Raw genomic sequence first — 144179 nt, 5'->3', positions numbered from 1 at the left:
TAAATTACATCCAGAGAAACGAACACTCTGGGTATAGGTTTTTATCTTTAGACAAGATGCACCGTTTGAAGCAATGTGAGTTGGCTAGCCTCCCGCGTGTTGTGAACTTGGGGTCCGTCTGGCTTTGCTTCTTAGCACGAGTTAAAAAACCTTCCCCTCCTGTGTGTTTGCTTCTCTGGAGGAATTTATGGATTTGTCCATTGAAGAGCTATCTATTTTTAAGGAATTTTTTGGCGAGCTGGACCGGCCACTAGCTCCGTGGCTTGCGGCCCCGAAAGCTAAATTTGCTAACGACCCCGTGGGATTTTGCCCACCTGGCCAGTCCGCTCCTGGTGACGTCAAGTTGCGACATCCTCCCCCCGATGGACAAAGTTCATCATTGTGAAACTTTAAAATGGTGCAACATCTGAATAGCTCGTCGTAAAATTGTCCCTCCAGGAAGTTTTATTGCCGCCGCTCGGTTAAAGCCATCGCGTTCGGGGAAAAGTTGCTGTATTCGGCCCATACGCCAGCTTTGCATCGGTAGTTTTGGCTCAGCAAGAAGGACTCGATCCCCTTCTTTGAATTCGCGTACTCCATGTACTTTTTTACTAGCGTGTGCGGTCTTTAATTCCAACAGGTAGCTTTTACTCCATCGATTCCCAAACTGGACCAGCAGCATTTGTCTGTAGCGTAGCCTTTTGGTCAGCTGGCTTCGGCCGACTGATGATGGTACTTGCGAGAAAGTTTTGACTTGGGATACTTGTTAGGCGTCTTTCGATAAGAAAATGGGAGGGGGATAAAGAAGAGGGTTCGGCTATGTCTGTAAAATCGTATGTGAGGGGCCTGGAATCGGTACGCGACAATAGACCCAACCAACAAATAAACAAGTTGGCTTGGTCTCGTCTCTATCTAAGGGATAGGATCACGTGACTAACGAAATTCACTGTTGTACCATCTGTCGTTGAGCGACGAAAATAAATCTCTTATTATTCTGATTGGATTAGAGTCTGACTCTTGGGGTAAAACAGGTTCTGCGCATGGCAAAACCAAGCCAGTCAGGTTATCCCTTTCTCACCTCAAAACCCGCGAACAAGATCTGAGCCGTTATAAAAATTCAAAAGAATTGTTGGTTGGGTCTATTTGGTCTTGCCGTTATGGTCTCACCGATTTGGTCTCGCCGTTTTTGGTCTCGCCAATTTGGTCTTGGGACAAATTGTTCTAGGGACAAATGGGTCCCGGGACAAATTGGTCTAGGGACAAATTGGTCTCGGGACAATTGGGTCTCGAGACAAATGGGTCTTGGGGCAAATGGGTCTCGGGACACTTTGGTCTCGAGACAAATTGGTCCCGGTACAATTGGGTCTCGGGACAAATTGGTCCCGGAACAATTGGGTCTCGGGACAAATCGTCTCTGGACACGAAAGTCTCGTTTTAAAAAAATATTACCCCTTCAGCATTTTTTAAAACACCCAAATTTAACCGAACCAAACCAAACCTTACCCAACCTAACCAAACCGAACCAAAACTAACTAAACCTAACCTAACCCAACCCAACCTTCTTTGGAGGTAAGAATATTCTTTATACGAGTATTAAAAGCCCGCCTCTTACCACGAACAATTTATTAGCAATAATAGAAATATTTTGGAAAAGGTGGCAGCTAATTAAGAGGAGAAAATTTGGAAAAGGTGACAGCTAATTATTAGGAGAATATTTTGGAAAGTTGGTAGCTAATAAGTAGGAGAATATTTTGAAAAAGGTGGCAGCTAATTAATAGGAGAATATTTTGAAAAAGGTGGCAGCTAATTAATAGGAGAATATTTTGGAAAAGGTGGCAGCTAAATAATAGGAGAATATTTTGGAAAAGGTGGTAGTTAAATAATAGGAGAAAATTTGGCAGCTAATTAATAGGAGAATATTTAGGAAAAGGTGGCAACTAATTAATAGGAGAATATTTTGGAAAAGGTGGGAACGAATTATTGGAACCTTTGTTTTGGAAAAGGTGGCAGCGAATTATTGGGACCATTGCTTTGGAAAAGGTGGGAACGAATTATTGGAACCATTGTTTTCAAAAAGGTGGCAGCGAATTATTGGGACCATTGCTTTGGAAAAGGTGGAAACTTATTAGGTAACCAAATAATCACGAGACCAAACCGTCCCGAGACCAAATAATCACGATACCAAAAAATCACGATACCAAATAGTCCAGAGACCAAAAAATCACTAGACCTTATAGTACCGAGACGGTAAAATCAAGAGACCAAATAGTACCGAAACCAAAAAGTCCCGAGACCAAAAAATCACGAGACCAAATCGGTGAGACCAATTAGTCCCATGACCAAATCAGTGAGACCATATTTTCCCGTTCCGGCCTCGATCAAACTGGTGTTCAACTCCTCATACGTCAAATAACTACGCCCCAGTGTTTTGTTCAGACAATCTTTCACCCATCTTAAGAGCCTCTCCCAAAATCCACCCCACCATGCTGCTCGCTCCACGATATGTTTCCAGTGGATGCTTCTTTGGCCCAGGAAGCCTTGGAACTGGTCTTCCGTGATTTTGTTGTAGAGAATCTTTAAGTCCTTTTCAGCTCTTTTAAGGTCCGAGCGTTGTCTGAATAAACCGTAGATACGAGTCCTCTTCGAGAAATGAATCGGCGGAAAGACAATATGAACTTTTCGGTGCTTAAGTCAGTCACTTCTTCCAGGAGAATGGCTCGAGTCACTCCACAAGTAAAGAGCGCGATTTATGCTTTGTTTTCTCCGTCCTCGCCACTTGAATCCAAGCGGTAATTCTGTAGATTCGATTTATTCGACTGTATCTTTTGACACCCAAGAGGGGTTCAGGATTCAAATTGCAGAAGAGCGTGACGAATTTCCTTGGTTCATCCAGCATGATTTCTTCGTCAGGACATGCAGCTGCTTTCGAGGAACTGGGCCATAAATCTTTCTGTTCCGTCAGCCATGGTTGTCCCTTCCACCAAAGGGAGTTTTCTGCTAAGTTCCGGATACGACAACCTCTTGATGCAATATCAGCTGGATTAAGCTTGCCGGCTACATGTGACCATCGACTTGGCTCGGTATGTTGCTGGATTGCTGCGGCTTGATTGGTGACGAACGGTTTCCATTGCTTGGATAGACCTCGAATCCAATGCAAAACTATTTCCGAATCTGTCCAACAACTATTAGCTGGATACAGTGCCTTCGAATACTTGCATCGTGTGGTTTGAAAGTCAGGCTCCTATAACAGTTGCCATGAGTTCTAATCTTGGAATGGTAAGGACTTTTATGGGTGCAACTCTAGTTTTCGAAGAGACCAATGACACTCCAATGTCTCCATCTTCAGTCTTGTAGCGTAAATACAGGACAGCTCCATGAGCTAATTCGCTAGCGTCGCAGAAAAGATGGAATTCTTGATATACGACCTTAGCGTTGAAACCAGTGTAATACCATCTCGGTACTTTAACCATGTCGACCAATCATCCCATGTCTCTTGCACCTCCACTGGTGATTTATCATCCCATCCGACTCCCTTCACCCATAACGTTTGGAAAAGGCATTTTACTCTGATCAAGAATGGAGAAAGCAGACCGATAGGGTCGAAAACTCTCGCCGCTGCCTTCAGGACACCTCGCTTTGTATCTTCTTTGTCTTTCAGTAGGTCGAGCAATGAAGATATGTCGAATGCAAGTAGGTCTTCTTCATAATCCAAGGACATGCCAAGCAGGGGCGTCGATCATGTGGGGGCAGTGGGGGCCTGAACCCCCACGAGGAAAAATGAGAGGGGCTCAGCCCACTCTGGGAAGCTGCGTTTAATTTGGGTGCCACTGTGAGTCGGCCGAGACTGGTCCACCACACTCACTCTTTTTACCCTATCAGGAAAATATAAAAGGCCTTTTGTTGTTGAAATAATAGAGTTATTTTAGTCATCTGTGTTTACATCGATATAGAATATACAGGGTGTTTCTGGAAAGTCTGGCACAAATTAACAGGCATGTTCCTTGGGTCAAAAGGAGTCCGAAAGGTCCTATGACGTTTTGGGGTAAAGCGCTCCGTTGCGACGTTCTGGGCTCTCAAAAGTAGGCCAAAAAACAAGGAGATTTTGCAGAATTTAGCACTAGTATTGTTGTTTTGACCCAATTGTTTTCGATTATTGAGCATAAGGAAATAATTGAAATAAGTTCAAACCTAGTGGAAAACCGTGAACGTGTTAAACGGCCAAAAGCGTTAATCCCTTTGTTTTTATTAATGATTGTAATTAAAGGTAAGGAAAGTAGCTCAGATATAGGTTCCTTATTTGTTCAGATGTACTGGTAATTGACCAGTCTTTTATTCTTTATTTCAATTAGACACATCACTTTTACAATAATTCGAATGAACCCCTTAACCTTTACAATAATTCGAATGAACCCCTTAACCTTTACAATAATTCGAATGAACCCCTTAAATTTTACAATAATTCGAATGAACCCCTTAAATTTTACAATAAATCGAATCGAACCCATTAATTTTACAATAATTCAAATCGAACCCATTACATTTACAATAATTCGAATTGAACCCATTACATTTACAATAATTCGAATTGAACCCATTACATTTACAATAATTCGAATGAACCCCATTACATTTAAAATAATTCGAATGAAACCCAATTACATTGTTCTACAAAAATTGTTCAAAATGGGCACCATCAACGTTTAAGCAAACTTGCGCGCGTCGTTTGAAAGATTCACGAACACTTTCGAAGATTTTTTTCTTTGGGGCCATCTCAAGGACTTGGTATACCGAAGTGAAGTTCGCGATGTCGAATACTTACGACAAAGGATAATTGATGGATGTAATAGCATCCGTAACACGCCAGAAATCTCCGAACGTGTTCGTGAATCTTTCAAACGACGCGCGAAGTTTGCTCAAACGTTGATGGTGCCCATTTTGAACCATTTTTGTAGAACAATGTAATTGGGTTTCATTCGAATTATTGTAAATGTAATGGGGTTCATTCGAATTATTGTAAATGTAATGGGGTTCATTCGAATTATTGTAAATGTAATGGGTTCGATTCGAATTATTGTAAATGTAATGGGTTCAATTCGAATTATTGTAAAACTTGAGGGGTTCATTCGAATTATTGTAAAGGTTAAGGGGTTCATTCGAATTATTGTAAAGGTTAAGGGGTTCATTCGAATTATTGTAAAGGTTAAGGGGTTCATTCGAATTATTGTAAAGGTTAAGGGGTTCATTCGAATTATTGTAAAGGTTAAGGGGTTCATTCGAATTATTGTAAAAGTAATGTGTCTAATTGAAATAAAGAATAAAAGACTGGTCAGTTACCAGTACATCTGAGCTACTTTGCTTACCTTTAATTACAATCATTAATAAAAACAAAGGGATTAACGCTTTTGGCCGTTTAACACGTTCACGGTCTTCCACTAGGTTTGAACTTATTTCGATCATTGCCTTATGCTCAATAATCGAAAACAATTGGGTCAAAACCACAATACTTGTGCTATAATTCTGCAAAATCTCCTTATTTTTTGGCCTACTTTTGAGAGCCCATAACGTCGCAACGGAGCGCTTTACCCTGAAACGTCATAGGACCTTTCGGACTCCTTTTGACCCAAGGAACATGCCTGTTAATTTGTGCCAGACTTTCCAGAAACACCCTGTATATCCTAAATTCCTAATAAACGTTTTCTGCTATATATGGAAGTAGCAAGACTATATTCAGAACGGGGGTGCGATAGAGGGAGCGTCTTTTACAATTTCGTCCGGTACGACCCTACCTAGCCGCTGAGGATGCTGGGAGGACTACGGTGCCGTAGGTGGGGGTACAGAGGCAACGCTATAGGTATGGGGGTTTCCACTCCATTGCTCTCTCCTTCAATTTCTCATGGTTAACTAATACTTTGTCTTCAGACATCGATGATACGAACTCCTCTGTTATTCCAAAAGGCTCAATCTCCCAAAAGGCTTTTAATGACGCTGTTATCTCGGTCTCTTGAATGCTGACTTTCATAACTTGGGTGTAATTAACAGAAACCGACGTACTTTGTGCCCCATGAACCAACCAGCCAAAGGTGCTTTTCACCGCTACCAAAGATCCGTCCATGCGCTTATTATCTCCGGTATTTAACGCCCAGAAGTAGTGGACTCCGATCAATACCTCTTGTGGAACTGGTATCCCATTGACGTCGGTTATATCGCTCAGGGGTAGGTTACTGTCTTCCATATACCTCCGAATTCCTTTCCCTGGTACCGTGACCATTGCTCCGCTAATGATTGGTACTTCTAATGCTTCAATATCCGCAAACGCCTCAGGGTTTGTAGTACTTCTCAATGTCAGTTTTACAATTTTTCTGGTAACTCGTTCAGGTTTCTCTTTCCCAAATGAAAAACATCGACAACTTCCTCCTTTACATGTGAAAGGTTTAGACGGCGTCGCAAATTCCCTTGAATGAACTTTCGCCGTATTACACCGCTTCTTATATGTTACTTGCATAAAAATAACATCTCGTTTTTTATAGTTCGTGACTTCAAGTTGCGACACCATTCCCCATGACTATACATTCAGACCTTTCTAAAGTAGGACGTTATCTAATTTTTAACAAGATGGTCTAGCCCATAAGTAAGCCACATCGTTTACGTACTCTCGCTATCCCTACAACAATAAATATACTTCTAGTGAAATATCCCCTAAAATACCGGTCAGGGGAATTAATTCTTCAATGGTTTCTAGGCAACGTGAATCGCATGTTGCCAACGCCCGTTACTAGTTTAATTGCTACTAATACTACTACTATAACCACTACTACTCGGGTAAAATTACTACTAATACTACTACTATAACCACTACTACTCGGGTAAAACTATTAGTCCCATCGATACCTTGTAGCTAAGAAGAAACCAAAAGATCTATGCCAAAGCGCAATTCTATGGAATCCGCGCCCGCTCTCGGAGTTCACTCAGCACAGCTCCTAGCTACTTACGTTCTCTCTCCTACTATCTCTGCAACCCTCTCTCTTTTTCGGAGCTCACTCAGCACAGCTCCTAGATACTTTCGCTCCCTCGCCTACTATCTCTGCAACCCTCGTTCAACAAACGACTATAGAGGAGGCAGTATAGTATCAGGCTGGCATGCCGTAGGTCCCGGATTTGATTCCTGGTGGTGGTGGTGGAGAAGAAAATAAATATTATAAATTTAAAAATCGTTGACAGGAAAATTATGGAGCCAGCGCCACCTAGAAGTGGTTTCACGAAGTACTATTTAAAAATAGCGAACGAAACAACATCTTCTTCTTCATCATCATCATCATCTTCTTCTACACACCAGGTCTAACTAATAGCCCATCGTATAGACGATGTGGCTAAAAAAAGAGAGAGAGATAGATCTATTATTCAGAACTTCGGAAAAACAGCTTGTGACACGCCACAATATTTACTCACGCCACAAATGATAATAGAGTAACGCTCGAATGCGAATATATTAAAATATATTGCAATGCTAGTTCAACAAAGATAAAACTGGTTTCTTGTCGTTAATTTTGTTTTATATTCTTTAATACTCGATGATCGTAAAAAACCATGAAACATAAACATATTAAATATATATTGCAAAATGTATTGGTTCAATTGCGATTAAGCCTATCTGTTTATAGCAGACTATATTACAGACGACTATTGACAAAACAAAACAAGTTGATAAAGAACTTTGGGGTCGATGGTGGCGACACCAATTTGAACAAATTTCTCAGGGCTCTTCTTTCGTTTGACAGACTATAGTAGGTCTCAACTTGAAAACGAACCCAATTAGCTGCGTCTATAAAACACTTGAATTTCGTTTCTTAACATACTGTTAAGATTGAATTGGTTAATTTAAAGCAGGTCGACACGAGTACTGTATAATGGACCTCGAAAAATACTACACAGCAGTCTTTCGTGACGTGAGTTTCAAGCAATTAATTTTAAAATTCTTGCCACACCCCGAAAAAAATATCAATTTTCGTTTATGACAATACCAAATAAGTTTTTTATGATCTCTAAAATAATTTAGTAGATTATTGGTTAGATTCCAAGACCTTTCTTTTAAAATTTACTTTGAATCTGAATGCTCATCGATCGAGCATGAATGTGATACATTGAAATTTTTACTAGTATTCACCATATGTTATTGTGAATGACCAAGGAGGGAAAACTGGCTCAATGATCAAATTCCTCCGTGTTCTAAAACGTTTTGACCGTATCAAGTAATGAAATTTGCAGTTTCCACGTTATTTTTACAATCCAATAACAACACTCCTCAAAACCTTATGACAGCGTTACTACCATACCCAGCACGGAAAAACTTTGGGGTGCGAAAGTTGGTAATTCGTGGAATGGGATTCTCGGTATGCTCCAGAGAAATGTCAGTCTTTGTGTAATTCGCAATACGCGAACAACTTGTTCCGATAATAATAAAATGAATGCTTTCCTAACACAGGAAGGTAATTTTTCTTTATGTCCATTGGCCCTGTCCAAGGATCGTTTCAATTCCTTCCCTAGTTCGCACCCGTTTTTGATTTATAGGACGCAAATATTATTCGGAACAAATCAAACAAACGGAAATGATATTTATTCTGTTGTTGACAAATGGGTAAATCAACATGAGTATTTTCTAGATAAAATTGTAAAAGTTGATATCGTATATTATGCAGTTCTATATTTTACCTTAAAATTTGTGGTCTCGACAATCATACTTTATCTTTGATTAATGTAGATAGTTCTGGTTCTCTGTGGTCTGGCTGTGATGGTTTACATGGCGGGGAAACTGAGTTCCAAATACGGAAAATTTAAATCAGACCTCCTACCCGGGATGTTTTTGTTGCAATGCCTTCTGGGAACGAGTAAAACATTTAAAAATTAACTCTTCGTCCGTTTTAAAATTGTAATCGTCTCTTCTCTTTAGGTCCCCAGAGTTTGAAGTGCGAGGGAGTCACTCGGTTTCTTTCTGTCGTGTGGAGTCTGGCTTCTTTCGTGGTATGGGTGTTTGTATCTTCGGAAATGACTTCGCAGTTTGCGAACAAATTGGAAGCCCTTCCCTTCGATAACATAGACGATATATTTCACTTCCCGAGAGCAGATCCTTATTTGATGAAAGGCGGCGCGATCTACAGTTTTATTCAGGTAATTTTAGAAAGTAATGGGGTTTAAGAACTTCACTCGGTTCGTGTCTTAGAGATTAGAACATTTTACTGAGGTGGCCTATAACATAAAAAATAGGTTTTATCAGGAGTTCATAATAACCCGAAGTACGAAACTGGTTAAAAAGCCCGTAACAACAAAGTTTCGCCGTAAAGCTCAGCGGATTAATACACCGCTTAACTGCCAAATAAATAGTTACCCCATTTTTTTGCGCCCACGCGCATTAACTTACACACTTCCCCTTTAGCACTATTTTTATCTTGTGATTTTGGGAGCGAAAATGGCTCGCGTCTGCTTCTGTCGGAACGGTGTAAATTAAGCCTTGGCTAAGAAGTTGGCTTTTAGTCGGGGTTTCAAGTTTTCTACAAAACATTTAAACGATCGTCAATTATGTTTTGTTGTGATATGTGTGAGTGAGAATTCCGTGGTTAAATTAAAACGGTTTGGACAAATTTATTCCCAGTATCTTTAATATAAGAATTGCAACGTTTTTCTACGTTCACCATATCGCCAATTTTCTTTTCGACGGAGCTCCCAGCCAACGGAAGTTTTGGAACGAAAACCAAAGAGCATAGATACCACTACGATATACTGTAAGGTTGTATGTCCATCAACAGGCTAGTCCTTTCTATGCGCAACGACAGAATCTTGTTGTTCGCGATTTTTACCATTAGCTCTATGGCCAGTTTCATACCCCCCCCCGAAGGGGGGTTATTATGAACTCCTGGTTTTGTGAAGACAATGACTGGTTTTTTCTAATATTCGTTTTAGAAAATGCATTAACTAGCCCCGCATTTGCGGCAGTAGCAAAGCGAGCTGACGCAAACCCACATACGTGTTACCAGAAAACGGGAAACGTAATTAAAAATGACAACATTCATGCGGGAATTGAAAATCGAGAGAAATTCACGATCTCGTCTAACACTGTTCTGTGGAATATAATCAAAGCCAGATACGCCAAGACAGGAATTTGTAAAATGAAATTAAGCAAGCCTTTAATGACAACCTACAGAGCGATCTATTTCAGCACAAACATTTCGCAAACCCTGATTGAGACAGTCAACAAAAGGTTCGTTCCTCTTCTTGAGTTCAGCGGTAATTATGCTGCAGTTAAATTTCTCGTTTATCAGATTGCGCCAGCTGACTGAGGGTGATTGCTACGAGGACCTGAACCCATCTCACAAAGTGGAATCGCATCCTTGTCAGACAGTCGAAGAACCGGATGCTTTCGTCATAATCAACTTGAAAGCTTTTACGGCCATTTTTCACGTCTGTATCCTGGGCTTCTCCGCGTCCTTCATACTTTCTCGAAGTATACGTGAATACGTTGAAAGTTCACATGTGTACATATTAAAACATCGGCTGCATATTCGAAAGAAAAGATGACGATTTCCGCATTTCATAATCCAGTTTATTTCAAAATACTCCTGGAAAGTACTAGTTAGTTTTTAAATGATACTAATTTCACCCGGTAGAAGTTGTGCAAAAGTGTAAATATGCCGAGCTCATCTTGTTTTGAAAGTACAATATAAAATACATAGAATAGTGGTAAAAATAGTTATTGCAACCGAAAATAGGAACCACTTTCCACAGTTCCATGTTGATCATAACATAATAGCACTAGTTTAGACGCATTATAGTGTACATAGTGTTAAACATAATATTAAATAGTGTTAATCAACTTCTAATGTATACACAAGTGTAGGGCTATAGCCTCGAACCAATATCAAATTACTAATATTGTACATACAAGTATGTTTAATTGAAAGAGTATTGATTGTAAATTAATAGCTAAAAACCAAGACATATTAACATTTTGTAACAAATAACAGACAAAAATCGGAATCAAATTACAGAGCAAGAAATTTTGAAGAAAAAGCACCGCAAATTGAAATACAAATACGAAGAAATTTCATTTCGAAAGCCTCTTTTGTCTTAAAAATGATGCGAGAAAAGATTTCAACATTTGTCATTTCCAATCACAACAAAAATTTGAAATCCAGCACATACTTGGGTGGACTTGCGGTTGACGTAACATATAATGTTCATTTTGAAACGCGCTTGGATTTTCAGTTTTGTGGTTATTTTTACCTCTCCGAGTGACGTATTTGCGTATATTAATAATTCAATAATCGTGGTGAATCCCACTTCTGAGATGTTAATCGTGTTTTATCGTTGATTCAGGCGTGTGATTAATGACTATTATTTAAGATATTGCGGTTATAAAAAGGATAAAAAAGTAAAATTTATTAATCGTTCTTTACATGATTCACGCGTAAACCCGAATGCCGTTTTTCCCCGTTTCCTACCGCGCTTCTCATGTGCAATTGTGTTTCGTTCTCGTTCGGTACCTATCGCCATCTATGTTATGTTTGACTGGAACGTTTTGGCCGTTAATTCAAATGTGGGTTTAGATAGAGCTAACATAGTGTTAAATGAGCGTTATGCGTTTGATCATTTTAGCATTGCTAAAGGTAATTCATCGAGGGGATAATCACTTAATTTGTAATCATAACTAAACTTTCTCTTTCAAAAGATTCTAGGCATAAGTCCGTGTTAGAAATTTATAAGATGCGATAAGTGTGCATCGGCATAAGTCTATGTTGTAAACTAATCGAGGGGATTATCACTAAAACTATCTGCTCTTCGATTCGCCGGAATATTAGAATTACAGCATAAGTAAATTTATACGGTTATAATTTTATCACTGTTTAGAGTAGGGCATCGAGGGGCTATTCACTCTGTTTTTATGCACAGGTAAATCATTTAAGCATTGTAAAAGATAGCGCTATTCACTCATTAGGGTAAATTATAGAGGGGTTATCCACTCAGGGTAGGGTATAGAGGGGCTATTCACTCGTACGATGTGGCTACTATTACGAGCCCTTAGGTCGTCTTGTTAAGTTTTTTTCTAACACTTTAGGTCTTAAGTCTATTTTCTACAACTTGTTTTTTCTATCTTTATTTTAGTTACATCGTAGTATACAATGAGGCTCTTAGTTTGACCAGAGCCGTGGTAATAGTGGCCGTAGTTTTCTTTTTAGTTTTCGATATCGTTATTTTTTAGCTTAAAAGGAACACTATATTACCACAACCCACCCATAGGGGTAACTGCATGCAAAAAAAGGGTAAATTTTGGCCTAACCCACGGAAACATTTTGATTGAAAACCAATGACGTAGGTATACCTTTTTTCTTTTTTAACCATTTTGTCCATGAGGGTAACAGTTTTGAGGTCTTATATATATTCTTTCAACCAAAAAAGGGGGGAGGGAGTATCTTTCGCTTTTATTGGAGTATTGTAATTTTCAATTAAATTTTGAATAAAGGGGAATTTGAGATTAAATTAGATAACAAACTTGGAAGTATTTACAAAACAGTTAAAGAATTCATCCCACGGTGCTGTGCCCATCTAAAGTTTCATGAGCACGAAGGCAAACAAAGAGGGTGAACCTGGGAAGAAAAATGTTATATAACTAAAGGATACAGAGTATTATCCTTCTTCTACTATCCCCTTCTGACGAAATATATCCTTTATAAGATTATTGAAAACATGTTTAATCAGCTTCTTTCTAAGCCAGCGTTAATGTTTGCTTTTGGTTTTTTTTCGATGTGTTAAAAATCTGAGATTAGAGTGAAATATTTTGAGATATGTTTTAGAAAAATTTAGAATTTGAGTGAAAAATTTCATATTCGAGAAAAAAAATTGAGTCGAACATTTTGAGATTTGAGTCAAAGGTTTTAGTTTCGAGTCAAACATTCTATGATTTGAATCTAAAGTTTTTAGATTTCAGTCAAAATGTTTTCATGTATAAGTTAAATATTATGAGATTATAGTCAAACATTTTGAACTCTAAGTCAAAACGTTTGAGGAGTGAGTCAAATATATTCTCTAGAAAGGTCAAGAATTATACTATGGAGATTCTAATTTGTACATGAAAAACGTACGTTTTGGTTTCCGTGGGGTTAACGAAAACAGCTGCGTACAGAGGTAATTATAGACATTCACCAGTCTATGGAGACTAGACAATATATTCGTGAAGATATTCGTATACCCCGACCCCGTATATATATGTTATTCTCCTCTCAGTTTTTCAACACAGCGGTACATACGCCATAACACAAAATTATAGAGTGTAGATGGAGAAAAATTTCGAAAACAAAAATAAATTTTTAAATTATAACATTAACCACTACCTCTCGCTAACAAGAGCATTGTATAATAAAAGGCCATATGTCGAGTATGGAAAAGTCATTCCATCTTTGGAGAACTTCAACGTCAACTTGAAACTCTACGCTCTTCAACTTGTTGCGGGTATGAATACTGCCTTTTTTGTATATCCAAATATTAGTCGGACGACTGGCAAAGCATTTTCGTTCGTGGTTTCTAGAGATGTGTACAAACTGATATGATATTGGTGTTTCTGATCGATATGGCATTTTAACCGATTATCGGTTCGAGCTTAATTATATAAAAAAGGACTTGGTTTGCCCAAGCCTAAAAAACAAAACGATAAGAGTTTTTTGCAGTTGACTGAAGCGCGGATATTTTATTTTTCTATATAATTTTAAAGACAATCCGTATTTTACTACTCTTTAGAATTTAATTCAATCTCCTGATTTTACTGGTAATGGATTTCTTTCCTATAAATTAATTGAAATAAAAAATTACTTATCTCAGATTTTTCATGATAAAATTTTACGAAAATGGAATTGTTGTTGAAAAATCTGAGATAAGTAATTTTTATTTCAATTAATTTATAGGAAATAAATCCATTACCAGTAAAATCAGGAGATTGAATTAAATTCTAAAGAGTAGTAAAATACGGATTGTCTTTCAAATTATATAGAAAAATAAAATATCCGCGCTTCAGTCAACTGGAAAAAACTCTTATCGTTTTGTTTTTTAGGCTTGGGCAAACCAAGTCCTTTTTTATACAGGGTGTTTGTGAAAGGTCCATCAATAATGAAGGGGCGTATTTATTGGGCCATTTTGAGTCGAAAATGTTCTATGACATTTTGCCGTCCGAGCCACTGTTTTCAAGTTATGATTGGAGTAATTTACGGATGACCCCTTAAATTTAATTAAGAAATTGAAAGACAGCGCTAATTTAATGAAGGGGTCATCCCTAAAATATTCAAATCATAACTCGAAAACCGTGGCTCGGACGGCAAAATGTCATAGAACATTTTCGACTCAAAATGGCCCAATAAATACGCCCTTTCATTATTGATGGACTTTTCACAAACACCCTGTATAATATCTGTTCCTTCAGTCTGCATTTGTTTTAATCTATTATAAAAATTTTTTTGCCTGAAATGCGAAATTTTTCACTTCTAGGACGACGTTAAAAATGGTTCTACACTTCTACTAATTCTTATAAGATACGGCTCACAATTCATTTTAGAACCCGAGCTTTATAGTCAAATTCAAAACCAACATCCTGCCACGATTTTTAAACTATCAAAGCCGTATTTTTACAGTCACCTTTACGATTTCAATTATCCATGACATTGCGTTCACTGCCCTTGTACGTTTACAGTGAGTGGCACCGTGGCCAGTTATTTTAATTAAAATACCTAGGCCACAGGTCCAGTTTTAAAAAAATCCTTATTTCCAACACTGATCCATCTATCCTTCAAGCTTTTACAATCACCCATTGCATAGACTCACTCAATAGTCTGCCTAAGCATGGATTTATAATAGAAGCTTACGCTTCCTTGATATTTCACTCACCTTAAAACGCGCACATTTATTCCTCGTCTGAAATAGTACCAGCCTAGCACACGCGTTTGTGACGTAGAATTTGAGGCAAATTCAGAGGGGGTTGAAGTTTTTCACGTGATCGAGTTCTAATTTTTAATAGCGCGCGCGAAATAATTTTTAGAAAAGCGCGCGCGCACGCGCGCCGAAAGGAAAAAGTTTGCCTCAATTTCTACGTCATCAGCCCCCCAGTCTCTACCCGCGCGAATTTTTATGAAATAAATGTGTTTAAAATCAAAATGCCTTACTGAAGGCTACAGTGAAATATCCATGAAGCGTAAGCTTCTATTATAAATCCATGGCCTAAGTAAGGCAAGTAAAGCCTTGGTCGAAACTAACATCTAAAATATAAATTAAAAAGGTATCTTAAGTATAGAATTTCAACCGAGACACATAATTAAACGAAAATTAGACTCGCCAGAGAACTTTTTAATAAATATAGTGTTATATTTATTGAAAAATATCTAGTTAAAGTTTCAAGGCGGTGAAATGGCAAATTAGCCTCGTCTACTGTAGAGTATGAACAGTTAGCGTCGTCTGCTGTAGAATAATCTTTTGAGGTACTTACATTTTTAATTAAATTAACATACTTAGACTTAATTAATTTTGATGAAACTTGAAAAAGGCACACCTTGAATAATTACTTGTTAATTTGAAAGTATTCCGAAACGTAAATTAGCTTTAGTTTTTAAATGATTCGATGTACAGGAGCACCAAAAACCCCATGTTATTTCTATGGGCAAATCGGCGAAAATCTGTGAATTTTCATTTAACATTACGGGAGGGTGTGGGATCTTATCTACAAGGGCCTACCGGCCCTCTAGAATTTAACCATTTTTACCGATAATTGGTTTGTGGTTAATTTTCAGATTTATCGGTTAAAAATACCCCTTGATAATCGGTAACAAATCTGTCGATGTTGGTTAAAGAAAATTTCCAAAACCGTTCAGTAGAAAATGCATGAAAAACGTTTCGTCCTGTACGCCTTTCTCCAAATTAAAAAAAAACCAATGGAACTTCAATTAAAACCACCGTTTTATACAATGATTAGAACAATCTGAAATTATGATTAATACGAAATATTAGATGAAAAATATGAACCAGTTTTAATTTTCGTTAGCTCTATTAGTCTTGTGCTCCTTATATAAGAGTAGAATAAGTTTGTAAGATATGTTCGATAAGTATGACACTACCTACACTTCGTAAGGCTAGTTCAAGAACGACGCGAGAATTGACTACACGCAGTTTTGCAGCCCCTCTTCCTATTTAGCCTGTACTAAGCCTTTGACAGCGCCTGACCAGGCGTCGCTTTACGAGAATCTGTGTCAAGCTCTCAGTAACCAGGAACAAACTTACGTAACATGTCTTATGAATTAAGTATTATTCAGAGCTAATTTGAGAATGGAACTGCAACAGAGCAGCTCTAAACATATTGCTAAAAATGTCCAGTGACTTATAAGGCGTTTTAGAAACTGTCGTGTTCTAAATTTGGTACCACGCCAAATTCTCAGAAACTTGACAAACTAGGACAAAGTTTTCAATCTATTGCCGCTATTTGCTTGTTGATTGGCGAGTGTTAACTAACTAAACGTAATTGAAAACAATTTGAAGCGTAATGTTTCTGGAGGAGTTGATTCTCGTGAAGCTTTTCATTATAAAAATAACTATTTATATCATCATAAGTTTATAAGTTATGTTCCATAAGTATGACACTACCTATACTTCGTAATGCTAGAGACTTAGTGGGAGCTAGTTCGAGAACGACGGAAGCGAGAATTTGCAGTCCATCTACATACTTAATCTGTACCAAACCTTTGACAGCGCCTCACCAGGCGTCGCTTTACTAGCATCTATGACGTTTGACCTACGACACTTCATGACAAGCTCCAATTTGTAACCAGTGACAAACTTATGGAACGTATCTTAAAAACTTAAAAACTTAATTTATGAATATAGCACGAATATGTTAACGATAACAAAGCTCTAAAACAACGTTATGGGGAAAATGATTTATTTGAGAATTTCATCGCATGTCAATGAACCTTTCCTTGGAATATACGTTAAGATGAAGCAATCAAAATTTCCCAGCGTTTTATAGGCGCAAATGAAGAGTTTAATTGAACAGCGGCTCTACTGTGAGGGATTTCTATGGGATGTTTACTTTTCGAGAACAATTCTAGAAAGATATGACAATAGGCCATTGCGTGGGCTCTATTTTTCCAGGACCTTGTTTAAACTTTAGAGAGTATAAAAGCGTCCATCAGTCTATAGTACATATCACTTTAATCCAAGTGCTAACTAACAAACGTTACTCTATCCTTTCAGTACGGAATATTTTATAGTTAATATAGCTGATCAGTAATAGAAATTATCTACAAGATGTTTTCCAAAATGATGTTTCTCCTCTTTGCCGTATTCACTATTGCCATTATTGTGCTAGCGCAGTTGGCGAATTCAATCCCCGCTGGTAAGATAGCTTTGAAGTAACCTTGGTTTAAAAATAATTATTGATGCCTGGACGGTCAATTTACGCTTAAAAGATATTAAAAAGAGATGGAAAAAACGTTAAGAAAATAGCCACAGTTCGAATTAGAATTTTGTGTTCACAAATAATAGATATTATACAATACGAAAATAAATTTAGTTCTAATGCCTAGTAAATATAAGCGTATTAATGACCAATCAGAATCAGATCCATTTCAAAACAGTGAAAGCAGGGATTAGTGTAATTTTAAAAGCAGGAATAGGGAACAGGGTCGAACCCCAAAAGTCCACCACCCGCTTCTACAGGACAGGGGCGGTATGAAAGAAGAGGCGGGTCATAGCGACAGAGGTAAAAAGGAATTACGTTTTTTCGCCATCCCCGTCAGCAACGTCATCAAAACGTAGTTTAAGTGAGCCAATAAGATAAATTAAAATTTTCTGTACGTGTTGTAGGGAGGGGCTCTATACTGGACTATGAGTCGGACTGAAATAAAAACTAACCGTTCTCTATTCCTGTTTCTAAAATGGCATGGATCCCTGGTGAAAGTAAACTGGTTCAAGACAAAGCCTGTAAAAGCTGATTTTACCGAGAAACATTTAATGTTCGAAGGTGTTACTGTTGATAACTTTAAATTATTTGTCTTTTACACACTCCTTTTACACAACCATGATAAGGTGCTGGTGAGTGAAATCCATCTTTTGCATGTTGTACTGCATAAAACGCGAATGAAACATTAGTTTTAAATATCTTTTAAACGCACCTTTTCTATTCATAATTATAAGCTCCTGGTGAGTGAAATTGAACTTTTCCATTAAGCGCATAAAAACGCAGAGAAAACTTTAATTTTAATTATCTTTAGCAGGCACCTTTCAATTTACAATGATAAGTTAGGGGTGAGTGAAATTTATCCTTGTGAATACATGCATGAAAACACGGACAAAACTTTAAATTTTAATTATCTTTAACACAAACCTTTTATTTCGCAATGATAAGCTGCGGGTAAGTGAAATTCATCTTTTTCATTAAGTGCATCAAAAATTGTTGAAAATTGTAAATAAATTTTACTTGAAACTTTTAATTCAAAATGAGAAGAAGCTCTATGTAAGTGAAAATAATTTTGTTCTTTGAGTGCATAAAAAGGGGCATAAAGTATATTATATATCTCTGCTGCATTTAGGCAATTTTTTAACTAAAATAGAACGACGATCTTGATAATGAGCCATCAAAGAGATTGATCAAAATCATAGTTAATTTTGAAAATTGAAAATAAACTCGTTTATAAAATATCTAGCAAAACTCGTATAGAAATTAACATGGGAGATATGGGGCACAATGATTCCTATTTACTCTATGTATGCCTTGCCATACTTTTAGTTATTCGAGAAGGGTTTAATCCCTACTTGCAAATTATTTCAAAGGAAACTGGAATTTTAAACATTTAATCTATATACATTCTTTTACACGCTCCTTTCGATTCAGTGAAGGGTAAGTGAAGTTTACATTCTTTTAGACTAAGTCAAGTAAAAAAAAAATCCGTATAAGCTAGGTGTGGTTTTGGTGGGGAAGGCGTGTTATTTTCATATGAGCTAATATATACAGGGTGTTTCTGATAAGTCTGCCATAAATCAAGGGGCGTGTTCTTTGGGTCAAACTGAGTGGAAAGTGCCAAAGAACATGGGGTGTACAAGAATTTGCAACGAAGATATGGCCCCCCAAACATTGGCCCCTAAAACAAGAAAATATTCGAAAATGTAGACTAAAACAAATTCAGCCTTATCAACTTGTTTAGAAATATGAGACAATTTCAATAGTTTCCCTCTAACATCGTTATTGAACTCTCACCTGGCAGAAGTGTATTAAATGAGTAGAAGTATGCCTACTCTAGTAAAGTAAATTCAAAGTATCATGGTACCTTTCGGTTGGTATTACTTTTATTCTTAACAAGTTAACATGGACGTTACAGGTATTGTTCAAAATGTCCACCAACGGCGTTAAGACAAACATGAACCCGTCTTTCGAAAGATTCTTGGACATGTTGGAAGATTCCTGGCATGTTCCTGATTGTTTGACAACCTTCAATAATTCGTCTTCGCAAGTCTTCCTCATCACGGACTTCATTCTTGTACACGATGTCTTTGAGATGACCCCAAAGATAGAAATCGCACGGATTTAAATCCGGAGATCTGGCTGGCCACGCAACTGGTCCTCCACGCCCAATCCACCTCAAATTAAACGTAGCATTAAGATGTTCTCTAACTGCACGGCTGAAATGTGGGGGTGCCCCGTCGTGCATAAACCACATGTCACGAAGTAATGCTAACGGTATGTCCTCGAGTAGTTCAGGTAAAGTGTCTCTTAAGAACGTGAGATATGCTTCACCATTTAGTCTGGGTGGAAGAAAATGCGGACCTAGTAAATGATTACCGACAATGCCGCACCATACGTTTAAAGAAAATTGCTGTTGGTGACTTCTAACACTAGTTGCGTGTGGGTTTAATTGGCGCCATTCGTGGTGGTTGTGATAGTTCAGAATTCCATCCCGGGAAAAATGTGCCTCGTCGGTTACTAAAAGGACCCGTGGAAATTGATTGTCCTCTACTCTGGCCAAAAACCACTCGCAAAAGTCGATGCGTCTTGGATAATCTGCCGGGTTAAGAGCTTGCACCTTTTGAATATGATACGGGTGAAACTGATGTCCGCGGAGAATTCGCCAGACCAAAACGTGATTAACATGTAATTGTCGTCCAACTTGTCTGGAACTTGTCGAGGGGTCCTCATCGAACATGGCAAGGACGTCTTCCTCGATTTCCTCCATGTCTTCTGGAATGTCTCGCTCTCGAACGTTGTTGGGTTGTACTTGTCCGATGTCCCTCAAGCGCCTGTCAACAGCCTCGAACGTACGACGATTTGGTATGCGTCGTTGCGGAAATTGTTCCTGGTATCGCCGCTGTGCTTCCACTGAATTGCCCTGCGCCAGTCCATACATGAGATGCATGTCTGCATATTCTGCATTGGTATACGCCATACTGTACTACCACACGTTCGTTCGAAGTGATACTGTGACGTTATCAACAACATCGCGTTACTTTATAGCAAACCACCGTTTAGTTTTTACGTTTGCGTCATGACTGTCAGCATTGTTTTTTATTCACGGACTTCATTCTTGTACACGATGTCAAAAAAATCTTTGAGATGACCCCAAAGACTTTTTAGCAAACTACCGTTTATTGTTTACGTTTGTGAATAAAAAACAATGCTGACAGTCATGACGCAAACGTAAAAACTAAACGGTGGTTTGCTATAAAGTAACGCGATGTTGTTGATAACGTCACAGTATCACTTCGAACGAACGTGTGGTAGTACAGTATGGCGTATACCAATGCAGAATATGCAGACATGCATCTCATGTATGGACTGGCGCAGGGCAATTCAGTGGAAGCACAGCGGCGATACCAGGAACAATTTCCGCAACGACGCATACCAAATCGTCGTACGTTCGAGGCTGTTGACAGGCGCTTGAGGGACATCGGACAAGTACAACCCAATAACGTTCGAGAGCGAGACATTCCAGAAGACATGGAGGAAATCGAGGAAGACGTCCTTGCCATGCTCGATGAGGACCCCTCGACAAGTACCAGACAAGTTGGACGACAATTACATGTTAATCACGTTTTGGTCTGGCGAATTCTCCGCGGACATCAGTTTCACCCGTATCATATTCAAAAGGTGCAAGCTCTTAACCCGGCAGATTATCCAAGACGCATCGGCTTTTGCGAGTGGTTTTTGGCCAGAGTAGAGGACAATCAATTTCCACGGGTCCTTTTAGTAACCGACGAGGCACATTTTTCCCGGGATGGAATTCTGAACTATCACAACCACCACGAATGGCGCCAATTAAACCCACACGCAACTAGTGTTAGAAGTCACCAACAGCAATTTTCTTTAAACGTATGGTGCGGCATTGTCGGTAATCATTTACTAGGTCCGCATTTTCTTCCACCCAGACTAAATGGTGAAGCATATCTCACGTTCTTAAGAGACACTTTACCTGAACTACTCGAGGACATACCGTTAGCATTACTTCGTGACATGTGGTTTATGCACGACGGGGCACCCCCACATTTCAGCCGTGCAGTTAGAGAGCATCTTAATGCTACGTTTAATTTGAGGTGGATTGGGCGTGGAGGACCAGTTGCGTGGCCAGCCAGATCTCCGGATTTAAATCCGTGCGATTTCTATCTTTGGGGTCATCTCAAAGACATCGTGTACAAGAATGAAGTCCGTGATGAGGAAGACTTGCGAAGACGAATTATTGAAGGTTGTCAAACAATCAGGAACATGCCAGGAATCTTCCAACATGTCCAAGAATCTTTCGAAAGACGGGTTCATGTTTGTCTTAACGCCGTTGGTGGACATTTTGAACAATACCTGTAACGTCCATGTTAACTTGTTAAGAATAAAAGTAATACCAACCGAAAGGTACCATGATACTTTGAATTTACTTTACTAGAGTAGGCATACTTCTACTCATTTAATACACTTCTGCCAGGTGAAATTTCAATAACGATGTTAGAGGGAAACTATTGAAATTGTCTCATTATTTCTAAACAAGTTGATAAGGCTGAATTTGTTTTAGTCTACATTTTCGAATATTTTCTTGTTTTAGGGGCCAATGTTTGGGGGGCCATATCTTCGTTGCAAATTCTTGTACACCCCATGTTCTATGACACTTTCCACTCAGTTTGACCCAAAGAACACGCCCCTTGATTTATGGCAGACTTATCAGAAACACCCTGTATATAGAGGACCAGAGTGTTGATTAGTGAAATATATTCATAGAAAGGAAAATTATGCCTCAAATTCAACGCCAAGAAGGGAAACAAAAATCATTCTTAGTCTGTAGTATATTTGTTCTTAAATCTAGTAGGACACAGACATGGGCGAACCCTCTGCCTCTCCCACTCCCACTCCTCAAAGTTTTTTAGCGGGGAACGAGTAGCTCACTCCAACTGATTTTCCATAGTAGGCCTTTCCAGTAAACCTCGCTCCTTTCCCAAACAAAACATCACTGTAACTTTTCACTCCTCTCACTGCTCATTTTATCTCGTAGTTTTAATAAACCTCCTCTCATCTCAATTAGGATAAAAATTAAAATGTTTCACTCCTCTCGCTGCTCATTTTCTCTCGTAGTTTTATTAAACCTCCTCTCATTTCAATTAAGATAAAATTAAAAGTTTTCCACTCCTCTCACTACTCGTTACTAAACCTCCTCTCATCTCATTCTCAATTAAGATAAATTACCATTAAGATAAATTCGATTAAAACCTAGGCCCAGCAAAACTTCCGTGTCACTGCAATAATTATGGCAACACTTATTGCAACATATGCTTTTGAGCTTCATTAGTTGTTGAATCAAAATAAGACTTGTAGTGTAAAGCCCGACTACCTATTTTGTCCAGAAACTTCCGGAAAGCAGTGATTCTTGAACGATAAGCCTGAAGACGAAGCCGCTGGAGTTCTACCTTAGTTTTGATAAGGTCCTACACTAAAGCAAACTTTGTTTCTCGATTTATTTTCTAATTTTGGCATTTTAAACTAAGTTTAATAAGTATCACCCAATAAAACACAGCTCGTCAAGGCACACCACTGGTGAGAGAAGCGGAAACTGTCAGTGTCAAAATTTTCTGCAGCTTAACTCTCACACTTCGTTTATTCTATTGAATCTTGTGTACCAGCGTTTCCCACACTACCAGCCTAGCAACGTTCCTCGAACATTATCAAAGTTTTGGTTCAGCCAATAAGCATTCGTATTTCACTAGGCTACGTGACTGTAGCCTGTCAAATACAATTTGTGTTTACAGCATGTTCAAAGCTAGAGAGCCTTGTCTCCACCTCTATGAATCACTAACCTTCGCCTTGGCTTAACAATATACCCCCGTTACTATTTCAAAGCACAGTAAGGTTTACAATTTGTGTTTACAGCATGTTCAAAGCTAGAGAGCCTTGTCTCCACCTCTATGAATCAGTAACCTTCGCCTTGGCTTAACAATATACCCCCGTTACTATTTCAAAGCACAGTAAGGTTTCTTTATTTCCCTCCCTTGTCTCCCTAACCCCACCCAGAAACAGTGGATAGTTTTTGATTATCTCTCCTCTCCAAAAGCCTGAAAGAAGGAGAGAACCCCCTCTCCCAAAACATTTTTCGTCCCACTCACCTCTCACACTCACGAGCCATTGCTAAACGTTTGGTTTTCAAACTCACCCCCTTTTACACCCCTTTTACGCCGCCCGTAGAAACTCGCGCTCTTTTAAAATTTGTATTTTGAATTGGCCAAGAGGTTCACTCCAATGTTTCATGATATTAAATCGTGGCCCTCATTTTCTTGCCTTTTATTTTGTTAGAGGCCTACCACTCCCACTCACCCTCCACTCACAATAGTATAATTTCTGATTCTCTCCTCTCAAAACGCTCATTTCGCTCCAAAAGGAGAGGAGAGCGCCCATGTCTGGTAGGACATTCATAATACAATATAAACCTAGATACGTACACAGCAAGCTCAACGTTGAGTCCAGAACAAGAAATGACGTGGCAAGATTTGCTAATATGTATACAATGTTAATTTAATTACAGCTGGTGAAAAAGTGGATAAACTGAAAAGTTACGCTAATTCGAAAATGGAATCTAAAAAGACACTAATGGGCACATGGGATCAATATTCAGGGGACACGAAGCACATCTTTAAAATTATGAAGATTCCTTTTATAAAATTATAATTACAAAATTCGAAATAAAAATATATATATTCAGCATTACATGCAAATTAGTCAAATATCTTTTCGCCGATTCTAGTAACTTAATTAAAAATACTGTTAATCATGAACATTTCCTAAAACCCATATAAGGGAAAATCATTGCGGGTTCGAAAAATGTTTCAAATTTGGCTTTAAAAATACATACGTTTGGAGGATAATGTTTCTTAAACCAATAGCCTAATAACCCCAATAGTAAAGACGTCTTGAACTCTTGACCAGGAAAGAACATGAGTAGAGGGTGAAACATTTTTAATTGATATGGGTAGAAAATGCACTTTCTATATGCAGTCTAAAAACAACACCTTCGTTTTTTCCAAAAGCAATTAAACAAATTTTAAATGGAGGATAAACTAGTAGCGGCTTTTGAAACGTAAAATATTCCTCGAAGGAAAATTGGTTTAATAAAAATTATGACTCATAAAACGTTATGAATTAGTTACGGAAAATTAACCAAACTTAAATATGAATGTTATTTAATTATAATGGGAAAGCGTCTCAATAGTGATTAGTCAAAATTTTAATACGATAAATTGAAAAAATTGTTTAGAAAATATTTAAATAATAAAGACCTTAAATAAAAAAGTATAGTGGGTTATGTTTAAAATTTTGAGATTTGAGTTCAAAATGTTCTTTGACATTTTTCCCTAAGGGAAAAGGGTTTGCAAGTGGCAATTTGGTATCTTCCCTATCAACCGATTTCCCTATGGACCGTAATCCCACTCGACCGAATATCCCGCAATGATGTTAGATTTCCAGCCCAATGGCTATATTCCCGACGGACCGAAATCCCAATCGTCCGAATACGCCCCTAAAAATACTTCAATATAACTTAAATCACTGTAGCCGTCAGCGATTCGGTGGTGTAGTGGATACGGTGTTGAACTGCGAAGCGATAGGTTGTTGGTCCGAATCACCAAAAGGTATGATAATAAAATTAAAAGTAAATGTTTCGTGATACTAATTAAAACGCTCACTTTCATTCCTACAAGGCAAGAGATATACAGGGTGTTTCTGGAAAGTTTGGCACAAATTAACAGGCATGTTCCTTGGGTCAAAAGGAGTCCGAAAGGTCCTGTGACGTTTTGGGGTAAAGCGCTCCGTTGCGACGTTATGGGCTCTCAAAAGTAGGCCAAAAAACAAGGAGATTTGCAGAATTTAGCACTAGTATTGTTGTTTTGACCCAATTGTTTTCGATTATTGAGCATAAGGCAATAATTGAAATATGTTCTAACCTAGTGGAAAACCGTGAACGTGTTAAACGGCCAAAAGCGTTAATCCCTTTGTTTTTATTAATGATTGTAATTAAAGGTAAGGAAAGTAGCTCAGATATCGGTTACTTATTTGTTCAGATGTACTGGTAATTGACCAGTCTTTTATTCTTTATTTCAATTAGACACATCACTTTTAAAATAATTCGAATGAACCCCTTAACCTTTACAATAATTCGAATGAACCCCTTAACCTTTACAATAATTCGAATGAACCCCTTAAGTTTTACAATAATTCGAATGAACCCCTTAAATTTTACAATAAATCGAATCGAACCCATTAATTTTACAATAATTCAAATCGAACCCATTAATTTTACAATAATTTGAATCGAACCCATTACATTTACAATAATTCGAATTGAACCCATTACATTTACAATAATTCGAATTGAACCCATTACATTTACAATAATTCGAATGAACCCCATTACATTTACAATAATTCGAATGGAACCCAATTAAATTGTTCTACAAAAATTGTTCAAAATGGGCACCACCAACGTTTAAGCAAACTTGCGCGCGTCGTTTGAAAGATTCACGAACACTTTCGAAGATTTTTTTCTTTGGGGTCATCTCAAGGACTTGGTATACCGAAGTGAAGTTCGCGATGTCGAAGACTTACGACAAAGGATAATTGATGGATGTAATAGCATCCGTAACACGCCAGAAATCTTCGAACGTGTTCGTGAATCTTTCAAACGACGCGCGAAGTTTGCTTAAACGTTGAAGGTGCCCATTTTGAACAATTTTTGTAGAACAATGTAATTGGGTTTCATTCGAATTATTGTAAATGTAATGGGGTTCATTCGAATTATTGTAAATGTAATGGGGTTCATTCGAATTATTGTAAATGTAATGGGTTCGATTCGAATTATTGTAAATGTAATGGGTTCAATTCGAATTATTGTAAATGTAATGGGTTCAATTCGAATTATTGTAAAACTTGAGGGGTTCATTCGAATTATTGTAAAGGTTAAGGGGTTCATTCGAATTATCGTAAAGGTTAAGGGGTTCATTCGAATTATTGTAAAGGTTAAGGGGTTCATTCGAATGATTGTAAAAGTAATGTGTCTAATTGAAATAAAGAATAAAAGACTGGTCAGTTACCAGTACATCTGAGCTACTTTCCTTACCTTTAATTACAATCATTAATAAAAACAAAGGGATTAACGCTTTTGGCCGTTTAACACGTTCACGGTCTTCCACTAGGTTTGAACTTATTTCGATCATTGCCTTATGCTCAATAATCGAAAACAATTGGGTCAAAACCACAATACTTGTGCTATAATTCTGCAAAATCTCCTTGTTTTTTGGCCTACTTTTGAGAGCCCATAACGTCGCAACGGAGCGCTTTACCCTGAAACGTCATAGGACCTTTCGGACTCCTTTTGACCCAAGGAACATGCCTGTTAATTTGTGCCAGACTTTCCAGAAACACCCTGTATAGAATTAATAAACAAATTGTGCTTAAAATGAAGTACAGTCTTAATGGTAGTTCCATAAATGTCTTTAAGTTTTAAATAAAAATTTTAATATTTTTATTTCGGGTTGGTTAGGTTAGGTTAGGTTTGGTTTGGTTTGGTTCCAATAGTTCGTTGACACCTTTTCCAAAATATTCTCCTTTTAATTAGCTACCACCTTTTCCAAAATATTCTCCTTTTAATTAGCTACCACCTTTTCAAAAATATTCTCCTTTTAATTAGCTACCACCTTTTCCAAAATATTCTCCTATTAATTAGCTGCCACCTTTTCCAAAAGATTTTCCTATTAATTAGCTGCAACCTTTTCCAAAACATTCTCCTACTAATTAGCTGCCAACTTTTCCAAAATATTCTCCAATTAATTATCTGTCATCTTTTCCAAAATATTTCTATTATTGCTAATAAATTGTTCGTGGTAAGAGGCGGGCTATTAATACTCATATAAATAATCTTTTTACCTCCAAACAAGGTTAGGTTAGGTTAGGTTAGGCTAGGGTAGGGTAGATGAGGTTCACCGTAATTAAAACGTAGTTAAAATAAGTGCAGTAATACATTTTCAACTCACATTTATTTTAAGAAAAATAAGTTGTGAAATTAAAGATATATTTAATGCAAAACCACACAGTATGTCTTCTTCCAGTTCAATAGAATTTCGGTCCAATGGGACTATAATAAAATCGCACCTTTTGGCTACGTTCGGTCGAATGGGACACCCCAAAAAAAACGTTCTGTCGAATGGGAATTCGGTTCAATGGGATCGAAGCGTTAATTCTAGTGTTTTTATTATCTTTGTTTAGACTCAAAATCGTCAATAGAAACAAAAATAAATAGGGGAAAGTGTCGGACTCTCTCCTTCGTCTGTGACATGCATTTGGAGGGGTGAATGCATACTCACGAAATCTGTTTCATCCCCCTCACCTTTTCACCACGTACCTAAGATAATTTGTGATATTGTGCGTGAAGAAATAGAGCGGTTTTATTTTACATTTACTGCCTTTGACTGAGGCTAACCGTGGCCACTGCAGTTTACCGCCACAATTTAATTTGATGATGTACATGATTGTATAAATTTAGTTTGCTAATATTAAAACCAGGAGCAGATGAGCTCCTGTTAAAACGTTTTAGCTTTTAATGAAAACCCAGGGCCTAAGTTTGAACGAAATTCTAAAGGATTTTAAAGAAGAGTTTTTTTTAATTAAATGTTGATTTCAATAACATCTGCGGCTTTTTTAATTTAATTTCGGCGTGCTAACGTTTTAAACAAACTTTAACCTCGTTCAAACGCGAAAATAACACTAAAGAAAATAGAACAGAACGCGGAGGTTAGGACTCTTCCTTGAGATGCCTATGCCAAATTCTCCCGTTTGGTGGCAAAGGCAGGAAAATATGGCAGTCCGGCGCTTTCATCTATTTAATTTTGATAGAACCCACTGTACTTTGGTCTTGAAAAGGTTAAACGTAGATAAATTACTGAATGGAAAAATATAATTTTGATTTGATGGGTAAACATTTTAATGAATCTATCAAAACATTGATTGGTTAATTTTGCCAATTATCAATTTTGATAATGATGTTTAATTTACTATGTTGATTATTATGTTGAAAAAATTACACTATTGAAAATCAGACAAACTTCGTATTCTTCAAAATACTTTTTAGTTAAGTTGTGAACATGTTTCCTTCTCTGTCCATTATGTTCCTACTTAAACTTCTATTCCCAAAAAGGGTCCAATCTTTGTTAATTGACGATTACAACCCAAAATATATCATAGTTTTATCGATAACATGTTTCTAACTTCCAAAAAAATCTTAGTTACATTGCTTTTACAAGTTGTTTTTCATTGTTGCATCTTAATCCGAAAAAAAATTGTTCTTAGTTATGTGTTCATCGTTCAATGAAAAATGTGCCAATGTTTCAAACTCAGACTTTCCCAAACGTTATGCAAGTTACATTGGAAATATTTTTCGTCGAGTCGTCGAGATCATTGTCAACATTTCGAATGAGGCCACGACAGAAGCGCCTGTAAGCATTGCTCCCCTAATTACAAAGGCCATTCGGATTTCCTTACAGGTAATTACGTTAACTTCCTTTTCAAATCCTTGTTCTTTCCAACCCAATTTTCTTTCAAGGGAGCGAAGCATGGAGTTTCTTGACTACATTGCACGAAAGAGCGCAGTCTTATCAAGATAATACAATTCAAATATTACGAACAGTAATACCACCTGCCTGGTGGTATATATAGTTGCTAAGACCCCTTTCGCAACTGCAATAAAAGCGCCATCTAGTACACATATAGTGTGAAAATATTTCCTCTATGAAACTGGATATTTCCCCACATAAAAAATCGACACGCTCGGGCCTAGATCATCTCGGAGGCTCCGGTTGTACCTTTCATTTAAGTTCGCTTTCAAAATTAGCAAGCTTATAGTTTTTCTAAAACACGAGTATCAAATTTGTTTTATTTTTTTCAAAAAATTCCCATGTTATTTCTATGAGAAAATTTACAGTATTTTGTAAAAAGCTGTGAATAATTTTCGAAACACTTTACTCAACACAAAAAAAGTTACATCCAATCAAAAAACCTCCCGCTCTCTCAGAATGATGTGCTGTGAAAACGTGTGAAAGGGACTTAGAGGAGCTTGTACAGAAAATAGATCGATACGCCTAGTTGCAATATAGGAAACCATATCGCCGCAGGATTTATCGCAATTATAGAACAAATATGTGTGGTGGTTACGAAACAAAATTATCAAAAAACATTCTATGATCAAAATAAATTTTATTCCCAGCTTCAAGGATTTACACAACCATTAGTAAGAAAGTACATTTCCAACTTTAAGTGTATAGACAATATTTTTAATTAAAAGATAAATAGTAAAACTTTGTAACGGGAATTTAATTTCAAGTTAAAACACAATTGTATTGTTCATAGCTAGGAGCTTTTGATTCAGTGTGTTCAAAAACAAACTAATCATCACCCAAGTCCTGCTTGGTTCGATTATTGTAAAATTATGCATAATCGTAATATATTTTACAAATTAAGTAGATTCAAGGATATAATATTAAATAGTCTATAAGTACGCGTCCCTCTTGTATAATTAATTAATGTATGCATAATTGGTAATTATTAATATTCCGCAATACGCATTATCCCAAAATATTCACTACAAATATAAATTCCATCACTATTTTCTAAGGCACGAATGATATCATAAGTTTTTAAGATACGTTCCATAAGTTTGTCACTGGTTACAAATTGGAGCTTGTCATGAAGTGTCGTAGGTCAAACGTCATCGATGCTAGCTAGTAAAGCGACACCTGGTGAGGCGCTGTCAAAGGTTTGGTACAGATGGACTGCAAAACCTAGTATAGTCAATTCTCGAACTAGCTCGAGCTGAAAGTCTCTAGCATTACGAAGTATAGGTAGTGTTATACTTATGGAAGAACATAACTTATAAACTTATGATGATATAAATAGTTATTTTTATAATGAAAACCTTCACGAGAATCAACTCCTCCAGAAATGTTACGCTTCAAATTGTTTTCTATTACGTTTAGTTAGTTAACACTCGCCAATCAACAAGCAAATAGAGGCAAAATGTAGATTGAAAACTTTGTCTAGTTTCTGAGAACTGGGCGTGGGTACGGACCAAATATAGAACACGAGAGTGTCCGATAAATTTCTAAAATGCCTTGTAAGTCACCGGACATTTTTAGCATTATGTTTAGATCTGCTCTGTTACAGTGCCATTCTCAAATTAGCTCTGAATAATATTTTAGTTATAAAATACGCGCGATGATGAAATTTTCCTCCTATACGTTCCCAGCCAAAGCAGGTTATTTGTGGCCTTTGCTCTAATCTTTCCTTCAATTTTAATCTTGATTTTTTTCCGCGTCAAAAGTGCTGATATGAAACAAGGCAATATAATTTCAAACGTTTTCTAAATTTAAATAAGTGCAGGAGGGACATATGACCCCGGCGTGAAAAGAAAATTAATGATGATTTTATCGATTCTTTTACTAATCATAAGACCAATCTGCATTGTTGAACATCCAAGAATTAACTACCTCCGAATGATTTTAAATTTCAAACTAGTTTGAGATTTCATAGATAATTTGATTTTAGCACTGCCTTCTTGTTAACGAAATTTCCGTGGCAAGCTCCGTGTCAAGTGAAATCAAGCGCGAGATTTGGTTAAAATCGCACGCAATATATGACAATCGTGACGCGAGATATGGGGTACGTTCAGAAAATAAAATTTCAAGGAAATCGCTGTTTTCTTGATGTTTGTTTGAGGGGCTTGAGTCGTCATAGTGACGTAAAAGGTGGGTGAATGGAAGAAAAGTGACATTTTGAAGTTAGGGCTGTTTTGGAAATTGTTAAGAAAATTATGTCCATTTGAATGGTAGAAGTAGTTTTGTAAAGAAAACTAATACAATTACAGAAGGAATAGCATTATTGGAATTTAATTTTGAAGTCCCGCGCCAACTTGTCGTCTGTCAAGAGTTCAAAAGTCAAGCGCTACGTCACGCCATCGTGCTTGGTAAGCGTGGTCATCAAAGAGGGTTAATGAACGTATACACGGGAATTTTGTTAAGAAGAAAGCAGGGCATTACGCGATTGGTCGGAGGTACGAATGTCAAATTATCCAAGAAATTTCAAATTAATTTCAAATTTTAAATCAGTCGGAGGTATTTTCTGGTGTGCGGATTGGTATGCTAATCGATAAAAATTCACTTGATTTTTCCTTTTCACTCTTCCTTTAATGGACGAACGCGAGGGTGTTGAAAACCTCATCATGAAGTCACCTTTATAATAATTACCTTTACGACGTCAGAGTGACGTTTTCAAAGTCTTTATTTGGTCAAATGTTAAAATTTTCACCCTATAAAGCTCAATTTAAAATAAACTTAGCTAAATATAAGTTACCAGTATAGACCTCAACTGATACGTGAAGCCATTAAAATATTATAATGAATCTTTTCTATAAAATTCTCAACCATTTTCCGTGTAATATTTTAAAAAGTAACTTATTATCATGGTTCCCTCCGACAACAATTGATGTTTTAACTGTCAATGTTTTATAGCTCGGCAGTGGACCCTCTCCAAGACATTTGTCCAAAACCAGTACTGTAAACCATGCTTCCACCATAATAGTCAGAAGATATCATTCCCCCCTGCCCGAGAGGTTGATTGTAATGACTCTGAACATATCGGTTTAGTTCCTCCTGCGTGTCGAATATCATGACCATAAATGGAGAGCCGGGCACGTGCTCTCCCGACCACTTGACTTCTAGTCGATAATCTCCTGGTTCTGTTGGATCGTATTTACATAAGATGGTTCGATCCTTCTGGCTTTCTCTTTGCATTTCAACACGGAATGCACCTAAAATGAAAGAATACGGAAACTCTATTACAATCAAATACTTTGAATACTTGGTTTCCATATTCTCTATGAAGGCAGTAGAACTAGGCGTTTCAAAGGCTTTAGAAAATTGTTTCATTGGCGTGCCTCGAGTATGGTGAGAGTGACGATGTAAGCTTGGAATGTAATGGCTACATTAATATTCGATGCACTTTTATATTACACGGATAATTTGATAAGTATAAAAGTATAATTGATTTAAATAAGAGCACGAATATCGAAATTTTGTCTGTACTTACCTTCTGACCAATTTCTTGTATCAATAGGATATTTAGTCTAAAGCTTAGTTCCCACATGGATGAAAAAAAACTAACAGGGATAAATCACGGCGGTAAAATGTTTGTTCGAAACGCACCCTCGCGGCCGAAATTATAAGAACCGGAAACATTCAATTTACCGATTCAATCACGGGGTCAAGTCGGTTGTTGTTTCGTCTGCTTTTTGTACCCACGTAATCGTAACCAGGGCCGGAAATAAGCACAGGACACTGGACATTGTCCAATAAAATTTTAAAATGTCCCATAATTTTTTTAAAAACTAAGGGGGTCACTGGACATTTTGACCAATAAATTTTCCATAGATTTGATAGCTTAACTATGAGGATGCGACACTATTTATGCACACGCCAGTGGACAATGTCCAATAAATTTTCCAGTCAAATAGGGGGTCACCGGACACATGTCCTATAAGAAATTTTCCTTATTTCCGGCCCTGATCGTAACCGGGAATGTTTGCTGTTCTCGCGGTTACGGCGAGCTCAGCCGCCGGCGGCTCGGGAATCGGGATACCGCTGATACCTAGCCAAGGCTTAGTGTAGTTTTCGTCGAGTTTACTATAATTCGCAGAGCTATTTTTCTGTTGGAATTAGGGAACTAGTATAAATATTGAGTAGAGTGTCTGAAATATTCTTTAGTTAAAACTATTCACAATACGAAAAATTATTTGGCAGTAAGGCACGAAGATCTTATCAATCTGGGTAGCTTTTGCTTGGACTTTTAAGACGCCGTGTATCTGTTTTTTACGAGGAATGTTTTCTGTTCTCGCGGTTACGGCGAGCTCAGCCGCCGGCGGCTCGGGAATCGGGATTCCGCTGATACCTAGTCAAGGCTTAGTGTAGTTTTCAAGTCTACTATTATTCGCAGAGCTATTTTTCTGTTGAAATTAAAAAAAACTTATTTAGTTGAAGACTTTAAATGACTCGAAAAGTTTCGAAACTTTAGCTTTAAAACGTTGAATATAACGTATGCAAGTTACCAACCCTAACAAATCTTACGAAGATTCTCAAACGTCTAAAGTTGGAATCGACATTTTTAAATTAAAGTTCCCGAGGTTACCACGAGATGGCAAAATTTCTATAAATCTACTTCCGAATTTGAATCGGTAAATGAGCTAAAAAAATAAAATCGAAATCAAATCTGGCAGCCTTGTTGGTAACAAACGTGTTTCCCTCTTAGTAATGTAAAGTCTACGAGTTTGATTTATCCCTGTTAGTTTTTTTTCATCCATGGTTCCCACTTGACCAAAATCACGACGGAAACACTGCGTAAGTTCCTCTGCGGTAAAATATCTACCGCAGAACGCGACTGAAACAGCTTTCGGTCAGACAGAATTGGTGTTCTATTTTTACGCAGAGGCCGACGTAAATTCATTTTGATAACCAATCAAAATTCTTTTCAAGATGAAGCTTCTTTTGACGTCATAATCGGGGAAATTTTTATCCCCCGTTTTGAGTTATTTAACTCGCCAGTCGCCATTGCCACGTTTTCGTGGTATGAACTTAGAAGTTTGAATTCTCTAACCAGATTTGATCGCGAGTCGCTGTTGCCGTGTTTGTATGTTGTAAACTTTAAAGTGTGAATCTCTCTGACCTGTATTTGATGGAAGTAAGCTAACTAATTAAAATAACACCAAGAAAAAATCGAAGACTCTTGTGGCTCCGAATCCCAGTTCCAACTCATGCCACGTGACTACCGGTCGATCGCTTTTTCTGTCAGAATTCGGTCGAATGTATGAATCGAACTAAAATCTTGCCGTCGAAGGCAGCGCTAAAGTTTTGGTCAAGTGGGAACCTTGCTTAAGGCTTTCGCCGTAGGTCATAACCTCACTATTAGTAGTTTGCGTGAAAAAGTCCGAAATATGATAGAACGAAGTCGCTTTCGTGTGCTGGTAGTAGCGACATTAGAGGTTTTAATGACCGCTTTGGATAATTATGGTCGTAGGGCCTGTTTATGTTTCAGCGTTGCCTACGCAATAAGAATTACCGCCAGTTCGCCATAGGGCTTGCAGACTATATTTCTAACATTTTAGTTCACCTTTTAAATCCTGAATGAACCAAAACAAAGTTACTTTTATGAATCACCCCTTTTGAGAAAGATAGCTAAGCGCCCCAAAGTAATTAAGGCGTTAGCCCAGTCGATCCCCTATAAGTTCACTTTTCTCCTGAACTCCAATTTTTGCTTGGCGAAGGCTACTGGGCGGGATTTATAAGTGCACTTATAAATCCCGCCCATTAATTCCTCCAGGTTAAATCTAGAGTTCGTAAGGAAAGTCACCTTCTAGGGGATCCAGTGGACCCGCGCTTTGCTTTAATTCTTATGCGTACGTAACGGATAAGCACACTAAAAATGAGCGTGAATTAAGTATATCACTGCATATATTCTTGAATGGCAAAAGCATGCAAGAAATTCGGTGGAATTTATCTCATTCATTTGTCAAATGAAAATAACGTGTCAAATTACATACCTTTTGGTCCACGTATACGAACAGTCAGCTGTCCCGCACCAGCACCTCTGGTGTCGCAAATAAACCTGCTCTGGTAGGTAGCTAGTACCCCCGGCTCAATACCAGGCCCATAAACCCGGACTTTAGATGCATCTGGAGCACCGGCAATGCGCAGGGTAAATGGACTTCCTAAGCAGAGCGCAAAACAATAAACATTGATTAATTTTTGGAATTTTAAATATAGAGTTATGGTTAAAATGATGAAAATCTACCTGGAACATGATCACCTCCATACTTGACGGTCAACGCGTGCCTACCTCCCTCCTGCGGTTTTAAATAGAGAGTAAAGGTTCCATCTCTGTGATCATATAGTTCGCAATACGCGACTTTATGAGGGCCCATACAGTGAGCGGTTAGTTCACCTATAATTTCAGAAATGATGAACATTAATTCTAACTTCATTAAAATTATAGTTTCCAGTTTCAATCATGGATCCAGTTCGTAAATATTTATTTATAAAATTTTGAAATTGAAATATTAACCTGGACCAGCTTTTCTTGTGTCAATAAAGGCCTTTATTTCCTTGCCAACTGCTCCACCTCTCAACCCATCACCGGAACATATAACTTTGCCAGAATCGCAATTTGCAGTAACATTAACTTTGAAAGGACACCCTTTAACTTGACGCTCTGACCATAAGACGTTTAATAAGTAAGCTCCAGGAACTAGTGGTGTATAGAGAGCTTTGTACAAATTGTTCCCAAGGAGCTGCAACTGCACTGGAATGTCTGCTTTGACACCAGTTAGACTAACTTCTGGATTTCCTGTTAACATGAAATTACACATTATCAAATATTTTTGAGAAATTTGTTGTTGGATTTGTTTTTGGGCATAAAACTGTATTTACTAAAACATTCAATGCATTAGTGAAATAAAAGAGAATTACCTGCTCCCGCCTCGGAGCCATCAATAATAAACTCCGCTTCTTCAGCTATCCTAGCCGCGGCAAGTCCATGACCTCTAAGAACAACTTTAGTGTGGTCTGGGGCTGCGGTAATTTCCTCGGCATAGGCCAAAAATGGTGATTTTGGTAATGGAAGGTCAGCAAAATACATGTATATGTAATGTTCCCCTGTGAAAATATTAATCTCCGTTAAGTTATCGTCGTCCTGTTGACTAAAACATCTATCGAATTTAAAAAATACCTTCCAAATGTGGTACGAAACAAAGTCGGTATTTGTGACTACCCATTTGTTCAAGATGCGTTTCCGCCATTCCAGCAGGACTCCTTACTTCAATTTTTAGTTTTCCTAGTTTTAATTAAAAAATAAATTGTATCTCAGTTTTCCCAAACCTGATTAAAATTGCTCATAATTCAGCGGTAAATCCTTTTACCTGGTCCCGCATCACCAACATCGATGGGTATTCGTTTCTCTTCACCCACAGTTAAACACACTCTGCCCTGCGTATCAGATATGCTTTCCCATCCACCAATAATTCGAACTTTGGCTGGATTAACTACTTTGGGATGTAATGGACTTCCTGTAAATGAAATCACGCAATATGGAACCTTTTAAAAATGGCTTCGAAGGTAACCACGGGTAGACGGAGTATATTTGAAAAAGTCACACGAAGCTGAGAAATAAGCATTTGTTTTTGCCAGTAAAGTCCAAGCACTTCAATTGGCCACCATGGGCCACCGCCTCATTTTTCAGCCTAGTTAGCACCCTATGGAAAGTTAGCAAACCTGGAATTTCTCTGCTATTCCAGAGGACTTTCACATCAAAGACACCAACTTCTTCAGGTTTGTAAGTAACTACAAATACTCCATCTTCTTCTTCTTCTATAGAAGTTTCTGCCTCAGTGTCTGGTCCTGTAAAAGAAGTGTTAAAATATATATCAAAATAATTCTGAAACAAATGGTTAAGAGCTAAGACTGCCTCATATACAGTCGCTTGTTGAATGAGGGTTGCAGAGATAGCAGGAGAGAGAACGAAAGGATATAGGTGCTTTCACGATTATACGAGGATTTGGATTTATGTGAAAGGATTTGGGAATGATTTGTACGATTTGAATGACTGGTGATTTGTCAAGGATTGGAATGATTTGTACGATTTGAATGACTGGTGACTTGTCAAGGATTGGAATGATTTGGATCTGGCTTGGCAAAGGCTAGTGGGCGGGATTTATACATGCACGTATAAATCCCGCCCACATATGCCTCTAGCTTCGCCAAGCCAATTAAAGCTGGAGTTCGTAAGGAAAGTCAACTTGTAGGGGATCAACTGGAGCCGCGCTATGCTTGAAGCACGCGAGACCTATGGTCATGGGGTACATTTGCAACTGTTGTACCCGAGGGGTCGAACGTTTTTGAAATAGTGTACGGATTTTGCAATATTTCCCTTGATTTCGTTAGATTTTAAGGTATTTCCAGTGATTTCCTCGGATTTTGAGATTTTTCCCGTGATTTCGTCGAATTTTGTGATTTTGTTTTTGATTTCGTGAATTTTGTAATGGATTTCGCGATTTCTTTACTTATTTTATTTTTGATTTTGTGATTTCGAAATCAGCAAAAATACGTTTGATTTCTTTCCCGATTTCTGAATTTGTTATTGATTTTGTGATTTATGGGATTTCGAAATCAGCAAAAATACGTTTGATTTCTTTCCCGATTTCTGAATTTGTTATTGATTTTGTGATTTATGGGATTTCGAAATCAGCAAAAATACGTTTGATTTCTTTCCCGATTTCTGAATTTGTTACTGATTTCGGATTTCTTAAATTTGATTTCGCGGGTAGCGTACGGGATTTCGTGAATGACCCGGCCCCTCGGTTGTACCCCTACAAAGAATAAAAATATTGTTGGCTTACCATCAACTCTAACTTCAGGTTTTCCATAGAGTCCTGCAGCGTTAATCTTAAAGGTGGATGGAACTCCAACTTGAGCATGGGTCAAGCCATTTCCAGAGACTTCCGGAGCTTTGCCATCTTGAGCGATGAAGGTAATAGGGCTTCCGGGTACTTCGACACCCCCGTATGTAATGGCAATTTTATATTTTCCAGGTACAGTTGGCGTGAACTCTATAAGTTCGCCGTCTCCATCCGGAGTACCTTTTACTTCGATGGGTAAGTGTCTGCCCAATGGGCTAGTTACTGTCACATCGAGCTCGGCGTAACCAGCTTCTCTCCGACTTACTATCGATGTAAGAATTTTTCTTATTTTTTTTTCTTATGTTAATAATATTTTTCGTATTATGCTCGGTTTTCACTGGGCGTTTTTCGCAAAATTTCGCGTAAACGTAAAATATTTTACAATTTATTTTTTTTTGCGAAATACGCGTTTTGCCGTCGAAGGCTCGATTCTATTTTTCGTTTTTCTCCTTTGCGTTTTTTTTTCTTATGCACTAACCGACCCATCATAAGCTTTCTTGGTTTTACGTCATTGAACACATGGGTAAAGGTTGTGATTTTTGTCGCCGTTTTACGTTCTCTACACTCGCTTTACGTATGTGGTAAGCCTTGGTTGTGAATAAGAAACTATACAAATTAGAGCCCAGTGGCTTCGTGATATTTAAATATCGAAATTCAATACGAAATTAATTACTAATAGGAAAAATTAGGAAGTATCCTTATCTTTGGGATAAAAGACAACAGAATGACTTCAATCTCCGAAATTTTCTCATACTTTGCGGATTTATTTTCTCGTTTTTTATCCAGTGAAAACTGAGACCCGTCAATAAGAACCACTGCCGCGGATTTTACGTTTTAGCGTTATTTTGCGATATTTTTGCATTGCGAAAAACGCCCAGTGAAAACCGTGTGTTATTCCGAATCACTTACACGCGAGACTTATTCTTTCATTGACGCAGAATGTCGTTGATTTTATTTTCTGCAAGCTAACTTTACTAGAATCAAATACTTGGCAAGAAAAGGGTGAACCGGCAATTGGTTTTCCAATAAATAAGACTTCCAATCGATGAGTGCCGACATGTTGCGCTACCCATTCAACTAGAAGACTTCTATCTTTCTGTTGATAGCATTTCACTGGTAGGGGCGCTCCATTCGGACCTTAAAGAAAACAATATGCTTTTGCCTTGGTGTTCGATAGTATTATTTTCGAAAATTCATACTTGAAACCAAAATATCGAAATCTTTGGCCTCCCCAACACCTCCAGTTTCAATAAGGAATGTGGTTCTCGCGCTAACAGACGCCGCTTTCAAACCGGCACCGTGAGCGATTATGGAATGACTTGGATCTCTTATCTCGACAATTTGTGGGCATCCTGAAATCAGTGGCAAGCTTCTGATTAAGTAATTGTTACGGATATAAAGGTCCTAAAAAATTACCAGGTGCTTGGTGTCCGTTAAAGTAAACGTCAATTTTGTGTGGAAGATCGGTTCTGGGATGATAGGAAACCTGGTGCACTCCAGTTCCTAGTTCTTTAATTACGTGTTTGACTTCTCTGCCACCCGTTGTTATGAATATGCTTAAACTCCCACGACCAGCTCGAGAAGCATCCACTGAAATGTTTATAAGTGTGCTAAGTTATTCAAGAATGCCCACTTCCGCACAATTTTCGAGAATCATAGCCTAATTCCGCGCACTTTTTATGGCCTATTTGCGCACAATTTTTATGGACCATTTGCGCACATTTTTACGGCCAATTTGCGCACATTTTTATGGCCCATTTGCGCACATTTTATGGTCCATTTGCGCACATTTTTATAGCCCATTTGCGCACATTTTTATGGCCCATTTGCGCACATTTTTATAGCCCATTTGCGCACATTTTTATGGCCCATTTGCGCACATATTTTATAGCCCATTTGCGCACAGTTTTTACATCGAAATTTTAGTTCACCATTTTTTACCATAACTCATTTCCGCACAGTTTGCAAATAAAACATTTTTGATTAGGTTAGGTTAGGGCAGGGTTAGGTTAGGTAAGACTATGCTACAATAGAGGCTTGCTATTAAACTTGTGATTTGATCGCTGCAATTACACTATCGCTATAGAAAGATATATAGGCCTAGAAGTCAAAGATTCATTTTGTTATTTCGTTTGTAAAAACTGAATCAAAAATAAATCTATTGTTAAATTTGATCAAACATTTATGATCATTCCGTCCAAATAAAAATGTTTTATTTGCAAACTGTCCGGAAATGAGCTTATTATAAAAAATTGTGCGTAAAAGGATAGGTTTTTAATTTGTCAAAAATAAAACTGTGCGGAAACCGGGGACCAAAGAAAAGTAATATATATTTCTGATAATACTAGGAGTTATTTCATAATAACACAATAGGCCATTCCAAAAATTCCTTCAGAGAAGTAAACGCTCAGGATTGGGTGGCCTCAATCTTAGATTATATGCCTCGCGCCAAGAAGCACCAATAAATAATTAATTATTGGAATGGTCTATTGCAGAAACGCTACCGTATTGTTGTACAGAGATGCAACTAGTTCGACCCATAATTCTGACTGTGAAATACCTTTAAATACTTGTTCTCTTCCAACAATACCATCCTCAACATCGACGAGTTTAACTCTGCTAGGATCCGAAACCTCGACCAAGAATGGCTTGCTGTACAAAGGCGACCCTCTGTGGAAGACTTCAATTTTGTGGGAACCAATTTCTCTCGAGACATATTCGACTTTGTAGAAGCCCCTTTCCATTTCGTGGAATTTATTGGGAATAGGTACGCCTGTTGGGCCAGTGATTTTGGCATCTACATCACCTTCTAGGCCATTGGTATCAATTTCAAAAACATTGGTTGATCCCACGAGACCTTGCTTTATGCCTTCTCCTTTCACTACCAGTGTCGAAGATGTTGAAGATTTGCGACTACTAAGGTTTTGAGTCGAGCCACTTATGCTGGATACGTCTCCGTCTTTCACGTCGATTTTGAAAGGGCTTCCTACAATAGAAAGTAAAAAATGTGTACTTAGTTACATATAGGGTTGGTACTGGTAAATGTGAATGATTTTACTTGCGAACCCTTTTTCTTTAAAATTTTTTAAGTAATTTTTGGGCGGCTCAAGTTTCTTTTAAAAGAGCTCAATTTGTAGATTGAATATCGGGGATTACGAATATTGTAGGAATACGTAGATGAAAGATACAAACCTATATAAGTTGATGCCAATTTTAGGTGTTGCTTAATATAGTTGTACGGTTGCGTACGGGTTATTGTACGTTTGCGTACGGGTTATTGTAAGTTTGCGTACAGCGTACGGGTTGTTGTAAGTTTGCGTATCGGTTATTATACGTTTGCGTATGGGTAATTATACGTTTGCGTTATTCTACGGTTGCGTATGGGTTATTATACGTTTGCGTTATTCTACTGTTGCGTATGGGTTATTATACGTTTGCGTTATTCTACTGTTGCGTATGGGTTATTATACGTTTGCGTTATTCTACTGTTGCGTATGGGTTATTATACGTTTGCGTTATTCTACTGTTGCGTATGGGTTATTATACGTTTGCGTTATTCTACGGTTGCGTATGGGTTATTATACGTTTGCGTTATTCTACTGTTGCGTATGGGTTATAATACGTTTGCGTTATTCTACTGTTGCGTATGGGTTATTATACGTTTGCGTTATTCTACTGTTGCGTATGGGTTATTATACGTTTGCGTTATTCTACTGTTGCGTATGGGTAATTATACGTTTGCGTATGGGTTATTAAACGTCTGTGTAGGGGTTATTCTACGGTTGCGTTATTCTACGGTTGCGTATGGGTTATTAAACGTCTGTGTAGGGGTTATTCTACGGTTGCGTTATTCTACGGTTGCGTATGGGTTATTCTATGATTGCGTACAAGGGCGGCCTTAGGTTAATTCTAGGATGCGGTCTAGTTGTCCATAGGTGTCTGATTTGTCGTGCTAGAGTTGCCTAAAGGTTGTTATCTAGCTTATCAGATTCAGCTTGAAACACAGCTTTATGAAGTGTAAAGGTTAACAAACTTCGATTTCTGGTAGCCTACTATAATGTCACAGACTGATTATGTATGAGCCATAACAGTGGGCATAATATGGTTACATTTAGGACCCAATATTTTCGTAAGAATAAATATACTAGGTGTTGCTATCGATGCATTTATGGGCCTAAAATTATCGGTACGCTAACGAGAATTCGAACGACGATGCATTTAGATCTTTATTTTTCGAATAGGGTGGTTAGTTTGTGTTTTCTGTAAATATACCTCCCTTGGGTAAGTAAGCTTCGACCAGACAACTAAGATTGGGATTCCATTAACAGCTCGATTTTTCATCAATCTAATACTACTTACGATAATTATTTAAAACTAGCTGTTACCCGCGGCGTCGCTGGCGTGTAATAAGAGCTTCCTTCAAAATGATATAAAGAATGGGTAGATTTTACTGATGACTAATGTTTTTCGAGCACCCTATAGGAGCGAAGGCCTCGGCGTTACCAGTCAGCCCGTCGGGACATTTTTTATTACTTTTCACGCGGACATTATTCCATAAAGAAGGGTTTTTAAGTTTTTGGCCGCCATTTAAAAAGATGGAAAGAAATCGAACCCGAAAGACCATTCAGCCCGTCTATAGGTTAAAGGAAACCAGTGTACTATATATTTGCGAAATCGGTTGAAACGCGCGGACTTTGTTGCATAGAGAAGATTTTTTTACATTTCTGGGCGCCATTTATTAAGATGGCGGCGGATTGGAAAAATCTTTCTTAGTACGCGCCTACTAATTATGAGTAACGTTCCTCCTAAATTGCAGCCTTCTAGGGCAAGAGGTTTGGGCTGGGCGTTGATTATCAGTCAGTCAGTCAGGACTTGACTTATATAGATATAGATGACTTACCAGCAACATCTTCGTCATTGAAGGTGATATTAACATAATGAGAAGTTTTTTCTTGAGGTATGAAGGTCACATCATAGAGGCCTCTACTTTTCATTGAAACCTCTGCTCTGACAGATGATTTTCTCGTTGTCACTACCAACTCCAAAGTACCTTCCCCAGCTTGAGAAGCATCGACTAAAAACAATCAACAAAACAGATACTTTCTAATCTAGCTAATCAAGTTACGTGTGCAGCGCCAATTTAAATGAATTACCTTGGAAAGTAACTGGTTTTCCAACACTGCCTGGAGACAATTTAGAGACACGTACTTTATTAACATCATACACATTACAGGTGAAAGGACTGCCAGTAATTGGGCTACCATCCAATAGAACTACAACGTGGTGTGGCCCTGAAGTAAAGGTAATGCATTGAAGTGTGTACGTTTCATTTTATAAGCTGTCGCTTTCTAGTTATCAGATCTACATGATCAAAACCTTTCATGTGCCAACCGTTGCCTACGTAATAAGTATTTCTAGCCTATATGCCACAGCTAACCAACAGTGCCCTAAACTATTACTATTACCACAAGGAGAATAATCAACATCAAGGTCATATCTCTCCAGCTTACGAATGAGGGTATTGTATGTCAGGTTTTCACTGACGAACGTCTCATCTCGAGTGTTCATATTACAAGTTTAAAAACTATAACTCGCTTATAAAAAGATTGTGCGTGCCACAGCTGAGATATTTTAAGAAGAAACACATTGGAGTATAAAAACTTTCCATGATAAATCTTAACCCGCGTTAGGGCTAATTTTGTGCACCTTTAACTGCTTGATGAACTAGGATTACGTTGTTACTAAAAATACATAAAAAAAACACTAAGTGTCTAACAGGCAGCTCATTAAGCAACATCCGTTATAAAAAACCTTATCATTATCAACCACCTTTGCCTAGTCACTCACTGCGAATATCAAGCTAGTGCGCGCAAAACAAAAATGTTCCATTTTTGTACGTCACATAATACTTTAGAGCTGCGCGACACTGCTACTATAGTTTCTTACCAATATCCGATGGAGAAAATTGGGCTTGATACGCAGTTCCAGTCGTCTTTGTTAGCGTCACTGGAAGATTTTTTCCTGTTGGTCCTAAACCGTTTTTCAGATCATAAATATTTAAATTCATATGAATTCCCTTTAAATATAATTTACCAGTGACGATAACTTTGCAGTCCGCTTTGTCCATTCCACACGTGTCTATTGTAAACTGAGCACCTCTAGCCAAAGACGTCATGCGCAAAGAACTTCCAGTAATGACCGATTGATTACTGTCACTTACTTTCACATAAAATGGACTTCCTGTATCAAGAAGAAATTCCAGTTTCAAATCACGTTTATCTTTACGAAATATCATAAGTTCATAAGATATGTTCCATAAGTTTGTCACTGGTTAGCGAGAGCTTGTCATGAAGTGACGTCGGTGAGACGTCATCGATTCTCGTAAAGCGACGCCTGGTGAGGCGCTGTCAAAGGCTTAATACAGACAAAATAGTAAGAAGGACTGCAAAATTAACCGAGTGTAGTTGAACTACGTCTAGCATTACGAAGCGAAGGTAGTGTCTTACTTATGGAACATATCTTATAAACTTATGGAAATATGAATTGCGTCATACCTGGGACAGGTTCGCTATTGAATTTAACACTGAGCATATGCGTTTGGGCTTCGGTTGGCTTGAAATTAACTCGAAATTTGGCATTTCCTTCGGATTGCACATAGTTTGGAACATTACGCCCGCTAACTGAAACTATGATTTCTAAGTTTCCAGCTCCAGCTTGACTGGCGTCCACTATAAGATGAGCCACATTTTAATAAACACATAAACTCCAAATAAAAATCCCGAAATATTTGGAACAAAAGAAAAATAATTTTCGGTATTAATGAATAAGGTTTCAAATACATTTTCAATAGCTTAAACCAGAGCACACTCGGAGTTCAAATACTTACACTTTGGCATTTTAACCAATTGCACCTAATTATTCCTCAACATAAAATTTCAAATGTAATAGTGAAATGCCTACATAGCCTTAAAGCAAAGCGCGGGTCCAGTGGATCCCCTACAAGTTGACTTTCCTTACGAACTCCAGTTTTGGCTTGACAAAGGCAGGAGGCATTTGTGTGCGGGATTTATAAGTGCACTTATCAATCCCGCCCACTAGCCTTCGCCAAGCTAAACCCGGAGTTGAGGAGAAAAGTTAACTTGTAGGGGATCCACTGGATCCGCGCTTTGCTTTGAAGTCGTTCGTCTAACAAAATTGGACTAAACATGGTACAAGACATTCAAAGATCCCTACAAACGATTTACGGTCTGTGCAACAGAACCGAAATCAGACCCCACTATCTCTTACTTCAGTCTTCCTGACCGAACGTTTTCTATATTCCCTACCATATGTCCCTACTTGTCCCCACATTTTTATATTACTTACTCTTTATAAGTGTATTTAAAGCAAAAAGCGCGGGTCCCCTACAAGGTGACTTTTCCCCTGCACTCCCGTTTTGGCTTGGCAAAGGCTAGTGGGCGGGATTTATAAGTGCACTTACAAATCCCGCCCACAAATAGCTTCGCCAAACCAAAACTTCAGTTCGTAAGGAAAGTCAACTTGTAGGGGAACCACGTGACCCGCGCTTTGCTTTAAGAATCATTTAAATGAATATGAAACAATCAAATTGATAATGCTCAAGATTTTGAATATTTGCAGATATTTATCTATAGTTGATTTGTGGTCGGAAGATTGGTAAAATCAAAGATACTTACGGCTAAAGTAGACTGGTTTTCCAACCACTCCGTTTCCAACATCTGTGACTTTAACTCTAGATGAATCGTAGGCTTTTACTAAGAAAGGGCTCCCTCCAATATGAATGTCTTGTAATCTGACATCTACAGTATGATCTCCAACCTCAGCCGGTGTGTATTCCACTCTATACCCGCTGTGATGATTACCGTGGATGTATTCTTTGATTTGTTTCTGGTTGGGACCTGTCAAGTTTATTTTATAAAAATTCACAAAACATTTTATTCATGATAGCGTTAAAATTGCCTGGGCAATTGATTTTCATATTCCAGCAAAATATGTTAAAAACTAATATAATTGGCACATTTTTACTAGCTGTTATATTTTTGATAAAATATCAAAAAGTGACACGTTCATAAGATATGTTCCATAAGTTTGTTCACTCGTTACAAACTGGAGCTTGTCATGAAGTGACGTAGGTCATAGATTCTCGTGAAAAGACGTTTGGTGAGGCGCTATCAAAGGCTTAGTAAAGACTAACTGGGAAGATGGACTGCAAAATTTAACCGAGTGTAATAATAATAATAATAGGCTTTTTATTTCTCGCTTGTCGTTCTCGAACTAGCTCTCAGTAAATCTCTAGCGTTATGAAGTATTGGTAGTGTCGTACTTATGGGACATATCTTATGCACTTATGATGTTATAATACTGGTTCGATTCATGCGCTTGACGATAGCAAGTGGAAATGTTTACGTCGTGTTAATTGGAGAGAACGTTTTGTTTACGCTAGTGCAACCAGTTGATACTTTTTACACAAAGACTAGCTAGGTAGCTTTTCGTCTAGTAATGTCAGTTCTACGTATGCAAACGTCATACCCTTCCATCTCTTAGCTCAGTGTCATCCCCCTACCAGGCGCGTACAGAATCCTCTCTTACAAAAGCGCGCCTAGAGGGAGGGATACACAGTCTACTCCCCTCTCAACCGACACTACTCTATAGTGACCACTTTTACACTAATTGTAGACCCTACGTTCAAAAAATGCAACGGGGGCGCACTTTTTACGCAGAATGAAGAGCAGGTTTACAAAGTCTGTATTAATCCTTCTGTTAATTTTGCAGTTCATCTTCCTATTTAGTCTGTATTAAGCCTTTGACAGCGCCTCACCAGGCGTCGCTTTACGAGAATCTATGACGTTTCACCTACAACCTCTCATTAACCAGTAACAAACTTATGGAACATATCTTATGAACTTGTGGTAATACTTATGTAAAGTGCATTTATACCGAGCTTTACCATAGAAAATATTTTGCTTATGGCCTAAAAATAATGTCATTACAATTACGCCGGCTTAAACCGAAATATAGGGTAAATAAATTTTTTTCTGAAAAGGTGGTACAGTCCACATGGAATATTTCAAAAATATTTCCCCTTACAAAAATTTTACATTTATGATCACTTACCATCAATAGATACTTTAATATCTCCCATGTTTATTCCATGTGTGTCAATCATGAATGAAGTTGCTCTGTTAACAGGCACACGTTCCAAACCTTCCCCACTTATTTTAATTTTGCCAGGATCAACAATATTGCATTCGTAAGGACAGCCTATAGAAAAAATAACAAAAGTATCGTTTAGATAATTAGCAAATACCAGAAGGTCCTCTTAATATACTTTAGTTGTGCAAAGTCTTTCTTCCCAGGCTCACCCTTTTAGTTTATTTTGGTACTAAATCCCCAGATTAATCCCACAAACCTTGATTGTCTTGCAGTGGGACAAAAATTATGAGGGAACTATAGTCTGTCAAACGAAAGAAGAGCCCTGAGAAATTTGTCCAAATTGGTGTCGTCACCATCGACCCCATAGTACTTTATCAACTTGTTTTGTTTTGTCAATAGTCGTCTATAAAATAGTCTGCTATAAGCAGATAGGCTTAATCGCAATAGAACCAATACATTTTTCAATATATATTTAATATAATATATATCTATTAATATACATTTTGCAATATATATTTAATATAATATATAATTATTAATATAAAAATATTAATATATATATTGCAAAATGTATTGGTTCTATTGCGATTAAGCCTATCTGCTTATAGCAGACTATATTACAGACGACTATTGGCAAAACAAAACAAGTTGATAAAGTACTATGGGGTCGATGGTGGCGACACCAATTTGAACAAATTTCTCAGGGCTCTTCTTTCGTTTGACAGACTATAGGGAACTATTTATCGCGTATGTGATTCGGTTTAGTAACCTTGTGCACTCCAAATTTTAATTCTGATGTTGGGAAGAATGACGTTACACTTACCCTGCCGCTTTGTGGTGGTACACTTCTCTCGAAGAGAAGTATTATATACTTTTGAAAACACTAAAAATTACAACTAACCTGGAACAGTTTCACCATTGAATTTAAGGTCAATCAAATGAGGCCTGACTTCTTTTGGCACAAACGTTATGGCGTATAGTGTGGAGCTTTGAGCTTCAGCCGTCGTTGGCACTTGACCACTATTGACCATAACTTCCAGATTTCCTGGCCCAGCATTGGCTGTTTCAACTTGAAAGATTATAGTAAAAATTAGCACCTGTTTTTAGTGTCCGGAAATGGAAAGGTAGTCAGAAACAGGGCCGGAAAAAAGCACAGGGCACTGGACATTGTCCAATAAAATTCTAAAATGTCCCATAAAATGTCCCGACTCGCTTTCAATTTAAATTACCAAGAAACGTAATGGGTTTTCCAACAACTCCAATTGGAATGTCTCGAACTTTAATTTGTTTAATGTCATAAACTTTGGTGATGAATGGACTGCCTGGTATTGGAGAGTTCTGATAACTAACGTTGATTTTATGTTCACCTGTGATTAAAATATCGTTAATAAGATCAATTTAATCAAATTCCTGAACATGAAAGTTTGAAGTACCGGTTTTATCAGGGCTAAAATTGACTCTGACAGTTCCGTTGCCATTGTCTCTCAATGTACATGGTACTGTCGCACCTTGTGGTCCTAAAATATGTTTAGTTGTAATACCTATGCTTAACTAAAGAGTGGAAATTTGGTTGTACCTTCAACTTGTACATTAAGGTCTTGCTCCTTTCCAGAAACATTTTGAATAACGAAACTCGCTGTTTTATTAATAGTTGCAGAAACGGATGATGGCCCACTAGGAACAATTGTTCCACTTTCTGATATGACAACTCGGAAAGGGCTTCCTAGCAACAAAAATTAGGGAGAAAAACAAACTGTGATTCGTGGAAATATTAATTTTTTGATAATTTAATGCCTAGTACCAAAAGTCTATAAAAAAACCCCTTCGAACCCATTCACAACCACCGGCATTTATTATAAATGGTTTTTCAGCCACAATTATTTTTAATTTATCAAAATTATAAATTTCAAAGAACTGGTAATATTTTATTTATTATTTTGATTAATCTAACTTATTTCAAAGAAATCAAAATCCAAGGAAAACCACTCCATAAATCTGCTTATCCAATGCTGAAAACCGATGTTGTAACAGAGGTTATACAGAATAAGCTATCGTTCGTCACGCGCATTCTTTATACATGCTAATACTTTTAAAAATTATTCAAAAATAGTGAAGTCATTAAAACAATGAATTTATCTATTTGAAACCATAATTTAGGTTCTATCGGATTTTAAAAAAACCGAATCTTTTCATTAGTAGGCTGCCTAAGATTGAGCGTATCCCTTTAAAGATATTTTAAAGTATTTATTAATTGTATCAATTTAATATTTTAGTTATTTAAACTATCAGCCTCATGTCCTTATGCTTGGCGAAATATAACGGGACCATCCCTTCATTGGGAAAAATAAACAAACTTTATCGCAAATTTTTCAATAAATCTGACCTGTCACGGGTTCTTTGTTGAAGGAAATACTGATCACGTGATCACTTGGCTCAGTGGGAATGAATGAAACTCCAAATTTGGCACTGCCCAGAGGATGAACTTGCGTAGGAATATTGCGTCCTCTTGAGCTAACAGTGATCTCTAAGTTGCCTTCTCCAGCCAAGCTCGCGTCAACTGTACCATATTATTTTATTTTAAAAACTGACTTAGATGAACATACTCATATTATTGATAAGAATTCATTTACCAGTAATTTGCACAGTTTGTCCCAGAGTTCCTTGTGACGATCCACTAACATCAACCTTTTGGGAATCATACACCTTAATGGTGTATGGTGATCCACTAACTTGCAGACCCCCATATTCAACCACAACCAGATGTGAACCTAAGCACAAACATTAGCTATTAATTAACACCACATATCTTTCAAACTTATGATATATGTGGTTATAAGTCGGAGTTTTCTTATACTTACCAACTTCTTTTGGCACAAATTCAACAGCAAGACCTCCTTTTCCGTTTGAAACTTTAACAGGAAGTCTTGTCTGGCTTGGCGCTTAATTAAAAATACAGAATTTTTCAGTTTTATTTCTACAATAATTGCGTTACGTTAAATTCACTGTTTGATTTACATGTTATGGTAACTTTTAGTTCATCTTCCTTGCAGTTTTTACCATTAACGGTAAATCTGGCTGTTTGACCAATGGGAATCAGCTCCAATGCGGATAAGCTGACCGATGTCTGGGATGCTTCAGTTACGTCAACCATTAATGGACAGCCTTAAAAAAAAATTACAATATATTATTGGTATAGTGTAGTTGCAAATTATTATCTTATTTGTTAGTTTAAATTGTATACGCTACTGAAACCATGTTTAGAACCAAAAGAGCTTAACAATAATAAAAACTGTAAACGCGTTCCTGATTCTAGTAAAGTTTGAAGGGAATTGTGTAGAAGAATCTATGAAAGACAGTTTCAATGATGTCACGTGGTTGAACGACGCTTAGCGAACAATAGCTAGTCCAGTCTGGGAAATAAGGATATTTTTGTAAACTAGTCCTTGGGACCAGTGACCCCCCCCCTAGTGTCCGAAATAATAAACTGGTCTCCGGAGTGGTCCCAGCCTTAACCCCTACTTCTTGAATTTAAAAACTAGTCCAAGCAATTAATTATCTGGTTTTGGGCCTGAGGAAGTGTGCTATTTCCAGGACAGATTTCCTAGCCCTCGTTAGTAATGTAGAATTTACCCCAAATGCGACCGTTAGGATCAAAAATAATAATAATATGGAAGGACGTCCACACTAATCCTGTAGCAATAAACAATATCAGAAGTATATAATACATCTCTTCGAGAGAAGTGTACCACTAAGCGGGGTAACGTCATTTTCCCCAACATCGGAACATTTGGAGAAAGGCAACTAATCCGAATCACATACACCATAAATAGTTCCCTCATCATTACTCTATTAGCGCTCAGTTATTTGCGAAGGCGCGTTTGTGGATTTTTGTCCCACCCCAAGACAATCAAGGTTTGTGGGTTGATTTCTGGGTATTTAGTACCAAACAATTATAGAATTCACCATACGGTGCGATATAGTACCTCTTTAAGTGGATTAAATACACAATTGGAAGCTAAAACTCACCTAGGACGTTTTCACTATTGAACTTAATATCCACTTTGTGTGTTGTGGCAACTTCTGGCCTGAAGCTAACAAGGCACTTTCCGCTACTTAAAACTTGAACTTGATTGGGTATTGCACCATCGTTGACAGATATTTCAAGTTGTCCTTCACCGGCTTGGGACGCGTCAACTAAGTTTCAAAAATAGTTTTAGTTTAATGTCAGCTAAATGTGTTATTTATCAATAACAAAATTACCTTGAAATTGATAGGTTTGTCCCACGAAACACATTCGAGGTATATCTGATATTTGTATGCGGGATGCGTCATAACTTTTGGCTAAAAATGGGCTCCCAGGAACCTTTTGGCCCGCTACTAATACTTCAACTGAATATGTACCTACATAAAAAAGAATGTTATGACTTGGCAATTTAACGAAACATGATTATACTTCGTTTATACTAACCAACTTCAAACGTTTTGAATTCCACTTTGTAAGTGTCATTATGTAGTTCTATTAATCTGTATTGCACAATGTTCTTATTTGGTCCTGTTACAAGAAAAAAAATGCAAATTAAGTGAAGATTCATTTGTTGAAAGGATAACTAAATATTAAGTGGTTGTAATTTCTGTGCCAAAGAGATAAATCTCAAGTACGTTTTACAGGTTTACCATAAGTTTATAAGATATTGTCCATAAGTATGACACGTCCAGTGAGAAGTGGTTCGAGAACGACGGAAGCGAGAATTGACTACGCTCGGTTTTGCAGTCCATCTTCCTATTTAGGCTGTACTAAGCCTTTGACAGCGCCTCACCAGGCGTCGCGTTACGAGTGACATACGTCACTTGACTTACTTCATGACAAGCTCTCACTAACCAGTGACAAACTTATGGAACATTTCTTATGAACTTATTGTTTTACTCATCAAAATTTAAATTTTTATAAATTTCCACTTTCCAATTAAGGAATATTGATAAGTTGGTAGTCTCTTAATTTTAAACGTAATTGGCTTACCAGTTATAGTAACTCTGATGTCTTCTTTCCTAAATCCAGCTGTACAAATTTCGAATGAGGTAGATCTACCCGTACTGAAAGAATGAAGACCATCTCCTTTGACTGAAACCTTTCGTGTTGGTTCAGTTATGTCGCATCTCCAGGGTGAGCCAGGAACTTGCTCTCCATTAAATTTCATCTCAATTGTGTGGGTGGTTGCGGCGTGCGGTATAAATGATGCCAAGAAACGATGGTTTCCCAAATTCTTAACTTGACTCGTGACGTGACCACCATTCACTAATATTTCCAAATTTCCAGATCCAGCTTCAGATCCCTCAACTATAATTCAAATATAATAATAAATATAAAATTTAAATACATTGTTTGAACTTGGTGCTTGAATGTCTTTTATATGGGGTATTGTCTGAGTATTCCCTATAAAGGTCGCGCATTTTCATTAGGCCCTTCATATTTTGGCCGCAAGTTATGATAAAGGAAGCCTTCGGGTTCATTTAAAATGGCTGTTAAAGAAGGGCCTAAGATACAAAGTTCCCGGATCTTTCTAAGTCCATTTAACTAAAACACGAATCAACTTACTTTCAAATTCTACGGGCTTTCCAACTACTCCGTTTGGAATTTTTCCCACATGGATTTTGGTGGCGTCATAAGCGAAGCAATGGAACGGGCTTCCACGCAGGGGTGCTTTGTTGATGTGCACATCTATCAAGTGCTCTCCAACTTCGGGGGAAATATATTCAACCTCGTATTGGCCTGGAGAAAGTGTGTCCATGCGGATGGGAATGTCTCTTCCAGAGGGGGCTAAAATTAATGCAAATCAGTCTCAACCATGCCTTTCCGTATTGAAGGGTCCGCCACCTAATCAACTGTTCTTTAGAAAAGGCAAAATTTACCTGTAACTGTCACGCTAATGTCATCTTGATCAAATCCTCGAGCATTAACCGTAAAGGTTGCAGGACGTTTCACAGGAACTAATTTAAGACCATCGCCTCCAACCACCACTTGAAAAATATCACCCTTTTTGTATTTTGACGCGATATTCGACATGTCTTTAACTTCACGGGTACTGTGCGTGACGTGTTTATTCTCGGATTGTTCGTTTTTGCTACTTTCGGATGACCCGTCTCTCGAATAATTGGAAGTTACCAATTTTTCTGTAGATTTCATGACTAAGTCGTTTTTGCTTTTCACCGAAAAATCGTCTCTTTGCTTAAGTTCTTGGACAATGTCAGACGTCGACTTTCTCTGATCTTCACTCGCTGATTCGCGCGTTGTTCTAATTTTAGTTTCTATGGTCATCTTTTCAATTCCACTCAAAGTAGACTGATCTCTCGTATCCCAAGTTTTTGTCGTTACATCCGCGCTACTGGTGCTAGGTTTCTTCGCAGTTGGCGGTGGTATCTTTGGCGTTCGCGCGCCACTTGTCTCTTTTTGGTGAAATGAAAGAGAGTTGTGCAGCAGTTCCGCTCGTTGGCGAAATGTCAAACCTTCCGATTCTTCTTTAGTTGAACTTTCAAGATTTAAAAAAAGACTATTCGGTTAAGCATTTCCTTCAAAGCGGACTGTTATGTATTCGTATTATAAGTTCATATCCTCCTCGCTAGACCAAACTAAAATATAACACGGACTTCCCGCGAGAGGCCAAGCTCAGTTTCTCAAGTTGTTATAAAAAATATGTCTATCTCTATTAGCTACATAAGCATCTTCAACAAATCACACTTCTAGCCCTCGTGGTTGCTGTCTCCAAATTTTGTTTAGCTTAAAAAATCTGATTGGATAAGATAAGAACACCCCAAGTATCGGCTACCCATGCATAACCTCAAACAAAAGAACCGTGACAATTTTGAAGATTTATACTATATATCATTAGAAAAATCGTCTTTAATTACCTGTGTATATTATCTCTGGATGATCCAATATGCTTCTTGGTATTTACCGAGATAAGATCTTCGGAATGCCTACTACTAGAATCACTTTCGGCACTGCCGTGATGGCTTACACGAAGAACCCCGCCTATTTTTTGAGTTGATGAAGAATCAGTTGATAAAAACTCTTTGGACGAATGGATTAGTTTCGACCGTTGATGGATTGAAAGATCTTCCTTGCTTTGTCGGATAGCAGAGTCCATTTTGGACATTCCCTCTCCGAGGACATACAAAGAGTAAGGTGACCCTGACAAAAATAGGTTAAAACGTGTTAAAAGTTGATAACAATGAAATAATATTAATTAAATACATTTTCGATTGCGAAACCCATGTATAAAACTAAAAACGTACTGACGTGGACTGGAACCTAGTCTTTGTTGACGTCGTTACCATGGAAACCAGTGAATGAGGGCATGGGATACTTATGGCGTAAATTTAATTATAACTTATTTCAACTGTTATTTTAGGCGGGTGCTCATGCGCATTTTTATGTAAAATTATTTTTTGCGCTTTTCCATTTTGGCTTTCATTATGCTTACACAAAACTGATTTTGAAAAAAAAGGGTGGGTGAAAAGGAAAACTAAGTGATTTTAATCGATTCTTCTACTATGTTCTTCTAATTATAAGGGACCTGCGCTGTGAAATATTTCTCGAAATGATTTAAAGAAAAATTGTTATTTAATGAAAAATTATAAGTCCCAAAACACCCGGCGTTCCTAGGTGCAAAAATTCACATTCTGCCATGGATATATGTAGACGTATGATGGATTCCCATCTCTGCAATTCAACAAATTAACTTGGGCATTGGACCTGTGGTAATGTTTGAGATAAAATCTCTCGCGCAGTTACACTTACTTAATAGTCGTTTGGAATTTTTAAACAATGCTTAAATACTGAAAGCCTCACGCCCTCATATTTATCACCTTTATATGCGCGTCTCAAGCTCGTTTTAACAAGATCTCGCCACAGTATATTTTTTTGGAAAGGCCTATTTAGTCATAACAAAAATTCTTACCTTTAATCTCAGCTCCGTTAAATGTGACATTAACTTTGTGGTTTCCGGAGCTGGTAGGTGTGAATGTCACTCTGTAAACGCCATTTCCTCTTTCATCTAACTGAAGAGGTAAACTGCGTCCCTGATATTGAACGTCAATCTTAACTTCACCCCAACCAGCGTGGCTGCAGTCGCAAACGAAGGTGGTTTCTTTGCCAACTGAACTATGATCTAGGCCTCTAACTTGAACTTGAGTTGGGTCGTAGACGTAGCAAGTGAAAGGACTTCCCTGAATGTGTTCGCTGGAATATGTCACTGATATTTTCCACTCCCCAATTTCATTTGGTGTGAATGTTGCGGTGTACACTCCGTCATTCTCATTTACTGGACATTCTCTGGACTTTCCACTGGGAGCAATAGCTTCAACAAGAACATTTCCACTTCCTGCTCCACTTGAATTAATCTGGATCATAAAATAATTGCATTTAAGGGACCAACAAGGAAAAGCTTCGTGCAAGCTAGGGGCACACCTTACAGGAGGGCATTCCAAGAAACAACAGTATGATGAAAGAAAAAACATTTCTTAACATCGCATTGCAGTTAGGAAGCTCAATTTTCTTGAAAGTGCCATGTGTCACTCTGACACTAGTAAGTTTGAAATGGAGCACATATCGTTTAAAATTGTCTACAAATTTGTAAAGTCTTAGTAGGCCTACAAACGACTGATATCTAACGAGAACCAGCCCAAGAATGCGAGCCTATCAGCTAAAGGACCTGACCTCAAGGGTTCAATGTTTTTTAACGCACAAGCCTGAGTATCTTATTAGTTTATATCAATTAGTGTTTCAGTATTAGTTAACAAAAAGGGATGAAAAGGGAAAGAATGTAACTTTAAGATTGTAAATTTTAAAGCAAAGCGCGGGACCAGTGAATCCTCTACAAAGTGATTTTCCGTACAAACTCCAGTTTTGGTTGGCGAAGGCAGGAGGCGTTTGTGGGTGGGATTTATAAGTGCTAGAGATTGCCGATACCCGGCTTAACCCGATACCGGTGCAAACAGGAACTGATACCGATTTTTACTCACTATGATCCAAAAACCCAATACTTCAACCGATGCCGATATTTTTAGTAGGACAGTGCCACTTACATGTGTATCAAAAAATACTAAGAACTAATTTAAAGAGTGATTTCATGAATTATACTACTAAGTACAATGTTTAGAGGCATTTTCAAAATAATATCACAGCTTGTCTTTTTTAACTAGTATACTTCTAGTAACTGTTAGTTGATATATTGTATGCAAAAAATTAAATTAATTCAACTTTTAGTTTTTTGGTCATTTCAAAACATGGTAATATAAAATATTTATCTTCATTTTTATCAACAGTTTTATAGCTATTTTTGCTAATTAGTTATTTGATAAATTAAATTCAGGTACTTTTTATGTAAATGAGAAATCATCAAGATTGACATTCATATAGAAATAAGATATTATCACCATCAAAACATTACTGAAAGAACTAAAAATGTCATGTTAACGCATTTTAAACGAGTATCGGTTTAGACTCCTACTAAAACAACCGATCCAATACTATCGGGAAACCCGAGACCCGAGTATCAGTGCCGATACCGATGTGGTATGGGAACCAGCAGCCAGTTCATCCCTATATAAATCCCTTCGCCAAGCTAAACTCGGATTTCAGGAGGAAAGTCAACTTGTGGGGATCAACTAGACTCGCGCCACGTTTTAACTATCACAGGCTGAGGTTAATATACTCACCAACACTTCTACTATAGATCCAAGGGCACAAGGATCAATGCCTGAGAACAATATTCTCGAGATATCAGGATGAACAATAATATCCAATGGGCAGCTTGATACTATTTCTCCATCACAATAAACAATTAACTACGAAGCAATTCAATGTTATTAAAATAATTTACCAAAATTGATGTTAATAAATATTATTCTTAATCAATACTGAAATACCTCATGTTTGCCGCTGACATGTGGGATGAAAATGCCAGTACCACCAGTTTTACTCAAGTTAAGACGACACTCCAAATTACCATTTGGGCCTTTAACTTCTGCCCTTATTGTTTTCAAATCTACACTGCTGTCGAGTAAATTTATTCGGAAGTGTGCCTGTAAGATAAAGTTAATAAATTTAGTTGAATGCTTTCAAAAATACCAAAAAAGATCATTTGAGTACCACCAGTAGTGCATGCGCTCAGGCGTTAATCATGCATGAACATCTTAACAAAAAATATGACGATCACTTTTCAATAATGCAATGTTAAATTTCGTAAAGGTTTGCTCCCATGTTTTGCGTGCAAATGTAATTCACAAGTTCCGGGCAACTCTATACCTATTGCTTTTGCCGCAATAGCGGTCACTTTTATGAATGTTTTGACAAATGACGCGTTTATTGGCGGAAATAATGTTTTACTCGGAAACACACCTCCAATAGTGTAACAAACAGACCAAAACCTTAGAGAAGAGAGGTGAGGTGGAGTAAAGATATTAGTGGGCCATGTCTCCCAGATTACTTTCGTAGGGGATTGTTAAGTGCTGCCGCGTAGCGCCATTTAAAAATAGAAGGTATCTCTCTATAATTAGCTTCTATATTTGAGCAAAGAGAGTATAGAGGGGAGGGGAAAGTGTTGCTTTTTTATTGCGCATATGCAGCGAGCAGTACAGAGGAGTTTTCGCTCATGAAATTATGACGTCAGATACGTTGATAGTATATCGTAGATGGAGCGATGGTTGACCATTCAAAATCTCGTACATCATTGCCATCGATGGGGTACAGAGGCTACGTTATTGGTTTGTTGGTATGAAGATATCTACTCCATCCACGAATGATGATATAGCCTAGCATACTCCCCCATTTTTTAGCGTCTCACAGAACCTAATCCGTTCCAAAGTTAGCACGTCTATTTCTCTCAGATTTAGCAAGGGGGGAGGAAATTAACTTCGACTAGGAAAATCGGTCTATTTCTTAAACCAGGAATACATAGATTTAGTAGTAAATCTATGTATTCCTGCTTAAACTCATTATTTCATCATATGTTAGATTATTTTTCCTTGTGAGTACTGGATAGACGTAATAATAAACATTCGCGTCGCGTTTATGCAGGTTAAAGAGAACTAACGAGATGTCGGTTAATTTTAAAATCAAGGACTCAATAATATAATAATAATAACATAATGCTAAAAATCAGGCCATAAAATTCCTGTCTTTTGGTAAAAGAATAACCGACGATCAGAAGTCATGGAATCACAAATCTTACCTGTAATGTAATGTAACCAAATGTTTCGTAATGTTATAAAAGATCAACTTATCCTTTCGTGATCAATATATTAATAGATAAAAATAGATTGCGTCAAAATTTCATCAAATCAAAGTGTATCGCAGTTTTATCAAAGAAAGTCTGATGAAAGGTTAATAAAAGCTAATCAATACGATCAAAGTTAATGTTAGAAGTCTGATTGAAAATAATGCAAAACATTTCGCATCTGATAAGCAAAAAGTTATTCCGAACCTTTGTAAAATTACACTGACTTCTTTGAATAAAATAATTTATACAGTTTCATTGAGACTAATTTAGTTCAGATTTATAAAAACAAATTGGAAATACAACGTAAGACTGAACTTACTGGTTTGTTAACGTGAACGTTATTCAAGTCTGTTCCAGTGATGCTAATCTTTTCCGAAGGTGATTTCTTAGGCCGGGTCCACTGGAATCGAGCTACGTAAGCCATAACACCCAAGTGCTCCACCTCTGTGTCCGCTATTTCCTTCGCTTTCAGTAAAGGTTCCACGCCCAGATACTTTCCACCATTTAAACCTAGATTATGAAAAAGTAAATTCCCCCATAAATCAATATGTCTACATCCACAAAATCATAAAATTGGGTTAGAGAGAACATCTATCTATAAATGCAGCATTCGTGACTGAAATATAATAGTCCCTATAAATCCGTATAATATGACTTTGGTTTTGTGAAAAGAGATACTGATAAGTCACATGAAAATTAGCTAGTACTTCTCTATCAGTTCGGTTCCACGAATTTAAATTTAAACGAAACAGAAAATTGCAAGAATAAGATAAATTGATTTACGCGCCGCAAATTTAAGTACTTATTAGTGCATTTAATTAGCTTTTTAAACCTTCAAAATTGTCCACCCCATTGAAATGATTGACTATGTTGAAACGCCCGGCGTCTATATCTTAGCAGAGAGCTTGCTGGTACCCGCGTAGAGTTTACTAAGTCAATATACATCTAGTCCTATTAAATTACTGTTTGACATATCCCTCTACACGACGCCTATCGCAAAAACAAACGGGTTATCGCCCCGTACTATCTTTTTAATCTCTTTCCTTTAGTGGTAGAAGACATAACTTAATTGAACTCCTACGTTATTAAGTCAAATATGACGAGAATGAGGAAATTTGGAATAATGAGAGTGATGACAATTTCCGTTATTAAATTAAAAATGGACAAAATATTTTTTACATATGATAAAATTAAAATTCTCAAATAACTACAAAATTCTGTATAAAAAATAATCCATTTTGTAATCTATTTCCCACAAACATTAACTTTCAAATAGCATGCTAACTTGACTATACCCATGTTCAGGTACACTTGATCAAAATTGTTTGCTTTTTTATTTTACACGGAATTTCAATCCAGTAAAACTATTCTCTTTGACATTGGACATCGTGTAATCCGACGGGTCAGTCACTTAGCTTGATCGGTTTACAAAACTGTTCAATTGAGTGTTCTAAAGAGATTATATATAATCCTTAAAATCCCCGTCCTTGACACTGATAAAATTACTACACTTAGTCCGTGTAGAAGGACTCAGAGAATGATTAGCCCAACGGTGTATCCTAATGTCTCAGTCCTACCAATTTTACCAAATGCGTTAGTTTGAGGTTAGTTTTCATAATTTTAAACAACTTAAAGGCCGACTTCCATCGAAAACCAAGCATCGAGACTAACAATGGAGCTACCGTGCCGATTTTCGAATCCCCACTGGGGTAAAAGATGGAAGGGTTCTAGCTAACTGAAAGCTCTGCAATGTGGCTCAAGCGAACTGAAGATACACAATAGAGAATTTACTTCAGGGGAAAGCAAAAATTCGAGAGAAAATAAATTTAAAAGGATTTCATTTGATCATCTTCAGTTCGCTTGAACCACATTGCACGGTTTTCAGTTAGCTAGAACCCTTCCATCTTTTACCCCAGTGGGGCTTCGAAAATCGGCATGGTCGCTTCATTGTTGGTCTCGATACTCAGTTTTCAGTTCGCTTGATCCCTTTTCGCTGGAAGTCGGCCTTTAAAGGCCTGTGAAGCAGACATTAAAATTTAATTGACATGCGTCACAGGCACCACGTGATGTCAAAATACAAAGACTCCACATGGAGTGGGACTGGACACCACGTCCTGGTTTTTCGCGAGATTGCAGCGCCAATTCCGATTTCCCCGAGGTGGTAGTTTTCGAAATTAAACGAAGTACATGTCTTGGTTTCTTTGAACCATGCCTTTTCTCAGTGACGTATTTCAAATAATTTTTACCCACCCATCGATACCTACTTTACAGCCCGTTAAAAAATTGCGAAAAATTAGAATCTAACAACGAAACTAAACTGGGACAGTCCAGGGCCGGGAAACGGCGAGAAGGGTTCTTGTCAAACTGAAAACCGTGCATCGAACTAACAATGGGCGACCGTGCTTCAAACTTTTTAGGGGTTCTTGTCAAACTGAAAGCCGTGCAAAGCGGTTCTTGTCAAACTGAAGATAAACAATGGACAGTCTCTTAAATGGGGGATGCAAAAAGTCGGGGAAACAAAATTTAAGAGACTGTCCATTGTTTATCTTCAGTTTGACAAGAACCCCTAAAAAGTTTGAAGCACGGTCGCCCATTGTTAGTTCGATGCACGGTTTTCAGTTTGACAAGAACCCTTCTCGCCGTTTCCCGGCCTTTAAGGCTTAAAATTTACCGTCTAAAGACAATAAGTTACAGAATGCAAATATGAAGTAACTTGGGTAAGGTGAGACTTGGTATACCATAAGTTTATAAGATATGTCCCATAAGTATTACACTACCTATACTTCGTAATGCTAGACTTACTAAGAGCTAGCAAGAATTGACTACACTCGGTGGTTAATTTTGCAGTCAATCTTCGTATTTAGTCTGTACTAAGCCTTTGACTGCGCCTCACCAGGCGTCGCTTAACGAAAATCTATGACATTTCACCTATTCGTCACTTCATGACAAGCTCCAGTTTGTAACCAGCGACAAACTTATGGAACATATCTTATGAACTTGTGGTATACGAATGCCAAAATAGTGGCATACTGAAAGGATTCAAATTTTTTTGTTCACATTTATGCTATGGGATTTCATGAAAGAACCACGTAAAGTTCCATAAAGATTTCCATGAAATACGTCGCGATTTTACTTGAATTTAGAAATTTCCTGTATTCGTTGTTCTATTCTATTAGCCAGTTAAGTGTTTTCTACATATCCGACTGGTAAATGACAAAACACTCACCCAAAATAACAACGTTCTTAAATTATATTCTCTAACTTCACCGAGTTTCAAACGTCAAGTAACCCGACCATCGCGAATGCACATGTAAGGAAGTGGTCAGAAAAAAGTTTTGGCAGCGAATGCCACCGTCACGAGGAAGAAATCGAAAGTTCAAAGCTACTAACAATAGCGGATCCACCTCCGTGAACGCGGTAGTGCTCAGTGAACGCCCAAAGTAATTCTATCGAAATGAGAAAAGCAATCTATTTCAGTTTCACCTTTCTCATCCAAGCAAAACTAAAGGGGTTTTCCTCGGTCACTAAATACTACATTTACTACCGCCTTTAAAGATTACAACGTCTCTTACGAGGAAAAAGCCTCACATTCATATCCTTTGTTATTGATTTAAAAAGGAAGTGGAGTGGTCATTCAAATAGGGCGTTTTAGTTCTTGAGCTCATGAGTCGAAGAGCATCATAAAGCAATTGAATTTGCTTTACAATTGTTTATTCCTACAAACGCTAATTTCAAATCCTATTTCCAAATATATTAATTGTATCGCGCGTCCATTTTCTTTCAGAATAGCGGTACTATTATCTTGTCAAAAAAATATAAATATAGTAGACGTATGTAGGCGCGTATAGATCATTCCTGTAATTCCATAGAAAAAGTAAACAGCGCAAGCAGAGAGAATTTACAATAGGGAGAAGAAACTGAGGAATATAATGTAGCTCAAAAATCACGTGATCAACAAAACTCGCCAGGTCTATTTCCGGTATAATTTTTTTGTTTCCCCTCCCTCTGGGGTGGGTCTATAATGTTGCGGGAGGGTCTCTAGGGGAGATGCTGGACACTACTTTTTTAGCGGAAGGGAAACGTCTGACTTAATACAGTATATCTCCAGTTGGCACCAGTCGCACTCGAAATCGCGAACCATTACTGTGTAATTGTAAAACCAATAGTGTTTGAGGGCAAACTTTAAAATTGAAGGAATGTCATGTGACTGGAAATTTACCTGGCCAGTGTGAGCAACACAGCCTTCTTGTTTGAGCTACATTGTATTTAGCACTGCCAATGGCAAGATCTTCCACTCCCCATTATAAATTCTCTCTGGCGCAATGGCCGGGCTGGCATTAGGCTAATTCCCTCGCGCCAAGAAGAACCGCAAGCGGCAGTGTGACCATGAGTCGACAAGCCTGACGCGTGGCGGCCCTTCCCCTGTGCGTTGGTTTTTCGACAAGTATTTAATTGAATGGTCTATTCGTCGAAAATACTCAAACTTGTCGGGAAATTTTCAATCATTTTGTTCTTGAATAATAACTATTCAAAATATGTTTCAGTTTAATTATTAGAATAATCTGTTTTTAATTTTCGAAGATTAAAATTGTATTCATAGGTACGATTCTTTCTATTTTGAGCTGCGCGGTTTAAAGGTCGTGGAAGAATTTAATAGATTCGTATTAAAAACACGTGTATCGTAGTTTTTTCTCAAGGATAATGGGCTCATTATTTCAGAAACCTTTGATAAGTTGTAAATTAAGCTTTGCACGTATTTAATATTATTTTGAACTACAGTAAAATATTTTTCGCGTTTGAAGTTTCAACGATGCTGTGGATACGCCTGAATGATGTGACGATTAACCATGCGTTACTATCCTTAAGGCCATTACATAGTCAAACTTTCCTACTTTAGCTTGAAACTAATACTGTATAGCAGTTCGTGTGATACAAAATAGTGTTACTATTTAGGGGAGTGATTTAAATTAGTTTACTCAGACGAATTTCATCTTTCCGTTACTGACGGGGCCGCCTCAGTAGATTCATTAATTTAATAAATAGTGCTTAATAAATGTAATCTTTCGAACGTTTATCGAGACAAATTATATTGGCAGCAAGGTTTTCGTTTTTTTTTAATTTTTTCAAAAAAAAATCAATAAAATGGATTTATTTATTTATTTTTATTGAACTACTAGTAAGTTACCAAGCTTAAAACTTTTGAGTCAAAATGAACCAAAAGCAAAATAATCATGACATTTACGCAGCTTTTCGATATTTTCTACAGAGTTATTCTTATTGTTACTATTCAAATGCCTGTGCAAAAAGACTAACTTGACCTCTATTTCATATTCTAGCCTATATTAAAACTTACTCCAGTTAACTTAAAAGTGACCACATAAGTACAAAGTCAAACTGGAGTTATGGGAAAAACCTAAACTGAAATATGCCAAACCAAGATTGTTTTTAATAAGACGCCCTTTCTAGTTAAGTACCTTAAACTATTTGTTGGAATTTTAGAAAACATTTTTTAAATAAAAATATTTGATTTTAATCAAATGATTTAACAAAAATTGCTTGATTTAAATGAATATTTAAATCAAACAACCCTGATTGGCAATCCTACACCATGCGTTGATGTACAATACAAAAACTTGACCCCTTTAAATTTAAAAACTGATTTATCGAACCATAGTTGGTATTTCTTTGAGAGAGTGTTTAAATTTGAAATTTGCCTTACTATTAACATCTCTTAATTTTAACGGTAAGCTATAAAATTGGTTTGTAAATATTTAATTTAGCGTAATTTGATTAGAAAAAAGTGGTCTTACCTTGTTGAATGTTACTTTCCCACTGAGACCTTTCCCTTCCCATATTAGGGTAGGCGCTGACCTGAGCGCCTAGGGACCGCACAAGAGCGCATAATGCTACACCGTCATTCCAATCACTCTAAAAAAGTACAAAACCCTAATTAGGTTAGTCCAAAACTAATTAAGAGCTGAAAATTTCTCATTTCAGTGTTATTGAATTACCGTAAAATTCTGAATGTGAAGATGTGGCAACTGTTTTCTAATCCAAGCAAGAGTGGCGTTGTAGCCGGGTCCACCGTCTTTCATATAATAACTGAGATACGTCATACCCGAGAGCTCATCCAAATTGGGACTGGCTAAATGCTCGGGAGTAAGGATCATGGGAATGTCAAATTCCTCCCTCGCTATTGTCATGGCGTTCTGGCAATTCTCGACCCTATCGAGAACAATGAAGTTTAATAACCATTATGGTAGACAGTAGGAACAAGAGGGATAAGCCTTCTATGTATGTTTCGCTACTTAATTCAGGGTTCTGAATGGTGATTTTTTTTTTGGTTGGATAAAATTGAAAAAGTAAATTATTTGCCAAAAACCATTACATTTTTCGAAGAGTTCAATAATTATTTTCCCAATTATTAATAGACCCAACCAACAAATCCTTTGAATTTTTATAACGGCTGAGATCTTGAGCTCGGGTTATGAGGTGAGAAAGGGATAGCCTGATTGGCTTGATTTTGCCACGCGCAGAACTCGTTTTATCCCCAAGAGTCACTTTAAACCAATCAGAAAAATAAGAGATTTATTTTCGTCGCTCAACGACAGATGGTACTACAGTCAACTTTGTTATTCATGTGATCCTATGAATTACATGGAGACCAGACCACACCAACTTGTTTATTTGTTGGTTGGGTCTTATGAGGGTTAGGTAGTTATTTCTTATAGGTTGGATACCATTAATTCAAATGGTAAATTTCTTTGCGAAATTTAAACGGCGAGCGCTTTTGAATTCTTTAAACGTTTGTCAAATAGTTGAATTAGTGATTTTTACTCGGAATATTTTCAATTAGTTGATAAATTAAAAATTGTTTCGTTCGATAACCAGTGAAACTTTGACTAACTTTGTTCAATTATCGAAATCGGATATAATTTATAAAGTGTTATTGAAAGTATCCAGGTCAGAGTTGAATATTCACAATAATTGCTCGATTATTTTGAGGTTTTTTCAAGTACTTAGTAATTGGAACCATTGTGAATTTTAATTCGATTATTCGAATTTCATTGCGAATTAAAAAAAAGTCCAGTGCTGTTTAAAAAAGGGTGTATACTAAGATAAAATCAATGTGTTAAATATTTCGGAAAGCCTACAGCTTTGCCATCGAAACGCAAAGAAAATAAAATAAAACCCCACGAAAGGGTTAAAGAAATTATTTAACAAAAACTTTAAATTGGATTTACCATACTCCACTACTGCTACAACACCGAACAATTTCATTACATTCCCTACTCGTTAAAGCGATGCCATAAAAAATGGAAGATTACGATTGTCTTTATTCGAATACTCGTCGTCAGACCATTAAGAGTTTTATTAGAAATTTCTACTTAAAACTGGTTCTCTATTCCCAATAATTTTTAATAAGTATTTTACCTGTTATGAACGCTCAGCGTCTTCCAGTTGGGAAATAGACCAGGACGACAATAATCTAATAAGGCCCTGCAAAAGAGAGAGAAATTTATTACTTTTCATAACAATTTTGCAAAACATCGATAAGTCAAATTACGAAGTTGAGGAAATTGAGTCGCACCTAGCTTCATAAATATGCATTGATTTTGATGAAAAAAATTAACTTAAAGTTCATTATAGTCGAATCAGGAACCCATATAAAATCTGAGAATATCATGTGAATGACCACCTTATGTTTGCACAGGGTCGACCGTTATATGCTTGCCAATACCAATAGGCGGCGGTGCATAAGGAACCACAGCCCAATTCTATCTCTCGAGTCTCAACGTTCTCAGTTTTAAATGTGTTCTTGAACGAAAAGGCCGAATGCAGTGCGAATTTTGCGAAATGATAAAATTCAATTTTATTTAATGGTTGCTGACCAAAGGTGAAATTCATAAACGTCGGACGCAACGCAATTTAGTACAGGCGAAGGCAGGGCGTCGTGCGCAAAAGACAGGACGTTTGCGCACGACGCCATGCCTTCGCCTGTACTAAATTGCGTTGCGTCCGACGTTTATGAATTCCACCTCAAATTTCCTAGCTCATTTTTTCCATCTTCAGATGAAGGGAATTAAAATTAAACCCCTTTAAACTAACCTAAAGTTTCAAGAGAAATAACACTACAGAAATTTCTTGTGATTCGATTAAGTCTGAACTATGGTTGAAAAAATATACATTTGTTTAGGCAGGGTGTTACGCGATTAGTCGGACATGCTTATTTAAAATTATCCATAAAATCCCAAATTAATTTGAATTTTAAAATCATTCGGAAACTGTATTGGATGTTTCGCTATGCAGATTGGTTTTAGAATTAGTAGAAGAATCGAGAAAAATCACTTGATTTTCCACTTCAACCTCCCTTTAAAGTGGATAGCTACACTTATCAAACGTCTACTACTTACGACAGAGCTACACCATCATTCCAATCGGATGTGAAGTTGGAAATACGCATGTCAGGAAGTACTGCTTGAAGCCAGGCAAGCATCAGCTTCTTGGGCGGGAAGTTTGTCCTTCCAATTTGGTACCGTAGAATCAACGACCAAACTAAACCCAAGATCAATTTCAGATTTCCTTCCACAATATCAGTGTTCCCTAAAAATACAAAATTATGGTTATATTCCGTGGAGAAAATTCAAGGCGTGACGCATAACTGCATTGTAGCTTTAAAGGGATACGCCGGGCTAGAGTCTTTTTAATTTCAATTGAAAGAACGGATACGTTCTATCATAAGCATATGATATGCATATGGTTCGATCAAATATAAAAGAAAAACTCTAGATAGGCGTATCCCTTTGACCATTTTAGCCACATCGTATGATGGCATTGATGGGCATGCATCTCCAATATGGGTGTTAGTTTCACTTTGTCTGAAGATGTTTATGATGTTGATTGGTGATGTATCGTTCGTCTTTTTAAAGGGAGAAAGGAAAGAGCTGGGATAGGTAATTTTGAAAGGAAGAGGATTGTGATTTGTCTATAACAGTGCATTGCGATAGCACTAGCACTTAGAGCGAAAACAGAAGTTGTGTTAAGTTGATATTTTTCATTCATTGGTGATTTTAAAGTGGCGATTATTATGACTTATCTACTCAGTACAATGCAGGTGGATGGTGAAATTATTCATGAGCAAACTTTACTATCTGTAAGTCTTTTATGAGCACAAATCTGTCATATTGCCTTACAAAAAATGGGAAATTTCATACCCTCTTCAAATTTCTCACACTTTTAGCCGTGACTATATTCTAAGAACCGTAACAATTTTCTATACAATAGAAACTTTAGCCGGGGAAAGTACTCAAGTTGGGTGTTTTAATGAATTATTTCTCTCTCAAAGGCTTCTGGGCGTGAGTCCATGTGGGAAATTTATAGGAGGTGATAAGTATGCCTAAAGAAAACTTTCTGTGCGTGTATTACGGGTAATCATCGAAGGGCTAGTCACTAAAAACTCGTTGCCGATTTTAAACGGGATTGGGTTTATAGCACTGTTAAAGGCAGCTTGTCGAGGGGCTATTCACTTATGATAATTCCCGTTCATTGGTGATTTTAAAAGGGATTTAGATTAAGAGTTACTTAGGGGTATCGTCGAGGAGCTACTCACTAAAAAAACTCATTGGCAATTTAAAAGGGATTTGGGATAGGGGTAATCAATTTATCACTGTTAAAAGCAGCGCGTCGAGGGGCTATTTACACAAATTTTCTGTACGACTATTAAGCAGGATAGGATGAGCCCAACCCTTGGGCCATCTTGTTGGTCGGACCGTTGCTGGATGGTTGACTGAGTTTCATGTGACCTAAGAGAATTCTCCGCTGTATAATTTGAGTTTCCCGCTCAAAGTAGGTGTCATGATAGAACAATTCTCAAGGAAGAGGTTTTTTTTTGCGTGTCTGAGCCGGGGTTCAGACCCGCGAATCCCCATTCCACTGTTTGGAGCATAGAGAAAAGCACGTGTTTCTTTCTCTACGCTTGGAGTATAGACTGAACCATAAGTTTATCATGCCTCTAAGTAGAGATATGGCTGCTACTCCTATGGCAATAGTGTTTGTCTGGCTCCCCTTTAATGAAAACCTATACTCTCTCCGTATCATTTATAACCTCAACTTCAATATAAAATTGTACTGCCTAGCCTAGCGTTTCTTTTATCCCTTTTAGAATGTTTCAGGACTGAAACCGCCTCTATCTCACGAGAGAGATAGAGGGATTTTGGGGTTGCTTAAGTAAAATTCCTCCCCCCCCAATGCCTGCCTATACGGAACGTAAAAATCGACTTTATTCCATAGGCTGAATTTTTTTCATGTGACCGGTTTAGTAATCGTCTCGAGCCTCGACCGTTTAGTGGCTGCACCGCGACAGGAATTTCAAAATTTTCTCTCTTCGGATACGAGTTCTGACGTCACAGTAGCCTGCCGAAGATGCCCAGTTGTAACCCATATATCTGTACTTTGAGGCATGATAAACTTATGACTGAACATAGGTCTTACTACTTAACGGTTTTTCCTTATTAATAAGGTGTTATGCAATAACCAACGGAGTAATGCGCTGGTAACTACAGTCAAAAGTGGATGAGAGGAAAAGTATGAAAATGGCCAAAAGTCGCGAGTCATCAGAGTTTCGCCGTAGTTCACCGTTTTATTGGCGTAGCTATACTGGGCCTGTTCACTCCCTTAAAATAGGTCGTTTTAATTCGCGGTTACGCGGTTACCGTCGTCTGCTATTGTGTATGCTAGAACTTCCTCTATTTGTGTTTGTAGTCAGGACAGAGTAGCTGGTAGTGTCTTAAAAGGTATTTGAAGGTATAATATGGATTTAAGTAAGGTTATCGAAGCAATAGAAGAGCACATATAGCTAGAAACGTTTAAAACAAATCTCGGTAATTTAGCTATAGCGCGAGCAGCTTACGTCGTGATGCGCTTGATCGAGTGGGCTATGGTTAAACCAAGGAGCATAAATGTCTGAACTACTTTCAGTCGCGAGTTTGCAAGCGCATCAGTATAGTAAACTAAAATAGTTATTTTCGAAACTTTGATGTCCGCGTTTTTTTAACACAGGCTCTATGGCCATTGTCATACTTTCCCTCTCATCCACATTTGCTACAGTTATTTAGTTAGTGTGACCGTACAAAGGCAGTGCACGCGATTGCATGGATATTACGATCGAAGTGACGGCTTTGATAGTTCAAAATTCGTGGCGCTAGGACGATTTTGAAGTTCAGTATAGAGCTCAAGTTCTAAAAAGACTCGAGTTCAAGTTTTATAAAGGCTCGAGTTGTCAAATGTATCTTATAATAGTTTGTAGACGAGCAGAATCATTTTATAACTCATACTGGAAACGATGTGGCTTTAATATGGCCTGTGGGGTCATCTTGTTAAAACCCTTTTCAACAGGGGCCATTTAGATAATGATTAAATCATCAGTACGTTTATGACAAGACATGAAAATGTTTTCGAAGTGGGATTGTGTGTGTGGCTGAACCGTAATAGTTTCAGTTACCCTTGATTAAAATTCGGCAAAATTGTAAATAGGATTCATCCCCATTTTTTACTGTGCCCTAAATTGTACTGTGTGCCTAAGACAATGCACCAGAAAAGGGAGAATCACCACTTTGGCAAATCCCTTTATTTAGGTCGCTTAGCTTGTTAGTTCAAAAAACCTAAGAGTAATAAAATATTTTGCAACCGTCGAACCTCTCGATTAAAGAGCAGAAGTTAAACCCGCTCAAAAACGAGAGTTTGTGCGTAATCTTCACAAAAACATTTAAAGCGAGGAACACACATGTGTAAACATTTCACGGAATCGTACTAGAAACTCGTAAACCTAAAATATTTTATATTCCGCTTCTGGATATGAATCGCACTTGAACGCGTAAACGCAAACGTAAAACTAATTTTGCGGTGTTTAAATTCAAAAACAGTGACATCTATAATAAGTCTCTTTCGGTAAAAAAAAAATATTGAAAATGGCGTGCAAAAAAGCTCATAGAGGAGACCGAGGCTTAAGGTTAAAATCTATTCTAGGAACCTGATAAATTGTATCGTGCCCTAATGGCTTGCCAATTAGTTTGTTTTAAAATAGTATCTTAAAAAAAATCTTGTCAAAAATAAATGGAAAAACATCCCTATAAATTGCTCCGCTCTGCTTTTTTCTCCGCTATTTTTGCCATAAAAACCTCATACCGATCGAGCATCTGATTGGCTGGAGCTTAGCGTAAAATGTTTTACGACGGCAAAAGTTGAGACAATTTCAACTCCTTTTTCTAGTACGTTTACGTCGACGATTTTTGTACGTTTACGTTTCTGTCGAACTTTTACGAATGTGCGTTCCTCGCTTTACTCAGAAATTAAGGTGCGATTTTCCAACTAAGATGCGAACGTAGTGACAGACAAGTCCAGTGTAATATCTCTCCGCGACGTCATCGTCACTCATTTTGTATTTGTTATGGCCCTGGGTACACGTTTATGAAGTCACTGTATGGGGGAGTTATTTCCCAATTAGTTATAATTTGGCTATTTAAAACTGCTAAATTATCAAAGGTTAACACGATTTAACAGGATGCACGCCTACCGTTTCAAAATAGGGTGTAGTTTTTCTCTAATTTCCTAACACCTCTCCAGACTCCTAAGGCATTGACAGTAACTTTGAATAACATAAAAATGGAGCTTTGAAAACCTTGGGGTTGTGGACAAGGATATTTCGATTGGTAGGTTCTTAAGTCAAGGTAAAACTATTCTTCTGACGAATATCGTGAAATGTATTGTCGTGACTGCTTGGCGTCTCTATTTTCTGTGGCCGCCACAAATAATTCTAAAACATTGGTTTGCCTGTAAACCATATCGTTCTCACTTGTATCATAACTCATAAGTTCATTTACGATTTAGTCAAATGTCATATATGATATATTATTCATAAAAAAATGGACGATTGAGTTTGACAATTCCAGAACTAATTTATTTCCTAAAACCGTTTTTCCCCAAAAAGGGCCAGATATTTTTTTAGCGAGTTTTGCTTCGCAGTCCTTAAAAACTGCATTTATACACAATCCTTGGGCACACTTTTTCAAACCCCAAAAGAGCCAGAAATTAGAAATTATTATAGGTATTGCAATTTGAATTTAAGTTTAATCGACATGAGAAATTTGGTTTTGATTGCGTAGTTCAAACATCTGTTACGATTCGAAATTTTACAACAAAAACGGGTATAAATGCGGTGTTTCGAGAGCTCAGATTTTTACATATGAAATCGTAAAGAATCTATTCTTGTGAAAACTTATAAAATACAAAATGAGCGTTTAGCATTTCAATTATTCAGGGTGGAACAGATAAGAAGAACACTTTTTTGGAGTAAAATGACGCTTTACTACTCTTAAAATGAGGCCCCTCATTCTGATTTGTGGCAGTGTCGTATTTCTGACATTTATAATACACTCAGAAAAGGTGTTCTAACATGAGTGTTGTTACACCTTTTATGAGTTTTAATCTTCAATTTGAATTCGAGTCATAATCGTCCTTTATTTTAGCTGTTTGATCCGAAATGCCGCATTTATACCCGTTTTTGTTGTAAAATTTCGAATCATAAGAAAAGTTTGAACTACGCAATTTAAACCAAATTTTTCATATCGATTAAACTTAAATTCAAATTGCAATACATATAATAATTTCTAATTTCTGGCCTTCAAAGTATTGATACGGAGGTTTGAGTACTCAATTACTTAAAGCATAGCGCGGCTCCTGTGGATCCCCTACAAGGGGACTTTCTTCCTGAACTCCGGGTTTGGCTTGGCAAAGGCTAGTGGGCGGGATTTATACATGCACGTATAAATCACGCCCACAAATGCCTCTAGCTTTGCCAAGCCAAAACTGGAGTTCGTAAGGAAACTCAACTTGTAGCGGAGCCACTGGAGCCGCGCTAACAGTCGAAACGAAAAGTAGTCATAAAGATGGGTCTGAGACTATTTGAACCTTCAAAGCAGCGAAGTCGCATCAAATCAATGATTTATGTGAATCATTATAAAAGTCCTGAAACCAGACCAGTGATACTCATTTCGCTATAGTTCCGTTTCAATTATGAGTTCAATAAAAACTGCGCATTCTAGCTATAAATATTAAATTGAGTCTGTTTTTATATTTCAAAATAAACTAGCAACCGAATTACACTTGGTCAGTGGGTCGCTTTTAAAATCGCTAAAGGCTGACTCCATTGTACTTGCGTTTCGTAACCATCGAAGCGAAACCCAAACTAAACGAAGGCACGTTTCTATAAATGTTCATTGTTAAACCTGCTGCTTCATGATTAATTTTAATCTTCTATTTATAAAGCCCTTCAAAAGGAACATAATAACGAGAAGTAACATCGAAAACGTTTTAAGCGCCTCACCGGAATTTGAAAAAATTGGTATGTAAATTCTAGTGGATTGTAATTTATTTTCATATCCCTGTTAGATGACGTTTTAATCGTGCTACCTCAACAAATGCGTGACTCGGCTAGTTGTCCCTCGCTGTCAGCATCTCTTAGAAATATGAATTTACCCTTTTAATAAATCTGTGGTTCTTATTCTTATAACCTCCTTGCTTTAGAGATAACGCGAGGCAATTGAACTAATCGGAGTACTTATACTCTTTAAAAGAAAATTAAACAGAATAGCCATATTTATACAGAAGTTATATACTTTCATAAAATGTCAAAAGCAATAAAAACTAGTCGGTTACTTATTTCATCGTCTCAAAGCGCTAAAGCCTGACTCTGGTTTTCTGGCAAGCAGCGCCATGATCTGCTCCAAGGTTTCTTACAACAGATACATTTCCAAATGAAAGCGTTAGAAATGTACCTTCTGATTGACTATAGAGGTTCGAAGCAAAGGTTTTACCTGACGTAAACCTGAGCCCCTTTAAACATAACCTTCATTAAACTAACTTAACACACCATAAACGCAAATGGGCGGTCAGCTATTAAGAATCTTAAAGGGACTCCAAAGACGGCACCGGTGGGTGTGTAAAAAGTATTTGAAGTACTTCACAGGCACCACGTGATGCCAAGATCCACAGACTCCTTATGGAGTGGGACTGGACAGCTATAGTCCTTGTTTTCGTGAATATGCGGAGCCATTTCCCAGAAGTTCTTGTTTTCGAAATAAACTTACGCCTCTCTCGGACAAGAGCCTCTGACATTTTTCCAATGAATTTACCTCCCCGCCGCTGCCTTTTTCAGCTCTCCGAGCGACGATGACGTCACGGAGAGGCATTACAATGGACGTGTCTGTGAGGATGTGTATGTCTGTTTGTCCATCACCGCTTTCGCAGTTGGCTAATAGGAGCAAACGTATATGCAATATCCGGACTGCGTTTACAGTTCACTGAAACTAACTTTGGCTTCTACTCCATTATCATCGTTAGGGTTAAGATGTACGCAGCGATCAGCTAGGGTTACGACTAAACGTCTGACCATTCAATGGCAGGGCTTCCACCAAAGTTTCCATCAACTGTGAATCAATCGCCTTATCCTAAATTTACAAATATTTTGAAAAAAGTGTTTGCTAGAAGTCAAACATTAACAATAGGTATGTTTAAAATGATTCAGTAATATTCTTTCTTAATACAACTTAACTAGAATTAAGGTAAATTACTGAAGGTTTAAAATAATTAATATCAATTATATTTATTTACTTAAGAAAAGCCTCTTAATCGGGTATCTCTCGTCTCGACTCGGAGAGGTTAATTTTGATTTCCCAACTTGTTTCGAGTTTCTTTAATGTAAAATTACAGTTAAAGAATTTCAAACTGACATAGGTTTACTTTGCACAACAAACAAATATTTGAAATAAATAAATAAGCATTATTATTAAAATTCACGTCAGAGATTCCACCACTGAGTCTATTCCGGAATTGGGTTTTTTATCGGACTAATGCGCTTTTACAATGAACTTTATGGAACAAGATTTTATACAATTTTTAGCCTTGGCCTTCCCGACGCTTCTACTATGGAATTTGAAGCCTGAGGCGAATTTTTTGTTCGCTTAAATGTGTTTCCAAGCTCTAGAGAGGTTCTTATCGATTACGAGAAAGGAATTAATTATGTATCCTAGGTTTTCTACCGAATAAAAATATATTTACGGAAAGATTTTACAAAGTTTAAATCTGCATTCTACAAAATCATCTACAATGAAGTACGTAACATACTCTTAAATTATGAATGTCCTATTTCCTTAATGAATAGATTTGCCTTCTAATACTTTTGTGATCCCCGAGGAAATGCTTCATACGCATTACCGAGTGAGAAGCTTGGCTTTATTGACGTCACAATGGCCAGCATTACCATTGCAACCTTAACGAGTTGGGAAACCAAAATAAACCTCTCCAAGTCTAGACGCAATTAAGAGGTTTTTCTTAAATAATTAAATAAATATAATTGATTTTAATTATTTTAGTCGTCATTAATTTACCTTAATTCTAGTTAAATTGTTTTAAGAAACTTTATTCATAAAATCGTTTTAAACATAGCTATTGTTGACCGTTGAATTCAAGCGTATGCCTCTTTCACAATTTTTCGATATTTAGGGTATATAACGCCATTGATTCACAATAATTGCTAACATAATCCGTAATTGCCTGAACCTTTGGTGGAGGGCTGGAGGCCCTGCCATTGGGAGGCTAGACGTTTGTCCTAACCCTAGCCGATCGCCGCGTACATATTAACCCTCCAGTACGTTATTCTGCGGATGCGTTAATTCGGTTATACGTTATTTCGTTTATGCGTTAATACGGTTTATACGTTATTCCAAAATTTGAAATTGTGTTTACTCGCTGTTCCTTTGTGCCTTATTCCGTGTATTCGTTAAACCGGTTACGTTATTTCGATTATGCATTAATACGGTCACATGTTATTCCAAAATTTGAATTCGGTTTACTCGTTGTTTCTTTGTGCGTTATTCCGTATATGCCCTATTCCACTTTTGTATTTTTCTGGGTATCCTTTATTCCGTTTATTCGTTAATCCGGTTATATGCATTATTCTGTCTAGGCCATAATCTGGTTATATGCGCTAATCCGTCTGCATTTTTCTGGGTCTCCTAGATCCTTTATTTCGTTTATCCGTTAATCCTTTTATGCGCGATTCCGTCTAGGCCATAATTTGGTTACATGCGTTATTCCGTCTAGGCCATAATCTTGTTATATGCGCTTTTCCGTCTAGGCCATAATCTGGTTACATGCGCTATTCCGTCTAGGTCATAATTTGGTTATATGCGCGATTCCGTCTAGGCCATAATTTGGTTATATGCGTTATTCCGTCTAGGCCATAATCTGGTTATATGCGTTATTCCGTCTGCATTTTTTGGGTATCCTTGATCCTTTATTCGTTTATCCGTTAATCCTTTTTTTGCGCTATTCCGTTTATGCCTTAATCTAGTTATGAGCCATTATGTTTATGCCTTAATCTAGTTATGAGCCATTATGTTTATGCCTTAATCTAGTTATGAGCCATTATGTTTATGCCTTATTTCCAGTATATTCCGATTGGTACATGTAACAACGCCTTTATATTTAAGTTAAAGGTTTCCTAAAGTAACTAACCATTTCCTTCAAATGGTCTTCGTTCATGGTTTTATGGTATTATTTTTAAATCAGCTCTTTACGTTATAAATTTCAAATTTTAGTCACATTGCCTGCTGACTAGTTTGCTAGTTTCTAAACGGAAATGAAACGAGAAAGAAATAAAACTTGGTAGGGCGGCCGTGAAGTGATCGTGTTGGTAAAGGGATCAATAACCCTCTCGTCTTCTTCCAACGGAATAAACTCTAAACTTCGTTTGACAACCCAGGAAAGAAAACAAAAAAAAAGTAATAATAATGAGACCGGAGGGGGTTCTCGTCTCTGAGAAAATTGTCGCCGACTTCGCGTTTAATGGCTGCTTGGATAGGAGCCTCCGAGATATAGGCCCGTGCCTATCGCGAAGCGAGAATATTTTTTTAACAAAGAAGTAAATGATAAAAAAGCTAAGGTTAAAAAAGAAAGATTACGAATTATGGTATAATAAAACTGTGAATTAGCAACTTCAAGAAGTTTTGTTTTACTAAAAAAACAAGAGTGTTAAAATCTCATAATTAATTTTGTTGTCCACACAATCTAACCAAAAGATTCATTAAAAAATAAATTGCCCCTAAAACAATTGCGTTAATTTAAGGGTAAAACCTTTCTCTTTCAAAAAATTTTTATAATTAGCCACTAAAATATTAACAATTTATGGAAGACCCCTTTCGCAACTGTAATAAAAGCGCCATCTAGTACACATATTGGGTGAAAATATTTCCTCTATGAAACTGGATATTTCCCCACATAAAAATCGACAAGCACGGGCCTAGATCATTTCGGAGGCTCCGCTCGGATAAGCCATGGCAGAAGGGGATAATAGAAGAAGGATGGCACTCTGTATCCTCTTTATACTTTAGTTATGTAACGTCATTCTTCCCAGGCCCACCCTTTTTGTTTGTTCTCATACTCATCAAACTTCAGATGAGCATCGCACCGTAAGATGAATTTTATAACTGTCTGGTACTAAATCCTCAGCAATCATCCCACAAACCTTGAATGTCTTGGGGTGAGACAAAAATCCGCAAGCGCGTCTGGCCAAATAGTTAAACGCTAATAGAGTAGACTTAATGACGAGGGAACTATTTATCGCGTATGTGGTTCGGTTTAGAAACTTTGCTCCAATTGTTTCGATGTTGGGAAGAATGATGTTACATTTACCCCGCTTTGTGGTGGTACACTTCTCTCGAAGAGAAGTATTATATACTTCTGGCCATAGCTATTTGACTGCGATGGTTTTTTACCATTTTAAACTACGCCTAAAGCAAACCTCTCTGACAGTCAGAATTGCCCTTCGTAAATCGCGAAGCTAAAAATAGCTGTTGAAAGTGACTCGTTTAACTCCGTGTGCAAAATTTTGCAATGCTAAAAAATCAATAAATGAATGATTCAAAAACTTCTTATCGCTTGAAAGTCAAATAAAGCAAAACTTTACGAAAATTCAAATTAGGTCAATTATATACGAAACTAGCTAAGATACCCGGCGTTTCCCAGACATTTTAATGGAACGTTCTTTACAGGCATAAAGCAAGTCTCGGCTGTGGTTTAGTTTAAACAAATGGGACTCTCATACTCAAGGGGTGGAGTTGACTGGCAAAAGGTTAGCAAAGGCTAGTTTTAGCTCTGCACTTAGGTTCGAGTTCTGATTAGTTCTTGCCTTTGGCAAGGTAAATTTGGTTTGCAGAAAATTAGCCACATTTGAAGAAGCCGACATTTGCTTTTATGGCTGGGGGGAGGGGTTGCGGACCCAACCTTGAGGAACTCAATCAAAAAACTTCTAAAACTTTCCCCTAAATTTCACGACCATGAGTCGTCAACATCATACAGTGTATCAGCAAGAACTGCTTCGTTTCGTGTTTTTATGCATATAACAACATTTTTATCTATCCGAGACGATGACGTCACGGAGAGGTATTACACTGGGTGACTGGACCGCATTCGCAGTTGGCAAATCGGAGCAAACGTGTTGGCAATTTCTACACCACGTTCGCAGTTCACAGAAAGCAATATTTGCTTCTACTCCATTATTCTACTCCAGATTTAATTTTAGAAGTAGGAATGGAGAACGGTTAGTATTTACTTCAGTCCGACTCATAGCCCAGTATAGAGCCCCTACCTCTAACACGTAACGAAAATTATAGGTTATCTTATAGAGCTATTTCAGTTGTGACGTCAGTGCCTAGGTAAAACGTCACGTTCTTAGCTTTGGCAATGGGCGGCCATGTTTGGTTCCGCTTTGGTTCCATGGGCATATAGCATGGGTGACGTCACACTAAAGCTTCTGAGATCGCTATATTGGCTCACTTAAAGGGAGACTCTCAGCTGAAAGTCTTAGTGCCGTGTTTTATTTTTTCCTGGTTTGTTTTAATTAAATATGAAGTCCCTAATTTTTTCTGATTTTTCAAACATTTTTTTCAATGAAAATTAAATTTTTTAGAATTTGTTAGGCTTAGCAATGGGTTTCGATTTTAGCACACTTACCTACCGGCCAATAAAACCTCTTTAGGGATAGAGGCAAATCAACCAATCCCGTGAAGTTTAGAGAATATTTAGTCGTATGCTGTCTGCTTCAAATAGGAAAAGCTGAGTTTCCAAGGGCGGGAAATAAGTATTTTTTTAGAGTGGCCTCGTCACCATTGACTCCCCGGGACCCGTCGTCTGCTAAAGTTTGAGGACGCTAGTAATTGTGTTGTAGATTGGCTCTGCTGAGCAGGCTGGGAAATAGCACACTTCCTCTGGTCGAAAACCAGTTTATTAATTGCTTGGACTAGTTTTTTAATTCAAAAAGTGGGGGTTACTGGTCCTCGGGACCAGTTTATTAATTGCAAATCTATTGGAGAACAAAGGCTGGGACCAGTCCGGAGACCAGTTAATTATTTCGGGGACTAGAGGGGTCACTGGTCCCAAGGACTAGTTTAAAAAATATCCTTATTTCCCAGCCTGCTGCTGAGGTTTAAAAGATGGCTTTTATTAATTTTTTCAATCCTGAACGTCACAAAGAACACTGATCTTCCCATTCCTAAGACTTATAACTAGACACTCAGATAATCAGATATACAACAAAATTACGACACGCCGCATTTCAATTTAGTAAGTTTAAGAGAAAAATTTGAGTGTAAGTGAAATGTAAAAGCATAAACCTGCTAATTATTAATGTTCCTTATCCGTTATTCGTTAAATGATCAAACCCGCGCCTTTCTTTTGAATTCTGAAAAGTAGAATATAAATTTCCGAACCTAATGCAGACGACGTAAATGAGACTTGTCTGAGAAAATCTTTGCGGATTGCCTCTTATAAATCGCGGGCGCTGATTGGCCGGTAGGTCGCTTTACCAAAATTCAAATGCATGTTTTGAATACAAAACTTCAATTATTGTTTAATACTATATTTCAACATAAGGAATCAAAATAAAAATACTTAATTTTTGCCAATAGTGTCCCTTTAAACTACGTTTTGATGACGTTGCTGACGGGAACGGCGAAAAATACGTAATCCCTTTTTACCTCTGTCGCTATGACCGGACTGTTCTTTCATACCCCTCCGTCCCGTGGAAGGGGGTCCGGGACTTTGACGTTCGCCCACATTACTCTGCTCTCCATTCCTACTTATCAAATTAAATCTATCCCTGGTTAAACTTCGAGGATTTTATATGAAAATCAGGAAATTGGTTTCCATGAATATTCAGAACATGTTAAAAAGACCCGACCTAGAATTAAGGAACTTGCCCGGTTTTATACGAAACGTCACCTTTCATAAAACTAAAGAAATTATTTAACATATTTATCGCAAATTGGATAATTTTTTTATGAGAAGCCGTCTCCACCTGAAAGGAATGTTTCATCATATTTCAATATATATATGTAATCAGCTTGAACCAATTAACCACACGAAAAAAAGTTGGTAACTTTCTTGTATGGTGAACGGTCGAATCTGGCCGACACCCAAAACTCCTTTCAGGAAATAAAATAATCCCAACAAACACCCACACTTTATACGGGGTAAATGCGTTACCAACTCAGCAGAATTTCCATACCGCCACCTCTACCTATTTTATTTTATCGTTATCACGAAAGAAAATTACGTAAGTGTTCCAGACCTAGATTCAATTATTAATTATTGCAGCTGGTTTCAAAAATTACTATAGCTTTGGAATTTAAAACTATGATGCCTTTTAATTGTTGAAATTTTTTCAAATTATGTACATTTTCATTATTTTATTTAATGACCTATACATTGGATCAATTAATGTAACAATTTCCGGTATGGGAGTTAAGGTTTGGCCAAGAAGTGATATCTAGTTTATTAGGGAGAAGGTATAAGATGCCTAAGTATTCGCGCGCTAGCATAGTCCAGTCCCCCTTTCAAAATACAAATACTATAAAAGGAGGCCGGGCTCATTCGCCTCTCCTCAGTCGGAAAATACGTAATTTTCGTCATTCGCGTCGCGCTGACGTGAGTTTTCAAGAACCAATGAGATGATGGTTGTAATTTAGAGGTGGGGATTAACTCCGGACCTACGTTTGGACTAGAGATAAAGCTAGAAATGTGGCGAATTAATACCTTCTCCCTAATAAACTAGATATCACTTCTTGGTTTGGCTAAATTAGTCGTGGTTGGATTAGGTTGAGTTCACCGTGATTTAATTGTAAAATTGAAATTCATCTCAAGGAAATAGGTTAAAATAATGATGAAGTCAAAATATATGAAAAATTGTGCACTTTTTTCATCATATTCAAAGTTTAGAAACTAGAAATCGCTAAAGACAAACGCAAATTTTTGAAAGTTTAACAAGAATGGATCCTTTTAATTTTTCTTGCGCTATCTTATACCATATCTTACCCGCACATTTATTAATCAGAAGAAATTTAATGAGTATGATTTGCTAGAGGTTCGTTAGGGTAGTGTTAAAACACCATTAGCCTTAGTATATAAATATTTAAAACGTATTTGGAATTGATATAAATTAATGGCAGGCATCTGGTAAACACGATCGTTTTATTTATAGATTTTATAGCAGCATTACGAAGCATAGGTAGTGTCTTACTTATGGAACATATCACTTATAAACTTATGATAATGTTAGTATTAGCCAAAATAGTTGCGTAGCCACAACATTCTCCTTTTAAAGTTAAAGCGGAATTTTTCTATTTGGTACCTTTAAAAAAACATTGTTTTTCCTTCAAAATTAAAAATATATAGCACATATTGCGATTCAGTGTTTGAAGTGAAACTAACGAGTCTTCAAAGTATTCAGGGCCGCCTAATTATAAACCATATTGTCATTGAAATTTGACGGTCAGTCTTTGTTTTGGTCGAGTGAAGCCACAATGTATAAAAAGTCAAACAATTGAGAAATGTACTTGGTGAAAACGTATTCAATTGTTTTCACCTTGGAATGTTTATAAGCTTAAAAGATTTGTTGAATAAGTTTGATGCTTTGAGAAGAATTGAATTTGTGGCCTTTCTATTTATTAAGCCTTTGTCGGCACCTCTCTTGCTGTCGCAAGTGTCACCTACGACACACTCCACACGACAATGTTTCAGCAACCAGTGTCAAACGTACGGGGAATATATTTTTATGCAGTGATATATAACATTTTTTGCAAGAGGTAAATGTTACTTTGAAACCACTTTGCACACCACTGAAGAGTGGCTTCGCTAGGCCTTTTTTGGAGGCTATAGCCCTCCCAAATGTCAAAGTTAGTCCCCTCAAAATAATCGGTAAACCCTACCAAAAAATTGCTCGTAGCCCCCTAAAAATTCTGTAGCAATATAGTATATAAAAATTCTGATGATAAGTTTCATCTTTGTAGAGACGAATTTCAATATCAAACAGTAGTGGGGACTAAAAGCAAACGAAAACTAAACTTACAAAAGACGAGTGAAATTCTTCTATACAGAATTCTCTCATGGTCAATAACTCGGTTCCGTACTCTTGATAATCAATAAAAGTTAATATATCTTTTAAATACGAATAACTTCACGTTGACACAAACTTTCGGATAGTTGTAAAGGTCTTCACACGTTATAATAACCAATTATGCAAAATTTTGTTATTAATTTCTTTTAACAACTTTCAAATAGTTTCCCCAGATTAAGCCCCCCAAATTTCAAACCCTAGCAACGCTACTGCCACTGACTCCATTCACTGAATTTAAATTTCAAAGAACTGACGAGCTTAGGTACGTTATTATTCACGATATCAACAAACTTTCGGAAGTTTTACCAACAATTCATGCCGATTTCATGTAAGTTTTTGGTAATTAAAAAATATTTGCAGGATCGACTTCAAGAAGTTCAAGCGATTTGACTCCTTCAGTTGAAGCAAGCTTTTCGCTACGATATTCAGGATTTGCTTTGGTAATACTAAATTAAAGTCCAGTGTATAATGGCGATATTTCTAACATAAACATTTTGAGTTAACCCTATTTGGTGACGAGTAATATTTATAGTTTTTCCTTTGAACAAACAATGTCTCAACAAACTCGCGGGTTTGTTTCTTAATATGAATAATTTATCTCTAAAAATATGGATACATTACTATAATGACTTTTAGTACTTAAATATTCAGGATGTATTTCCGCCTTTGGCTTTAGTGGTTTTTCCCTAGCTCAAGGATGTAGGCCTAGAATTTTCATCTTATAAAACAAGAGTCGAGCGTTCATAGGACCAAAGAGAGTATAGGGGAGGAGTGGAAAGAGGGGCAAAACTTGTCTCGCTTTTCTACCGCGCATCTTCAATGCGCAGTACCGAGGCATTTCCGTTTGAGACATTAAATGGTATCATAGGTGGCGCTATTGAGCCGGAAACTCCCTCGTACCGCTAGCCTTGCCGCTAGTATAATTTAAGCGAGACATAACTATTTACGCTTGTGGAGCGGGGGAGCTTCCACTCCTCCCTTATATTCTCTGTGATAGGACAAGGGCAATATTGAACTATTCTAAAATTATGGTTATAGGACCCTAATATGAAAACTAGTTTATTTAGCATCATAGACCTTAAAATAGAACAAATGGGTTTGTACATTCAAAACCTAGGAAAACAACATTAAAAAAAATGAGCCGCATATTTGGAATACCTTTACCAAATATTGGAGAGGAGGCCAAATAACCGGTTATTTTTCGAGAACGCCACCCCAAATAACCTTACCTGCAAGTTCACATGCAAGCAAATACAGCCGATATATAGAAAAACAAGAGAAAGAAAGCTAGGCTTCGTGACCGTGTAATGAAATCTTGTAGACTCAGCAAGTACTACGTCATCGAACGTTTACGAGTGAAATATTAATATCATACTGGTAATTTTTATTAATGGCTAAATTACGACACGCCGTTCCATTGTTAAAGAACTGCACCTAAGGCTAAGTTACGTTTGTATTGTTAGAGTAGATTTTATTTAACAAATTAAGAATTATTTTGGATCAAAATCTTAATTTGTATACTTGCATGTTCGTATAAACAGTTTCAAATCATTAAGGCTTAAACATCAGTTCTCGGATTTTAATAGTAAATCAAAAAGACCATAAACAGAAAAACGTTGGCGGGCCCAAAACGAATTTTATTACAATTACAAGAATTAGCATCAGTAGCGTTGCTAGGGTTTGAAATTTGGTGGGGTTTAATCTGGGCAAACTATTTGAAAGTTCTTGTAGGAATTTAGTAACAAAATTTTACATAATTGGTTCATTGGAGCCTTTATAACTATCCGATAATTTGTGTCAACGTGAAATTATTCGTATTTTAAAGACATACAAACTTTTATTGATATGGAGTAGGGAACCGAGTTAATTATGAGTCAATTGTGGATGAAAGAATTTCACTCGTCTTATTAGCCACATCGTAGTATGCGATGAGGCTTTTAGTTTGTTTAGGTTTAGTTTTCGTTGGCCTTTAGTCCCCACTACTGTTTGATATAGAAATTCATCTCTACAAATATGAAACTTTAACAAACTTATCATTATAATTTTTATACACTATATTGCTGCAGAATTTTAGGGGGCTACGAGCGATTTTTGGAAATTTTGGTAGGGTTTACGGAATATTTTGAGGGGGCTAACTTTGAAATTCGGGGGGGGGGGGCTATAGCCCCAGAAAAGGCCTAGCGACGCCACTGATTAGAATGGTTTAAGTTATGGTGTTAAAACTCGTAAAACATTAACCCCATGATCGTATAAATCTATGGTGAATATTTTAATAATCTTACCGATGTTAACCAATTTTATATTATCAGCGGCCATAGCGTTTAGAGCTGTTTGTACATTTTCGAGGTACTGGTGTTGATTTAGGGGCTTCCGTATTTTCTTCAGTTTCTTTTTCTGCAGAACTTCAATCAGCGCGATCAACTTTAGACCGTCACAGAAATCCGTTTGCAAATTCGTAGCGGTTAATCCAATGGCTTTTAAATTTTCATTCACCCAATTTGTGAATGTTTTCTCCTGTATTTCAACCCAAACAAATTCATCACCGCGTATATGCATGGCTTTAGCCGCGTGACCTTCTGGTGACCGGGCCTGCAAGCCGCTATGGCTATATCCCAAGTCGCTCGATTCCATAATCTCAAAATTAAGAAACACAATGAAGTAATCCAAACAGCATAGCACTCGCGTACAAACGCGTTCAAATGATTTAAACCAATTAAATTAACTCCATATACGACGGTTTCCACGGGACCAACACCTAGTTAAAATCTATTTTGAGGCCATTACGTTCCAAGAACTATCACGAAATATAAGCCTTGGCATTCAATAGAACGATTCACAAATCGGACTTTGAAACTTTACTAACTTTTCTACCTGTTGAAGCCACGTTTCGCGCGAGAGGAATTTTCTCCCCACTAGTCGGTCGGGGTCGGAAAAACCGGACTGACAGGTGAAGCGAAGCGTACAGCCGAAAACCCAAACTTCTCGCCATACCACGGAGGTGTATTGTAGAAGAAGTAGAGACCAGGCCTAGACATTAGCGTACTAGTGTTTCGCCTTTCGCGCATCATTTTCACGCATACCGAGCCCATGGATAAAGAATGCGCGTGAGGAAATTTGTTTTCACGCTATAGGATAGGCAACTCCCTATCTCGAACGACAGCTTATTCTGTACATACTCTGGCTGCGTTCAGTAACGCTCAACGGAGGCTCCGTTGAATGCGCATTCACCACAGAACGATTTTCGGAACTTCCGGTTTGAGTTTTCCAACTATTCGAAACTACTCGGGTAGTAAAAAATACTCCCCCCATTACCCGTGTCAAGCTGAAACAGGTTGTCGGGTGATTCGCGGGTAGAATAATAGGAATCAGAGGTGAAAGGGGGACCACCCACTGTCCAGTTTAGAATGAATCGGAATTTTTAAGAATGACGAAATGCCCGGAAACACTGTTTCAAAGTGAAATATAGTTCACATAAGGTGGTAGTTTCTTTCTGAGAAAGACTAGAATCGCCGCGACACACCTATATCACAGGGCTGATACTAAGTCACTTTTTTTAAACTCGGTTATTAAAAATCACTTTTCCAAAAATTAGTTACTATTTGCCACTTTTTTTGGATTTTTAAGTCTTTCGGTGTTATTTATCTTCTCGACCACAAGGTTAAACGTTATATATTTGACTGTATCACGGTTTAAACGCAAAAATAGCGAGATCACAGTTGATCAAACCCCAAAAATCGTGGAGCTCGCTTCACTCGCTCAGCAAATGTTTAACTTATTATTTAAAATTAATGTAATTTAAATGAATGTTTTGTTTTTGATTTAAAACGACATCGATTACTTTACATTCTGAGCTGTGCTCCAAAATAGTTTAATTGAATTTCGCCGTAGACCTTTTATGAGGTGACCTTTCCTTTGACTGGAAATATCTAAGACCTTATATTGGGCTTAATTACGACTCTGACCTTTAAAATATCTTTAATTATAGCAAATAATTATGAAAATCGGTCATCTCTGAAAACTTTTCATTTCAAGTGGCCTTTTTTTATAGCTTAATTTGCCCCTATTTAGTTACTTTTTGCTTACTATTTCGAAATTAATTAGTCACTAATTCAACTAAAATTGAGCGTAGGAGTGAGTATCAGGCTGAGTATCAGCCCTGATATCATCCCATTGGCAGTTTCTGTGTTGAAATAAGACTAAGAGCTAAGAAGAAAGCGGAACCAAAAGTTAGAGAAAGCATCAAAAGGAACTAAATTAAAAAAGACCATACATTGAAGAACCTAGAATTGAGATATAACTGTAAAAATATTGTACTTAAGGGAGTTTTTGAAGGAAGTATCTATTTATTTAACCCTAATTATCCGAAAAACATTTGGGTACCCACCCCGATAACTATTCGTCCTAACTTTAAATACCCGACTGTTACCCGACAACCATTTTTCGGCTAAGCCTAATTACCCGAATACCCGACAAAAATTCGGGTACCCGCCCCGATACCCGAAAACAATATTTTTGATTACCCGAACCCGATTCGAAATTGAAAAATCACTACCCGCACACCCCTAGCGGAAACTTATCTCCCTGAAGGATTTCGAGAAGTTAATTCGACGGATAAATCCGTAGATGTTTATAAAATCGGTGTAGCAGCGACTGAATGCGAAGGAATTATGTCTGATAGTATTTTATGAAATTTTTTCGATTATATCCATGAAGCTTAAAAAGTTATCGGGTTTTAAAGCTTAAGCCTTGGCTAAGCTACTGGTCAGAGTTTTCTCTTATTTCGGTTAGCAGGGCCTCGCATATCCATTTCCATGAACAGTAAGAGGACGACACAACGCAAAGTTTGCAAAAAACCGTTCAGTAGCCTAATACGTCACATGACGTCACGTTGATCAACGGAGCTCAACGCGCTTGGTCACCGTTGAGCGTTACTGAAGTTACTGAACGCTCCCTCTGTTACAGCCTCGGTTGCACGCGGAAAGCTAGGGCTGCGTTCAGTAACGATTTTCGGAACTTCCGGTTTGACGTCACGATTGCAAGCGAAGAGGCATTGAAGTCATCGGCTGTAAGAGCCGATTACTCCGTTGAGCAACGCAATTTGTGACGTATCAGCAATGGCGGAAACATATCTCCCTGAAGGATTTCGAGAACTTAATTTGACGGATAATTTGAGGGAGGGTCAAAATTCATACCCCTCTTTTGATGGACAAATAAGGTCTAGCTTTTTTAGTTGAGGGGAAGTCACGAGTCTCTACTCCTTCTACAATACACCTCCGTGGCCATTCCATCTATTACTATACACGTACGCCGGCTGCTGATGATGGGGGATGAAAAGCAGAATCACGTTCTATTTTTGGGATTATGAAACATACTACCTGAGTACCCGGGGGATAGCCTAATGCATTCCGATGCTTGGTAATTAATCCTGCTAAGTATCTTCAGTCGCCTTTTTTATTTAATTATTTTATTATTTAGGGTCCTTTATAAATTCCTCAAAAAACAATCAAGTATAATAATATTTCAGAATCAATTTTATAAATAATTTAAACTTTAATAATAACTATTTCATTATACTAAATTACACAATTATCAAAGAACCGTTACTTCATGCATGCCACCTTAATTAATGTCAACATTTGATGGATGATAATAATTATTATATAATTAACTGAATAATAGAAAATATGATATCTGGATTTCCGCCAAATTCATGTTTTCATTTATTTTCAAGTCTATCCGCAAATACAGTTTCTATTAATTAATGTCTTTATGCTGTTAAAATTAGGGATAATCTATTGAATTAGTGCTGCATATTTATTTATTGTATTTGAAATAGTAAATTTTTTAAAAAAAATTAACCCTTAGATAATTAAATTAAACTCCAGCAGGTATTATTATGGTTTTCCCAACGCAATTACGTAAAACATTTATTATTCTTCAAAGAATGAATTATCTGTATATTTGTAACGTTAAATGTAACCAAATTTTACATTCATTCGATGTCAGTAAAAGTATGCGCGTAAATATTGCCCCTTTCGACGTAAACATCAACTAGCTGAAGTATTACAGAAACCATCGGACAAGTTTTCAGGAACCTTTATTGGATTCGGCCGCCATTTTCTAAGATAGGGTGCCTTCCACCTACAGTAATGTGCCAACTTGTTTATTTGTTAGTTGGGTCTATTAGACCCAACTAACAAATAAACAAGTTGGGTTGGTCTAGTTTCCGTTTAAGGTATAGGATCACGTGATTAACAAAGTTTACTGTAGTACCATCTGTCGTTGAGCGACGAAAATAAATCTCTTATTTTTCTGATTGGTTTAGAGTCTGACTCTTGGGGTGAAACGGGTTCTGCGCATGGCAAAATCAAGCCAGTCAGGCTATCCCTTTCTAACCTCAAAACCCGAGCTCGAGAGCTGTGCCGTTATAAAAATTCAAAAGATTTGTTGGTTGGGTCTAATACTACCTATGGATATAGCTCTCCCCTGAAAACTTGACTAACGTTTGTTCCTTAAACGGGTCGCCATCTAGGGCGGGCTAATGGCAAAGGGGGGGGGAATGGGGAATTGTAGTTTTATTGAATTCATTGTAAATGTTTAAGCCGGTTCATGTCTTTTGCTCTTAGCACAAATTTCAAATATCAAGAGGCATAAATAATAAGTATTTTGAAACGCTATAAACGTCTGATAATGAAAAGAGTTATAATTTATCATAGTGAAATTTAAAGTATAGAAAGTTGGGGGTATTGAAAGTAATTTTTAGTGACAAAAATGATTCAACTAATATTTTCGTTATACACCTGACTCAAGGCCACTTCATAACTGTTCAGTCCACTTCTTCAACAGTAGGTCCGCGACCTGTTCCGGGATTGGGTGTTGATCCTTGTGTCCCACCAGAGTGTAGTTTTGTCATGATAGGCGCGCACTGAGACTGAAGTTCGCTCAACTTATGTTCGTATTCTTCCTTCTCCGCAAGATTGTTGCCGTCGACCCAGTTAAGAGCATCATCGCAAAACTTCAATATTTTTGCTTTGTCATCGGCGGATAATTTTTCACTCGGAGCGTCGTTGGCAGCTTGTTTAACGCTATACGCGTAGGATTCAATCTGATTTTTTGCCGCTACACGTTCGCGTTGTTTGTCATCTTCTACCTTATACTTCTCAGCTTCGTGCAACATTCGATCAATCTCATCCTTCGATAATCTTCCTTTGTCATTCGTGATCTGTATGCTGTTGGTCTTACCAGTACTTTCGTCTTTGGCGGTTACGTGTAAGATTCCGTTCGCGTCCAAGTCAAACGTAACCTCTATCTTCGGAACTCCTCTCGGTGCTGCGGGAATTCCGCTAAGTTCGAAAGTGCCCAGCAAGTTATTGTCTTTCGTCATCGCCCTTTCACCTTCGAAAACTTGAATGGTAACGGCTGGTTGATTGTCAGTGTACGTGGTAAATGTCTTCGAGGTTTTACACGGGATTCGGCTATTACGCTCTACCAACTTCGTCATAACTCCACCCGCTGTCTCGATACCTAAAGACAATGGGGCTACGTCAACCAACAGTACATCTTTGATAACGTCGCTGGTGTCTCCAGTGATGACGGCTGCCTGGACCGCCGCTCCGTAAGCAACAGCTTCGTCAGGATTGATGGCCATACAAAGATCTTTCCCGTGAAAGAAGTCTTGCAAAAGTTTCTGGATTTTGGGAATTCTAGTAGACCCTCCGACCAGTACAACGTCGTGTATCTTCTCCTTATCCATTTTGGCGTCCGTTAAAGCTTTTTCTACAGGTTGTAAAGTGCCCCGGAAAAGGTCGATACAAAGTTCTTCGAACCTAGCCCGGGTTATTTTTGAGTAAAAATCAACTCCTTCGTAGAGAGCGTCGATTTCGATTGAAGCCTCGGAGCTGCTGGACAACGTTCTCTTGGCTCTTTCGCAGGCCGTTCTTAGACGCCTTAGAGCTCGAGCACTCCCTTTCAAATCTTTCTTAAACTTTCTTTTAAATTCCTCGATAAAATGATTGACCATTCTATTGTCAAAATCCTCCCCACCTAAGTGAGTATCACCGGCCGTCGAACGTACTTCGAACAAAGAACCTTCGTCAATAGTTAGAATTGAGACGTCAAATGTTCCTCCGCCAAGATCAAATATGAGAACGTTTTTCTCTCCTTTCAGGTGCTTGTCGAGTCCGTAAGCGAGAGCGGCAGCTGTTGGTTCGTTGATTATTCGTAAAACATTTAGACCAGCTATAGCACCGGCGTCTTTTGTGGCTTGTCTTTGCGAATCGTTAAAATAAGCGGGAACAGTAACCACCGCGTCTTTAATTTTCTGTCCTAGATAAGCCTCGGCAATTTCTCTCATCTTCGTCAGAACCATGGAACTGATCTCCTCGGGGTTAAAAAGTTTCTTCTCACCTTTAAAGTCAACCTGTATTTTAGGCTTCCCACCCGAATTTATAACCTTAAAAGGCCAGTGTTTTATATCCGCTTGGACAGTGGCATCGTCGAATTTTCTTCCAATTAGTCGTTTAGCGTCAAAAACGGTATTCTCGGGATTAAGGGCCACTTGCGATTTCGCTCCGTCACCGATTAATCGTTCCGTGTCCGTAAACGCTACGTAACTCGGGGTAGTCCGGTTACCTTGGTCATTGGCGATTATCTCAACTTTTCCATGCTGAAATACACCAACGCAAGAGTACGTAGTACCCAGGTCAATTCCAATCGCCGGAGTTTTCGGCATTTTGACTAATAATTATCAAGACGCGAAAAATACTTAGAAAACGGAACGAGTTGGAACAGCTCGACTCCTCCCGAATCAGTTAGAATGTCTTCTGAGTTTCCTTAACTAACGCTTGCTTAAAAGAAGAGAATAAAAATTTTCTAGAAACATCTCAGACGCGGACTCACCGCTAAGCGGAGGCGTACAAAATCCTGGGATATCCTGAAAAGGAGAGAAACGACGAGAGCAGTGTCGCTTTCACCTCTCTCCCTCTCTTGAGACCAGGGTTTCTCAATGAGCCGAGGGGCCGGTCACTTATTTTATGAACCATAAAGCATTGCTTAAACATAATTCGTAGGAAATGAAAGTTACTGTTTAAATGAAGTATAATAATTCTTTGGTTTACGAAACTGCTGTAGTTGGCATGACTTTTTCAGGCAACAGATCCTTAACTGATGTTTACGGAACCGATGGACGATGGTGTAGAATTTTCATCAAAAACGTGAGTTAAGATCAATAGAAGAAACGAGCTTAAAGAAACTTTCGGAAATACATAGTAGCAGAAGGGGATAATAGAAGAAGGATGACACTCTGTATCCTCTTAATACTTTAGCTATGTAACATGCTTCTTCTCAGGCTCACCCTTTTTGTTTGCTTTCCCGCTCATCAACCATCAGATGGGCATCGCACCGTAAGGTGAATTCTATAACTGTTTGGTATTAAATCCTTCGCAATCAACACACAAACCTCGCCTTGACAAATAGTTTAGCGCTAATAGAGTAATCATGAGGGAACTATTTATCCCGTATGTGATTCGGTTTAGTAACCTTGCTCAAAGTGGTCTGATGTAGGGAAGAATGACGTTACACTTACCCCGCTTTGTGGTACACTTCTCTCGAAGAGAAGTGTTATATACTTGTGACAGTAGATGATATAGACATTTTTGTACTATTTGCTTCAATATTAATTAAATTTTATTTAAGCTTGAATCCCGTATTCTAAGCTACTACATGGAGCTACAGTGATTTGTCCCTCGCAATGACTATAAGGCTGACAGCTTCAAGTGATTTATATATATAAAAAAAGAAACATAAACATCTTTTTCTGGGTTGACTAAGGTTGAAAAAATGAGCGAATTTTGCGTGGGAATACGTAGACTGTATGAGATCAAGATAAACCATAGTTAATTTTAGGGTGGGTTAACTTTGAAGATTTTTCGTATTATATAATTATTAAGAGACTGTCCATAAACTACGTTACGCAAAAATAGCATATTTTCCCCCCAACGTTTTCTCAGTTCCCGAGTCCCGGCCCCCGGGCCCTTTCCTAAAACTTGAGTCACATTTCTATAACCTACTCCCCCAAATGCACTGTCATTTGTCATTTAGAAATTATATTTTTGTAATTGTGAGATAATTATAAATGTAATTTATTATTGTTTCAAAGGTAGTAGCGTTTTATTTCGACTGCCATAAACCTAGATAATATGAAAATTTAACCTAATAAGTTAGAAAATAGAGAGCTTTCAGATGGGATAGTAGTACGACACACCCTCCCAAGTCTTACCGCTGTTTTGGTAGCTTCACATTCCTGCTTTAAAACCACCAATATGGCAGCTCCTCCTCCAACTGTAAGCTCTCTATAAAATTGGTCGTTTAACTGACGTCACTGGCCTCCTGGTGGAAGTGGGTTGGGTTGGGTTGGGTCGGGTTAGGTTAGGTTAGGTTAGGTTAGGTGTCGGGCCGCTCATCTTCGGGTCAGTAGTGGCCTACTTGAGAGGCCAGTAGAGAATAAACAAGCAAAATGGAACCATGGACTATTACACGGGCCGCTCAACTAGGCGTCTGTAATGGCCTACTTGAGAGGCCAGTAGAGAAAAAACAAGCAAAATGGAACCATCGACTATTACACGGGCCGCTCAACTAGGCGTCAGTAGTGGCCTACTTGAGAGGCCAGTAGAGAATAATCAAGCGAAATGGAACCATGGACTAATACACGGGCCGCTCAACTAGGCGTCTGTAGTGGCCTACTTGGGAGGCCAGTAGAGAATAAACAAGCAAAATGGAACCATGGACTATTACACGGGCCGCTCAACTAGGCGTCAGTAGTGGCCTACTTGAGAGGCCAGTAGAGAATAAACAAGCAAAATGGAACCATGGACTATTACACGGGCCGCTCAACTAGGCGTCTGTAGTGGCCTATTCGGTCTACACAAGTTTCTGTGCCAATGCAAAACAAGTAAATAACCACAAATAGGCTTGCCTCTGTGGTTTATGGTAGGCCTCACATAGTTATTGTACAAGTAAAAATGACACAAATCCAATATGAACACCACTTACTAGGTACTAAGTTCACCGCTTTATGGTAGCGAGTCATTTACAGTATAGTCCACTCTGAGTAAAATATCGATACCTGTGTGACATGAAATTAGCCTTCGGGCTTGTAAGTAAGAGTCGAAATAAATAAATTATATAATTATTTTATGTATATCACCATACATTAAGAAACCTCACGCTCGGATTGCTCGCAAAGTTAATTATTTGTGATTCTACTTCACCTGTCTGTATATGTGCCAAATTCCGGCTTTTATTTAATTGAAATTTACATAAATAAATAGCAAACGCTTTTATATCTTAGTAAAACCAAATTTTCTTAATATAATTTGTCTATTTTTATGCCTTCTCTTTTAAAAATACAGAAAATGCAACATAAATAAATAGCAAATGCTTTTACATCTTAATAAAACCTAACTTTCTTAACATAATTTGACTATTTTTATGCCATCTCTTTTAAAAATACAGAAAATGCAACATAAATTTACCGCCTTTTTGGAATTATTTTGATTTTTAGTTTCTCCGTCCGCCGCTAGGTGGCCAACGTCTTGTTTTTCCCCATAGAATATAAAATGGGTAAATAGCGTAAAATCGGCCATAGCCCACTCGATCACGCGCGTCACGACGCAAGCTGCTCGCGAGCGTGATCGAGTGGGCTATGAATCGGCATCCAAAAAGCGCGTGTTTCTCTTCCGATAAGTGTGTCTAGGCTTATTATAGTATTCTAATGTCTATGTTGCCGCCAAATAGAATTGAATTTGTCTCTGCTGTCTGACGTCATAGCTTAGGAATTTAGACCCATATGTTCCTATCTCTATGTTTAGACCGCTCTGATAGTTGTAAAATTGGTACTTTTCTTTCCAGATTTTCCCACCAGTTAGTATCTCGCCTCCTACTGATAGTGCTCTACAATATAGCTCCATGGTGCTAGCAAAGAGAATATAGGGGAGGAGTGGAAAGTGGGGCAAAACTTGTCACTCTTTTCTACCGCGCATCTTCAACGCGCAGTACCGAGGCATTTCCGTTTGAGACATTAAATGGTATGTAGGTGGCGCTACTGAGCCGGAAACTCCCTCGTACCGCTAGTATAATTTAGGCGAGACATAACTATTTACGCTTGTGGAGCGGGGTAGGTTCCACTTCTCCCCTATATTCTCTTTGGTGCTAGACTGCCAGTGCAAACAGTCTCCTTTTTTACCTCTCCGTGTGACGTAGTCCAGGAGAGGTTCTGTAACGGCCGTGTCTGTCTGTCTGTCTGTGTGTCTGTCTGTGTGTCTGTCTGTCCGTTGTTACACCCACGTAACCGCGTTCGCAGTTTGCGTATCGGAGCAAACGTGTTCGCCATTTCCGAACTGCTTTCACAGTCACGGAAATGGCTCCTCTACTTGAGTTCTCACACCACCATCTTCTGGTCTTTGTCCATCCCACACGAACACCAGTCTGTACTTACTGGCTTCTAATCACCCCACCATCTTCTGGTCTTCGTCCATTCCACTTGGACACCAGTCTGTACATACTGGCTTCTAATCACCACCATCTTCTGCTGGTCTTTGTCCATCCCACTTGGACACCAGTCTGTACATACTGGCTCCTAAACACCACCATCCACTGGTCTTCCGTCTACTCCACAAAGACACCAATCTGTATCATTGGCTTCTAACACCACCATCCACTGGTCTTCCGTCTATTCCACATAGACACCAATCTGTATCATTGGCTTCTACTCCATTATCATCGTTTCGTTTTAGGATATACGCGGCGATCAGCTAGGGTTACGAGAAACGTCTAGCCTCCCTAAGGTGGGATCGCCACCAAAGGTTTTCGCAATTGCGCTTTTTCCTTACTATTATAATGGAAAAGAATCGTATATATACCCCAAAATCTGAAGAAAGCGGGCAAGAGGGGTACCCTTCACTTTAAACGTCAATATTAGCAAAGTTTGAGATGATAATAGGTATAACTTTATTTTAAACGATTTAACTATTATTAATGTTAACTATTGAAGATTAAAATAATTAAAAATAATTATATTTATTTAATTATTAAAGATAAACCTCTCGTGCAAAGAGAGAGATTATCATTGCCTCCTATATCTACCAAGGCCCGTGCATGCGATATATTTCCTTCATTGCCTCCTATATCTTTCAAGGCCCGTGCATTGTGATGTATTTCATTCATTGCCTCCTATATCTATCAAGGCGCGTGCATTGTGATATATTTCATTCATTGCCTCCTTTATCTATCAAGGCCCGTGCATTGCGATATATTTTTCAAAACAACAACAAAAATGGGAAGCTCCTCTCAGAAACCTAATAATTTCTTTTCTCTGTATATGAAATGAAAATATGGATAATATTGCGCTCCTTCTTTAACGGTATGAATCCTTGCCTGTCTATTAATATTTTACGTAGGAGTAATACGTTTTTAGCGAAGTCTAGAGAGGATAAACATAAGCGAAATTGTTTCGAAAAAAAAATACTGCTTCCACTAATGGGTTTATACTCCTTGTTACTGTTGTATAGAGTAATCATGATAAAAGCTTAAAAAATACGAGAGGACAGACCTTTTTTATCCTCTTGTTTTATTCTTAATAAGAATATAAAACATTTATTTTTTGATGCTAAGATTGCTTTAAAAAAATCCAAACGGTTAGGCATTGGTAAAAAGACAAATGATATTTTTCAAATCTAATGAGATAACGCCCACCTAGTTGAAAATTGGCCTTTTTTATCCGCGGGAGCCATTCTTAATGAGAATTTCGATGCTAGTAGGTTGTCAATTAAACTACCGGTATATTATTGTTGTTGGAAATTGGATATTAAGTCAAATTAAGTGGTTGTAAAGAGCCAGCAGGTTTTTGCCACTTCTTTTTGTGAGTATTTGATTTTTGTATGTAAAATGGAGGAAGATAATGTTGAGAGTAAGGATGAAATGCGGAAGCGCAAAGCGCGGGAAAGGATGAGGGCAAAAAGGTCGACGTTTTCATTGGATACTTAAGTTTATATAATCTTCTCGACACGGAGAGGTAATATTTTGGTTTTCCCAACTTGTTAAAATACACGGTTGGCGTGATGGCCGTCTTATACTCTTAATTAGTGATATAAATTATATTTTGGAAAGTTTGAACGTGTTTTCGTAAAATGAACAGTTAATCTTACGTAAGTTTTGTGCAACTGTAAAACTTACCACACCGCTGCCGCAATAGACAGTGTATGTTTTGATCGAAACCAAGGCCTAAGCGGTGTTATTAAATATTAATATGTATAAGAAAAAATCCCCAAAATGTCGTTGTGTAGCGCCTAATTGTTTAAGTGATAGTTTTTCGGAGGGAATTACGTTTCATTACATTCCTAAAAATGATGCGTTAAGGGTACAGTGGATTAAAAACATGGGACTACAAGAATCAAAACTAACCAAAACATCTAAGATATGTTCGCTACACTTTCATGATGATGCGTTTGAAAGAAACAGGGAAACCCTAGCTATTCTGAATGTAGAGAAGCAAATGGTCCCATCATTTGGAAGGCTCAATAAGTCTGCGGTGCCTACTTTGTTTGGAAACCAAGACGAAAATTCACCGCGTAAGCGAAATCGTAGCGTAGTATGTAATATTTAGCTCTCTAAATAAATAGTAGTCTAATTAAATTGTTACTTTAAAGAGTTCCGCTGCTAGTTTAGAAGGTTTAGCACATAAGATTCGATCAACTGAAACTACCATTGGTTCACCGATAGTAAGTCAACTGCGCAAAAAACATTTCCAGAACGTAGAAGCGCAGACTGAAAAGACGTTGACCTATAACGTTAAGATTCAAACTGATAAAGAAAGGCAACGAAAAATTCCAGTGAAACACCGGAGTGAGACAAATAAATTTTTAAATGTCACGGTGGTTTTTTAATTTTTAAACCTTCTCAAAGTTATTCAAGCAAATCTTAAACCAGAAACGAGTGATCGTTCAACACAAACCGAGCCTGAACTATCTGTATTAGAATCCTTATTAAAGGAAACTGATAAGAACGTCTTAGAATTTGAGAAGGAGGATGAAGATGAAGATATCCCATTGGATGTCAGCTATACTCCCTCTGAGATACAGGAGGAAGATGTTTATGAGTAAGTATAACCTTAGCCTTTAAATCCGTCTCTACTATCCTCGTCCCTTTAGCCTTGTTGTAAAGAGATAGCATGCTTTCGTTTTATTTAGGGATCGGTACTGATACTCAGGGTTTCCCGATAGTATCGAATCGGTTGGTTCGATACCGATACTAAACTGATACTCGTTTAAAATGCGTTATATGACGCTCATGACATTTTTAGGTGTTTTAGTAACGTAATGATGGTGATAATATCTCATTTCTATGAATTACAACAGGGCCCCCAGCCGAATTTTGAAAATATTTATAGGAATTATAGGACTTTTTTTCATGAAATATAGGATTTTATAGGACGTTTTTCCAGAATTATAGGATTATATAGGACACTAAAATATTAATTTTTATTTTTTTTTAAAGAACCAGTAGTGCAAACAAAGGCCGAGTAATTAAAAAAATGTTTAAAAACATACTTTCCATAGGATAGCATTACACTAAACTTTGGAGGCTCAGAACTCTGGTTCTACTAGAGGTATGGGGATCTTCTTTGTGTATTTTATAGTCCTATTTGCCCCCCATACAACCATACAAAAAACTTAGGGCTACTACAAACAGGGGCCGAGTAATTAAGCAAAATGTTCATAAACATACTCCCCTCCATAGGAAAAGCATTACACGCAATTTCGAAGGTTCATAACTCTGGTTCTATTACTAGAGATACGGGTATGCCCTTTGAGTATGTTATAGTCCTATTTGCCCCCCATCCAAACATACTTAGGGCTGTGACAAACAGGGGCTTCCAGAATAATAGAATTGAATGTTCTGTTATCAGAACCATAATATACCGAGCTATTTTTAACTAGTTAAGCTACAATACGAGGGAAACCATCCCCATTTCATGATATTTTTTAGACTCGAATCCTGGTTTAACCGATGGTTTGCTTAAAATTCGCCCAAATTTCAAAATTATAGGATTTTATAGGATTTTTGGCGATTTTAACCAAAATTATAGGATTTTATAGGACAGTTTTAAAAATATAGGATTTTATAGGAATTATAGGACCTCTGGGGGCCCTGAATTACAATCATGACGAGTTCTCATTTATATAAAAAGTACCCGAATTCAGTTTATCTAACAACTAATAAGCGAAAATCTCTCTTAGTACGCGCCTGTAGGGATGAACCGATACAATATCGGTATCGATCAGTATCGGTTCATATTTGTACCGGTATCGATCGGTATCGGGTTAAGCCTGGTATCGGCCATTTCTAGTTTTATTAAATGTTTAACTGTAAATTTTTTGGGCTTTCCAGATCAAGAAATCCGCCGGAAAATTTTGATGTGCTAAAAGATCGAAAGCTAATAGTATTTGAGTCCCGCCTACTGCAGCTTTTCAAGTTTTGTTCCCAGTGCTTGGCTCTCTGTTCCTTAAGCACACACATTCAAGGGTCCTGCATTACAATCAAGGCTGTCTGTACCAACAACCATAAATTTACATGGAAAAGTCAACCAGATATAGGAAGAAAGCCACACTATGTAACCAAAAGATTAAAAAAAAATAAATAGCCCCTAAAACAATTACGTTAATTTAAGGGTGAAACCTTTCTCTATCAAAAAATGTTTATAATTGGCCCCTAAAATATCAACGACAATATATGGAAGACCCCCTTTGCAATGTAATAAAAGCGCCATCTAGTACACACATTGGGTGAAAATATTTCCTCTATGAAATTGGATATTTACCAGGGTTGTTGATTTTTTTGATTTTTTCAATTTAAATTGGATTTTTTTGATTTTATTTGATTTTTTTGATTTTTATTGAACTAATAGATAGTAAATTACCAACATGTAAACTTTGAGTCAAAATTAACCAAAAGCAAAATAATCATGACATTTAAGCAGCTATTGGATATTATTACTATTCAAATGCTTGTATAAAAAGACTAGCTTGACTGCTATTTCATTTCCTAGCCTTTCCAGCAAGGCAAACTGGAGTTCTGGGAAAAACTTAAACTGAAATATACCAAAACCATTTTTAATTTTAGGTCTTTTCTAGTTAAATTTCTTCTCGAGTTTCTTAAACTACTCCTTGGAATCTTAGAAAACATTTTTTAAAAATAAAAATATATTCTTGATTTTAATCAAATGATTTTTTTAAAAAAATCGCTTGATTTATATCATGATTTAAATCAGTGATTTAAATCAAACAACCCTGTTATTTACCCACATGAAAATTGACACGCACAGGCCTAGATAATCTCGGAGGCTCCGGTCCCTTCCTAAAAACATTTATTACTTGTTAACTTGTTAAGTATTTTTTAATGATTAGATGAGCGATTTCTCCACCATGGAACGGTGATCTAAGAGCACTGAAATCCAGCAAACACAAAATATCACAGTACTTTTTCATTTACTTGGTTTATAATATATATTTATAAGAATTATATCATTACAAAAGACCCCGATTTGTATAATAAGAGTCAATTAGCGAGTAAAAAAATAGGAGTACAAAAATATCATTCTATATAAATTTGCAGTTATTTCTTTTTCAAGAAAACAAAGGTATTGACAAACTTACATCACCAGTGAAATATTGCGTATAATAAGAAACTTAAAAAGGACCCTTATTCCAAGGATAATGGGGGGGGGGAGGGTGGGAAATCGGCGCTCTAACAGTGGCACGGCTCAGGTTGGGTGGGACGCCAAAAATGGGGGAGGAATAGCCGGATGCATTGGTAATTGGTCAAGAAGGATTACAGATGAGCCAATTACAATTAAGACCATTCTCCGTTTATGGCGTCTCACCCAACCCAAGCCCTTCCATAGTTAGCGCCCTCAGATTTTGCTTCCTCCCCATCATCCTTACTCTGCGCAGAATGACCCTTTAAAAAAATCTACGCCTAACACTTGAGATTATTCTAGTTCTACTAATAGTTGGTCTTCGTCAACAGTTTCTCCAGCTTTACAATGAATTGCCTTGATTTTACCAGCAACTTGAACGGCTAAACTATTTTGCATTTTCATAGCTTCAATGACGCAGACCTCCTGGCCATCCGTCACCTGTAAGAATATTTTTTATTATTATTCAAAACATAAATTACAACGAAAATTATTAAGTCCGGGTCCCATAGACGCGAAATTCGACTGAAGGGAAAAGCTACCTTAATGACATTAAAAGAAGTCGCAAAATGTTCGCAATCGTTTTCAAATGATTTGGCATTATCTTGACTTTTCTCCTGAACTCCGGGTTGAGCTTGGCGAAGGCTAGTGGGCGTCATTTATAAGTGCACTTATAAATCCCGCCCACAAATTCCTCCTGCCTTCACCAAGCCAAAACTGGAGTTCGTAAGGAAAGTGACCTGGTAAAGGATCCAGTGGACACGCGCTACATAGTTTTGAAACACGTCTGTTAGATGTCGCTGCGGTTGACCTCAAAGTCATTTTTAACGTACAGGAGGTCAACCCATATTAGGTGCAACGTAAATATCAGATCTATAGGCCTAAAGGGCAAATGCTATATAACATTTTCCACTCAAAATTGCCCATAGAAGCCACTATACTTAGGTTCAACGACCCTTTTTCTAAAACCATGAATTAAATAAATAAAAAATCCTTATAAGCAGTGGCAGACCTATGAGATACAAATAATTTCCTGCATTTTTCCTTTTATTCAATCGATCGTGGCATGAAGTTACTCAAAATTTTGACGGAAAGAGTTAAATAACCTATCTAGTGTCCCTTGTGACCGTTGAAGGTCAGCTGAGAGAGATTATTTCCGCTAAGATCACCTATATAATATTGACCGTGGATAAAGAATGCGCGTGAGGATAGGCAACTCCCTATCTCCGACGACAGCTTATTCTGTATATACTCTGTAACAACATCGGTTGTCACCTCGCGCAAAGCTAAGTCTCTATGCAACCTAGCTTTGTACGTGCTGTCAAAGGACCAAAAACTTCAGGATTTAAAATATCTGCGAGTGTTTTAGCTCGAGTGCACGTGGACCTCAGGTTTTTTGTCTCTTGACAGCACGTACAAAGCTAGGTTGCATAGAGACTTATCTTTGCGCGAGGTGACAACCGATGTTGTTACAGAGTATATACAGAATAAGCTGTCGTCGGAGATAGGGAGTTGTCTATCCTGTAGAGTGAAAACAAATTTCCTCACGTGCATTCTTTATCCATGCTATGACTATCTAAATAGGCCACGAGTTTTCTTGGCATAAAGGACTGTGAGCGTAATAGTGATCCTAACTTATGTAAGCTTTGGAATGAATATGGGAAAAAAATGAGATTTCTAGAATTCATGTATCACACAATCCTTTAACACATTCAACTGATTAAAGATTCAAGATTAATAGAAAAAAATTTATAATTACCATTTGCCCTACTTCACATGATATAGATTTCAGTAATCCAGGCATGGGTGCCATAATAGATTTGCTAACATCAGCCTTTCAGAAAATAATGGAACTATTTCATTACTATTATCGTGAGTTTATAAGATATGTTCCTGACACAACAATGCTAGAGACTTACAGCTCGAGCTAGTTCGAGAACGACGGAAGCTAGAATTGACTACACTCAGTTTTGCAATTCATCTTAATATTTAGGCTGTGCTAAGCCTTTAAAGGGAGGGTGAAGAGGAAAATCAAGTGATTTTTTTTTATCAATTCTTCCACTAATTATAAGACCATTCTGCATAGTGAAACATCCTGGAAATATCTCCGAATGATTTTAAAATTCAAATGAGGTTCAGATTTTATGGATAATTCGAAATAAGGACCTCCGACCAATCGCGGAACGCCCTGCCTTCTTATTAACAAAATTCGCCTGGCACGCTCCATGAATGAAATTTAGCGCGAGATTTGATAGAAGTAGTTCGCGATGTGATAATCGTGGCGCGAGATGTAGAGTGTGCAACGAATATTTTGTCAACACTTAACAGGAAGGCACGGCGTTACACGATTGGTCGGAGGTCCTTATTTCAAATTATCCATGAAATCTAAACCTAATTTGAATTTCAAAATCATTTGGAGATATTTCCTGGATGTTTTACTATGCAGAACGGTCTTATAATTTGTAGAAGAATCGATTAAAAAATCACTTGATTTTCCTCTTCACCCTCCCTTTAACAGACCCACGTCACTTCATGAAAAGCTCGAGTTTGTAACCAGTGAAACTTATGGAACATATCTTATGAACTTATGCAATTATATAGACCATTTCGATGTAACTAAGTGGGAAAGACACGAGGGTATAATTTTGCCTTCCATCCCGGTTTTTGGCAGATATCTGTAGTCTTTTTGTATCATGACAATGTATCAACCCCGCCCTTGTATGTCCCGATACTGAGGGTTGCCTACCCGCTTTTTTACATCGAAAAGGTTGAAATGCGCACACAGGATTAGAAAAGCTATTATTGTCATGCCCTATACCAATCCGATCACTTAAATGTCTCTAAAGCCAACTCAAAGAGTAAAGACCGAAATGCTTTTCTAACGCTGTAAGTGCAGCCATAATTAGCCCAAGTATAAGTTGAACACCTACAGCCTGCTTTATTGGCATCAGTTTTTGGTATTCAGCTGCTAATTCTGTCATTATTTTGACATTGACCTAAATTATTTAAATAAAATTAATATTATTGTGGTAAAAAGATAAGTGGTTGGTGTGCGAGTCCCGTTTTATTCGGTTTTGAGTATCGAGTATTTCAATAGGTCAAACAAAAATTTTGTTTGTTTTTTCGAGTAATTATCGAGTCTCAAATATTTACTTGAGTAAATTCCTTGAAAATAACGAATCAGATGTTCAATTAACCAATATTTAACAAGTTTAAAAGATTGTTAGTGAACAATTAGACACTAAATAGGTTATTTATGAGCTCATCGTCTGCTAAAATTATAAGCCTTGGGTTCGAGTTTTTGTCGAGTATTTAAGAAGTTGAAAAGCTACTAGAACCTTTCTCGAGTATCTCAATATGTTTGTACTTTGTAGCGGTTCAGCTACCAAGCCCTCACACACACGCATAATTACACATTTAAGTAAGGCCCAATCTGTTTAGTTTATACCTAGGCCTGTATAATTACATACTTTGAGTCTCCACACATGAGGGCGCTCTATCGCATTCCCTGCGCGCCCCCTTGTGCGGATAGGCCGAATTAGTGATAAGCTAGACCCTATAAATAGCCAGCCTGAACCAGATGTAGTAGGTAGGCTAAGGAAGTTACTAAGTGAGCAGTGAGAGTGCTAAGTTAGGTAGCCATCAGGTCAACTGGAATAGTACAGCGGAACGACTTCGAACACCTGTTAAAGGAAAGCGCAGCTCCATGATCACCCCTAGCATTCTGGCCAATCTTCTGCACACGAATTTTACCTTAACAAAGGCAGGAACCAATCAGACCTAATGCACTAGTTCCCATTGGTTCTTGCCTTTGGCTTAACTAGCCTTCAGCAAGCTTAGCCACTGTGTAGCAGAAAAGCCATCTATAAGGGGCATCAACGGAGCTGCGCTTTCCTTTAAGTTTCATCTCCTTATCTGCGAGGTTGTGGGTTTTGCATGTTCTCGGCTCGATATTCGAAGTTCTCGAACTTAACGAAAACTCGCACACCTCTGAAAAAAGATAATACTATAATACTCACAGATGTTCCTTCAAATCGAATATTGAAATTTCCACAAGCATCAAATGAATTTATTTGAGCAACATAATTATTAACGTCATTTATTGTTAAATTTAGGATTGGTGCGGACAAGTTCAGTTTCCCAGTAACATTAAATGCCTCGTCTTCTATAGTAACCTATAGAAATAACAACCGTAAAGCTAATTTGATTAAACCATCCAGATCAATAAACACTATAATTTAATTTCAAATGAGGTTTCTTTTTTCATTTTTGACGTTAAACAGGGTTCATACGACTTTTGGAAAACGCGATTTCCCTGAGATTTCAATGTTTTTACCCATATATTTTCTCAGTGGCATAGTTGGAAAGGGGACAAATACGACCATAACATACTCAAAGAAAATCCCCGAATCTCTAATAGAGTGGTACTGAGTGGAGAGGAGCTACGGGGACGTGACGTCAACATTGGTAATGTAAATTGTATGGCCTGAGCTGACGACTTCCCATATGGTCGCAAAACCGAGGTAAGAGATATTAGGGGATGACGTCACGACAAGTTCGTGGTAGCAGACTATAGAACCAAAGTTGAATATAAATAACCCCATGTTAATCCTATTGAGGGAATGTTAACGAACATCTTAATTGTTTGCTGTAACCCCAAGTTTTTAGTATCATTGGCAAGGGGAGAAATAGGACTACAACAAACTCGAAGAATTTCCCTGTATCTCTTATAGAACCAGAGTTGTGAGACTCCAAAGTTAACGAACATTTCGCTTAATTATTAGACTCCTCTTTTCAATATCGCGTCATACGTTCATATGATGATGTAAGCCTCCTCCAATCTGACCAGCGCCGCCATGAGGGTTGGTCCAAAATAAATGGTCTGGCCTTTAACGGCCAAAAGTCAATGGTTCTGCAAATTCAACGATCTAAAGTTGACACTGATCTCCAGTCCCCTTACTTTCTAGGCGGTCAAAACATACGGCGTGTTAATGAATGTCGCGATTTCCATGCCCATGTTCAAAAAACCTGTAGTCGTGCCAATGGTCTGTTAGAGACCATTAAAGCAAATTTCCCTAAAATTTCTAACGCCCTCATGACACGACAGTTTACTAGTTACATTCCCCCCATTGTAGAATTTGGTAGCCAACTTTGGAACCCTTACCAAGCACAAGACATCCGTCTGCTAAACTGTCCTAGGCCGAGCGTAAAAAAATTCCGTCTCGTCTCCGTCACCTCTTTGGGCTGGGTTTCATTGCCTAATCGACGAACCTATCGCGACCTTATCAGCCTGTTTCGTATTGTTCATACCAATGGTCAGAAATAATTTTCACGTGCCCCATCAAACCATGCCACCCGAGGTCATTCCTTCAAGCACTGTCTAACACCCTACCATAAAAACCCGCTGAAGCAGTCGTTTTTTCGACGGTCAATTCCCCTCTGGAACTCCCTACCCAGGCTTCTCAAGCCCTAGCTCGTCACCCCCAAACGAAAAAAAGACTTACTCAAATCTAACCAACTTCCCTGAATTTTACTAAAAATTCTAAATTTCCCCGAGTTTTCCTTGAGATTTTTGTCAACTATTTATTTCCCTAAGTTTTCCAGGTTTGTATGAACCCTGATGAATATACTCTTGACTAAGGTTCTTACATTGTAGCCTTTTGAATCAACTTTAACTTTGACGCCAATTTGATCATCGCCAATTGAAGCCACAAGAAACCATTCTTTACTCGAGGTACTTTCCAAGGATGTTCTGACAGGAAAAGGCAAATTATAAACACTTGTAGGACTCCGTATCTCAACTCTTTTTGATATGTAAATCCAAGCTGTTTCGAACCAAATTAAAACCATTAGTTCGTAAGATGTGTTCCATAAGTTTATCACTGGTTACTAAGAGCTTGTCATGAAGTGACGAACGTAAAACGTTATAGATTCTCGTAAAGCAATGTCGACTCCGGTGGCGCTCCTAACATGCGGGCTAATATTATACACACCAATTTTAACTTGCCAAAGGCAGGAACCAATAAGAACTCGTGGGAGCTAAAGCTAGCCATTGCAGATAAACTAGGCGGGGCAGTTAATACTACAACTCGGGGCAGTTAATACTACAACTCAGGGCAGTTAATACTACAATACTGAATTTTTTATTGTTTTTACTTCTTTCCAACGCGCCAGAATGTAAGTCCAGGGATAAGTGAGGTGAGATGGGTTGGAAACGATGACGGGCGACCTGCAGCACCATAACTCTCCCAGTGTACCTCGGGTACACCCCTATTATTATTGGGGGAGAGGGGGGGCTCACGTCCTAGCACCGATGCCAGAGGCATATTGTGCACCCTCATATTCAGGCCTTGAAGAGACCCGTGGCCGCGGCGTAACGTAGAATTCGTTCCACCGTTATGGAAGAGGCCCACTAGGGCTCCACAGTATGTGAATGAAAGTGATCTAATCTGAGTGAGGCGAAGTAATCGCACTCGCACAGTATGTGAGAGGGAGTTTCTTCCATTTCCCGGCACGACCGGCAGAGAGGGTCGTCAGCAAGGCCCATCAGGTGGAGGTGTCTATTTAGCCCACAGTGTTCGGTCAAAAGACCGGTGGCCAGCCTAATATCCCATCTGCTGAGCGCAATAAGGTCCCTAGCCCGAGACCTGCAGGGGCCATTGACAAACTGTTTCGCCTGTCTCTGGCCCTCCATATTATGCCAGAGCCAATTTTGAATGACAGTCAACCTGTCATGCAGGCTTCGTCTAGCGTACCCGTAGGGGATGGGGACGACCGGCGCCGGTCCCAAGAACTTGGCCTCCGCCCCCTTTTAGCAAACCTATCGGCTTGCTCATTGCCATTATGTCCGCTAAGCCCCGGCACCCAGTACAACTGGACCCTGTTGCGGGACGCCATTCGCTAGAGCAGATCAAGGCAGCAGCGCACCAGTTGAGAAGTGATCTGACACTGGATCAGAGCTTTCAAGGCGGCCTGACTGACAGAGTAAATTCTCACAGTCCGTCCGGCCCCTAACTTCGGTAGGTGATTAATTAAGTGCTGCCGCGTAGCGCCATTGTATGAGAACTAGCTTCTATTTTTAAGATAGAGGGAGCGTCCTTCACAATTTCGTACTGTACGACCCTACCTAACTGCTGAGGATGCTGGGAGAATTACGGTGCCATTTCGTAGGTGGGGTACAAAGGCAACGTTATAGGAATGTATATTGTAAAGCTTACTTTGGCTGGTTGATGAAGGTTTGACTTCTTAGGTGATCTTTAACATACAGACAACCAACTATGGCCGCTAAATGCTTCTTCTTGTCATGAGATAATACTCCGCCTAAAATATAACGTAATTTAAAATGGTTAGACTGTAAAATACAGCATAAAATCTCTGGTCAAATCCATTATGGATTCTTTAGGCCAAATACGGTTGTTAGATATAAACAGGGCCCCCAGCCGAATTTCGTAAATATTTATACTAATTATAGGTATTTTTTCATGAAAATATAGGATTTTATAGCTGGGGACACTAAAAATATTAATTTTTCTTTTTTTTAAAGAACAGTCCAGTACTGCAAAAAAAAAAAAAAAAAAAAAAAATATAGAATTTTTGACGAGTTTTTCCAAAATTTATAGGATTTTTGACGAGTTTTTCCAAAAATTATAGGATTTTTAACGAGTTTTTCCAAAAATTATAGGATTTTTGACGTGTTTTTCCAAAATTATAGGATTTTTGACGAGTTTTTCCAAAAATTATAGGATTTTTGACGAGTTTTTCCAAAATTATAGGATTTTTGACGTTTTTTCCCAAAATTATAGGATTTTTGACGTTTTTTTCCAAAATTATAGGATTTTTGACGTTTTTTTTCCAAAATTATAGGATTTTTGACGAGTTTTTTCAAAAATTATAGGATTTTTGACGAGTTTTTCCAAAATTTATAGGATTTTTGACGAGTTTTTCCAAAAATTATAGGATTTTTAACGAGTTTTTCCAAAAATTATAGGATTTTTGACGTGTTTTTCCAAAATTATAGGATTTTTGACGAGTTTTTCCAAAAATTATAGGATTTTTGACGAGTTTTTCCAAATATTATAGGATTTTTGACGAGTTTTTCCAAAAATTATAGGATTTTTGACGAGTTTTTCCAAAAATTATAGGATTTTTGACGAGTTTTTCCAAAAATTATAGGATTTTTGACGAGTTTTTCCAAAATTATAGGATTTTTGACGTTTTTTTCCAAAATTATAGGATTTTTGACAAGTTAAAATATAGCATTTTACAGGACAGTTTTGCAAAGATAAGATTTTACAGGACAGTTTTGAAAAGACGGGATTTTGCACGACAGTTTTGAAAAAATGGGATTTTACAGGACAGTTTTGAAAAGACGGGATTTTGCAGGACAGTTTTGAAAAAATGGGATTTTACAGGACAGTTTTGAAAAGATAGGATTTCATAGGAATTATAGGACCTCTGGGGGCCCTGTATAAATCATGTGATTGAATTTGCGGAGTAATATCTTGGGCACCCATTTAAAGTTAAAAGGGGGATGGATAATATAATTTCTGTTAAGATGTACAGGTTTCGAAACAAGTCTCTCACCCCTCCTTATATCTCCAAAAATGTACACTTACCATGAAATCCATCAGGATAAATCTCTTTAAGGTAATTTGTGCTAAAATCGCCTTTTACAAACGATGGTTCAGTGATGATATCTCGTAAAAGTGGAATGTTATGAGTAACGCCCCGAATAACGTAGGCGTCCAAAGCTTCAGTCATGGTATTCAGCGCTTCTTGCCTTGAATCGCCATATGTCACAAGCTGAAAATGACACATTTCGAAACTTAATTCACAACTTAATTCACTTGGAAATTATAGGGACGATATTTGTATACACAAATGATATCACTTTATTACTTACCTTACAGATCATTGAATCGTAATAAATGCTAATTTCACTGCCTTCCTTGACACCACTATCACAACGAACCTATTAATAAAAACCAGAACTGTTACTATATATAAATAAAAATGCAGTAGTTTTTATACAGGGTTCATACAACTTTTGGAAAACAAATTTCCCTGAGATTTCCAAGTTTTTCCCCACATACTTCCCTGATTTTCCCAGGTTTTTCCCCATATACTTCCCTGAGATTCCCAGGTTTTTCCCCATATACTTCCCTGAGATTCCCAGGTTTTTTCCCCATATACTTCCCTGAGATTCCCAGGTTTTTCCCCCACATACTTCCCTGAGATTCCCAGTTTTTCCCCCACATACATCCCTGAGATTCCCAGGTTTTTCCCCCACATACATCCCTGAGATTCCCAGGTTTTTCCCCACATACTTCCCTGAGATTCCCAGGTTTTTCCCCATATACTTCCCCGAGATTCCCAGGTTTTTCCTCATATACTTCCCCGAGATTCCCAGGTTTTTCCCCATATACTTCCCTGAGATTCCCAGGTTTTTCCCCATATACTTCCCTGAGATTTCCAGGTTTTTCCCCATATACTTCCCCGAGATTCCCAGGTTTTTCCCCATATACTTCCCCGAGATTCCCAGGTTTTTCCCCATATACTTCCCTGAGATTCCCAGGTTTTTCCCCATATACTTCCCTGAGATTCCCAGGTTTTTCCCCATATACTTCCCTGAGATTCCCAGGTTTTTCCCCATATACTTCCCTGAGATTCCCAGGTTTTTCCCCCACATACTTCCCTGAGATTCCCAGGTTTTTCCCCCACATACTTCCCTGAGATTCCCAGTTTTTTCCCCCATATACTTCCCTGAGATTCCCAGTTTTTTCCCCCACATACTTCCCTGAGATTCCCAGTTTTTTCCCCCACATACTTCCCTGAGATTCCCAGTTTTTCCCCCAAATACATCCCTGAGATTCCCAGTTTCCCCCCCCCCACATACATCCCTGAGATTCCCAGGTTTTTCCCCCACATACATCCCTGAGATTCCCAGGTTTTTCCCCCACATACTTCCCTGAGATTCCCAGTTTTTTCCCCCACATACTTCCCTGAGATTCCCAGTTTTTTCCCCCACATACTTCCCTGAGATTCCCAGTTTTTTCCCCCACATACTTCCCTGAGATTCCCAGTTTTTCCCCCAAATACATCCCTGAGATTCCCAGTTTTCCCCCCCACATACATCCCTGAGATTCCCAGGTTTTTCCCCCACATACATCCCTGAGATTCCCAGGTTTTTCCCCACATACTTCCCTGAGATTCCCAGGTTTTTCCCCATATACTTCCCTGAGATTCCCAGGTTTTTCCCCATATACTTCCCTGAGATTCCCAGGTTTTTCCCCATATACTTCCCTGAGATTCCCAGGTTTTTCCCCCACATACATCCCTGAGATTCCCAGTTTCCCCCCCACATACATCCCTGAGATTCCCAGGTTTTTCCCCACATACTTCCCTGAGATTCCCAGGTTTTTCCCCATATACTTCCCTGAGATTCCCAGGTTTTTCCCCCACATACTTCCCTGAGATTCCCAGGTTTTTCCCCCACATACTTCCCTGAGATTCCCAGTTTTTTCCCCCACATACTTCCCTGAGATTCCCAGTTTTTTCCCCCACATACTTCCCTGAGATTCCCAGTTTTTTCCCCCACATACTTCCCTGAGATTCCCAGTTTTTCCCCCACATACATCCCTGAGATTCCCAGTTTTCCCCCCCACATACATCCCTGAGATTCCCAGGTTTTTCCCCCACATACATCCCTGAGATTCCCAGGTTTTTCCCCACATACTTCCCTGAGATTCCCAGGTTTTTCCCCATATACTTCCCTGAGATTCCCAGGTTTTTCCCAAATATACTTCCCTGAGATTCCCAGGTTTTTCCCAAATATACTTCCCTGAGATTCCCGGGTTTTTCCCCATATACTTCCCTGAGATTCCCAGGTTTTTCCCCATATACTTCCCTGAGATTCCCAGGTTTTTCCCCATATACTTCCCTGAGATTCCCAGGTTTTTCCCCATATACTTCCCTGAGATTCCCAGGTTTTTCCCCCACATACTTCCCTGAGATTCCCAGGTTTTTCCCCCACATACTTCCCTGAGATTCCCAGGTTTTTCCCCCACATACTTCCCTGAGATTCCCAGTTTTTTCCCCCACATACTTCCCTGAGATTCCCAGTTTTTTCCCCCACATACTTCCCTGAGATTCCCAGTTTTTTCCCCCACATACTTCCCTGAGATTCCCAGTTTTTCCCCCAAATACATCCCTGAGATTCCCAGTTTCCCCCCCCACATACATCCCTGAGATTCCCAGGTTTTTCCCCCACATACATCCCTGAGATTCCCAGGTTTTTCCCCCCACATACTTCCCTGAGATTCCCAGTTTTTCCCGCACATACTTCCCTGAGATTCCCAGTTTTTCCCCCACATACTTCCCTGAGATTCCCAGTTTTTTCCCCCACATACTTCCCTGAGATTCCCAGTTTTTCCCCCAAATACATCCCTGAGATTCCCAGTTTTCCCCCCCACATACATCCCTGAGATTCCCAGGTTTTTGCCCCACATACATCCCTGAGATTCCCAGGTTTTTCCCCACATACTTCCCTGAGATTCCCAGGTTTTTCCCCATATACTTCCCTGAGATTCCCAGGTTTTTCCCCATATACTTCCCTGAGATTCCCAGGTTTTTCCCCCACATACATCCCTGAGATTCCCAGTTTCCCCCCCCCCACATACATCCCTGAGATTCCCAGGTTTTTCCCCACATACTTCCCTGAGATTCCCAGGTTTTTCCCCATATACTTCCCTGAGATTCCCAGGTTTTTCCCCCACATACTTCCCTGAGATTCCCAGGTTTTTCCCCCACATACTTCCCTGAGATTCCCAGTTTTTTCCCCCACATACCTCCCTGAGATTCCCAGTTTTTTCCCCCACATACTTCCCTGAGATTCCCAGTTTTTTCCCCCACATACTTCCCTGAGATTCCCAGTTTTTCCCCCACATACATCCCTGAGATTCCCAGTTTTCCCCCCCACATACATCCCTGAGATTCCCAGTTTTCCCCCCCACATACATCCCTGAGATTCCCAGGTTTTTCCCCCACATACATCCCTGAGATTCCCAGGTTTTTCCCCACATACTTCCCTGAGATTCCCAGGTTTTTCCCCACATACTTCCCTGATTTTCCCAGGTTTTTCCCCATATACTTCCCTGAGATTCCCAGGTTTTTCCCCATATACTTCCCTGAGATTCCCAGGTTTTTTCCCCATATACTTCCCTGAGATTCCCAGGTTTTTCCCCCACATACTTCCCTGAGATTCCCAGTTTTTCCCCCACATACATCCCTGAGATTCCCAGGTTTTTCCCCCACATACATCCCTGAGATTCCCAGGTTTTTCCCCACATACTTCCCTGAGATTCCCAGGTTTTTCCCCATATACTTCCCCGAGATTCCCAGGTTTTTCCTCATATACTTCCCCGAGATTCCCAGGTTTTTCCCCATATACTTCCCTGAGATTCCCAGGTTTTTCCCCATATACTTCCCTGAGATTTCCAGGTTTTTCCCCATATACTTCCCCGAGATTCCCAGGTTTTTCCCCATATACTTCCCCGAGATTCCCAGGTTTTTCCCCATATACTTCCCTGAGATTCCCAGGTTTTTCCCCATATACTTCCCTGAGATTCCCAGGTTTTTCCCCATATACTTCCCTGAGATTCCCAGGTTTTTCCCCATATACTTCCCTGAGATTCCCAGGTTTTTCCCCCACATACTTCCCTGAGATTCCCAGGTTTTTCCCCCACATACTTCCCTGAGATTCCCAGTTTTTTCCCCCATATACTTCCCTGAGATTCCCAGTTTTTTCCCCCACATACTTCCCTGAGATTCCCAGTTTTTTCCCCCACATACTTCCCTGAGATTCCCAGTTTTTCCCCCAAATACATCCCTGAGATTCCCAGTTTCCCCCCCCCCACATACATCCCTGAGATTCCCAGGTTTTTCCCCCACATACATCCCTGAGATTCCCAGGTTTTTCCCCCACATACTTCCCTGAGATTCCCAGTTTTTTCCCCCACATACTTCCCTGAGATTCCCAGTTTTTTCCCCCACATACTTCCCTGAGATTCCCAGTTTTTTCCCCCACATACTTCCCTGAGATTCCCAGTTTTTCCCCCAAATACATCCATGAGATTCCCAGTTTTCCCCCCCACATACATCCCTGAGATTCCCAGGTTTTTCCCCCACATACATCCCTGAGATTCCCAGGTTTTTCCCCACATACTTCCCTGAGATTCCCAGGTTTTTCCCCATATACTTCCCTGAGATTCCCAGGTTTTTCCTCATATCCTTCCCTGAGATTCCCAGGTTTTTCCCCCACATACATCCCTGAGATTCCCAGTTTCCCCCCACATACATCCCTGAGATTCCCAGGTTTTTCCCCACATACTTCCCTGAGATTCCCAGGTTTTTCCCCATATACTTCCCTGAGATTCCCAGGTTTTTCCCCCACATACTTCCCTGAGATTCCCAGGTTTTTCCCCCACATACTTCCCTGAGATTCCCAGTTTTTTCCCCCACATACCTCCCTGAGATTCCCAGTTTTTTCCCCCACATACTTCCCTGAGATTCCCAGTTTTTTCCCCCACATACTTCCCTGAGATTCCCAGTTTTTCCCCCACATACATCCCTGAGATTCCCAGTTTTCCCCCCCACATACATCCCTGAGATTCCCAGTTTTCCCCCCCACATACATCCCTGAGATTCCCAGGTTTTTCCCCCACATACATCCCTGAGATTCCCAGGTTTTTCCCCCACATACTTCCCTGAGATTCCCAGTTTTTTCCCCCATATACTTCCCTGAGATTCCCAGTTTTTTCCCCCACATACTTCCCTGAGATTCCCAGTTTTTTCCCCCACATACTTCCCCGAGATTCCCAGTTTTTCCCCCACATACATCCCTGAGATTCCCAGTTTCCCCCCCACATACATCCCTGAGATTCCCAGGTTTTTCCCCACATACTTCCCTGAGATTCCCAGGTTTTTCCCCATATACTTCCCTGAGATTCCCAGGTTTTTCCCCCACATACTTCCCTGAGATTCCCAGTTTTTTCCCCCACATACCTCCCTGAGATTCCCAGTTTTTTCCCCCACATACTTCCCTGAGATTCCCAGTTTTTTCCCCCACATACTTCCCTGAGATTCCCAGTTTTTCCCCCACATACATCCCTGAGATTCCCAGTTTTCCCCCCCACATACATCCCTGAGATTCCCAGTTTTCCCCCCCACATACATCCCTGAGATTCCCAGGTTTTTCCCCCACATACATCCCTGAGATTCCCAGGTTTTTCCCCCACATACTTCCCTGAGATTCCCAGTTTTTTCCCCCATATACTTCCCTGAGATTCCCAGTTTTTTCCCCCACATACTTCCCTGAGATTCCCAGTTTTTTCCCCCACATACTTCCCCGAGATTCCCAGTTTTTCCCCCACATACATCCCTGAGATTCCCAGTTTCCCCCCCACATACATCCCTGAGATTCCCAGGTTTTTCCCCACATACTTCCCTGAGATTCCCAGGTTTTTCCCCATATACTTCCCTGAGATTCCCAGGTTTTTCCCCCACATACTTCCCTGAGATTCCCAGGTTTTTCCCCCACATACTTCCCTGAGATTCCCAGTTTTTTCCCCCACATACCTCCCTGAGATTCCCAGTTTTTTCCCCCACATACTTCCCTGAGATTCCCAGTTTTTTCCCCCACATACTTCCCTGAGATTCCCAGTTTTTCCCCCACATACATCCCTGAGATTCCCAGTTTTCCCCCCCACATACATCCCTGAGATTCCCAGGTTTTTCCCCCACATACATCCCTGAGATTCCCAGGTTTTTCCCCACATACTTCCCTGAGATTCCCAGGTTTTTCCCCATATACTTCCCTGAGATTCCCAGGTTTTTCCCAAATATACTTCCCTGAGATTCCCAGGTTTTTCCCAAATATACTTCCCTGAGATTCCCGGGTTTTTCCCCATATACTTCCCTGAGATTCCCAGGTTTTTCCCCATACACTTCCCTGAGATTCCCAGGTTTTTCCCCATATACTTCCCTGAGATTCCCAGGTTTTTCCCCATATACTTCCCTGAGATTCCCAGGTTTTTCCCCATATACTTCCCTGAGATTCCCAGGTTTTTCCCCATATACTTCCCTGAGATTCCCAGGTTTTTCCCCCACATACTTCCCTGAGATTCCCAGGTTTTTCCCCCACATACTTCCCTGAGATTCCCAGTTTTTTCCCCCACATACTTCCCTGAGATTCCCAGTTTTTTCCCCCACATACTTCCCTGAGATTCCCAGTTTTTTCCCCCACATACTTCCCTGAGATTCCCAGTTTTTCCCCCAAATACATCCCTGAGATTCCCAGTTTCCCCCCCCCACATACATCCCTGAGATTCCCAGGTTTTTCCCCCACATACATCCCTGAGATTCCCAGGTTTTTCCCCCCACATACTTCCCTGAGATTCCCAGTTTTTCCCGCACATACTTCCCTGAGATTCCCAGTTTTTCCCCCACATACTTCCCTGAGATTCCCAGTTTTTTCCCCCACATACTTCCCTGAGATTCCCAGTTTTTCCCCCAAATACATCCCTGAGATTCCCAGTTTTCCCCCCCACATACATCCCTGAGATTCCCAGGTTTTTGCCCCACATACATCCCTGAGATTCCCAGGTTTTTCCCCACATACTTCCCTGAGATTCCCAGGTTTTTCCCCATATACTTCCCTGAGATTCCCAGGTTTTTCCCCATATACTTCCCTGAGATTCCCAGGTTTTTCCCCCACATACATCCCTGAGATTCCCAGTTTCCCCCCCCCCACATACATCCCTGAGATTCCCAGGTTTTTCCCCACATACTTCCCTGAGATTCCCAGGTTTTTCCCCATATACTTCCCTGAGATTCCCAGGTTTTTCCCCCACATACTTCCCTGAGATTCCCAGGTTTTTCCCCCACATACTTCCCTGAGATTCCCAGTTTTTTCCCCCACATACCTCCCTGAGATTCCCAGTTTTTTCCCCCACATACTTCCCTGAGATTCCCAGTTTTTTCCCCCACATACTTCCCTGAGATTCCCAGTTTTTCCCCCACATACATCCCTGAGATTCCCAGTTTTCCCCCCCCCACATACATCCCTGAGATTCCCAGTTTTCCCCCCCACATACATCCCTGAGATTCCCAGGTTTTTCCCCCACATACATCCCTGAGATTCCCAGGTTTTTCCCCACATACTTCCCTGAGATTCCCAGGTTTTTCCCCACATACTTCCCTGATTTTCCCAGGTTTTTCCCCATATACTTCCCTGAGATTCCCAGGTTTTTCCCCATATACTTCCCTGAGATTCCCAGGTTTTTTCCCCATATACTTCCCTGAGATTCCCAGGTTTTTCCCCCACATACTTCCCTGAGATTCCCAGTTTTTCCCCCACATACATCCCTGAGATTCCCAGGTTTTTCCCCCACATACATCCCTGAGATTCCCAGGTTTTTCCCCACATACTTCCCTGAGATTCCCAGGTTTTTCCCCATATACTTCCCCGAGATTCCCAGGTTTTTCCTCATATACTTCCCCGAGATTCCCAGGTTTTTCCCCATATACTTCCCTGAGATTCCCAGGTTTTTCCCCATATACTTCCCTGAGATTTCCAGGTTTTTCCCCATATACTTCCCCGAGATTCCCAGGTTTTTCCCCATATACTTCCCCGAGATTCCCAGGTTTTTCCCCATATACTTCCCTGAGATTCCCAGGTTTTTCCCCATATACTTCCCTGAGATTCCCAGGTTTTTCCCCATATACTTCCCTGAGATTCCCAGGTTTTTCCCCATATACTTCCCTGAGATTCCCAGGTTTTTCCCCCACATACTTCCCTGAGATTCCCAGGTTTTTCCCCCACATACTTCCCTGAGATTCCCAGTTTTTTCCCCCATATACTTCCCTGAGATTCCCAGTTTTTTCCCCCACATACTTCCCTGAGATTCCCAGTTTTTTCCCCCACATACTTCCCTGAGATTCCCAGTTTTTCCCCCAAATACATCCCTGAGATTCCCAGTTTCCCCCCCCCCCACATACATCCCTGAGATTCCCAGGTTTTTCCCCCACATACATCCCTGAGATTCCCAGGTTTTTCCCCCACATACTTCCCTGAGATTCCCAGTTTTTTCCCCCACATACTTCCCTGAGATTCCCAGTTTTTTCCCCCACATACTTCCCTGAGATTCCCAGTTTTTTCCCCCACATACTTCCCTGAGATTCCCAGTTTTTCCCCCAAATACATCCATGAGATTCCCAGTTTTCCCCCCCACATACATCCCTGAGATTCCCAGGTTTTTCCCCCACATACATCCCTGAGATTCCCAGGTTTTTCCCCACATACTTCCCTGAGATTCCCAGGTTTTTCCCCATATACTTCCCTGAGATTCCCAGGTTTTTCCTCATATCCTTCCCTGAGATTCCCAGGTTTTTCCCCCACATACATCCCTGAGATTCCCAGTTTCCCCCCCCACATACATCCCTGAGATTCCCAGGTTTTTCCCCACATACTTCCCTGAGATTCCCAGGTTTTTCCCCATATACTTCCCTGAGATTCCCAGGTTTTTCCCCCACATACTTCCCTGAGATTCCCAGGTTTTTCCCCCACATACTTCCCTGAGATTCCCAGTTTTTTCCCCCACATACCTCCCTGAGATTCCCAGTTTTTTCCCCCACATACTTCCCTGAGATTCCCAGTTTTTTCCCCCACATACTTCCCTGAGATTCCCAGTTTTTCCCCCACATACATCCCTGAGATTCCCAGTTTTCCCCCCCACATACATCCCTGAGATTCCCAGTTTTCCCCCCCACATACATCCCTGAGATTCCCAGGTTTTTCCCCCACATACATCCCTGAGATTCCCAGGTTTTTCCCCACATACTTCCCTGAGATTCCCAGGTTTTTCCCCACATACTTCCCCGAGATTCCCAGGTTTTTCCCCATATACTTCCCTGAGATTCCCAGGTTTTTCCCCCACATACTTCCCTGGGATTCCCAGGTTTTTCCCCCACATACTTCCCTGAGATTCCCAGTTTTTTCCCCCACATACCTCCCTGAGATTCCCAGTTTTTTCCCCCACATACTTCCCTGAGATTCCCAGTTTTTTCCCCCACATACTTCCCTGAGATTCCCAGTTTTTCCCCCACATACATCCCTGAGATTCCCAGTTTTCCCCCCCACATACATCCCTGAGATTCCCAGGTTTTTCCCCCACATACATCCCTGAGATTCCCAGGTTTTTCCCCACATACTTCCCTGAGATTCCCAGGTTTTTCCCCATACACTTCCCTGAGATTCCCAGGTTTTTCCCCATATACTTCCCTGAGATTCCCAGGTTTTTCCCCATATACTTCCCCGAGATTCCCAGGTTTTTCCTCATATACTTCCCTGAGATTTCCAGGTTTTTCCCCATATACTTCCCCGAGATTCCCAGGTTTTTCCTCATATACTTCCCCGAGATTCCCAGGTTTTTCCCCATATACTTCCCCGAGATTCCCAGGTTTTTCCCCATACACTTCCCTGAGATTTCCAGGTTTTTCCCCATATACTTCCCCGAGATTTCCAGGTTTTTCCCCACATACTTCCCCGAGATTCCCAGGTTTCTCCCCACATACTTCCCCGAGATTCCCAGGTTTTTCCCCACATACTTCCCCGAGATTCCCAGGTTTTTCCCCATATACTTCCCCGAGATTCCCAGGTTTTTCCCCACATACTTCCCCGAGATTTCCAGGTTTTTCCCCATATACTTCCCTGAGATTCCCAGGTTTTTCCCCATATACTTCCCTGATATTCCCAGGTTTTTCCCCATATACTTCCCTGAGATTTCCAGGTTTTTCCCCATCTACTTCCCTGAGATTCCCAGGTTTTTCCCAAATATACTTCCCTGAGATTCCCAGGTTTTTCCCCCACATACTTCCCCGAGATTCCCAGTTTTTTCCCCCACATACTTCCCTGAGATTCCCAGTTTTTCCCCCACATACATCCCTGAGATTCCCAGTTTTCCCCCCCACATACATCCCTGAGATTTCCAGGTTTTTCCCCACATACTTCCCCGAGATTCCCAGGTTTCTCCCCACATACTTCCCCGAGATTCCCAGGTTTTTCCCCACATACTTCCCCGAGATTCCCAGGTTTTTCCCCATATACTTCCCTGAGATTCCCAGGTTTTTCCCCATATACTTCCCCGAGATTCCCAGGTTTTTCCCCATATACTTCCCTGATATTCCCAGGTTTTTCCCCATATACTTCCCTGAGATTTCCAGGTTTTTCCCCATATACTTCCCTGAGATTCCCAGGTTTTTCCCAAATATACTTCCCTGAGATTCCCAGGTTTTTCCCCCACATACTTCCCTGAGATTCCCAGTTTTTTCCCCCACATACTTCCCTGAGATTCCCAGTTTTTCCCCCACATACATCCCTGAGATTCCCAGTTTTTCCCCCACATACATCCCTGAGATTCCCAGGTTTTTCCCCCACATACATCCCTGAGATTCCCAGGTTTTTCCCAACATACTTCCCTGAGATTCCCAGGTTTTTCCCGTATATGGAGTATTCCATGGAGCAAATGTTAACGAAGGAGGGGTGGGGGGCAAACATGACTATTACATAATCAAAGGACATCCCTGTATCTCTAAAATAACCAGAGTTATGAGCCTCCAAAGTACAGTGTTAATCCTATGGAGGGAATGTTCACGAACATTTTGCTCAATTACTCGGCCCCTGTTTGACGCAAATTTCCCTGATTTCCCTGAATTTTACCAAAAATTTGAAATTTCCCTAAGGGTTTTGTCAACTATTTATTTCCCTGATTTTTCCAGGTTTTCCCTGTTCTGCAGGTTTGTATGGACCCTGTTATAGAATTTTTAAAACTGACTGAAAACTTGCTCGCTACTAAAAAACCTTCGATCTCTCTCTCTCTCTCCCTCTTACTAGTCTCGTTAATGACAAAAAACTAAGCTGACTTACCTTAGGTATATGAAGTGGTTCAATATACTTGAATAATCTACCGATAGATGGCAAACCAAACTGCTTATAAGGATCTTCGGCGTAAACTCGGGCTTCAACTGACCACCCTTTCAGCGGTACATCACTTTGCTGGAAATTAAGGTGGTGTCCTGTTGAATAAAGATAAACATATCTCAATTACAGTCCATTTAATCAGAAGATTACATTTTAAATAGTATGCAACTTAGAGGAAAAGTTCAGGTAACATAACATAATACCTAAATCTAAAAGGAAAAATATTAAAAATAAATAAATGATATATTACCAGGGATAGATGTAATTTTTGAAGCAGGAATGGAGAATAGAGTAATCTGGGCGCGCGTGCAGCCCCGGACCCCTTCCATAGGACGGAGGGGTATGAAAGAAGGGACGGGTCATAGCGACAGAGGTAAAAAGGGAATTACGTATTTTTCGCCATCCCCGTCAGCAACGTTATCAAAACATAGTTTAAGTGAGCCAATAAGATAATTTAAACTTTTCGTTACGTGTTGGAAGGAGGGGCTCTATACTGGGCTATGAGTCGGACTGAAGTAAATATTAACCGTTCTCCATTCCTGCTTCTAAAATTACATCTATCCCTGTTATTACAAAATAATTAGCATTTAATTATAGTCTTTAGAAAAATTAACGATTACTGCGCCATCCGATATTGGTTTAGTGGGGTCTGCTAGCCAGAATCTCTTACCCCTACGAGTACGGGATTGGTTGAATTCTCATAGGCTGAGAGGTAAAGAGTAAGTGGTTCGGGTTAGCAGACGCCACTAAACTAATGGCGGGTAGCGCAGTAGTCCTTAATGTTTTCTTAAGACTAATTAAATGCTAATTATTTTGAAATAAGGGATCATTTATTAATTTTTTAATATTTTAATTTCCTTTTATATTTCGAAAAAGGCCGTTCTTTTAAGGTATGTTATATTAGTTACATTTTTCCTTTAAAATTATACCATGTATACCATTAGGTTACCATCTATAAATCATAATGTTTTACCTTTGGCAATGCGAATCATTTGTTGTACTAAATCAATTCCAGTTGTGCATTCTGTAATTGGATGTTCAACCTAAAGAAAACGCTATTATAAGAAACAGTTCTGAACATAAAATCTATTTCACATTATTCACTTGTAATCTGGTGTTCATTTCTAGGAAGTAAAAGTTTTTCTTTGAATCAACTAAAAATTCAACAGTACCTGAAATAAAAAAAAAAACCAAAATATGTATATAATGAAAACAGTGCCATCTTTATGGATCTAAGCATAAGTTTATAAGTGATTTGTTCCATATGTATGATACTTCCTATAATTCGTAATGCTAGAGACTTACAGCTCGAGCTAGTTCGAGAACGACGGAAGCGAGAATTGCAGACTACACTCGGTTAATTTTGCAGTCCATCTAAGCCCTATAGAGCCAACCAACAAATAAACAAGTTGGCTTGGCCTTGTCTCCATTTAAAGGGACTGCAAAGAAGGCATGGGCGGGTGGGTAAAAATTATTTGAAATACGTCACAGACATCACGTGATGCCAAGATGCAAAGGCTCCTCATGTAGTGGAACTGGACATCTAGTCCTTGTTTTTCGCGAGATTGCAGCGCCAATTCCATGAAGTGGTAGTTTTCGAAATAAAACGAACTAAGCTTCTTTGAACCACGCCTCTCCTCGGTCACGTGCCTCTGACGTATTTCAAATAATTTTTACCCATCCGCCCATGCCTTCTTTACAGTCCCTTTAAGGGATAGGATCACTTGACTAAAAAAAGTTGACTGTAGTGCCATCTGTCGTTGAGCGACGAAAATAAATGTCTTATCTTTCTGATTGGGTTAGAGTCTACCTCTTGGGGTAAAACAGGTTATGCGCATGGCAAAAATCAAGCCAATCAGGTTATCCCTTTCTCGCCTCAAAACCCGAGAACAAGATCTGAGCCGTTATAAAAATTCAAAAGATTTGTTGGTTGGGTCTATTTAGTCTGTACTAAGCCTTTGACAGCGCCTAGCCAGGCGTCGCTTTACCAGAATCTATGACCTACCTCATCCACTTCATGACAAGCTCCAGTTTGTAACCAGTGACAAACTTATTAAACATATCTTGTAAACTAATGCTAATGTAGATTCAAGAGCCTCTCTCCACTTTACCCTGAAAATTCTATTCACTATGCTACTTTCAATTCATCATGTGACTTCAAGATTAAAGAATTCTGTGAATACGTTATAATACCATTAGGGACTTGGCAATTCGGGCTTAACTCCGCCCCCAGCGCCAATATGGTATGTTTTTTAGCACTAGTGAAAGGTTCAAAGGTAGTCTGACGTTGCATGACGTAGTACCGCCAAGTCCCTATAGATGCTATCATAGTCAGGGGCGGAATTGACTGGCCAGCTAGCCTAAGCAAAGGCTAGTTTTAGCGCCGCCCTCTGTGACGAGGTAATAAATGACTAATGAAGATTCAAGAATCTCACCCCATTTACAACGACAAGTTGACGATAATTCACCATGCTACTTTCAATTCATCATGTGACTTATAGATTATAACAATTCTGGGCTGTGATTTAGTTAGAACAAATGCCAATAGATGGTACTTTAGTCGAGGGACGACGTTGATTGGTTTAACAAAGTCTAGATTTAGCTCCGCCCTTGTGCATATGTTCTGATTGGTTCCTGTATATGGCAAGGTAAAATTGCTGTGTAGACGATCAGCCAGTATGTTATGGGCTCAACATTAGAAGTAATTGGCAATAAATGATTCATTTTATAACAACGAAGACTTAGATCAAACCTTATGGTTACAAAATAACAGACTGTCCAAAAACTTTCTAATTATGTCTCAGAATAACAAGTTTTCATTTGGGCATTCTAGTATGCACATTTTTGAGAAACTAGATGATTTTTCCAGGAACAAATTAGGAATATGAGAACTTTATAGAGATAAATGGTTAGGTCTTGGTCAAAAATGACGTCACCCTTACTTTAAAGCAAATGCAGGGAAACAAATTTCACTGAGATTTTTACCCATATATTTCTCTGAGTTTTCCAGGTTCTTTTTCCCATATATGGAGTATCCTATGGAGCGAATGTTAACGAACATTTTGCTTAATTACTCAGCTCCTGTTTGTTGTAACCCCAAGTACTTGGTTTTGTTGGAAAGGGGAGAAATAGGACTGTAACATACTCAAAAAACATCCCCGTATCTCTAATGAAACCCGAGTTATGAGACCTCCAAAGTATACTGTGAAATATCCCATGCCAAAGGGACTGAAAAGAAGGTGGGTAAAAATTATTTGAAATACGTCAGAGTCACGTGACCGAGGAGAGGCGTGGTTCAAAGAAGCTTAGTTTGTTTTATTTCGAAAACACGCACAATTGCCACTGCAATCTCGCGAAAAACAAGTACTAAGTGTCCAGTCCCACTCTATGTAGAGTCTTTGTACCTTGTTGTCAAATAATTACTATCCGCCCGCCGATAACTTAATTCTTCACAGTCCCTCTAACCTTACGGAGGGAATGTTTACGAATATTTTTCGTAATTACTTGGCACCTGTTTGCAAACTTCCCTGAATTTTACCAAACTTGTAAATTTCCCAGAGGTTTTTGTCAACTATTTATTTCCCTCATTTTTCCAGGTTCGTATGAACCCTGAAATGCCGGCACCAGCACCTAACATTCCGGCAAATCTTCTACCAGAAACTTCTACCTTGCCAAAGACTGAACTCAATCAGATCTTTTTGACAAGGGCGGAGATAAAATTAGCTTTTACTAACCTTAGTAGGCCGTAGACCAAGAAAAATATTCGCCTATTTCTTGTTTTAACCGCAATACACACAGTCTCGAGAGGCTCAAAAGTGTGGATCTTCATGATTGGTCAGAATATGTGGGCAACTTAGTAGAGCATTTTATCACGGATGTGTATTGTAGAAGGAGTAGAGACTAGGCCTCTAGGGCCTAGACACAAGCGTACTAGTGCTCCGCGCACAATTTTCGCGCATTCCGAGCCTATGTAAACAATCTCTGACGTCACGTGTTTTAAAGAAGGCGTTGTTTTCTTCTTTCCCGGCTTAATTCTTTGAATATTTTCCATATTATAGTTAATATCATAAGTGAATAGTTAATTAGCTCCCTATAAGTTAGACAGAACTCATTAACTGTATGTTAACAGCAATTTGCTTAAGCCAAAAAGACCGCCAGTAAAAGCGACACTAAGCGACTGAATCTGGAACTAGATCAGGGATGCCGCGAAATGCATAGTTGGAAAAGTGATTCAATGTTTTGAGGAAACTCGCGCGAGGGAGCAATCAGAGCATGCGCGAAGCCGCGACCGTGGAGGCTGGCGGAGGAGATTTGATGGCTCGGCGGCGACGTAAGTTCGTAAGCCTCGGCGCAGCGGGTCCTGATTGTTAATTTCGTAAGGTTAATTTGAAACCAATCTATTAACCAAAATATACTCTCTCACTGCACGTTAAGCCTTTGACTGTTAAGTTTGTGGAATAACTAAGCATATAATGATTAATTATTGAATATATAATTTTTCAGTCTGGAAGATACTTTTTGGAGAACAAACCTTTAGGTTTAAGAATTTAGGTTTAAATCCCTAAAATACTTAATGCACATTAATAATATCGACCTTTAAATAACTAAAATTGTCTAAAAGGCGAGAACTCCCAGCTTTAACAGACGACTGTGTCAGCTGACTTTAGTGATTTATATTTCTACCAACAGGTGTCAGAGCATACATTTTTTTCTACAAGTACAAAATCTACAATAAGCACATTGCCGTTAACACAAGAGCAATTAGCTCGTCCAACTTATAGTTAATTATTCACTTATGTTAATATAAATAGAAATAATAGTAAAAATAAAATTTAAATAAGATTTGCAAACCGTTGAGAAACTCCCGTCACTCGGACTCGATACACAAAAGACCGAGGCTTAACCCTCCTGAATGTTCGTAGCTCACGGCCATCTTTTGGCTCGTCTAGGTTTGGAGGGAGGGTCAAAATTCATACCCCCTTTTGATGGACAAATAAGGTCTAGCTTTTTTTAGTAGAGGGGAAGCTACGAGTCTCTACTCATTCTACAATACAGCTCCGTGATTTTATACTAATAAAGCTATGACAAGTTGGCCGTCAAAAACAACGTTTACCGACCAGGCACGGAAATAAGGTTTTAAGTATTTTTCTGGATAAAGCAGAAGGGTCAAGACTCTTCTCGTAGTATTATAATATACTCGTGAGTCTTGTAGAGCTGTAGGAAAGTGTAGGCTGGCGTGTCCAAGGCTTAGTGTCTATTTTGAAACTGATAATTAAAAACTTAAAATTAAAAAAAAGGTGCCAAGCCTTAACTGCGTTGCTGATAACGAGGACTCTAAGCAGACGACAACTAAATATTATAAAACGAAAATTTCTTAGTTGAAGGATTTCAAGTAGAATCGAGAATAATATGAACCGAACCGAACTGATTTCAATTCAAAAATCCTGTACTACTGAGGGAAAAACAACTTACAGGCGGATTTTTTTTCTTGGTCTATTCAACTCCTCTCTATGATAGCATCTAGCGGCATTTCTTTAAACTAAACCAAAGCCGAGACTGACCAGAAGCAATTAATACCCTGGTCCCGAGGACCAATAACCCCCACTTCTTGAATTTAAAAACTAGTCCAAGCAATTAATAAATTGTTTCTGGACCAGAGGAAGTGACCAGAACTTTAGATTAAAAAGGTTTCACATAATTACCCGCTGAATCATATCCTACAGTTTTAGCTAGCGAAACTGCTTGCTCTCCCATTGCTTTTCTTAGCGCCGGATCCATGAAAGGACTGTAATTGCAAATATAGCAACCAAAATTAAACCACACTCACTGCAATTACAAATTTTACAAAACAACAGCATTCCCATACCTAGGAGACTCTTCAATAACTTTCTGATTCCTCCTTTGAATGGAGCATTCTCTTTCATTAACATAAACAGCGTTTCCATGCTTATCGCAAAGAACCTGTATTTCTATATGACGTGGTTTCTCTACATATTTTTCTACAAGCAGCCTATCATCGCCGAAACTCGACGCTGCTTCTTGCGAAGAAAACCTAAAACCTTCCCTGGAAGTAAAATAAATTATAATAAAGTCTGGAACTGACAACAGAAATAATGCGAAAATGGGTCATTTTCTCACGCTATTTACTATTGAAGCATGGATTAACTAACGCTAGGGATTGTTCACTAACCGTGTTTCCCATGTAATGCTATCGCCAACTACCTGTTCCAAATTATTCCTTGATTCCCCTCTTCATTCCCCCAATTTATTGGACCAAAATGGATGTAGATATAGCGCCATCTCTCGGCAAAATAAATCGTTTTTGGCCAATTTAGTCAGGATTTCAATTTTGACGTCATAGGACACGTGATATTTGGTCCAATTTTCTTATAACTTCATGTTAGGGATAGTAGCTGCTGCTAGGGGGCGTTTGGAACATGCGTGTTTTATCTTTTTGGGGGAACGAACTATCCCTAGCGTTAGTTAATCCATGATTGAACTGAAGGGGTATCCTGTCGTCTGCTAGACACGTGACTGAGGCAATGTGGAGTCGAGCAGTGGCTGTTAAAAGCCTGGCATCCCCTAGTAATTAACGGGGGTCGTGTTTGGATTGAGAGAGGTCGGTTGCGATTAGCGATGTCAGTCACAGAAAGCAGACGACAGGATATGGACCGAGAGTGTGCCGTTACTTATAATAAAGGGGGTTTATGTTTATAGGGGGTTAGGTCTAACTTCTTACAGAACTACGTAATATGCAAGAGTTGACACTCAATTTCTCAGGTTCATTACATCATTATAAGTTTATAAGAAATGTTCCATGAGCTTGTCACAAAGTGACGTACGTCACAGATTCTTGTAAAGCGACGCCTGGTGAGGCGCTGTCAAAGGCTTAGCACAGAATAGATAGGACGATGGAACTCCTGTAAAGCGAGTGTAGTCAATTCTCGCTTGTCGTTCTCGATCGAACTAGCTCGAGCTGTAAGCCTCTAGGACTACGAAGTATAGGTAGTGTCATACTTATGGAACATACCTAATAAACTTGTGATTATATAGATAGTGTGCACCAATTTCTTAACTTTAACTGCCAGTAATTTGCGAGAGCATCTACAGCAGCTTTGGAACTGATTGATCTGAATCGAACTAAACTACAAGCTTTTAAGTCTGTCGTGGATAGGGGTTGAATTGCACTCACAAATGACTGAAACACTATCAGTTAGTTTGGCATTTTATAATATTAACATAGATTATAATAATGTATAAAAGGTTCACTGAGAGAAACGCGAACCACAAGGATTCGAGATCTAGTCATCAGGGTTCGAACAAAATTTTTGTATTGAAAATCCCTGACTTTCCCAGCATGTCCCTGACCAAATTTTGCAATATCCCTGACCATTTTAAGGTGTTTATCAGTGTCCGCTTTACCACACTTTGCCCGTGTTTGGCATTAATATACCAAACGAAATCACTAACCTATCCCCGACTTTTTAGGAAAAAACTTTGAATATAACGGTAACAGACAGTGGAAATTGAAACTTAATTTTGTTGTCGATACTTACAAAGCTTCGTGATCATTCCAAGCAATCCTCATTCCTTTCCCACCTCCGCCAGCAGAGGCCTTAATCATAACAGGATATCCTAGATAATTTACGAAATTCGATACAATCAGGCTTATGTTCTTATATAACGTTTTCCATGGGGGTCATCCGAAAAATATCATATTTCATTAGAAAAAACGAGCGGCTACGAGAAGGAGGCGCGCCTTCCAGTGGCCCATTCGCCACTTTCCCGGATTGATCCCAACCGCTCCGACTCTAGAAACGGAGCGACCAAAATCTAGCGCCTGGTTACGTCACAAACCCGCTTTGAAAATACGCGATGTACAAGGTTACCTCCTATTTTTTAAATGTTAGTAGTTTCTGGTAAGCGCCATCTAGTGAGCGATTTCTGTACTTTGATTTTATTCCGCATTTTAAAAATTGCCGCGGACAACAAGAATCTTTATGACACAGAGTTAAGCCTTTGTCAGGTCTCGAATGAGGTTTGCAAACCTGCGATCTCCACTCCCTTAAATCCCTATCAGTCAAGAACGGAACATGTTCTACCCCAACTTGCCATTTTTATTTTCAAAACTTATTAATTAGTAATGAAAATTAAAAAATATGTTCAAATCACCGGATTCATGGCGCCAAAGGATTTCAGACTTTGGTTTTGAACTTCCTGCTTTTGAACGCTAGATGGCTTTAAACACCGACAAAAATACCGAATTTTACGCTTTACTTCGACGCTAGATGGCGGTAGCAAAAACTACTAAGACTCAATGGCAGCCCCCCCTGGAATTTGCTTGCTAAACGACGTATACTTTTGTCTTCATTGGGAGCAACTAGATCCAGTCCTCCAACCTATAGCGATGACGTAACAAGAATATACGGAGCGATCTTAGAGCGCTCTCAGGTGACCCCAATAGAAAACGCTATTACTTTCATTGCAGTATTTTCTTACCGATCTCTTTTGCAATCTTTAAACACTCTTTCGGAGTCTATTTCAAAATTCAAGCGCAAAAAACTATATTAAATCTAGCTCAAAACTATAATTTACGATTCACGCTTGATACCTTGACAACACCATCAAAGCCAGGAATACAATGTACACCAGCTTTTCTTGCCAATATTTTGCTTTCGATTTTATCTCCCATGGCATGGATAGCTTTAGAGTTTGGTCCGATAAAAGCTACGCCAGCATCAGCCTTAAAATTACAAAGAGCTGAAAATTAGCTTATCATTCCTAAATGAATGGAAGTATTCAAATTATGAATGATGATAATCAAATTTAAAATAATAATAGCTTTAATTACGCAATAAAAAGTTAAGAGCGCGAACAAAATAACCAAAATTATTCACGTCTTACAGGCACATCATCATTTCTGAATAGGGACTTGGCAGTACTACGTCATGCAACGTCAGGCTACCTTCCACCCAACGTGGGAAATAAGGCGGTGACACAGGACAAATGACCATTTTAAAGACAGCCTGGCTCAAGGGTAACCAGAGTCCAAACATTAACTCAAACATTTTAATTATGAACATCCTTTGTTTAGCAGACGACATGCCCTGTTCAATGGTCATCGACCAGTTTATTTATTCCAGGCCAATATAGAAAAAAATCCTTATTTCCCACCCTACTCCCACCAGTGCTAAAAAACTTACTAGGAGCAGTCTGGGAAATAAGGATATTTTTTAAACTAGTCCTTGGGACTATTGACCCCATGGTATCCTAAATAATAAACTGGTCTCCGGAGTGGTCCCAGCCTTTGTTCTCGTATATACTTGCAACTAATAAACTGGTCCCGAGGACCAGTAACCCCCACTTTTAGAATTAAAAAACTAGTACAAAAAATAATAAACTGATTTTGGACCAGAGGAAGTGTGCTATTTCCCAGACTGACCAGGAGGAGGGGTAAAAAACCATACCATAATGGCGCTGGGGGCGGAGTTAAGCCCGAATTGCCAAGTCCCTATTTTTAGAAAGATTTTCAATTCGCGTATTTGTATCGTCATATCATGTGGTTTCGTTGCTGTGTTAAGTATAGTTTGTGGCCCTTGGAATAAAAAACTATGCTTCCGTAACACAGAAAGATAAACCAAATCACGATACGTGTATGTGAATTGACATTCTTACCCAAAATTCAGACTTGAAGATGCGCCTGTAAGACGCGAAACTATTCGCATGGATGAAGGATGCGCGTGCAAAACATTCGACGCTCTACAGGATGTGCAACTCCCTATACTAAAAAGTAGACAAGTCGATACTAGCGCCGCCTGGCTACCAGCGCTGGAAACCCTCGCGGGAAAAATAAAAAATACTGGACATAAGAAAAAAACACGCGCTACCGTCGATTTTTTCCTTAGCGTCGTCTGCTAGAAGCAAAACAGTGATTTTTTTTCTTATTTTTCCCGCGAGGGTTTTCAGCGCTGGTAGGCAGGCGGCGCTAGTATCGACTTGTCTACTTTTTAGTATAGGGAGTTGCACATCCTGTAGAGCGTCGAATGTTTTTCACGCGCATCCTTCATCCATGCTATTCGTCTATTTGTTCGCGCTTTTTACCGTTCATTGCGTAACTGAAGTGGTAATAATTTTATAATTTATTAAAATGGAATTATAACGTAATTTTACCAATCTTTTTGCAAATGCAGTATTTTCTGATAAGAATCCATACCCTGGGTGAACCTGAATGAAGATACAGAAAATAAAAATAAATATTTAGAACTAAAAATCAAAATAAGAATGAGCGTTTATTAAACTACCGCAGCCTAAATTGATAATCTCGTCTTTAAACTAACATAAGTTCATAAGATATGTTACATAAGTTGGTCACTGGTTACAAACTGGAGCTGTCATGAAGTAACGTAGGCCATATGTTCTTGCCTGGTCAGGTGCTGTCAAAGGCTTAGTAATGCAGACTAAATAGGATTAAGATGGATATCCTGCAAAACTACCCCAGTGTAGTTCATTCACGCTTCGATCGTTCTCGAACTAGCTCGAGCTGTATGTCTCTAGCATTACAAAGTATAGGTAGTGTTCTACTTATGGAACATATCATATACCACTGAGTATTCCAAGGTTCCCTTTACAAACTTGATAACCATAAATGACATCTTGCGTTCCCTTCTTAGGTTTAAAAAATATGAATTATTAATAATTATATTCTAAACTTTTATCTACAAAGGGATGACCACAATCAGAAGTGGTATGAGACTAGAAGTATTGAGCTAACCAAATTCTTCACTCGGTGAAAGTGAATATTCTTGATAACACACCAACGGTTGGCCCTCTGGTGGCGGTTTCAGAATTTCCCCTCCAAAACGAGAGACGCTCGCGGTGGTAGACGGCCGAACTAGATTCAAGCACCCGCGTCCGTGTTCCGCGGCTTTAGGTTGAGGGGAAGGGGGGAGGAAATCTTTTTGGAACTCGGCCAATTTTTTTTCTCTCTAGCGTAGGCGCGATTGAAGCGGCGTAAAATCCTCAATTTTGTTCACTAATGCCAGGATCTATTACCAATGCTAGAGCCCTTCACTTCTAGTCTCATCTCACTTCTGCCACAATGCATACAGGGGTGGTGGCTAGTCTCTACGCATAGCTACAAAGATTCTACAAGGACAGCTTCGCGCTCGGTGTCCGCTCTCAAAAAAAGTGAAATTTTAAGTTGCCGCATTGTGCCGCCGAATTGGTTGTCGCCGAGGTCAGATTAAAGAAAATAGTTTAGCAGCCGTTAAATAAGTTATCTATGCTTGGTGGGTTATAATTGGTTAACCACTTCATTCGTCTGCTTAGGGAAAGTCCAAAAAATCCATGGCCAAAGCTATGGAAACGTTAGACTCACATACTTATGTGTTTTCGCGACAAGGGTGCCACCAAGCGGCAACGGATAGAAACTTATAGAAACCTTAAATAAGATGGTCTTCTTCTAAATTCGAAGGCCGAGGCCGCAACGGTTAAATGTACAATTACGATAAAAGACTCCAAAATAACGCATCGCTAAATTGGCTTCATATGGTAGTTACAAAAATATGTACATGTTAACATTTTCATTCTCATCTTCTTCGTCGTGATCCGCCATTTTTAAATCGCAAAGAGGAACCTGTAAACCGGAAATTCGGTACCCCCTAAAAGTTTCCTCAATATACAGCTAGGATCGCGTGTAACAGAAAACCACATAAAGTAGAAAGATCGCGTTGCGAGTCCCGGGGGTTGTTCATGGTCTTAGGGTGGGCTCAATTAAAGACGACATCAGTCACGTGGTGAAGTTTATTTCCCACATTTGAACTGTAACCGAGCGTTCTCAAGGGCCGTCTAGCGGGGATCCCTGGTAGCTATTTAGGTCGCTCCACCTGGTGGTGAATCCTTGTAACGGGCTCCCCGTTACAGAACAAGAGGCTAAGAAGAATCAGGGCTTACGACTTCGCAAACGATTTTGATTTCTATAATAATGTAATCGCTTTCAACAACTCGTTATATGTTATCGCCACCCCTGACGTCATTACATTAGGTTTTAATATGATATCATGAGGCTTAAATATCAAATTAGCCGTATCTCGAATCAGAACGTGGTCAAAAAAAAATACTTTCAGGCTGATGCCTGGGCTCTCCAGCGCTTCTACCACCGGAAGCCGGGCTGTTACACTCAATATGCGCCCTCATCTTGTCTTAACTACTCAAAACGCGTCACAAGCTTGTAAGCCAACGCCCAAATCAAATATATAGGTTAGAAGGGTGTAACCGATTGGCTTAAGAAGCTACAAGGGAAATAGATTCATGATATACTGTATTGTTAACAAGTGCAACCATGGACTAACCAAGGATTATTTAAAATGTCTAAGGATAAAACGCAGAGAAGGAAATATCGAAGGCAGATGTTCCAAACGGTACCTAGTGGGCACAATCGGCAAACCGGAAAGCCAATATTTTGAAGCGTCAACACGTGACCGGCTTCTTGAAAGTTTTGTCGCTCTATGTCTGCTCTAGCAGATCTACTAAGACCTAAGCCTTGCCCATTAAACTAAATTAGTGTAAACTCACCCCATATATTCTTGAACTGAATGTTTGCCTTAATCAAGGATTATTGCTTTAATCTATTATTATTTTTTTTATTATTATGATTTTTAGGAACTAACTTCATTCTTGAATCTTCAACTAAACGTTCTTAACGACCGTTGACAATTCGAAAAAGAACTATACAGCATGCTTTCGAAAACTATCTCCCTTTTGTCTTTGCTTTCGCGAAAATAAGATAGGTGGCGCCATATTTATATTTATTTTCCGTTTGACGCACCAAAACAGCAGGTGGAGAAGAGGGGGATGGGTTAAAATTTCGGAACAACTAGAGAACATTCCCTTACTATAGAAATCTGTGTGTGCGTTTTATCCTTAGACATTTTAAATAATCCTTGGATTAACTAACTCTAAGGGATTGTTCATTCCCCTAAAAGACAAAATTTGCACGTTCTAAGTACCCCCTAACAGGAAGTGATAAGAAAATTGGACAGCATATCACGTATCTTATGACATCCAAACTTAAAAACCTGAAGAAAAGTTCTGAACCATGTCTTAACCAACGCATTTTAAGATGAAAAGCAACAGTTGGCATTAAAAATCATTATTCTATTTTTGTTCTCATTAAATATAATTGTAATTAATTAAGCACGAATTAAGTTCTTAATTATAGTCTCGAAATTCAAATCCCGCCTTATTTAGGAGCCGCCATCTTTAAAATCAGCCAAAACGAATTATTTTGCCGAGAGATGCCGCTATACGCACATCAGTTTTGGTCCAAAACATTTGGGGAATGAAGAGAAGAATCAAGGAATAGAGTAATGTCAGTTCTACTAGGCAAACGTCATACCATAGAGTAGTGTCGGTAGAGGGGGGGAGTAGACTGTGTTTCCCTCCCTCTAGGCGCGCTTTTGTAAGAGGGGATACTGTACGCGCCTGGTAGGGGGGATGACACTTAGCTAAGAGATAGAAGGGTATGACGTTTGCATACGCAGAACTGACATCCAGCTCTAGCTCAGTGTCATCCCCCCTACCAGGCGCGTACAGTATCCCCTCTTACAAAGCGCGCCTAGAGGGAGGGATAAACAGTCTACTCCCCTCTCTACCGACACTACTCTATAATTGGGAAACAGGGTGAGTGAATAATCCATCAGCGTTAGTTAATCCATGTTCCAACTGAGCAATTGATATTTTCATTATCCTTAATAGAGCTATCTCAGAAGGCTTAGTGTGACGTCACCCATGCTATTTGCTCATAGAACCAAAGCGGTACCAAACATGGCCGCCCACTTCCAAAGCTAATATCGTGACGTTTTTACCTAGACACTGATGTCACAACTGAGCTAGCTCTATCGCAAGGAATATACATTCCATGACAAGCACATCACTTACAGCTTGAGATCCACTCTTCTTAATGGCATCAAATATAGCATCCATATTTAAATAACTTTGATTTGTTGGAGCTGGTCCAATGCAGTAGGCCTCGTCCGCCATCTTCACGTGCAGCTTTGTATTAAAAATCCCCAGAATTATCAGAATATATGAGAAAAGTGCAGAATTAGAATAAAGCTTAGAATTTCCACGGAGCTGTATAGTAGAAGGAGTAGAGACTCATAGCTTCTCCTCTACTAAAAAAAAGCTAGACCTTGTTTGCCCATAAAAAGGGGGTATGAATTTCGACCCTCCCTCCAATCCTAAACGAGCCCGTGTAAACAAGAAACATGGCCGCGAGATACGGACGTTAAGCCTCGGTCATTTGTGTATCGAGTCCGAGTGACGGGGGTTTTTCATTCTCACGCGTTTGAAAATCTTATTTAAATTCATATCTTTACTATTTCAATTTATATTAACTATAATATGGAAAATATTCAAAGAATTAAACCAGGAAAGAAGAAAACGACGCCTTCTTCAAAAGTTAAAACACGTCAGAGATTGTTTACATAGGCTCGGTATGCGCGAAAATAATGCGCGGAACATTAGTACCCTAATGTCTAGACCACCCTTAGAGCCCTAGTCTCTACTCCTTCTACAATGGACCTCCGTGGAGTTTCTACTATCATGTATTTCTTACAGCCATTGAATCCACATCACTGTGAACAGCAACTGTTCTGATGCCCATTCTTCTGCAAGTTTTGATTATTCTACAAGCTATTTCGCCTCTATTTGCTATAAGGATCTTTGTGAATTTCTGTTGAAAAAAAACATTTAATTATATTTATTAATTATAATCTATGATATTTGCTATTGAAAACTTCAGGAAACGAATAAGACAATAACTAAGGAAATGTCATATTCTGTAGCACCAAAAACGAATTTATGTAAAAAGGAAGTTGAAAGAAAGGGGGGACATTAAGATTGGGGAAATTAGTCCCCCCCAGCACTTCTAATTATGTTCCGTAAGAAAACTAGAGGCCGCTAGAAGCATTAGCTTCTGCAACGCTTCTGCATGGTAATGGGAAACTGCCAGATTCGACTCTCCTGGTTTGCTCCATGTTAATAGATTTAACTTTGTATTATCAAACTACATTGATTATAAAAGCTTCTTTATCCATTTAAGTATCTCTTTAACAATAATAAACAGGCCTTCAATCTATGCTTACATAATAGGGACCCAATAGTGAATATCCTTGTTTAATTCCTATTACAATTCAGAATAACTAAATTCAACTTACGTCTTCGTTGTGATCCACTGGGTCCATCGTATATAACTTCTCGAAGAAATCTGAATGTTGAACTTTTTCAGTGCTAATGTATTTAACATACCTGTCCAATAAACCGGGCATCTGAAAGAACAGTAAAATAAAACAAAAAGATAATAATAATAATATAGACTAATGGCACCCCATGTTATTTCCCCATAGAGATTAATACAGTCGAAGGCAGAGGGCTGCCATTACTCTATGGCTTTAGGTTTTTCAACTATTTACGCTACTCAAAACAGCAGAAATTGAATTTAAAACGCTAAAAACAAGTCATATTTTGTTCACACTTCCTTTAAAACATCGAGAATGTTTTCATTTCCATTCCTACCTTATAAATTGAATTATCTCCCATGACCAGCGCTTAACAATACGTAGGACTCAAGAGTTACGTTAAAAACTTTGATTACGAAGCTGCTAGTGAAGAACAACACTACTACTACTACCTCAACGCAAAATAATAACACTGGATAAATGGAGTAAACTGTACAGGGAAATTTTGATGACGCTGCAGGATTTTGAATCATAAAACAAGGAAAAAATGGCTTAAACATCACATTTTCAAATATTCAAGGTCATAGAGTTCTTTGACTTCCTCAAAGGAAATTTTAAACACCACAATTCCAAGCCTTAAATGCTTCACTTATAGACTAATCACACACCATGTTATTTCCCCATAGAGCTTAATACAGTCGAAGGCAGAGGGCTGCCATTACTCTATTTAAAAATATTATTAGCACAGTCAAAGTTGGTGTATGTATACCCCCCATTTGTTGGAATGAAAAGGTCTAAGAAATCAGGTATGAATTATTTATTAAATATTAAATTTAGCATCCCATCCATTAAATCCAATAACACTAATTAATTTTCAATAATTAAAGTACGCACTGGAATGTCGTAGCAGTGGTTAATAATTAAACTAAATATTCTTACATCATAATACACTTTTACTTTTCTCTCATCAAAATTCCAGCATTACATCTACATTAATAATTTCAACATAGGCTTATCTAATTTTCAAGGTTTACCTTATGTCTGCGATTTCTAAACAGGGAGGAAAACGAGACTCTGTTGACACGTAAAAAAACGCAAGTTGCCATTCTGTGACGTGAACTTTATAATAAGTAATTAGTGAACTGGAAAAACGAACAAGTTTTTATTCAAGAGTGAAGTTTAGGAATGGAATCAACGACCCATGGCCGGCCACGAAGATCGATTCAAGCGTTGCCTACGTTAATCAAGGCCTGTGCGCAGTGGCTTCGAAGGGGGAGACTTTTAAGAAACGAGACTTCTTATTTTCTCCCTATTTTAAGGCGAGATTTCATTGATAGCTGGACCGAAACGCGCGCGAAAATGAGTATTTAAAATTCAAAGCGCGAGAAAATGAACATTTCAAATTCTAAGCGCGAGAAAATGAACATTTCAAATTCCAAGCGCGAGAAAATGAACATTTAAAATTATTGAGGTCCAGCTAATAGCGCCCCAGGGGAGAGAATTTGGCAACTTAAATTGCCAAAATAAAAATGAAAATAGGCATCGCGCACAGGCCTTGATTGACGTAGGCAGCGAATTAATCAACAGGGCCGGAAATAAGCACAGGAATAAAATTTTAAAATGTTCCATAATTTTTTTTAAAACTGAGGGGGTCTCTAGACAATTCAGCAATAAATTTTTATAGCTTGACTATGGAGTTTCGACACAATTTTTCCCCACTCCACTGGACCATGTCCTATATATTTTCCAGTCAAAGGGGGTCTCTGGAGATATTTCCAATGAGAAATGTTTTTTATTTCTGGCCCTGTTAATCAAGGCCCGCTCGCGCAGGGTGGGAAATAAAGATTTTTTTCAAATGGACATTGGGCCAGCGACCCGCTCCTCTCCCTTGGTCTGGAGGGAATAAATAAACTTTTCCGTGACCATTGAGTCGGGAGGACTATGGTGCCGTAGGTGGGGGTACAAAGGCAACGCTTTAGGTATGGGGGTTTCCACTCCATTACTCTCTCCTTCAAGGTGGAACTGGACATCTAGTCCTTGTTTTTCGCTAGATTGCAGCGCCTATTTCCATGAAGTGATAGTTTTCGAAATAAAACGAACTAAGCTTCTTTGAACCACGCATCTCCTAGGTCACGTGCCTCTGACGTATTTCAAATAATTTTTACCCACCCGCCCATGCCTTGTTTACAGTCCCTTTAAGAGACTGCCTATAGCTAGCCCAGTCTCCCGTACGCTTGGCTTTATTAAAAAGCCTTCGCGTACATTTTCGAAACCGGCTAAGATCCGCATTCCACCAAGGAACAAGCCTCGAGCGGTTTACGGTCTTAAGTGGACAGTTTTGGTGATAGGACTCAATAATAGAGCACTGTAGGACACCAGTCGCCCTTTCAAGATCCTTAGGTCAAATGTGGATGAGAGGGAAAGTATGACCATGGCCATAGAGCCTGTGTTAAAAAACGCGGACATCATTTCTCGCCAATAACTATTTAGTTTACTAGTGACTGATGGACTTAAAACTCGCGATTGAAAGTAGTTCAGACATATATGCTCCTTGGTTTGACCATAGCCCACTGGATCACGCGAATCACGACGCAAGCTGTTCGCGCTATAGCTAAATTACCGAGATTTGTTTTAAACGTATCTAGTTTTATGTGCTCTTCTATTTCTTCGAAAACCTTACTTAAATCCATATTATACCTTCAAATACCTTTTAAAACATTACCAGCTACCAGGCTGGGAAATAAGGATATTTTTTAAACTAGTCCTTTGGACCAGTGACCCCCTAGTGCCTGAAATCATTTACTGGTCTCCGGACTGGTCCCAGCCTTTGCTCTCCAATAGATTTACAATTAATAAACTGGTCCCGAGGACCAGTAACCCCCGCTTCTTGAATTAAAAAACTAGTCCAAGCAATTAATAAACTGGTTTTGGACCAGAGGAAGTGTGCTATTTCCCAGCCTGCCAGCTACTCTGTCCTGACTACCGACACAAATCGAGGAAGTTCTAGCATACACAATAGCAGACGACGGTAACCGCGTAACCGCGAATTAACACAAGACCTATTTTAAGGGAGTGAACAGGCCCAGTATGGCTACGCCAATAAAACGGTCAACTACGGCGAAACTCTAATGACTCGCGACTTTTGGCCACTTTCATACTTTTCCTCTCATCCACTTTTGCTTAGGTGAAGTTAGCTTAGGGGTATGACCATCCCCGTAGCATAGGAGTCAATTGGTCCGTTTTGGGTTGCGTATCTCCGTCCCCACCGTACCAGAAGTAGTCGTAACTGTGAAGCAAATATGCCTATAATCAGGAGTTCATAATATCCCGAAGTACGAAACTGGTTAAAAAGCCCCTAACAACAAAGTTTCGCTGTAAAGCTCAGCGGATTCATACACCGCTTAACTACCAAAGAAATAGTTACCCCATTTTTTAGCGCCCACGCGCATTAACTTACACACTTCCGCTTTAGCACTATTTTTACCTCTCTGAGTGACGTATGTCACGGAGAGGTTCTGTAACGATCGTGTGTGTCTCTTTGTTTGAGTGTGCGTCTGTATACGATTGACAAGTGGGGATTCTGACAATCTTTTCACCCACATAGTGGGGACCCGACTTACATGTGGGGACATTTTAAAGTCCTCACATGCCCCAGTAGCACAAGCCTTCCGCATAACAGTCGGTTAAAGGTCGAATAGTCGGTTTACGGTCCAGTCAGCTGTACCATGCTTATTTCGATACTTTTCCGACTCATGAAGCCGACTACTTCTTTTAGTTGGCAATGCCGACATCTATCTGTCAGTTGGAACAGAGATGGTTTAAAGTAGGCTTGCCTACCGTCTAGAAAATTTCAACTTATTTTTTGCCAATTGATTACCGACTCTCTCGCGCTAGTCGGTATTGTGACGTTTAAGAAGAGTAAAATTAAAAGCAAAGTTATGCTTAGGCCGTTTAGTAACCGACATTTATCCGACAGTTGGAACTGAGATGGTTTAAAGTAGGCTTGCCTACCGTCTAAAGAATTCCAACACATTTTTTGCCAATTGATTACCAACTCCCTCGCGCTAGTCGTTATTGTGACGTTTAAGACGAGTAAATTTAAAAGCAAAGTTATTCTTAGGCCGTTTAGTAACCGACATTTATCCGACTGTTGGAACTGTGGTGGTTTGAAGTAGGCTTGCCTACCGTCCTAAACACGAAACCCACTTTTGCCAATTGATTACCAACTCCTTCCCGCTAGTCGGTATGGTCACGTTATAAAAGAGTAAAATGAAAAACGAAGTTGTTGTATAGGCCTTCTTTTTCCGTGGGACGGTTTTTTTTTTACTTTTACTATTCCGCAAAATGTATTAAAGAAATTTCAATACTTGGTATCAGTATCCTTTACTATAAGCGAATCAAGCCTCGAGTTAAGGCTTGATCGTCGCAAAACCGTCGGGCCTCGAGTTAAGGTTTGATCGTCGCAAAAGCGTAGGACCTCTTGCTGACAGGCGGTTAAGTCGACTCTCAAACATGTTGGATGAGGGTCCTATTTCATTCGTGTCGTAACAGTCGGTAAACCAGTGGGCCGTCGTCCCACCGGGCGGACATTTCGATTCTCAAACCCTTACTCTACCAGCCCTTTACCGACGATTTACCGTTCCTATACTAAAAAGCCGCGAAATCGTCGGATTGAGCGCGGCTTTAGGTAGGCATAATACCGCCGACCTAGAGATGTGAAATTACCGTAATTTTTAAAAATGGTAATTTACCGGGTAAATTACCGAAATATTACCGGTAAATTATCGATTAAAATTTTGAAATTACAAAAATTACCGTAATTTATGGTATTTTATGTTTTAACAGGCTTATTACCGCGGTAATTTTGTAATTTACCGGTAAATTACCATTCTAAAATTACGGTAAGATATAAATCGGTAATTTACGCGGTATTTGGTAAATTACCGGTAATTTACGGACCGTAAATTACCGACTCACATCTCTACGCCGACCTATAGTCGGCCAACAGTCGTTTTATAGTCGCCTCATAACAGTCTGAAAACCGGCGGGCCGTCGTCCCGCCGGGCGGACATTTCGACTCTCAAACCCTTACTCTACCAGCCCTTTACCGACGATTTACCGTTCCTATACTAAATAGCCGGGAAATCGTCGGATTGAGCGTGGCTTTAGGTAGGCATAATGACGCCGACATATAGTCGGCCAACAGTCGTTTTATAGTAGCCTCAAAACAGTAGGAAAACCGGCGGGCCATCGTCCCTCCAGGCGGACATTTCGACTTTCAAACCATTACTCTCCCGACTTATTAGTGACTTTTTACCAACTCGTCGGTAACACACAAAGCCGACCATGTAGGCCCTACGTCAGCAGTGCTACTGGGGTGTAAGTAATTAGATAAATGATATAATTAGACTAATTAGAGCCCAAATTAATTTTTTTAAAAAAGTCCCCACTTGTAAGGTACTTGGTCTTTTCACATTACAAGTGGGGACCATGGAAATTAACACATATCCGAGAGATGTCGCCAGAGGTTTTCACACACCCGGGTACCCAGTTGTACGAAATGAGGACCATATGGTCTCTTCGGCGTACATGTGGGGGCTCAAAAATGGGTTTTCATTACAATAAGCACAGATAGATGTCGCTACTTTAGAAATACAAAATATACATTATTCAGCGATAACAATATAAAATCTTGTATCTCACAGACCGAACGGTGATTTTTTCATAATTTAATTACACTTGACGTACGAAAACTACTTTTCCTAATTCTTTAGGCGTCATTAAATTAACTTCGTTTAAAACATTAACTCGATTTAAAAAACTATATGTCCCCAGATGTACATTAAAAAGATGGCCAAGTTCCCCACATTTTAAAATGGGACTAACGTTACATATAATGTAAATTTCATCATAATTATCAATATTTTAATTAAAAAAAAGTGAATTAAAATGAATCTTGAAAACATGTATATTAACGACCCCACTTGTCCGTTGAAATGACAGCGAAGGTCCCCACTTGTAAAATTTTCTAGTTTAAAAAAATATCTTCAAATATTTGAAGGAACCGTAAAGATCCTATTTCTAAAATTTCATCATAATAATCTACATTTTAATTACAAAAGTATAATATACATGTATTTAGAAAATGTGTGTATCGGGTGTGAAAAATGAAATACTTGATGGAATCATATAGGCTTTGAAACTAATTCAAAATCTCTTAATTTATACACAAATGTCCCCAGATATAAGGTTGGAAGACTGTTTAGGTCCCCACTTGTAAACCTGAAATCAGCTCAAAACTTAAGTGTTAAGCCTTTCAAAGGTCCGATTACCTAAATTTCATTCTGATAATCAATATTTAAACTATAAAATTAAAATATACATGAAATTAGAAAATGTGTGTTTAAAAGACCCCACTTGTCTGTTGAAATGACGGTGAAGGTCCCCACTTGTAAATTTATCGAGTGTGAAAAATGAAATTGAAATACTTGATTGAACCATATAGGCTTAGACACTAATTTAAAACCTAATAATTTATACACAAATGTCCCCAGATATAAGGTTGGAAGACTGTTTAGGTCCCCACTTGTAAACCTGAAATTAGCTCAAAACTTAAGTGTTAAGCTAGAAATAGGACTGATTACTTAAATTTCATTCTGATAATCAATATTTAAACTATAAAATTAAAATATACATGAAATTAGAAAATGTGTGTTTAAAAGACCCCACTTGTCTGTTGAAATGACGGTGAAGGTCCCCACTTGTAAATTTATCGAGTGTGAAAAATGAAATTGAAATACCTGATGGAAATATATATATGCTTTGACACTAATTTAAAACCTAATAATTTATACACAAATGTCCCCAGATATAAGGTTGGAAGACTGTTTAGGTCCCCACTTGTAAACCTGAAATCAGCTCAAAACTTAAGTGTTAAGCCTTTCAAAGGTCCGATTACCTAAATATCATTATAATAATCAATATTTAAACTATAAAATTAAAATATACATGAAATTAGAAAATTTGTGTTTAAAAGACCCCACTTGTCTGTTGAAATGACGGTGAAGGTCCCCACTTGTAAATTTATCGAGTGTGAGAAATGAAATTGAAATACCTGATGGAACCATATAGGCTTCGACACTAGTACAAAATCTAATAATTTATACACAAATGTCCCCAGATATAAGGTTGGAAGACTGTTTAGGTCCCTACTTGTAAACCTGAAATTAACTCAAAACTTAAGTGTTAAGCTAGAAATAGGACTGATTACTTAAATTTCATTCTGATAATCAATATTTAAACAATAAAATTAAAATATACATGAAATTAGAAAATGTGTGTTTAAAAGACCCCACTTGTCTGTTGAAATGACGGTGAAGGTCCCCACTTGTAAATTTATCGAGTGTGAAAAATGAAATTGAAATTGAAATACTTGATTGAACCATATAGGCTTTGACACTAATTTAAAACCTAATAATTTATACACAAATGTCCCCAGATATAAGGTAGGAAGACGGTTTAGGTCCCCACTTGTAATCCTGAAATTAGCTCAAAACTTGAGTGTTAAGCTAGAAATAGGACTGATTACTTAAATTTTATTCTTATAATCAATATTTTAACTATAAAGTAATAATATACATGAAATTTGAAAATGTGTGTTTAAAAGACCCCACTTGTCAGTTGAAATGACAGTGAAGGTCCCCACTTGTAAATTTATCGAGTGTGAAAAATGAAATACTTGATGGAATCATATAGGCTTTGAAACTAATTCAAAATCTAATAGTTTATACACAAATGTCCCCAGATATAAGGTAGGAAGACGGTTTAGGTCCCCACTTGTAAACCTGAAATTAGCTCAAAACTTAATTGTTAAGCTAGAAATAGGACTGATTACTTAAATTTCATTCTGATAATCAATATTTTAACTATAACAGAAAAAGTTTCTTGTATTAGAGTGAGTTATTAAAGTCTTTGTGAGAGGAGGATTTATTTTGTTGTTTTTTTCCTGTGGATTTATAGATTTATATACTTTGTTCCAGTATTGGTTATCAGCAGTGGCTTTCAGCACAAGCAAAACTAGGTCTCTATGTAACGACGAACAAATATTTTGTTTCATTATACAGAATATCGCGTTTTAAAATCCTAAATATCAGTATTGCTTTCTTCTGTTGGCAGTACGCAAAAACCTACCTCCCATAGAGACCTAGCATTGCTCGAACTGACCACCGAAGCTGGAACAGTGTATATATCGCGTCAGCTGCCGTCGGAGGTAAGGAGTAGAGCGAGGGGTTGGATATTTTGGATAAAATGTACGGGATTTCAAAATCCAATTTGATTTCTTCGTGTATCGTTTGATTTCGTCGGATTTTGATTCATTTCAAGATTCGATAAATTCCCACGGATTTCGTCGGATTATATTTCCACGGATTTTGAGGTATTTCCTGTGATTTCCTCGTATTTTCAGATTTTTCTGTTGATTTCGTTGGATTCTGAGATTTTTTCTTGGATTTTGTGATTGTTTTAATGAATTTCGCGATGTCTTTACTGATTTTGTGATTTTTTTAATGATTTTTTTATTTTGTTTTTTTCTTTACTGATTTTCTGATTTCGTTATTTCGTTACTGATTTCGGATTTTTGTAAAATTTCGAAATCAGCGAAATAAGTTTGATTTCATTCCGGATTTCTGATTTTGTTATTGATTTCTTATTTCTTAAGTTGGATTTCGTGAATGACCGACCCCTCGGAGTCGCCTATCCTATAGCGAGAAAAAAATTTCCTCACGCGTTTATGATTTCACAACAAAACGAGAGGAGAGGAGAATCTCGTCTGGTTGCCATCCATTATGACAGTGCAGAGAATGTAGGGGAGAATTATACACCTTCTGTTTTGTTCTGCCAACTACTGTTGGTTCTTTACATGTACATGAAAGAAACAGATGGAAATCGGGTTCGGGGTAGGAGTGTTGTTCAAAGACTGGTAAAAAGGAGACAGAAGTAGATTACCGTGGCGCGAAAAGTTTATTTTTGAATTTTGCCTCTGATTTCCAGAAATCTTATGGTTGAAATGTATTTATTACTATCTGGGAGAGTTTCTAATTGTGTTTGATAAGGCTAAATATGTTTAAAATTATATTAACGGCTTGTTGAAAATA

General features: G+C 38.6%; 5 protein-coding genes and 2 long non-coding RNA genes across 8 annotated transcripts; 4 read left to right on the top strand and 3 right to left on the bottom strand.

Moving 5' to 3' along the window:
• Window positions 1–9563: 9563 nt before the first annotated feature.
• On the top strand, window positions 9564–11021 carry LOC149587287 (uncharacterized). Its single transcript, XM_089863703.1, has 2 exons — window positions 9564–10228; window positions 10290–11021. Exons 1-2 carry the CDS (start codon window positions 9876–9878, stop codon window positions 10543–10545), a joined length of 609 nt encoding a protein of 202 aa, XP_089719829.1. The 5' UTR covers window positions 9564–9875; the 3' UTR covers window positions 10546–11021.
• A 16735-nt stretch (window positions 11022–27756) lies between these two features.
• LOC149587286 (uncharacterized) lies at window positions 27757–29661 on the top strand. 2 transcript variants are annotated; one of them, XR_016380317.1, is made up of 3 exons: window positions 27757–28474; window positions 28850–28995; window positions 29103–29661. It is a non-coding gene; the product is annotated as an uncharacterized LOC149587286 (long non-coding RNA). The 2 variants fall into 2 exon arrangements; XR_016380316.1 differs by having other exon boundaries at window positions 28850–29043.
• A 71-nt stretch (window positions 29662–29732) lies between these two features.
• jbug (filamin-type immunoglobulin domains fbug) lies at window positions 29733–84962 on the bottom strand. The gene is made up of 44 exons (XM_089863606.1): window positions 84287–84962; window positions 66913–67102; window positions 65933–65998; window positions 64510–64723; window positions 64309–64426; window positions 58818–59008; window positions 57147–57302; window positions 56937–57065; window positions 55178–55619; window positions 54126–54408; window positions 53130–53746; window positions 52816–53037; window positions 52240–52557; window positions 51691–51774; window positions 51483–51623; window positions 51249–51416; window positions 50238–50384; window positions 50081–50161; window positions 49853–49990; window positions 49606–49779; window positions 48799–48945; window positions 48656–48739; window positions 48452–48589; window positions 48124–48291; window positions 47184–47330; window positions 45746–45967; window positions 44606–44779; window positions 44145–44291; window positions 43998–44081; window positions 43205–43342; window positions 42952–43125; window positions 40612–41037; window positions 39468–39641; window positions 39251–39403; window positions 38961–39188; window positions 37992–38315; window positions 36868–36993; window positions 36516–36662; window positions 36326–36430; window positions 36067–36252; window positions 35663–35944; window positions 35393–35542; window positions 35142–35309; window positions 29733–32360 (listed from the first exon to the last, which is right to left on the bottom strand). Exons 1-44 carry the CDS (start codon window positions 84633–84635, stop codon window positions 32056–32058), a joined length of 8625 nt encoding a protein of 2874 aa, XP_089719732.1. The 5' UTR covers window positions 84636–84962; the 3' UTR covers window positions 29733–32055.
• LOC149587285 (uncharacterized) lies at window positions 56194–57358 on the top strand. The gene is made up of 2 exons (XR_016380318.1): window positions 56194–56507; window positions 56591–57358. It is a non-coding gene; the product is annotated as an uncharacterized LOC149587285 (long non-coding RNA).
• Window positions 84963–88683: 3721 nt separating the features above from the next.
• On the bottom strand, window positions 88684–91562 carry LOC149587283 (heat shock protein 68-like). Its single transcript, XM_089863331.1, has 2 exons — window positions 90903–91562; window positions 88684–90740 (listed from the first exon to the last, which is right to left on the bottom strand). Exon 2 carries the CDS (start codon window positions 90733–90735, stop codon window positions 88831–88833), a length of 1905 nt encoding a protein of 634 aa, XP_089719457.1. The 5' UTR covers window positions 90736–90740; window positions 90903–91562; the 3' UTR covers window positions 88684–88830.
• A 4193-nt stretch (window positions 91563–95755) lies between these two features.
• On the top strand, window positions 95756–98840 carry LOC149587282 (uncharacterized). The gene is made up of 4 exons (XM_089863635.1): window positions 95756–96648; window positions 96707–96902; window positions 96963–97155; window positions 98448–98840. Exons 1-4 carry the CDS (start codon window positions 96307–96309, stop codon window positions 98698–98700), a joined length of 984 nt encoding a protein of 327 aa, XP_089719761.1. The 5' UTR covers window positions 95756–96306; the 3' UTR covers window positions 98701–98840.
• A 687-nt stretch (window positions 98841–99527) lies between these two features.
• On the bottom strand, window positions 99528–136266 carry LOC149587281 (propionyl-CoA carboxylase alpha chain, mitochondrial-like). The gene is made up of 21 exons (XM_089863634.1): window positions 136062–136266; window positions 135007–135117; window positions 134406–134522; window positions 133727–133840; window positions 129959–130012; window positions 128400–128531; window positions 128288–128324; window positions 127345–127423; window positions 125655–125852; window positions 125491–125573; window positions 120893–120960; window positions 120762–120831; window positions 119735–119883; window positions 108656–108724; window positions 108369–108555; window positions 106971–107073; window positions 105403–105505; window positions 103773–103928; window positions 102684–102749; window positions 101513–101587; window positions 99528–100194 (listed from the first exon to the last, which is right to left on the bottom strand). The coding sequence occupies exons 1-21, from the start codon at window positions 136131–136133 to the stop codon at window positions 100048–100050; spliced, it is 2190 nt and encodes a 729-aa protein (XP_089719760.1). The 5' UTR covers window positions 136134–136266; the 3' UTR covers window positions 99528–100047.
• Between the last annotated feature and the right edge of the window lie 7913 nt (window positions 136267–144179).

The sequence above is a fragment of the Phalangium opilio genome, unplaced genomic scaffold (genome assembly GCF_054372755.1).
Source record: "Phalangium opilio isolate 3A_F unplaced genomic scaffold, DU_Popi_V2 ptg001170l_1, whole genome shotgun sequence".
Classification (NCBI taxonomy): Eukaryota; Metazoa; Arthropoda; class Arachnida; order Opiliones; family Phalangiidae; genus Phalangium; species Phalangium opilio.
This window is presented reverse-complemented; position numbering and strand designations above follow the sequence as displayed.

Bases quoted from the DNA above. Each gene is read 5' to 3' on its own strand.
- jbug (XM_089863606.1), bottom strand. From the start codon at position 84,635: ATGGAATCGAGCGACTTGGGATATAGCCATAGCGGCTTGCAGGCCCGG. The intron at 54,409-55,177 runs GTAAGAATTTTT...TATTTTTGTCAG, and splicing joins TAACGGAGCTGAGATTAAAG to GGTCACCTTACTCTTTGTAT. The intron at 48,740-48,798 runs GTACAACCAAAT...AACATATTTTAG, and splicing joins CCTTAATGTACAAGTTGAAG to GACCACAAGGTGCGACAGTA.
- LOC149587282 (XM_089863635.1), top strand. From the start codon at position 96,307: ATGTATAAGAAAAAATCCCCAAAATGTCGTTGTGTAGCGCCTAATTGT. The intron at 96,903-96,962 runs GTGAGACAAATA...ACCTTCTCAAAG, and splicing joins AATTCCAGTGAAACACCGGA to TTATTCAAGCAAATCTTAAA. The intron at 97,156-98,447 runs GTAAGTATAACC...TGGGCTTTCCAG, and splicing joins CAGGAGGAAGATGTTTATGA to ATCAAGAAATCCGCCGGAAA.
- LOC149587281 (XM_089863634.1), bottom strand. From the start codon at position 136,133: ATGGCAACTTGCGTTTTTTTACGTGTCAACAGAGTCTCGTTTTCCTCC. The intron at 128,532-129,958 runs GTAAAATTACGT...TGTAATTTTAAG, and splicing joins CTGCATTTGCAAAAAGATTG to GCTGATGCTGGCGTAGCTTT. The intron at 107,074-108,368 runs GTAAGTGTACAT...GTTATATTTTAG, and splicing joins TTATCCTGATGGATTTCATG to GCGGAGTATTATCTCATGAC.
- LOC149587287 (XM_089863703.1), top strand. From the start codon at position 9,876: ATGAACTCCTGGTTTTGTGAAGACAATGACTGGTTTTTTCTAATATTC. The intron at 10,229-10,289 runs GTTCGTTCCTCT...CTCGTTTATCAG, and splicing joins ATTGAGACAGTCAACAAAAG to ATTGCGCCAGCTGACTGAGG.
- LOC149587283 (XM_089863331.1), bottom strand. From the start codon at position 90,735: ATGCCGAAAACTCCGGCGATTGGAATTGACCTGGGTACTACGTACTCT.